Source organism: Hoplias malabaricus, chromosome 10, assembly GCF_029633855.1.
Source record: "Hoplias malabaricus isolate fHopMal1 chromosome 10, fHopMal1.hap1, whole genome shotgun sequence".
Classification (NCBI taxonomy): domain Eukaryota; kingdom Metazoa; phylum Chordata; class Actinopteri; order Characiformes; family Erythrinidae; genus Hoplias; species Hoplias malabaricus.
In genome coordinates, this window is record NC_089809.1 from 26197607 (window position 1) to 26341785 (window position 144179).

At 37.2% G+C, this 144179-nt stretch overlaps 9 protein-coding genes across 11 annotated transcripts; 5 read left to right on the forward strand and 4 right to left on the reverse strand.

Annotated features, from left to right (window-relative positions):
• Positions 1-25448: 25448 nt before the first annotated feature.
• Positions 25449-27331, reverse strand: eif1b (eukaryotic translation initiation factor 1B). Its single transcript, XM_066683622.1, has 4 exons — positions 27044-27331; positions 26047-26210; positions 25843-25944; positions 25449-25760 (listed from the first exon to the last, which is right to left on the reverse strand). The coding sequence occupies exons 1-4, from the start codon at positions 27072-27074 to the stop codon at positions 25716-25718; spliced, it is 342 nt and encodes a 113-aa protein (XP_066539719.1). The 5' UTR covers positions 27075-27331; the 3' UTR covers positions 25449-25715.
• Positions 27332-30160: 2829 nt separating this feature from the next.
• On the reverse strand, positions 30161-33731 carry irgq1 (immunity-related GTPase family, q1). Its single transcript, XM_066682861.1, has 3 exons — positions 33458-33731; positions 31842-32576; positions 30161-31568 (listed from the first exon to the last, which is right to left on the reverse strand). Exons 1-3 carry the CDS (start codon positions 33466-33468, stop codon positions 30845-30847), a joined length of 1470 nt encoding a protein of 489 aa, XP_066538958.1. The 5' UTR covers positions 33469-33731; the 3' UTR covers positions 30161-30844.
• A 4327-nt stretch (positions 33732-38058) lies between these two features.
• On the reverse strand, positions 38059-40802 carry LOC136708355 (anionic trypsin-2-like). The gene is made up of 5 exons (XM_066682862.1): positions 40757-40802; positions 39786-39939; positions 38897-39156; positions 38521-38657; positions 38059-38208 (listed from the first exon to the last, which is right to left on the reverse strand). Exons 1-5 carry the CDS (start codon positions 40791-40793, stop codon positions 38059-38061), a joined length of 738 nt encoding a protein of 245 aa, XP_066538959.1. The 5' UTR covers positions 40794-40802.
• A 1113-nt stretch (positions 40803-41915) lies between these two features.
• LOC136708356 (trypsin-like) lies at positions 41916-45830 on the forward strand. The gene is made up of 6 exons (XM_066682863.1): positions 41916-41955; positions 42625-42781; positions 43586-43684; positions 43822-43982; positions 44200-44336; positions 45678-45830. The coding sequence occupies exons 1-6, from the start codon at positions 41916-41918 to the stop codon at positions 45828-45830; spliced, it is 747 nt and encodes a 248-aa protein (XP_066538960.1).
• Positions 45831-46108: 278 nt separating this feature from the next.
• Positions 46109-62967, reverse strand: cblc (Cbl proto-oncogene C, E3 ubiquitin protein ligase). Of its 2 annotated transcripts, XM_066683647.1 has the most exons (14): positions 62854-62967; positions 62608-62706; positions 61729-62160; positions 54690-54836; positions 54185-54341; positions 53460-53581; positions 52345-52482; positions 52172-52259; positions 51372-51503; positions 50604-50789; positions 49496-49645; positions 47744-47799; positions 47544-47584; positions 46109-46748 (listed from the first exon to the last, which is right to left on the reverse strand). In XM_066683647.1, the coding sequence occupies exons 3-14, from the start codon at positions 62112-62114 to the stop codon at positions 46609-46611; spliced, it is 1743 nt and encodes a 580-aa protein (XP_066539744.1). In that variant the 5' UTR covers positions 62115-62160; positions 62608-62706; positions 62854-62967; the 3' UTR covers positions 46109-46608. The 2 variants fall into 2 exon arrangements, with proteins under 2 accessions (XP_066539744.1, XP_066539743.1); XM_066683646.1 differs by having other exon boundaries at positions 61729-62706.
• Positions 62968-76513: 13546 nt separating this feature from the next.
• On the forward strand, positions 76514-101800 carry bcl3 (BCL3 transcription coactivator). Its single transcript, XM_066683914.1, has 9 exons — positions 76514-77320; positions 78414-78525; positions 91632-91740; positions 97131-97347; positions 98154-98242; positions 98511-98588; positions 99589-99756; positions 100073-100139; positions 100778-101800. Exons 1-9 carry the CDS (start codon positions 76912-76914, stop codon positions 101281-101283), a joined length of 1755 nt encoding a protein of 584 aa, XP_066540011.1. The 5' UTR covers positions 76514-76911; the 3' UTR covers positions 101284-101800.
• A 7292-nt stretch (positions 101801-109092) lies between these two features.
• On the forward strand, positions 109093-120431 carry ddx61 (DEAD (Asp-Glu-Ala-Asp) box helicase 61). 2 transcript variants are annotated; one of them, XM_066683691.1, is made up of 14 exons: positions 109093-109266; positions 110076-110904; positions 111033-111096; positions 113530-113634; positions 114732-114861; positions 115021-115167; positions 115297-115391; positions 117086-117208; positions 117944-118072; positions 118188-118304; positions 118443-118506; positions 118615-118716; positions 119160-119374; positions 119558-120431. In XM_066683691.1, exons 2-13 carry the CDS (start codon positions 110732-110734, stop codon positions 119369-119371), a joined length of 1461 nt encoding a protein of 486 aa, XP_066539788.1. In that variant the 5' UTR covers positions 109093-109266; positions 110076-110731; the 3' UTR covers positions 119372-119374; positions 119558-120431. The 2 variants fall into 2 exon arrangements, with proteins under 2 accessions (XP_066539788.1, XP_066539789.1); XM_066683692.1 differs by having other exon boundaries at positions 109105-109165.
• Positions 120432-124082: 3651 nt separating this feature from the next.
• rdh12l (retinol dehydrogenase 12, like) lies at positions 124083-130164 on the forward strand. The gene is made up of 7 exons (XM_066682705.1): positions 124083-124221; positions 124474-124586; positions 124735-124890; positions 126732-126836; positions 126929-127138; positions 127452-127644; positions 128425-130164. Exons 1-7 carry the CDS (start codon positions 124208-124210, stop codon positions 128525-128527), a joined length of 894 nt encoding a protein of 297 aa, XP_066538802.1. The 5' UTR covers positions 124083-124207; the 3' UTR covers positions 128528-130164.
• Positions 130165-133450: 3286 nt separating this feature from the next.
• On the forward strand, positions 133451-137893 carry ptchd3a (patched domain containing 3a). Its single transcript, XM_066682291.1, has 4 exons — positions 133451-134140; positions 134606-134733; positions 135536-135681; positions 136155-137893. Exons 1-4 carry the CDS (start codon positions 133451-133453, stop codon positions 137891-137893), a joined length of 2703 nt encoding a protein of 900 aa, XP_066538388.1.
• The last annotated feature ends 6286 nt before the right edge of the window (positions 137894-144179 follow it).

The window sequence follows — 144179 nt, forward strand, 5'->3', positions numbered from 1 at the left end:
AAAATATACTCAAATTTAGGATCTGATTCCTGCAACACAGTCCAGAATGCAGCACACTCCAGAATGGTTGGACCAACGTAAGTGTGAAAAGTGTGCATTATATTTAACTTATAGCTGAAATCTTTTGTCAGTTAAAATAAAAGGAACCTGAAAACTTTGTGTTATCTTTGTCAAAAATAAAAGGAAGCACCCAAAATCTTATCAGCTTAAAAGCTGCAAAAACAAACATAATTCAAGGAGGGTGGGGGCATCAGTGCCTACAACATGGGCACTTGTGTGAGAGCACCAATGATGTGCAAGTGTATAAAAATATGTAGAGTGGCATATCCTCCTATCAGTGTCATGATTTTGTTCTGGGAAGTCCATGGTTATTTCAGCAAGGTTTCTTTGTAGAAACCGAGACATTTGTGAGACAGAGAACATTTGGCTGATTTTCCTGCAGTTCAGAATCTGTCTACTATGTTGCAACATGGAAAGAACAATCAATCAATGGCAACCACTGACTCTGGAGGAGCCAAAGTCTTGTGTCAAGCAAAAGTGGGAAAATATTTCACTTGCAAAATTTTAATAAGAAAAAGTTTATCCTCAATTCCTAAACAATTAAAAACTGTAAATGAAATTAAACTGGAAATTACAGAAAGGAGATACAATACAGTGGTAAAACGGCATCTGTTCAATGTCTATTTGAGTGTATTGCAAGTGCCATTTTCAAAATTTTGCTTTATTTAAAAAATACAATCAATTTGTCAGTGAAAACAATGCAAATGGTTTGTTTGTACTTCTTTCAGTTACATAATGGCAAATCACAAAATGATTTTTTTTCTGTTCTACCTTCATCTTGTTACTTTTCCAGAAATGGTGTTTGTAAATTGTACTTTTTGACCATATGCGCTTATTTCAGTGCGTCTGTCATTGTGAGCAGCAGTGAGTTAATAATCTATTCTCATTTCTTTCACAACAAAGTATACAGTAGTAATAGAATGGTACTATTTTTCAGTTCTTATATTTAGGCGTATGAATAAGCTTGTAAAATACAGCAGTCAAATTAATATCTATGGCTATATTTATGGAGTCTGGCTTTATTAATTAATTATACTATCTGTCAATGTATATTTTTATTGAGTGTATCTTGGGGAGCCAAAATATTGCTCTGTATATACTATAGTCGTAATTCAAATGAGCACTTCTACAGCAGTCTAGTATAAATACGGCCTGATTCTTCTGATGTTGTCTCATGAATTTTCAACTACAATATATCCACAAACACTATGTTCTGCGGTCATATTTGTTCTTTTAAAATCAAGTCCCAGTAGGGGGGAATCTTGGTATGTCATTAGCATGGTTAAAATAAGCTGGTATGTGAGCAGTGTTAATAGTGTGATTGAGCATATGGTATTGTGCCGAGTGTGTGTGTGCGTGTGTGGGTGGGTGGGTTTTTGTAGGTGAGTGGTTAGGAATAATTTTCATTTTGCTCAGTGTTCCTTGCTTATCCTAGTTGTCTGCATGTCATTTTCACCTCAGTAAAGCTAGTCGTGTTTGATTAAAGGTGATGGAAGTTGTGTTTTATTCTCAAATTCCCACTGGATGTCCATAAATGACATCCATCCATCCATCCATCAATCCATCCATCCATCCATCCATCCATATCTGTCAATCTATCCATCCATCTATCTGTCTATGCCTCCATCCATTTATGCAAACGTTTGGGGAAAGGCTTTAAAATATATATTTGGGACATTGCTGTGAGGATTTAATTTCACTTAACAGTAACTTTAGTGAAGTCAGGTAGGTGATGTTGGATGTTTAGTGCTGAATCGCAAACACCATTTCGACTTATTCCAAAAGTACTGGCTAGTCCTTCTACCCTGCAAAAAGTGGTTTCACTGCACCACAGACCAAACTTGGTGGGCTTTTTACAGCTTTGGCACTGTTGCTTCAGAGAGACCCATTCCACTGGTCTATGATTTTAGAAGAAATTATACCAGCTGTGTGTAGAAAAAGGAATGCCTATTTTAGGATGCACCTTCAGTTTGTTTTATCAAAGTAATTTAAATGTATCTCTCTATATACAACAGCCCTGTGAAAAACTGGTGTCTCCTTCAGAGTGTGTTCCTGCCTGGTGCCTATTGATTCTGGGTATGCTCCGGACCCACCATGACCCTGAACTGGATAAGTGGTTACAGACAATGAACGAATGAATGAGTGAATATATATGTATATATATATATATATATATATATATATATATATATATATATATATATATATATATATATATATATATATATATATATATATAACATTATCATAAGGTCACTAATCATATTCAATGCTGTGTGATAAGGTGCTGCATCCTGAATTTTGTAATGTGTTAATCTGGTGGGTTGGTACAGGCTACTATATTTGTATATAATAAAAAACAAAACTCTACTTTTGTTCCCTGTTGCTATACCAAAGGCTCACTCTCTCACTAGCCCTGGGTAACAGACACCTGAGTGCCTGCGAGACACTGCTCAGAATGAATAGCCTGTTAATAATAACGTCCGGGTAATTAAAAGTGAAAAATGTTGTGCTCGCATGATGTTGATTTATCTGTGTGGGGCTGTGGCCTTCTCCTCACACCTCCACCTCCACTTGGCTGTGTGAGAGTTGTCATTCTCTCTCTCTCTCTCTCTCTCTCTCTCTCTCTCTCGCTCTCTCTCTCTCTCTCTCTCCACTCTCTCCCCCTTTCTCGTTTTCTCTGTCATCGTTCCCAAAATTCTCCACAAGTCCCGGGTCGCAGATGGTGTGGGACACAGAATTTTCCCCATTAAATTCCTAATAATCTTTTTTGCAGTGCTGGTGGCAGAGGGGGGTGAGGCAGAGGGATTTCTCATTTTAATTAGAGGGTTTAAGGAGCTAAGCCCCTTTGAAAAGCGTGTCCTCTGAGAGGTGGGTTCAGGTGATCCTCCAAACAGAAGTTGCAACCACATCGTCAGCCAGCAACTCGTTTACATATTAGATTGGTGTCAGGTTGGCACTCGTCCTGCTTGAGAGAACTCCCCCATTTCTGAACTTGGCACATCCCCCCTTTATCTTGGCATTGTGTATAAAGTGTTTTAGTATCAGGAGTTATGAGCAACTCAGTGTATATGCAGAAAGAGACCATGCACACAGAAAACGGGGTGATTCTCCCTGATGCATGTTTGTTTCTGGGTTCACTGGGGGAGGAAACTATTTAATACATTTAAGAGATGGACCACTATATACTAATATACAGACCTCTCAGTAATTCCAGTTCCACTAAGACCATTTTGGTAAGTTGGCTTCTGTGAAGACACACTATGATACAACTGAATAGGGCATTGACCTCATCAGTCTAAGAAGCCCCTAATGTGAATTTAAAAGCCTCATATTAAATATGCAAGACCTATTCCCATTTGGACAAATTACATGAAGTTTGTCTGCCCTAGACATGGGCTAATCAGAAGCACATTTAACGGCCATTTAAAAAGGAAGTTGGACAATAAAGTCATTTGTATTCCATGTTTAAGCCCAAGCTTAAAAAAAGTTAATGGCCATTGGCCTCTGATAAATGTCTTTGGTAGAGCACAGAAAGGCTGCAGTAAATTTCCAGCACAAATCTGCTATTCTCATCATCCTCTGCGTGTGCAGTAGAGTCCAGCCCTTACCAAAACACACATTTGACCTGAGGTCTTTTCTCAACACCCTGCAAACAGCCCCGACAATTCAGCTACTGTGAAGTTCAGAGGGGCGTTTAACCTCGACAGACCAACAGTTTATCAAATATCAGCACCATGCCAAAACTCCCCCCCACACTCCAATTGCATCCAAAACCTGATTTCATTTCACTGGCTTCCACTCTCATCACCTATAAAGCGAAATGTGAAATTGTCATATCACAGAACATGCTGAAAAATTACATCAGTGCTAATTTGTTACAACCTCTAACCACTAAATAGTTAACTGTCAATAGAATATTTGGAAGAAGAAATACTGTCAGATCTAAACCAGAGAGGAGCAATAGGAGTAGCATACAGTTGTGTCAGATAAAAAGTTGCTGTAGAGATACATTATTGTTCACTAATGGTACAGTGGTTTTAGAGTAAAGTTGTGTTCTCTACATCACATTTTCTTCTCAAGCGGGAGAGGTGAATGTTTGTACATTTTCATGATGGAACTATTTTCCACAGAAAAACATATTGAAACATATTCTAGAGTAGAAACAAGGTGTATGAAATCAATGCAACTTAAAAGTCTGCTAGTAATACATACATATGGATATATATGTTTCCTAACTAAAGATACTGAAGATAACAGTTCAGTAACAGTTTTTTTCTGAGAGTGTATGAGAGTAGCCTAATTAACCTATAGTGAGTGTAATTCTGTGGTTGAAATTTAACTGTAGATCTGTGTGACCTGTAGGATGCTGTAAAAATTATATTGTAATTGCAAAGGTGTGGATCAATAAAAGTCATGTAATTCTCTTTTCTAGAAAATTTGAAAAAGGGGAATTACTGTTTAGGCAAAAATGCAAAAGAGCAGACCTCCCCTCATTCCGTTCATTTCATGCATTTGAAATAATATAGAAACAAATTAGATGATTCTTTTTTTATTTTATTTTTTTATTTTTTATTTTTTTTTTTTTTTGAGGCAAACATTTTCAGGTTTTTTTCTTGTGTGATTTTTTCAATGTGAACAATTTAATAGTTAACTTTCAGTTACCAGTGATTATCCATGCTGTTCTTTATTTGAAAAAAACATAAATTAAATGTTCATATTTATATAATTTTATGTTAATCTGACCTTAAATAATGAAAGAGGGGTGTGAATAAAATAATATATCTTTGTGTGTATGTGTGTGTGTGTGTGTGTGCATGTTGTTCCGAAGTGGGGGAGGAGGGGTGAGAGAGAGGGAGTGAAGTGGCACAGACACAGGGACCAAATGGTCTCTTGGCATCAGTTTCAAACCCATAAATTTCTAGCACAGTCTACAGTGCAGACAGTTTCTAAATGCCACGCCATGACAGTGTACGGCAGTCCTAACTACCTCAGAAATATACAATCAATTTGTTCTAAACAGAATTGCATTACTCTAGACAAACTACATGATTCAACCATTTTAGAAGATTATTTAAATGATTCATGTCAGCAGGATTATAAACTGGTGATGCACTGTGAGTCACACGTATGGGTAATGCATCCATTATTGCAATGTACTATGAGAATCACAACGAGGGAGTGTTTTCATAGTCATTTAAATATCGATTTATTGATTTATGTAAAAATATTTTTGGTGGAATACAGTAAGTTTATTGTTTAGGATTTGAATATAGGCTTGTTCATGTATACTTGTACATTGTTTTGTAGGCTCTAAGTCATGACACTTTTTCACACTTTAATTCACTGATAATTTGAATGAATTTTAATTCTTAGTTTTTATTCTTTATGCGACATTCATTAAAAAGTAAATAAATAAATAAATGTGTGCTTTGTATTATGCAGAAAAGTGCTATATTTAAGTTTTCATTCCTGCAGAGAATATGTGGAAGGTTTATTGTCAGTTGGGTTCGACTTTCCTATATATAAATATGTGTGTGTGTGTGTAGATAGTACATCTATATTTATATATCTTAAGAACACATAAGCTGTCAAGAAACTGTTGCTCCCCAAAGGGAAATAGAAAGCAAACCAAACAAGGAAGCAGCTGGTATTTTATCATTGAATGTATTTGGGACTTGCTGGATTCATAAGAAGTAGAAAATGCAACCAACTTCTATGAGTGAGCAATATTCATGAAAATGTCTTTGAAAACCTGGAAGCAAGTCTTCTGGGAATATGGAAGCTTTAATGAATACAGAATGTAGACATATTAATACAAAAATGTTCATGTAACATTTAGTTGAGGCTTCTGTGCAATTTCCAGGTTTACATATATATTTCCTGCTTTTTCATCAGTTGCAGAAAACAATAACTGCATACATACAGTGGTGACTATTATGTAACTCATATACTATCTCATATACTCATTTACTGACTATCTCATATAACATCTTAGAATCACCAGTTTTGTTCCCCCAGGGACTGTTCAATGGACAGTTCCTTATGGAACCATTTGCAAATGTGTGAGAATGTGAAGAATCTTTTCAAATGTTATTATTTAAATAGTATAAAGGTTTTAAAAGGTCATTCTTAGTATTGTACATCCAAACTAAGATCAATTCATAACCTTAATCAATCATATAAATGTATATATTATTTTGCATATACAGTGTATAATATATGTTAATATTGTAGTGTTTTATATTGCAATTTATGATTTAGACTGATTTTAAAAACTGATTTTTTTGATAGACGTGTCTAAAAACAAGACTCCCTAATTTGTATTTGGCTGCAACACGGTCATAGGTTATCGCCTTTTACATACCTCTCTCCTCATGAATGTACATCTGTGGCATATTTGTGCGTGTGCATTTGTGTGTGTGTGTGTGTGTTGGTGGTTAAGAGTGAGGGCAGTGGGGAAGAGGCAGCGTTGAATGATGATCAAATAATGCCTACAACCCTCTCAGTCGACGACAGCAGGGAAAATGTTCAAGCTTTACAGGAATTCAACCAGTTCCATGTCCTAAAATGTACATCTGTTGATGGATACCAAAACAAAGAGATCTCAGAACATGTAAAACATGGAGTCCTAGCAATCCATGCGTGTCCATATCCTTCGGAATTTGTACATTTTCCATGGGTTCTTTATTAACTTCTGCAGTCGGGATATCCTGTAAGACTCATCCTCCACAGACAGCCTCATGTCTGTGACATAATGATGGGTCTGCCATAAAGACTCTTCATGGTAATCAATGGACCTCATCTCTGTCACATAGCTCCTCTTCTGGCACATTGCCACTGTGCCCGTTCCACTGGGACCACATCTCCCAGGATTCCATTGGTCGGCATGCCTGAGTAGGCTCCTCTCCCAGCAGTGGACTGGATGGGACCTGAGGGAACAGATTGCTTGAACTTTGCTGGTTTTATATGGTAGTAAAAAAAAAGTGGTGGAGCACAGGATTTGGGGGGTGGGGGTGGGGGGGGGGGAGCTACTTGGTCCTGCTCCAAAAAAGTGTCATGATAGACCATGTATCACCAGCTGGAGCCAAAACCCAGCCCCTCAGTCTCTCTAGTGTCAGACGCCACCTGGAGAGGAGGAGGAGAGAGACACAGCGAAAAGAGAGTGAGCAACATGCACAGACACAAAGACATATAAGGAGTGGCCAGTGTTTAGGGTCAAATAATGTGATCTCGCCTCACTGTCATTAGTTAGGTATTGCTATAAACCATGGTCCTAGTCCACAATGTTAACACATGCTACACTGTGAGGAAGTGCCATTATGAAGCCCATGTGAAGAATCTAAACACATTTCCTAGTACTGCCTGCAATGCAGGGCGATGTCTGTCTTGTGTGAGCATTTCCCAATGTCATTGTGTGTCACTCAGGCAGAAACCGAAGCAAAAACAGTGCTGCTTGTGTGGAATTGAAACAGAAAGATGCCATTCAAAGCATGAGTGCATTCATTTGTATTTTAACAAAACATTTTCAGATTCTATCAAAGCCCTAAAAAGTGTGTGTATGTGTGTGTGTGTGAGGGGGGGTTATAAAAAAATGGTGAGCAATAAACAGGCAGGCAGGTGTTGATGATGCAAATGAAACAGATGACAGATGGTTAGCGGCTCCATCACTCACTGTGTGGATAATGGATAGAGGTAATCAAATTCCTCTGTGAATTTGGGACTTTCTTCAGAACTTTCCCCATATCACCATCAAACGCTCTCTGCGTGGTACAGCTCCAGTGGAATGATGGAACAGCGCGGTCTGGGTTCTGAAAGACCACACCATGTTTTGCTTTCAATTTCTGGGGGACGTGTCACCTTCAAAGGAGCCTTCAAGTCACTCCACCCCTATGGCATTTCTTTTTTCAGAACCACACTGAAATATATGTTAAAGAAATGTTGGTGTTGGTGTAGCCTTCAGGCCTTCAACCCTTTGACAAGTTACAAAAATGATAATGGGACCAAAGGGCCCTAAGCAGGTTTTAAACTCACTCTTGTACATGAAGAAAATGCATGCATATGTAAACATGCACACATATACAACTGAACAGACAGGACAAAAATATGACTACATTAGAAGCCTTCAGACACAATAGATCTAAGACGCATGTTTGGCACTTTGTGCATAAATTTGCCGCAAGCTACAACAATAAACTCAACAACAAGCTCTAAATTCTTTAGCATCAGCATAGTTTAGCATCAGATGTGGAAGCCTGTTGTATCTTTGAAAAATACCATCACCCCACCCCCACCCCCAAACACACACAAACACACACACACACACACACAAAATAAGTTATTTAAACTTTTAAAGTTTTTCACACTCACATCTCCTTTTAAAAATTGATTCTTCAGAGAACCAAGCATTAAATGGTACTTTAGGGAACCACAAACTTTCTTCTATGGCATCACTTCAAAGAAAAATTTCTGTCATCTATACTTTTAAGAATATATTGCTCATCTTTCAGGTTCATTATATTCCCTCCATTGTTTTAGATTGCACAAAGAAGATACAGCATGGAAGTGTTGTTCTCACATCACTGTGATGGCTGCATTAATGTGGATGACAGACATAGACCAGTAACTCTTCTTTGCTATACTAACCTACCCCTCTATAAACTTGATGAATGAATCTGCAGGGAGGTGATGCTTTGTGAAACATAGCACTCCAGAATATGTTGAACATATGTTGTGTTCGGCTCAAATTATCACAAGAGTGTGCACGATCAAAATGAACTCAGGTTAGGCCTACGGCTGATTTCTCTATTTCAGAAACCATTTTAATGAACCTCTCAAACGTGTTTGCAAATTGCCGTCACCTCTTAATTGTCCCATATGCAAAGGAAGGTGCTCTCGTAAATTTGAATTGACAAGAAATTATAAATCTGCCTTTTTTTTCAGCAGTTTAGGAGTTGTTTTATTCACGTTGCCTTTTTCACATTTAAAATTGAAAATGTAAAGCATTAAGCTTTGAGCTAGAGGGCATGTGTAGGGTGGGGTCCCATGTCAGAAAAAGGTTACTGGATATTGTAAAGCCACATGTTTTGTCTATGAATATACACTCTGCGAATGTCACCTCAAAGTTACAGTTAAGGAAATAACTTATGGACAATTGTAATTCCCGCTTTCCCAAAATGTTCTACGACATAGATCAGATTAAAGTATAATACACTGTGACAGAGGAAATATGTTTAACTGTAATATTATCAGTATTTCGTAGCATAATATTTTAATAGAGAAAAATAAAAAGCAACCTTCATAATACAAAGAGAGTTGGAACAGTATTTGTTATCATAGTGTTCCTTAATTATAGGTACTGAAATCTATTCTTTAAGGGATAACACAGGGACCACTCTGATGCTATATGTGATACTAGCCCAGTGGCAGCCTAGTCTATTTTTTAAGAGTGTACTAAAGTGAACAAATGCAAAGTATATATTTATGTACAAACACGTACTGCAGTGAAGAGTGCAGTAAAATGCCTGCACAGATGAGTGTGTAGCGGTGTTTATGTGTGTGTGTGTGTGTGTGAAGGGCTGGGCTTGTGTGGCGTGATTGTCAGCAGTGTTGGTATCCTGAGGCGCTGTGTGCCAGGCTGCCAGTCTGTGCCGTTACACCTTGCTGCCTTTTAAGATTGCCCTGCGGAGACAGTGAGGAGAGCGGCAATTTCTACACGCCACAGTCTGCCGGCCCTGGAGAGCCCAGAGTCAGGAGCCCTGCCAAATCTATACCCAAGAGAGAGAGGGAGAGAGGGGGCAGGGGCACTAGGCACCAGGCACAGCTAAGGACTAGGCAATACACACCAGATCCATACTCACACCATTCCTCATTATGATAAAGCAAGTGTGTTTTTTAATGATACAACACCATCCATACTAAGGTCTATTTTGAGATGATCCATAAAGAACCCATGTGCTGATATATACATATCTCCACACGGGGGCTCTTCATGGATCATATAAAAATGTATATATATATATGTGTGTGTGTGTGTGTGTGTGTGCCATTTTCTTTATTTTTCATCTTCATCTACAAATGGTGCTGGATGGCAGAATGTAAATGAGATGGTTATTACACCAACGTTCATCAAGCCGAGCTGGAGAGACTTGAATAGCTTGATGAATATGCATGCAAATTTGTTAATTAAGTTAATTATTCTGCTGAAAATTCATTTGTCTTCCAAGGACTTTTTCGCGACGATTTTAACATGATTCCACAATTAGTCATACTCCATGCTATTTAAAATCACTTTTGGTCCACTTCTGAAAAAAGTTTGAGACTACAATGTGAAAGCAAGATTTACGATAAGAAGATAATGGCAAGAAGATGGGACCTTTTTAGCTTCTATTAGACACTTCAATAGGTCAGAAAACATGCAGAGAATAAGATTTTGATGTTATTCTGTTTGATCCGTTGATCCGTCTATTGAATTTGTCTGTGTGTCTAACATCTATTTAGTTATTTTCATCAAAATAACTGAAATTTTGTTTGTTTAAATGTTCTTTCGCCTTATTAGTTTAAAAAAGCATATAATATCTAATAATAGTAACAAAAATAAGCCATAGCCAGAGTAGCTCTCACAATCCTTTTGAAAAATATGCTGACTGCATGTTAAATGTATATATTTATATGTAATTTAATATCTACAAATATCACTTCCGAGCACATCAGTATGTAGTAAGATTCCTTTACAGTAATTTCCTGCAATGATTCTTCACATTAGTTAACAGCCATAATACTGACACCTAGCGCCCTGGGTGCATTAGATATTCTATGTGAAACATTAAAAATTACATTTGCAATGTAATTAGACCTAAACATTTAACACATCTGTGGAACTGAACACACAAACACACGTGCAGCACCACCCTTGGCACCTGTGAGAATTTGGGTGTTAGATACCTGACTTAAGGGCACTTCAGCCATGGATTGAGGGAGGAGACAACGTTGTTCTTTCATTCCCTGATTCCTGAATTTGTTCCTAATATTCCTGCCAGTCCAGGCTTGTCCAGCGGCAAGTTCAGTTCACTAAGCAGTAGTCCACAGCTATCCATTTTGCAAAGCTTTATGGAGCATAACCCTGTTCATTCAGCAGGGGAATTTGTATCTCATATAAGTTGCATGGAAAAGGTGTAAAAATAAATAACAACTTTCTTAAATATTTTTGCTACTTTTTGGTGGTAACCTAGCTGATTGTCCCCTGCAGATCGCATCGGGGAGAGTAAAGTTGCATCAAGCAGTTACAGTGCTTTTAGCTGGATGGGGATGTGATGTTCTGTTATGACAGGTTGTTCAAGATGACTATTTGCTCAGTCAATTAGCGTATATACAGTCTGCCTTGTCTAATTGACAGTGGATCTGAAAAAACAAAAGAAAGAAAAACAGAAAATAGAACAATAACCTAATATACCATGGTTTGCTTTCCAGCTGAAACTTTTTTGATGTAATAAGTTACAGAAGCTGTTCAACTTTGTTTTGCATATGAAACTCCCACGTTGCTTATTTAATCTCACATCATTTGAAAATTAAATCTTTGCAACCGATGATGGCTGGTGTAGGTGCAGTGACTACCCACACATCTGTGTTCACATTTAAAAAGACACATCTGTTTCCAGAGAACATTTAAGGAACAATTAATGGGTGAGATAAACAATTGTTTCTCCCATTACTAAATTACAGTGGCCGCCTCATGCAAAACAACACGACATCCTCACATCACAAAATGAAAAGCATGCAAACAAATCATCAAACACAAAAGCAGTTCTGAAAGCATGAATACAAATCCACAAAACACAGGGGAGACAGAATGAGACACACCAGAGTTTGAAGTTGAATTCTAATTCAAGCAAGCAAGCAAGGTACTAATAACATTTACACAGAGGCTATCAGAATACAGATACACTTGCTGTAATGGTAATGGTTTTGTAAGCAGAGAGAGAGAGAGAGAGAGAGAGAGAGAGAGAGAGAAAGAGAGAGAGAGAGCGAGAGAGAGAGAGAGCGAGAGAGAGAGAGAGAGCATCATCTGTACCTATTTTTTTTTTTTTTTTGGTGAGGGGGTTGTGGGTCAACAGGCCAAAAGATCATTTTCACAGTGTGAATTTATGTTGCGTGCCACGGTGGTGCAGCAGGTAGTGTTGCAGTCACACAGCTCCAGGGAACCTGTGGGTTCAAGTCCCGCTTCGGGTGCCTGTCTGTGAGGAGTTGGTGTGTTCTCCATGTGGGTTTGCTCCAGTTTCCTCCCACAGTCCAAAAACACACATTGGTAGGTGGATTGGCGACTCAAAAGTTTCTGTAGGTGTGAGTGTGTGTGTTGGCCTGTGAAGCACTGGCGCCCCGCTTTGTGCCCAATGATTCCAGGTAGGCTCTGGACCCACCTCAACCCTGAACTGGACAAGCGGTTACAGATAATGAATGAATTTATATTTATTCATATGCATACATATTTACTCAGTCACATTTAGGAACTGTTCTCAAGGATGCATCATGTCAATTAGACTGTGTGTCCTTGTTTAACCATTGCCATGGCTGGGACACCAAATCGAGTTTCATTATATGGACAAAGGCTTGTTCCTTCTTACATTAAATACATTAATTGTGAGCTTGCCCACATGGTGAGCACCACCCCTTTGCAGCCTTAAAAATGTCCAAAAATTTGGCAAGGCTTTACACTAGGTATTATAACATTTCTGAGAGGAACAGGTGGCATTCAGCCATAAGAAAATGAATGTTTGATGACTTACTGAATTTATTTATTTATTTGCCTTAAAAAAAAAACTCTCAAATTCATCCCAAAGGTTTTGGATGGTGCTCCATCATTCCAAAGATCACAGGTCTGCTGCAATACATGCATATTTACAACACACTGGATGAAGTGATGATATGCTCATGTACAGCTGGTTGAGAATCCCACCAAGTTCCTGTTTGTTTGTTTGTTTGTGTTTTGTTTGTTTGTTTGTTCATTCATTCATTCATTCATTCATTATCTGTAAGCGCTTATCCAATTCAGGGTCGCGGTGGGTCCAGAGCCTACCTGGAATCATTGGGTGCAAGGCGGGAATACACCCTGGAGGGGGCTTGTTTGTTTGTTGTTTTCTTTTTTTTTTGTGAACATCTTAAATTAGTTGAATTCAGTATTATATGGAGTGGTTGATATAGAGTTTGTCTTGGTATTTTAATATAGCAACCTGAAAAGTACATAATATCCTGGAAATCTAAAATCAATCGAAAGTTATGGTATTTTTTAATGAACATTTCTACTTCCACCAAATAGAGGGGGCTCTAGAAACCTGGACTGATGTAAAATTAACTACTTCCTCCATATTTTTTTTTTCCTCATATATCTAATTAATCAGGTAAAGCCTGAATTGAAAGCCTAAATTTGGATTTTATTGCCTAAAACAGGATCAATTTACAGCTTCATGGCCATCTAAATCTAAAACAACTAAATGTTAAGGATGTTCAAAAGTTTGGTTGGATTTCAACAGGCTCATGACTCTGGTAGGTGTCATCTCTTGTTGGTACAGTCACTGAACCAGAGTAACAGATTGTTTTGCTGATGCAAAGTGAATGAATGCAGTTACAGCTTTCTCTTCCCTTCTCACTTCTGCAATTCTGTTAAGCCTCAGGATGCTGATCTTAGTGGGAGCTTTGTTATTTTTTCTGGGTCAGTTACCTCAATTCCTGAAAAATATCTGTGTCCCCAAATTTGATAATCCCTTAAAAAAATTTGGAATATTATACACACTATTGCAAAGCTAATGTAATTGCACATGGCAAGTTTACTAATGTAATCTTTTAGGTCCTGAGCTGCTCATGGAAAATAGAGATCATGTAGGAATGTAGGAATGAAGGATTGCTGGTGTCAGTTGCTCTGTTATTATTTGAGAAATGACAAATATTTCTTTTGTTATTGCTGCTGAATATCACTTCATTCTTTTTACAGACAAGCCATAAATTACGTTACACATTTAAGCTGATAGATGAAGTCATAGATGCTAAAAAAAAATACAAATATTCCAAGCTAATTTAAATATTAGGAGGCACGGCGCAGCAGGTAGTGTCGCAGTCACTGAGTGAATGGGTGTGTGTATCGCCCTGTGAAGGACTGGCGCCCCCTCCAGGGTGTGTTCCTGCTTTGCACCCAATGACTCCGGGTAGGCTACGGACCCCCCATGACCCTGAATTGGATAAGTGGTTACAGACGATGGTTGGATGGATAGAATAGGTAGCAGAGAATAAGAGAAGATGTAGCAGTCTTACAGGACTAGGTCTAACATAAAACAGACCGTTTAAAACCAATGGATGAATAGAGGTGGGAAAAAAGTGACGGAAATATGAAATTTGTCTGTTTTTAGTTTATAAACCAAAAAGAAAAGAAAAAAAACCACAAATGCTCCCCAAGAGAAACAAAGATAATTTAAAGAAAAAAATGTATATGTGCCCTTTAAACTTTGTATCAAACACAAATTTGTGAGTAAATCAAGTACACCTACCTTATAGAAGTACAGTCAGAGATAGGAGCTCGTCTGTTGCTGCAGTTTGTGTTGGTCATCCTCTAGTCTTTCATCATTGGTCACGGGACACAGCCAAGAGGACACTGTTGGCTGGATATTTTTGGTCTCAGTCCAGCAGTGACACTAAAGGTTTTAAAAACTCCAGCAAGAAGTGTTTGATCCATTCATACCAGCACAATACACCCCAGCCATATAATATAATACCGCCCGTGGTGGTCCTGATCATTAAAGAACAGGGTTTAAAGAGGCAAACAAAGTATGTAAGCAACAGATGGACTACAGTGTGGAATTGTAGAACTACAAAGTGATACTGTATTGTCAGTGGAGCTGAAGGAGTGGAAAGTGATTGTGGAAACAAGGAGGTGGTCATAATGTTATGGCTTATCAGTGCATACACAACACAAACTTGATTTTCAGTTTACATAACATCGACCAAAACTGTGTTGAACCAAGACATTTTATTTATTTACATAATTTATTGCGCCAATGCAATTCATATCTATATTCCAATGGCTGGTAATATTTATTTGCTAATCTTTGTAAATGGTAAATGTCTGCCTTGCATCATTAAGACAAGTGCAAACTATACCCAACATTCATGGTTCCTGTTTCTTCAGGAACATTCAATAAATGAGATATTGATATTCCACTACCAGAACTGCACTGTATTCTGCTTTCATGGAGATGATGACTTCATTCTTCCCCAAATATTCATAACATGAAGAAAAGCATTATGTTGAGGTATTAGATGAGATATGGAGACACTTACTTGAAAACATTAAAATTCAGTTAGAAATAATACACACAGGGCACAGATACAATTTCTACTTGAAAAATATCATATAATAAATATCCTTAGGTAAATAAGCACTGTTAAAAGATGATATAATAATACATCCCTTACTCCTCATATATTATTCTCATCCATTTCTAAATGATTAAATTTTACATGATTTTTGCATATTGTTGAATACAATAAAAACCATGAATAAAATGTTCTAGTATATACTTTTAAAAGTTGACAAACTTAAAGTAGAGCTATGGAAATCAGAAACATCAGCACAATATTGTTTGAGGCATAGACTGGAGATTGGAATAATGCACTTCATACTTTACATTTAAAGTACATTTTCAGCTAACTATATAAACAATGTTATTATATTCTACTCCCTGTAACTGTTTTTACTTTACTGCTTGGTTTAATATTCATAAATGGGGGATTAGAAATGTAGCACATATTTATTATACCATATATTGGAGCTTTATCACATAAACACATCAGGAAAACATCATCATACAAACAAACCCAGATGCAGACTTAAAAAAAATAAAAACAGAAAATCAAAATACCCAAATTGCTTATTCATTTGACATTTTAACAATATGTTTGCACTGTAGAACCCTAAAATTAAAAAAAATAATCATGATTACTTTTTAGCCAGTAGCAGGATCCTTATGGATGAGACTAATATATTATTTATTTATTTTTCATTTAAAGAAAAGGTTATCTAAGACGTGTTCTCCCCGTGTCCGCGTGGGTTTCCTCCGGGTGCTCCGGTTTCCTCCCACAGTCCAAAAACACACGTTGCAGGTGGATTGGCGACTCGAAAGTGTCCGTAGGTGTGAGTGTGTGAGTGAATGTGTGTGTGTCTGTGTTGCCCTGTGAAGGACTGGCGCCCCCTCCAGGGTGTATTCCCGCCTTGCGCCCGATGATTCCAGGTAGGCTCTGGACCCCCCGCGACCCTAAATTGAATAAGCGGTTACAGATAATGGATGGTTATCTAAGACAATATGTTTGGCTTCATTTAAGGTTTTTCTGTGAAATATTTACTAAAAACTCTTGCTGTCATTCTAGAAACTCTTGATTGTTAGGGTTCTATTAGGGAGTGTACTGGTCCCTGACCAATGATGATTAAGAAGAATAGTGTATTCTCCCTGACAAACAGTGTCGGTCTACTTTTGTTGTGGTATAGTGCTATTACCCAGTTCTCTATTTAATATTTCTTATCATCTATCTATTTCCATATTTGTTGAATTAGGATACGTATAGTCCTTAATGTCACAGAGAAAAAAGTCATTATTGTTATGGACTTTAATCTCACATACTTGGACCCATCTAATTGAATCAGAACTACAGCGCCATCTGTTGGGCTGAAAAACCTTAATTTACCACTGCTCTGTTTGGTGAGTCTGAGAGAAACATCAAAGAAGTGGTATATGTTCATATCAGAATGTAATTAAAATGAATTAATGAACAAATAAACGTGAAAACGTTGAATCAAATAAAGAAATAATTCAAACAATCACTCTCCTTTGATATGTCTACAATGGCTCTGAAAACAGTGAGCACATAAACACCTACAGATTCCATCCTCAACTCTGGGGCTAAACCCTGGTCTCCTGGATAAATTAAGGTGAGAAAAACAAGCTGACCTTGATTGCATTATTACAGTTAAAAAAGAGTTACACATGATTCACACTCAAAAATATCAATGTAACTTTTGGGGGGAAACAAATATCATAAGCCTAATTTTGCTTTTGTTTTATGACGGTGATCTAAAAACCCAAGTCACTCCTCAAGGAATCAAACAAGGCTCAGATGAACAAATAAACAAACAATATTCATTTTATAAACCGGATTCACACACAAAATGTCCTGATCTAATAATGAACTTCCCCACTATGGGTGGCATAACATGTACTGAAGCAATAAAATGAAAAGAAATATAAAATATAATAAAATAATAATAATAATTATTATTAAAAAAATAATTATTCTTTGATTATTTCATTTCCCTTAAAGGAAAAAAAAATATTTAAAATAATGTTATCATTTTTTTATAACATGTTATAACATTTTATTTATTTATTTATTTTATATTATTTCTTTTTTTGAGTTAACATACCTGGAAAATTTAAGTCAATCCAACTGGGAATATATTTACAAAAACAGGAAAATCCTGTATGTACGATATATATAGTACAAAATATCCTCAATTAATTTCAACTTAAATGTGTGCACTTTCTGACTCAGAACAAGGGCAATTCAGCAGTTAATAGATGAACAAATGATTAAATATGCTTTGAGATAAACAATTTTAACTGATATGACTGATGGCTTGAAAGTATACCCTGCTACACCAATAAGTCCTTACGGTCCATGAGCAAGTTTGCTAACACTTTTTCTGTAACATGATTAGAATTGTAAGTTGCTATAGATGGGTTTGTCTATTCAATACCCTACATGTAATTGTAAACTGACAGGGATATGGACAGGTCCTATCAGGCTGCAGTGGTGGCTTTTTCCTGTCCAAGCTTCAGGGCGGGTAGATGATGCAGGACTCACATGGGCCTCGTTGGATGGCTGTGTGTGTCTGGCAGAGAGGGAGCACATGGCTGTAAATCACTCCTCGCCTCTTTGAAACACCTGTCAGTGCAGTGAGCTGCTCAGCGGGGGGCTTCCTCTCTCACTCACACAGACACACACACACACCCTGGAACACACTGTGTATAACACAGACTGCTGCTAACAAGCCAAGTATACAGCATGCCATCATGTATCAAGCATATCTTCACTGTCTAAAGAACAGAAAGTATTTTCAAAATGGTAACTTTACAAGAGAAGGCAAAAACAAACTTATATTTTAATACAAGTTAATGTATTATGGAATAATGTTTTATACCTAAGTAATTTATATAATAGATATTTTCACACAATGTAAAGGACTGCTGATGTGTTTTCAGAGTGACGGTTTTATTTGGACAGCAAATATATCAGTCACAGATGGGATTTATTTATGACTGTCATAACACTGTCAGTTCTGTATTATGTGGTCATAACATAGCCATGTAAATCTATCATTTTAAAATAGGCATTGGTACAAAAAATCTATGTACATTTATCTAGTACAAGACTTTAACAAAGGGTCCTCACACACATGCCCATTACAAACCAACAGAAAAATGGTCCCTTAAAGGGGGCAAACTTTCTGAGATAAAAAAAGGTAAACACGGTTCAGCATGTGTGGTATATAATAATAATAATAATAATAATACATTTTATTTATAGGCATCCTAAAGAATGTTCAATATTCAGGATCATAAATGTAACAAAGCAGTAAAACTGAAAATATAAAATTTTCTCTGGGAATAATTTAACTACAGAATACACTGCATCCTTTCCATGCTGTAGAATTTAGAAACATTACACTCTTCAGGCATCTAATTGCTGTGAATCATTGAGACTCTGAATCTGTACATTTATCTAGAATGGTGCATTTCAAAATATGCTGCTTTGAATATGTTAATTTAGCATTTAATTCTTATTTTATGAGAATTAAATAGAATTTCCTTGAAACAAATCAAGTTGGTGGTATTGGAATTTGCAGTGTAGTTCATTAACACGTGCAGTATAAATTAATATGCTTTATGTACAGTAACACTCTTTCTTTCAATAAAATCTTAAAATATAGGGATCCAAAAGTGGTTGCTGAATTACATCACTTTCACAAATTCTTTCAGCTTTCTAGTCTTTGTAAGAGTGTAAGAGCATAAATTGAATATTATCTAACAATCATTCATCCCCCATAAATACTGCTGCATATAAAATGTACAGCTTTGATGAAACCTTTAACGCCGAATAGAAATACACTAAAATGTGCTATGTAATTGATGTGTGTAATAGAAATTAATGCCTATAATATATCAAAATGAAGATTATCTAGCAGCACTAATCAGCTCACAAACTGCCCAGAGTGCCCGCAATGTCCTCAAAGCTCTTGAGGGACCGGAATGAAAAACATGCGACATAATTACAAACAAGTTTGTGGTGTCTTACCAATTAACCCGATATATGTACGAGACGTAGGGGGAAAAAACCTGGAGTACATGGCTGTGTGTCAACTATTACATGCATATGGTACAAAGACACTTGCAGGATCCTTTTTTCCACCTCTCATCTCTAAAAATGGAACGCTCAAAGGAACATATTGCAACAGAACCAGACCCTGCCTTTCTCTGGCAGCGGCCAGCACTCTGAGCATGGGCCAATGAAAACACATAGTCCCCCGTCTCCACTTTTAATTGGGATATTTTAGGGCTATTAGCAGTGGAGGCTGTGTGCCTACACACAGTTCCCAAGGAAACACCACTAACCCACTGCTCCATTCTGTCATAGCACCAGGTACTGCTGGCTTACTCCATGCATATTTTAGTCTTTGGTTGATTTTTTATTTTATGTTATTATTTACCCAGACAAAAAAAAAAGGTTGTATAGGATATGTTGGATATTCTGCACAGAAAATAAAGAGGATGAACTGGTCCTTTAGAGCTTGAATCATGCCACCATCACCACTGCTGCTGTTTATAAGATGAGTTTAGAGAAAGGAAATAGGCAGTCGTCTCCATGGAATAGGCTATAAGCCTGCACCATATGTCATGCCAGCACTGATTACACTTTCATAAGGGTCCACCTTGTTTGGCAAACAAAGAACATAACAACATGTGCAAATATGCTTTTATCATTTTATATGCCCAGACACACACATATAAGGAGAAATTAAATACTATTAAATACATGATGTGCTCTACCAATAAATGTTATACTTTTATGAATTTTAAAAATGTTTTTTTTTAGGTTTTCTTTTTAATACTGTTAGCAATTACATATTGCCATCTGGTGGATGCGAAAGTAATGACGGGCAAATTAATTCATACAGACAGCAGCATGTTGAATCAAAGCCAAATAAAGAACCCTGAGAAAGTCTCTGTCAACAAGAGACAGAACACATACAGTCTTCCTCAAAACCACTTCTTCTCTAAAAGAGTAACAAACAATTTAGACATGGAATTTAACTCTTACTAGGATTGGACAGTGACCAATCGGTTGCATGATGTTATTGGATTACACATATTCAGCACAGGGCCCAGTTTTACAACTTCATTGTTGTCAGAATCAAAATCTCATATCTCCAATAGGAGAAAGATCATTAGCTATAAGTTCATATAGAAATGAATGCACACAATTTTTGGGAATTTCCTCTATTTTGTGAACAGTTGAACTATGGCTTCATATAACATTAAAAGTAAAACGTCATGCATATATGGAGGGGGCACTGGTCCTTAGCAGGGTGACACACACACACACACACATTCACACCTAAGGACACTTTTGAGTCGCCAATCCACCTACCAAAGTGTGTTTTTGGGCAATGGGAGGAAATCACTGTCAACTTATTTACACATAATAAAGATAAAAAATTGATAAACACTGACATTGCTGATATATCCCTGAAATAAACTAGGCATCAAAGACATTTCTATAATCCATTATAAATATCAGTAATTTGTTGACTAAAGGTGGTGGCTAACATTATATCCTCAAAGGTAGCCCTCTGTCCCTTTAGTTAGAAAACATATCTGTACCATATTCCATAGATGTATTGTACTTTTAAGACACACAACTGTACCCTATAACAATTGTTGTATCTTTTCAGTGTGTGAAAAGGTCAAATGGTGCTGTATGAAAGGGAACTCATTCAAAACATCAGCATCAGAATATGAGAGTGCTAACAAGATGTCATCAATCTTCATAAGAGCCCGGGAAACCCTGCCAGCAAAGATGCCACAAAGTGTCAGAAACATACTGTTTACAGTACATATGATGATCTACTGTTGCACTAAATACACCCATGACAACTGTGGGCAAAAGGTTTGGTGTGTTCTCATCAGACTCCTGCACCTGCTCCCAGTCAAAGAGCTAATCACAGCTGGCAAACTTTCAGGCTCTTCCATAATGGTATGGCTTTCTTTTGGCAACCCTTTCAAATAGCTTGTTGATGTGGATCTGTTACTTCATAGCACTGTGACATAATTATCCAAGTTGTAATTAATATATTTTATGGTGTTCGTTTGATGTTGTTAATTTCTGTGCATGTGGAAAGATGGGCTTGTGTCTTAGTGAATTGTGGGCAAAAGTGGAAGGTCACAATATCTGAAGACCTTTCCACAAGAAATAATCTCTTTTATAATAGTTTTTCTGTGATTTATGAAATGTCAAAACACTAATGCCAATGTCTAAAACAGCAATTAGATCTATGTGTTGTTCAACATTTCTTAAAAATACTATTTAAAAAGGCACAAGTGAAAATGCAAGCAACTGGTAAAAAATCTATTGGTAACTCCAATAGATAATAGAGTGACATTCAATCAACTACGTCTTTCTCTTGTTTTTTACAGGCTTTTTAACTGGCATAAATATATATATATATATATATATATATATATATATATATATATATATATATATATATATATATATATATATATATATATATAAAAGACATGTATTTTACTGAAGCAGCAAAAAAAATAACACAGAAACCTTTACTGAGGCATGGTTTATCACAACTACACAACTATATATTATAATTGTTTGGCTTGCTCTTTGTTGCATTGCAGGAGATGTTTCACTCACTGCTTTGGTAGTGAACAATGAAACAAAACAAAGAAGGCAATGTTAAATACCTGTGATTATCAACATTGTGAATATTATTATAACTTTTTTTATAAAAAGTTTTATATAAAAGGGCCTAAAGTAATACAATCAGTTGAATGTTATCCATTGTTGCTTACACTCGGGTTAAGCCCTTAATCATTAATATTTGCTACAGAGATTTTAGTAGATACAGGGGAAGGATAAAGATGGACAGTGAGGCCTGACTGACATACAGTACTAATAAAGCTGGTTGTGAAGGTGTGACAAAGAATATTTCACTACGCAGCAAGCTGTGCTGCTCAAAAGGTCACACCGGCACATACTCCAGATGTGTGAATCTCAATTAATTCCACACCTGCAGTGGATAAGTGCAATAATTAATAAATGCAACATTATTCTTTCAAAACGTGGGCGTCCAACAACACATATGCCTCAAGGGGAAAGGAAAGCTGTTTCATTCTCTTTAGTGAAGACATTTTTTTAATTAACTCTATTTCAAAAGAAAAGCTTTTGCCTTTTCCCCCTGTTTATTTACACCTTAGTGACAGGCCTATGCAAGAGCCCCCTACATGCCACTTTTCCTTAACACAGTTTGAGATATTGGTCTAATGATCTTTATCATAACCCTACCTAAAGAGAGGAGTTGGCACATGCACTGGGGGCCCTTGAGCTCCTGCCATTTCACCCTCAGATATTGAAAATAGTTGGTGTTTACCATTTACTATAGTTTACATTAAGAGTTTCGGGGGAACTATTGGCTCAGTATCTCCCCAGAAATAGTGCCTTCTCTAAAAAAAAAATAATAATAATAATAATAATTAAAATAAAAAAGTGTTGCCTCTCATAGTAGTAAGCAATAATGGCTGATAATATTTCTCTGAAGAAAGGTTGTTAGCAAGATAAACAGAAACAAGTAAATTTAGAATTATACAAGACAAAATCGGCAGCTTTAAAAAACATGAGAGTAACTCGATCAAAATGGTTATTTGGAAAATTAAGCCAAAGATATCAAGCAATAAATAATAATAATAACTTATTAAACCAAGTTTTAATGCTGAAAATGAAAATCATATTTTATAAATAAAATGAGTCAAAAGATGGGCTACTTAAGGAAACCCCTAGCTTAAAAAATACAAGCCAATTTGAAGACAACTTTAAACAGCTAAACAGAATAATGGTAAACTACACACCCCCATGTGCTGCATGTTCTGTTCCGCCTTGATAAACATTTTAGAAAAAAGATTTTTGCCATATCTTGTCAACATGCCCACATTTCCTTAAGACCCAAGCCTTCAGAATATCTATGTAAGACCTGGGAATTCCTTCCAATAACTTAGAAACAAACCTGCTACAAAACATTCACTACGTGTTTTAATGTTGACTACAGCCCCTTTGAACCATTTTCTCTGCAGACCTTTGTCTTGTAGCACACTACACACTGAGCAATTTATACCTTTTTGTAACAATATTGCAAAAAGATTCCATTGTCATCTTTCTTTGTCAGCAATGCTTCATGTCATTGTTCTTATCAACGCCGGGCTTTTAATTTTGTACACTATTGACTGTTTAGTGTAGATTTGCTCCCCCTACTGGCCACATGTAGCATCACAGTTTCCATTTAGGAAACAAAACAGCAGCTATTGACCTCCGTTAAGGAGCAGACCCATTAATGTCCCATTTGAAGCAAGCATGTTGGCAGCAGTATAGAGAGGCAGGCTAAATAAAAACTGTGGGGAGTGAGTGGGTAGATGGCAATCAAGACAAAAACAATAACAGCTGGCTGGCCTCTGGCTAAAACTGCACAAAAACAACACAGTCTGCTTATTGCCAAAGCTAGCGCTGAATAATTCGGAGACCCAGCGTATAAGTTATCTTGTAACATCCATGCATATGCCGGGCCGTTCTGTGTATACTTCCACAGGTAATTAGAGTTATCATAAACTCCTCACCCAAACAGGTTAAAAACCACTTACAAGTGCTTTCTCAGCAATTTCAATATATCAGTTGCGTTCAGCCACCCAACAACATGACCATTAAAGTCAAGAGAAAACAAACAGAGAAATAAAAGATGAAAATGACTGGTGACTAATATGAAGCATCCATCATTAACTTTGTGCATTTTTCCTGCATCCTCTTGCAGAAATTAATTGAGTGGCAAAGTGAGGCCGGTGGATAGCCTGAGGCTGGACTGCCTCCACCGTCTGTTCAGAGAGAGAGAGAGAACCAAAACTGAATGTGGTAGTCCATTTTTCAGTTACATTTTCCCCCCTAAATCAAATCATTTTCTATATACATTAAGCTTTCTAAATTTTACTAAAGGTACATTTGAATTTAAAAGTGCCTTATTTACAGTATTTCCTCTGTTGGCTATTCACGTCCAAATAGGCCTGGATGATTATATAGTCATTAAATATTAGAATATTTAGTCTATGCTTAGATTTACCACGTTTGCATTGTGTAGATATAACTTAATATCTCAAAAAAAAAAAAAAAAACATTTGTGTGCTGCCATTTCTGGTCCCACTGTTACTTGAAACATGTTCTAATAAAGATTAAATGTAAACATAGGAAATCTTACTCAGCAAATATTCAGGACCTGAATTTGCCATGCAGTAATTTCCTTCTTAGACCAAGGCATTTAAAGATTACCCTTCTGTTTCATTTCAACAGGAGGTCACAGATTAGGATAACACTAAGATTATTGGGCCTGAAAACATGACAGGTAACCACCAACAGAAGACAAGAAAACTAAACATTGGCTGTACACTTAGGTGTAATCTCAAAGCATCTGTCTAGTTATAGTTCTAACACCTTTACTCCACTATTTAAAGACCAACTAAATGCAAATATTTGTCAGTCAAAGAGCCAGAGTTTTCCTGACAAATTTATCCGTGGTTTTAAAATCCCTGTTAAAGGGTTTCTCTTCCTGTTGGATTAAGAGATTCAACCTAGACATGAGCAGTAACAAACTGAGCAGTTAACTCCAGTATATTGAGTTTGCACCTTAAACATTTTCAGAAATCCGGGGAGAGCAAATACCTCAATCCTTACCAGGCTAAAGCAGGCCTATAGCGTACTAAATACCTTATACACTGGCTATGTTTATGGGGGAATAATATACAATGCTTATTACACTCAAATTCATGGTATCATGGAAGCCATCCACTTCAGGGTAGAGGATTTGACGCTCAAATTCAGTGCTAGTAGGTCTGGTTTACCTCTATATTGAACTACTACACCATTTCCCTGCTGCCTATACCCAAGTGAGAATCATTGCGCAGGGTAGGGGTGTTAAGAAAAAATAAATAAAAAAATTTAAAAAGCATGTGACTCAAATGTGTCAAAATCATAAGGTTTTATTGTGTTTCAGATAGAAATATTTAACTGAGCATGTCCATCATAAAGTGTTAATTACAGTCAACAGACACAAGTCAGTCCCTGAAAGGAAGCAGTCATACTTATCAAAATATCTTAACTTGGAATACTTATAAAAACTTTTATACAGTCACTCGTTGTGATAGTCATGATGTCAGAAAATTGAGCCCTAATCAAGTATGGAGTCCTAAAAATTGCTGTAGTCTTGATCCTCTGGCAAGTCCATCATTTTAAAAGCCGTGGACTTTCAGCTGCTCTTCCTTTACAATGTTTATCTGTTGAAGAGAGAAGGAGAAATCAGCACTTTGTATTACAAACACATGCATTTAAACATCTAAAGACAAGTAGGCATGTTACCTCAAGAAGAAACTGGCAGATGTTTTTTCTTTGGTCACCTTGCAACTGGATAACTTCCCCGTACTCCGGGTGCTCAATCACAGTGCCATTGCAGGCAAATTTCTGTAAATAGTAGAATCCCAGTTAATAATGTTCAGCACAAAAACAGTGTGCTTGGTAAAGTTATATAAAACTGCATATGATTAAATGCATTAAGATAGATACCTTTTTAAAAGCTTTTACAAGCTTTTTCTTGTCATAATCATCTGCAATTCCTTGCACTGTGGTAAGGGTCTTTCGCCCGTTTCGTTGTTGAATCCTTATGTGTATTTTGTCTTCTGTCCCAGCTGGGAGCAAATTGTCACCCTTAGTTGCATCAGCAAAGGGATCTGAAATTAAACATTGGGGAAAAATTGCTCAATAAAGTGTATTATAATCATATAAATACGCAACTGACAGACATCAGCTCTTCGAGAGCAAGTAATGCGCAGGCCAGTCTGAGATTAAAGGCCAAATCAGTTATAGTTTGAACACGGTAAAGGCCTTTGTCGAGAAGAAAGGGGAAAGCCAATGCATGCCATTTTTATGAGTGGAATTTATCCAGAACATGCAAGATCCTGAGTATTTCACTCAATCGATTAAAAGAAAAAAAAAATAGGTGTTTAAGCGTCGTCGAAATAATACTACAAGACGGATTTTAACTGACTATTGATTGGTGCATTTAGCTAGGCGGCTAACGGTAAATTAGCTGCGATTTATGTACCGCTAACAATATTAACATGTAGATTAGCCACCCATCGTTCCTTGGATGGTGGTAGAACTATTCGTTTTAAACCTTAAGGGTTTATGCAAAAAACGTCAGTTGAACTACTGAATATCTCCTTGTAAACCCCCGGCGATAATACAATACTGGAGCAGTGCATAACTCAAGTTGCAGGAGGCTAACATTAGCTTCCATCTGAACCGACTTACGAATAGCTACTGCTACTTTCTCAATATTAATATTTCAGATTGATTTTCTTTTACACTATCTTAAGATCTAGAGCTAAAACCACAAATATAAAAAAATAAAAAAGTTGTTTTCTCCGTTTTGTTCGTTTCCTAGGGTATCGGACTAGCTCAACTCTCGGCTGTCCTGTAGGCCAACGAAACCTTACTGAGATAGCTAGCGCTAATGTTAAATATATTTGATCAGAACATATCGATGGAATCAGTAACTTACCGAAAGACTGGAGGTTCTGGATAGAGGACATGCGATATTAGGGCGAGAACCTTGATGGACGAAAGAGCTCGGCGCTCGATGCCGTTTGTTTTGTTGCGAGTGTCGGGTTTAGCGGAAGCCTGAAGTTCTTCTCAGTAACAAAGGGCAGAGAGGCCTAGCTTCTGTCTGACGCAGCCTGCGGCGACTCAGAGAACAGTCAGAGCTCCGCTCGAAGAGAACAGGGAGCAGACCCCCACACACATATAAACACGAGCTCACACGCAGACAAGAGGCGGGGTTTAACTTCTGTGTTCATCATTAACACCGGTATCCTGTTAGTCCTTTAAGTAACTAAAAATTTCATCAAAAAATAAAAAATAAAATAAATTAATGGTCAGTAGATTGGAGATTAGAGAACAACAATACATTTTATAAATGTCACTGCCCTTACATGAATGTAACGGGTGTACGTGAGGCATATTTCAGAATTTACAAATATTAGTACCTCGTGCTACACACATTGATTGCACATCGACTGAACACACATTGATTGAGACAGCAGACTGTTGAGGTAACGGCACAAGGGATGGCCTTTCTTTCTTTGCAAGAGTTGGTCATATTGAGAATGATTTCTAGAATGCTGTACAATAATTGATTCAAAACCCAAAATAAAAAGCTGTTCGTCCACCTAAACCAAACAAAGTAGAGGATGATGACCATTGGGAATGGTTCATCAATTTGAAATGTTTTCAATACTGCAACTGGAATTTCTCACCAATACTTGAGCAGCAGGCATCATCTCAGTATACAATCTCTCGCCATCTGAGTAAAATAAGACTGAAAGCCTACAGTAACCAGTATGAAAAGGCTAGACTTACTTTACATGTTTTGTGTTTATACCTCATTCATTGTGTTTGTTCAAGACAGTGCCACTTGTCATGTTGCAACACAGATTAACCCCTTCATTGAAGCTGTTAACATTAATATACTTGAGACTCTGAAGACCCTGAACCTGATCAAGAATTTCTGGACCACAGACATGCAATACATGGCTAAGAAATTTACATTTACGGCATTTTTGTAGACACAAATATCTAGAGGGTCTCACAAAGTGCTTTTTTTGCTTTGAACATATCCTTGGCTAGTTTATTTAGGCTAGTATCCAAAAGACACCTTGGGCTTGGATGCTGCCAAATACAGAAGTCAGGATGCCTAAATAATTTTTTTTGGCTTTGTAGGTTAGCGTCAGGATTTTGAAATCAACACGTGTAGCTACAGACAGTCAATGAAGAGAATGCATCAGACTTGGACTTAGGAACATTGAATCAAAGTCATGCCACCACATCCTGGATCAGTTGCAAGTGCATGAAGATACACAACTAAATCAAGGCTAACCAACACAGTGAAAGGAGTGTAAAAAAATGTAACTAGGTCAATGTAAGAAATTTATAACCATGGGCCTCTACATTTCATGTATGAAAATTATAAATATGAAAAAAATGAATTTTTAAGCTCATTCACATTCATTCATTAATTCAATGTCTGTAAGCGTTTATCCAGTTCAGGGTCGCAGTGGGTCCGGAGCCTATCCGGAAACACTGGGTGCAAGGAGAGGACACAACCTGGAGGGAGCACCAGTCCTTCGCAGGTCGACACACACTCACATATTCACACCTATGGACAGTTTTAAGTCACCAATCCACATACCAACATGTGTTTTTGAACTGTGGAAGTTCCACAGAGCACCCAGAGGAAACCTATGCAGACACAGGGAGAACACACCAAACTCCTCACAACAGTCATCTGGAGCAGGGGTTGAACCCATAACCCCAGGACCCTGGAGCTGTGTGACTGTGACAGTACCTGTGCCATCCTGCCGCCCCCTTTTGTAAGCTTATTTTCTACAAAAAATTTTACTGTACTATAAAGCAGATCAAATATCTTCTTCACATTTGACATTTATATTTTTTTAAATGTAATATTTATAAATAATGAAACCTACATCCATTTAATTCATGCTCCAGCTTCTTCCCACAGTCCAAAAACACAAATTAGTAGGTGACTTAGTTACTGAAATGTGTCCATAAGTGTAAGTGAATTTATGTGTTGCCCTGCGATGGACTGGCACCCCATTCAGCATATTCTGCCATGCGCCATATCATTCCTGGTGGGTTTTTTGTTTGTTTGTGTTTAATGCAATAAAACCATAATTGTGATTTGATAATTCTCTTGAAAATCTTTTATTGATGAATGTCTTCACTGACCATCTTATTTTAGGTATTTATGTATTTATAAATAGCCCCCTCCAGGGTGTATTCCCGCCTTGTGCCCAATGATTCCAGGTAGGCTTTAGATACCGTGACCCTGAACTGGATAAGTGGTTACAGATAAGGAATGAATGGATGGATGTATTTCTAAATATAAACAAATTTAGAATTTGCTACTTGGACTTTCTAAAGTTGGGACAGGTGCTAAATCTGAGTGAATAATTTATAGTATTTTCAGAAAGGCAAATATAAAACTTTAAAAGAATCATCCACAGCTTCACTTTGTAGTGTGTGTGCTTAACTAGTGCTTAACTGTTTACCATGGAACGTCAGGAACAGCAAAATCAGACAATTCATTGATTCTTGAACAGCTAAATACTTGTATCCAACAATAGCGTGATAAAATTCTACTTGAAAAATTGCAGTTGTCAAAAAAAGACAACGTTTATTTAAAATGAAAGTTGGTGTAGTAAACATGCCTCTGTCTCAACTTTGAGTGTGATGGCATAAATTTCTGTATGTTTTAATATTTAAAAACATAATTGGGTGTGCTCTTGCCTGATTCTGGGTAGGCTTCGGACCCACCGCGACCCTGAATTGGACAAGCAGTTACAGATAATGAATGAATGAATTGGGTTGGTAAGTGAAAGCATTGGAAATAATTGATATGTATTTTTATGTCAGTTATATTCAGTTGAAGACAATGGACAAACTGTTGCATTTTATGCCTTTATATTTTTGAAGATTTGTAGGTTATTAGAATCATAATCCACAGCAAGGAAATACACTTATTGAAGCTTTGAAAGAACATTTACATTTTATTAATTAGACTTACATTAATAAATATATGTCTAATAAATATGAACCATCTAATATTAAATGTATAAATATATTATAAATATAAAGCAGTCTCTTTGCACTTTGAGAAATTATCAGCGATCTAGTAGCTTTTGTTTTTTAACTTGAAATTAAAATAGACAATTTTAACTAGATAGTTCATATCCTATGTCACAATAAGGATGATTAATTATTTAGTCAAAGGCAATTTAGGCAAAGTCTATGGGGTCATTTAACCTCACTGCAATAAAAGAAAGATGAGCTAGATTAAATGAGTGATGGTTATATATCTATCATTGCTAGTCTCAACATATTTCTATTAAATATTTCATCAGTATTAAATTATTTTTTTTAAATATAAAATATACAGTATATTCAGTTAACAGTGGGTCCAGAGCCTACCTGGACTCATTGGGCGCTAGGTGGGAATACACCCTGGAGGGGGCCTTCACAGGGCAACACAGACACACACACACATTCACACTTTTGATTCACCTATCCACCTACCAAGACTTTAAAAAACAAACAACACAAAATAATTGTGTATTTTTTTCACCAAATGTCAAGCGAGTTTAAAGTTTCACTTTAAATGTCACAACTGTCAGAAATACTGGGACTGGTTAGTTAATATTTCATTATTTTCAATTATCTTTTGCACATTTCACACTGAAAATAAATACAATGTATTGCACTCTATAACAAAAGAAATAAAACCCAGCTACAATATTTGACAAGTGTGTGGTTCTTGTTTCTGTTTGACTATTTTAGCAACATAATATGCAAATGCACTTGTCCTTATAGTATCCAGGTCACTTCTCAATACATTCTCCAGACTGAAAAAGTCAAATGCATTTGTGTCCAAACTGTTTATCAGAAACAGCTGTGATTGGGCTGCATTTTCCCTCTGCAGGTCTTTAGCACACTGTGCTCGAAGTCCATCCAGAATCTCAGTCTCAGAACAACACAACTCTTCTTGTACATTCAAATGGCAGTCAATCTTTGTCTGGACAAAGTGGTAGTGCTTCCTTAACACTTTTACAGTTTCTGCAAGCTCTGTGTGATAGGTCTTTTGCCAGTCTGATACAATAATGATGTAGAAATCAAAATGATCCAGAATCTCTTCTAATGAGTTATCCATGACCTTTTCTATTCCTGACACATCCCAGAATCTAATATCTGGGTAGTGAGGACTAGTTGCTGGGATCTTGGTATGTGCTGAGCCCCTGGTGCCGTTCGTCTGCCCAGTTATTGCATTGACCAGAGTGGTTACTCCTGATCCTGTCTCGCCTAAAATAGCCACATCAGTCTGGAAGTGGTCTAGAGCCTCCAGTGTAGTTCCAACTTTTTCAGTTCCATCTACAAAGTTTTTGTGGATCGCTAGTAGCTTCTGAAGGCTGTTTGTTTTCATGTTCTTACTTTTCAAAGGATGATGCTTAATGGCCCTGAGAGAGAGAGAGAGAGAGAGAGAGAGAGAGAGAGAGAGAGAGAGGAAAGAAGAAACATTCCTTTATATTATAAAACATTCATTTTCTACAATGTATTTAAACTTTAATGTCATTACATCATTACAGGATTTTACAGTATAACAAAACGATGTCAGGCTACATCTCCAGTGCAGTGAAATAGACAAAAACACAAAGACAAAAGCTGAGGACTGAGGTACTTGAAAAGGAAACTAAATATTCTGAGCATTCATAAGTTGAAACAATACATACATTGCTTTCCTCCAGGATGCAGTGAAGAAATTCTCCATGAAACTGGAGAACATGTCCCTTTTTAGTTCTGGAGCTTCATTTTCAAGTGTTTCCTTAAGCTTCTGCATGTCATAGCTCTCTGGGTCATGGCCTGACACTAAGAATACATGAGGCTTTGGGTTTTTCTCATCCAGATATTTCAAACATTCATCTTTCATCAACTTCAAGGCATCAGTTTTACAGAAGCTATGTTTTTTACTCTGGGAAAGCAAGTCGTTGTCTACTTTTGTCCTGACAACATAAAATGGCTTTTTCTGTTTTTGGATTTCATCAATAAGGAGCATGTTGTTTTCTCTGAATCTCTCAGATGTCACCACAATGAACATGTCATACAGGTCAAAATTCATTGTTTCCACATATTTCTTTGACACAAAAGTTGGTGTGCCCATCCCAGAAAGATCCCAGAGTCTTAAACCGGGATTATTTGGATATTCATACATTTGGGGTTCCATTGTGGTCTCCACAACTCCTGTTGGTGCAGCCTTTTCATCATTGTGGTCCAGTCCGAGGAGTGCATTAATAAGTGAAGATTTCCCCGAGCCAGTATCTCCTGTCACGGCTACATCAATCTTAAACTGAATAAACACATCTATAAGAGTCATCAATTCTTGAGGGATTTTTTCTGGGTTCTGAGCCTGGAAGGCCTTTTTAATTCTGATGATATCTTCTTCTGGGATCTTCTGTGGCATGCTGAATCTATTTGAAGATAAAATTAAGACAATTGACACATAATTAACATACCATCTGATTTCAAAAGTAAACATCACAAATCTTTAATATCAAATTGGTTCAAAATAAAGGGTAAAGATGTATTAACTCACATATATTAATCCTTCTTAATACATCAAATCCAAGCAATATTAAAACAAACTAATTCAGAATAAAAGGAAAGGCAAATCTGTCTTCAATGTATTTATTTATATTTAAAATGTAAAATATTTATTTAAAATTGTTATACCCTGTTTTTTTCTTTTTGTTGCATTTTCATTCAATGTCCAGTTCATCTCCACTTCCACCCTATTCGCTGTTTGTTGAACTCCCCCACACAAAATGTCACTAGACTTTTGGAAGTGCTTCTAATGCAGCACCAGTGGACAGCCTAAGGTGCCAAAGGAAAGCGCCTGCTGCCAAGGCCTTTCACATCAACTGACCAACACCTGTGCTGGCCCTGTAATGTGTGATGAGGGAGATAGTGGACCGTCCCACCCACCCAGGACTCCCAGGTTCAGATGGCCGAGGCATCACTGGTGATCCAACCAACCCTCTAGATTACAGGGCAATGCCTAGACTGCTGCATTACTTGAAAGCAATTTTTTGTACCCATTTTAGCTTGACTTTATGTACTCTACATATAGAATATATAAAAAAGAAGATATAAAATCCCATTATTTAAGGTATTCAAATAGACTATGAAACTGATTGTTCAAAAGGACAATCAACAGTTCCACTACAAGTGAGACAGCTTAACTTTTCCTGTTCATTTTTAACCAACAGATGTTTAGATGTTTTAAATAAAACGAAGGTATTATGACTAAATTCGAAGTGAGCTACATAATATATTATTTAAGTATACTCACCCAGCCTCCATTTTTGCCAAACTGCACCTGAAAACTAAGGAGAAACTAAACCGAGATTTTGAATAGCTTTCTAATTAGATCTGTATAAATCGGTTAAACATATTGACGTCAGCCAGATCAATGAGTTCCACAAATGCCCACATACAGCTCATAGAGCTGTACGGAGAGAATGCACTTCTTTGTTTATGTTTCTCCGGCTTCAAAAGAGAAACTTGAGAGGATGAGAAAACGAAACTCATAGAGCAGGGATTTCAGGACTGCAATTGGTGTTGTGCCGAATTCAGCACCCCCGCCGCGAGATGCATCCCCGGCATATTTAGTCCTAAGGGAGGTTAATCAGGGGGTGCCTTTTCAGGCAGGTGGACTGCCTTAAAAAGCACCCCATCATAACTCTCTTTCTGTACACACAAATAAGGTTTGTTTTTGTCAGTACACCTATAGGATCAATATAAAATACCTGTATAAGTTTCATGGAAAAAAACAGAAATGTAGCCAGAATTAAAATTGGGTACATTTCTTTCTAATTCAACTATTAATATTGCAGTTATGTTCAAGCAGTGGCAGCATGTGTACATTTTCATGGATAGTACAGTAATGATGTGGTAATTTTATTTACCATTCGCTGCTTTTGTCCTATATTCCTATTTATTTCCAGTGTTTAAATATTCCATAAAAATTGCGACAGGATATGTAGGAGTTTCATTGTGGTCAGAACATGAACGTACACGTTTGTTTTAGAATAATTCGGAGCTGACTTCAGAAAAAGCAGCGGTGCATGTAGATTATATCATTTTATTATTTACAAGCGACCTTTTCTTTTTTACATCTCAACATCTAGAGTGTTTCTACTGGAGAAAAGGCGATTTGTTTTTATTTTGACGGAAATGAACATGATATTTTGCCCGTTTAGTCAGAAAACGCCGATTAACCTCCCTTAGGACTAAATATGCCGGGGATGCATCTCGCGGCGGGGGTGCTGAATTCGGCACAACACCGTTCAGGACTCTATGGTTTCACGACACTGCCCCCTAGCGAAATGGATATGAGGACATGGAGGATATGGATGACAGTCGGAGTGCAGCATGTTAGCCAAGTGTTATTTTTAACATAAATCATTCTGTGGTGTCTTGAGTTACACTGCAAATATGGTGTGGATGAACTCGACTGGCCTGCACACAGCCCTGAGTCCTGAGTCCTGACCACAGCCCGGTAGAACACATTTGGGATGAATTAGAACGGAACCTGCGATCCAGGTTCACACATGTACTTCTGGAAGAAACGAAATTCCCATAAACACATTCCTAAACATTGTGGAACGCCTTCCCGGAAGATTTAAAGCTGTTATAGTTGCAAAGGGTGCGCTAACATCATATTAAACCGTATTAAATAATGGGATATCACATCATTTCATATGTGTGCACGAAGGCAATAAAGTTTATACACACAATGAGGTGTAAACAAACTATATTTATTGGAATAATTATAAATCAACAATATTCATTAAACATTCTATATTTTCTATAGAATCTTATAATTATATATGATTACCTTTGTGATTCCCAGTCAACATCAGTCCTCAAACAGGCTACTGCTTTAAAGTGACAGAGTTTCAATTTGTGTTTGAGTTTCACATGAGTATGAACATATTTAACTAAATATAGAAACCAAGTTGTAGCACTTGAATATATTCCCTTCACTATTTAAGGTGGAACAGAAAACTCAAGCCGCTGGCTAGGAGCCAACACTAATTCATAACAGCTGCAGAATTTATGTTGGAATAGAAGAAAAAGAAGCCAACTCAGCCGTTTATTCTTCATCTTGCATATTTGTTTCACATTAAATGGTGTATCAGTTTCATCCAGGCACCTTTATATGCTTCACGGTTTAAGGTTTAAAAAAATGTCAAATTAGCCAGTGTTAAATTAACTGTGACTGTGAATGTGTAAATATAGCAGTATAATTTAAGGTGGAACTGACAATGAACTCAGTATGACATTAACTACTTCACATTTTAAGGGGGCAAGGAATAGTAAGGAACTTTCAGGGTGTATTGGTGTATTTTGGGGGAGTTTTAATGAGTGCTAGACAGTATAATACTGAGCATGTATTCACTTTTTAACTTTTCTGCTTCAAAGTTTGGTTCGTGCATAGTGATTGTGGTGCTTCAAAGTTTTTAAAGTTCGGAGGGGTCCAATGGGAAAATAGTACACTGTCAAAATTTGTCACTGTGGTGGTACCTTTTGCTGTCTCTGTTGTGGTACCCTCAAGGGTACATATTTGTATTTTTAATTAGTGAACATAATTGTACCATATTTTATTATAATTGTAGATTTTAAAATTGTATTGATTTCAAATGCCCAATTTTATATATTATATTATTTCTAATATTAGGGTTTTTTATATTGCATAGTTATATAATTAAATGTTGCATATATCCCCCTTTCCCACTGGAGAAGAGAACGTAATGTACCTTTAAGGAACAAAACTGGATTTTAAACAGTTGTTACACAGTTTGTAACTTTAGTGTCCATGTTACCTTTTTTTCTGAGAATGTATATACCTCTGCAGGCAGTGAGAGCAAGTGGGAGGTTATTATTAGGGATAGGTTTAGAGTTAAGTTGTACCCTAAATACCCTTCTCCCCAACTTGACACAAGGGGGGAGATGGGGCCTTCATTAATTTGCAGGGCCCTACCCAATATGCATTCTGAGCGTTTAGGAGTGGTCAAGCTCTGGGCCTGAGCCACCAGCCATTTTGTCATTCATAACTTTTTCTTGGGAAGTAGGACACAAGATGACTTTCATATATCAGCTACACTTTTCAGACTTATTAAAATAAACATATAAACATATGAACTACTGGTAAGCTAAACTGACCACAATTATCATGATTTTGTTATTTCCATTTCGACTGCTTGGACACTTCTCTGCTCTATTTTTCATTGAAAGTGAGAATGGTTTTAAATGGATTGCTGTGCTCAACACTACGACAGTGGACCATTGAGTATAAAACACGGTATAAAAAAACTTTAGTTGTTCATCAGTTTTTCTGTAAGGCATAATATGCAATAAACCAGGTATATTTTTAATGATTTCTGACACCACTGTGCTTCAAACAGGTCTGAAAAATCTTTTCAGATTCACAGTTTCACATTCAGTGTAATCATTTTTGGAGTCATTTGGAGACATTTTCTCAATTTTCTGAAATCTTTAAAGTACTTGTATTATAATATATTGCCCACATGTTTTATATCAAAATGTTCAGAACAATCTCAGCGCTTTTGTTAAGAGAGGCCCATGTGACCTACAGCATTTTATGAAGAGATAATCTGTCTTTAACCTTGAAAAACTTAAATCCGGTTTTAGAAAATCTTTATATTTCTTATGAAAACATCCCTTTACTCATGTGAATGAATTGTTTTGGTGATTGAAATAGTTTTATCAGAGTCTTAAAAACAAGCAAATCCAGCAGTTAGACACTGTGCGAGGCAGAGGAGGTGCGTCTCAAGCTTATACATAGGCTCGTAACTCGGGATGTACTGTGTCGCGTACTGTCTGCACATTCACTGAGTGTTTGAACTGTATTTCTGCGCTGTGCTATCACTGAGACATTGATAGAAACATTGCGAATGGTCGTTGACACGCCGGCACGTTCTTCAACCCCAGAGGGTTAAATTGATAAAACTTAAGCACGTGGGTCTTGTGAAGGTTGTGCAGAGGGCCTAAATATATGCTCCAGTGTGTGACAGTTCTTGACTTTCCCTAGTTATTTAAAATACGCCTTAAGATGGACAACAGTAAAGCTTACATATAGGTTATATATCCCTTTCAGATATTTACTTTAACTGATTTTATTCTTGGAAATGGAACTTCGATAATTTGTACTTCTGTGTGTGTTGGGCCTAGACTAGACCATATATAACCAGCAATATTCTTCATATTCTTCATGCATTCTTACCTATCTTTTATTTCATCCTCATTAAGCCTGTGTTTAAGTAATCTTTTCACATTTTTCATTCACACTCTTCTCTGCTTGAACACACATTTGGCATTATTTTGAGTAAACACATGGCTAATTTTGACTTTATACACACAGCAGAGCCTACAGGCTACAAACTGTGTGGGTTTCATCTGGGTGCTCTGGGTTCTCTTACAGTCTAAAAGTACATGCTGGTTGGTGGAATGGTTATTCAAAAGTGTTCACAGTTTCGGGTGTGAGTGACTGGGTGAGTGTTTGATGCTCTGTCATGTGCTGACACTCTGTCCAGGGTGTTTTCTTGCCCTGTGCTAAATGATTTTGGGTAGGCTCTAGACCCACCAAGACCCTGAACGTGATGAAGCAGTTTAGCATAATGAATGTATGAATGATTGTGGAATGTGTTAGTAGAACATCACTGCCATGAACATAATTAATTTACTGGAAACACATCTGCATGGTAAACCTTCAAAATAATATTTTGAAGGAAGGATTTTATAGGCTATGAATATAATAATGGTAAACAATTATATACATACATTAGAAATGTATTATTTATTTTAAGTTGTTGCCTAGACCAGAGAAGTGCATTGTTTACACAATCATCTTATGAGGATGTCTTTGGTTTAGTAACTGTTAAGGATTTCATGGATCCAAGGCAGCAGGGAACAGACTTTGGTGTAAACACCAGGGTAATCAGGTTGAGCACAGCCATAACCCCAAGACACTATACCCTGTAGGATACCGTTACATACCAGAGGACCACCAGAGTCACCCTGAGAGAGAGAGAGAGAGAGAGAGAGAGAGAGAGAGAGAGAGAAATAGAAATGTTATTTGTTGAATGTCATGATATACATTAATATAAATGATTGTTGATGATTATTGTATCAAATGATGATACAAATTACAATAGTATACTGGTAGCAAGGACATGAATTTAATCACATTAGTCATTTAGATATGGTTTTATGATTTTATAATTTCAGAACACTTTTTATTGTCATATACATTTTTACATGTATAACATATACACATATATATACATCAAACACATTATGAAGTTTTTTTTGCAGGGGTATGTGGCATACCTGACAGGAATCTTTGCCCCCTTCCAGATAACCAGCACACATCATAGTGCTTGTGATCTGTCCTGGATAAGATCTCTCACACACCTCTTTTGAGAGAATAGGCACCTCCAAACACTGGAGGTTGAATGGGTTGAACACTGTAAAAAAGACAAAAACAGTAAACTGTCACATTTTTTGTAATATGCCAAAAGAGCAGTTCAATGTTCTTAAATATGGACCATGGCCCACAGGATTTTGAAGTGCTGGTGGTGGTTTTTGAATCTGTGTGGAAGTCAATATGAAATCCAAAGCCAAACCTCTGTTTGGCTCTAAATATGGCAAGTTAGTTGTTGCTCTATTTATGTTTATCTGGAATTTTATTTTATAGAAATCTTACCTGAGTCTGAGTAGATGTTGCCCCAGCCAGACACAACACACATTTCTCCAGAATTGGGGCAGCTTCTAGGCAGATCTACGGGCTTCACAAACTTATTCACAGTGACAGGGTGAGCCAGCTTCATCAGCATGATGTCGTGATCCAGGGTTTGGTAGTTATAGCTCTGGTGCCAGTAGATGGCATCTACAGACATGTACTGCTCTGTGCCCTCATACTGCCAGATATGATGCTCACCCAGGATAACAATCTGGTAATAGGGACTGAGTGATGGAAAAATATTGCAGTTATTTGATATATTTAGTAAATCATTTTGGTTAATGTTATTATATATTATATGTGTATGTATATGTTACTAGATATACTACAATTAATTCATCATTCATTCATTTATTGTCTGTAACCGCTTATCCAGTTCAGGGTCACGGTGGGTCCAGAGCCTACCTGGAATCATTGGGTGCAAGGAGGGAACACACCAGTCCCACATTCACTCACACCTATGAACACTTTTGAGTCGCCAATCCACCTACCAAGATGTGTTTTTGGACTGTGGGAGGAAACTGGAGTACCCGGAGGAAACCCATGTGGACACGGGGAGGACACACCAAACTCTACCTGTTGCGCCACCGAGCCACCATGCCACCCCACTACAATAGTTAAACAAAAAGCTAACCAATGTGTTTAGCTGATCACTATTTGAAGCCCAGCCTGCAACATTCTACAACATAGCATTTGCTGGTAGTTGGCCTATGCTGTTTTATTTTTTGAAGGCAGGATAATGACTGTAACTAAATTAACACCAGCGTTAAAACATTTTCTATCCCATAATTGGTATGTTTTTAAATTATTGTTGTCTAACATCAAAGATAGATCATTAATTTTCAGTACTCACTCACTCCAGCAGTGGGCAGCAGAGATGACCCACTGGTCATTGATGAGGGAACCACCGCAGAAATGATATCCAGCATTCAAAGAGGCCTGCCAGGGCTGAGAATGAGCCTTGCACTCATAACCACCAACTATTTTATCATCCAGAGGTGCTGCAGCTGTATGTGTGTGTGTGTGTGAAAAATGTTTGGGGTGGGTGATAATACAATAGACAAGTTTAATAAATACCAGAAGTTCAATAAATACTAGAAAAGTATGTAAATTATAAACACAGTTGCTGAGGTAAGTATGAAACACTGATCTCCAGTGAGTTACATTCATTTCACTACATGCACTTAAATAAAATCTTGGTGGATTTGTAATTCCCAGAATATTTTTAATGTTACAGTTTCAGGTAGATTTTTGACAATATCTTTTAGTCTTTAATTCCTGTTTTGTTCATTAATACTTTTAATATTCATTTTGATCTGGCTCACAGTGGGTCTGGGTGCTATCTATAATCACTGAGCACAAAAACACACCCTGTGCTTAGTCTCCTTTGGACAATTCCATAGAGCTAATACACCTACCAATGTGTTTTTGGGTCAAAGGAAAATGGACGCCTTGAGGAAACTTATGCTTACGCAGGGGGAACACACCAAACTCCTAGACTCATAGACAATGAGCTACAAAAAGGATGGAACCTCTGAAAAAAATTTTGCAGTTGAGTTTTTGAAACCAGCTACGTTTGTAACCCTTTGTAAAGCTGATTCATGATTTTTTTTTTTTAGAAACATGCATTCATTTTTACTCAAGTCATCGTCTATTTGAAGCAACAATACTATTAAATGTGCATTAAAATTGATTGATATCAAAGCAAAACTTAAAAACATGCAGAATTATAAAAGTAGGATTGGATGGTATGCCACTAATGAAACATGAAAATATTTCAAGACATGTTCTTAATATAGAGCGCTAAATTCAGATCTTTCTTACCTGCAGCACCCAGAAGAGCTAGCAGTAAAATCATCATTCTGCCCTCTGTCCTGTTCACCTGAGTGAACACAGTGCCTTAAGTGAGATGTATTTATAGTAGTCGCTTTATCTGATTTTTGCACTGACTCTCTCTCTCTCTCTCTCTCTCTCTCTCTCTCTCTCTCTCTCTCTCTCTCTCTCTCTCTCTCTCTTCTGCCAGAAAAAAAGGTCCTCTCCAAAAAAGAAGTCTGGACAATTCTGTTGGTGCATTTGTTAAGAAAGTGAAATTGGATTGTGACAGTATATAAATTTGATTTGTATGTCATTAAATAAATAAGAAAGAAAATGAGCCTCAGGTTTTTGTTCTGATGGGGACAATAAAGTTTTTAGTGACAACAGACAGGGTAGATTCACTAATTACCATATGTTCACAAATGAACATGGCATTACATATATCTCCAATATAATTTTTTTGCCACAGTTTGAACAGGGATATTCTTCCATTTAAGTATTTGAATAGGGGAATTGACAATGAGATTTAATGCAGACGTTTGAATAATTGCTGAGCAGTTTAAAATCAACAGGGTTTCATTCTAATCATTTTGGCCTCCCAGTCCTATGTAGCTCCAAATTGCTGTAGTGCATATTTGTGCTTGTTTTTTGTATCCTTAATTCTATATCAGTGTGTGCCACAGATGCTTGAATCTCATCCTTGATATTTTTTATTTGAAGATGTTGAAATAAACACTTACTCAAATATGTTTTTCGGTTTGCCGTATCAGGGTCAGCTCAGCATGTGGTTATTTTCACGCAGTGCTTGGCATCAACTCAAGGACATTGGGAATAAGAAAGGCAGCTAGAATCAGCCGTATAAACTATCAGACGTCATTAAATAAGATTTGAAACATTTACTGCTCAGGAAATTGTTCATTTTTGCACCTCAGTATTAAGCAGAACAGACAGGTAGTCTTGGATATTAAGTTTCATTTATACAGTTGATCAAAAATGCTTGCTATTCCAAACAAGAGCGGCCATGTCAAATCCCTTGCACAAAGTTAACCATTAAACTTTACTCATTGCTTCAAGTTTGCCCTGTAAGTGTCCCGGGGAGTGGGGTAGAGATAGTATATATAATGCCTGAACTCGCAGACACTTTCTGGACACTAAGACATCCACCACAATGAAATTGCTCATTCTTCTAGCACTAGTGGGAGCTGCTGGTAAGCAAAGAGCCATTTACACATCTGATATTTCAGAGTATATTTTATTATCAGCTTACATGAATCTGTGCATATTACTTCAGATATGTTTCATTTAATTTTTATTTTTCGGTTGCATACAAATGTGCAATTTATCAATTTAACTAGACTGTATTATTTATAGAATGAGTCCATACAGAAGTGACATCAGTTCCTGTTCTTTTTAGAAGACCAGTTTTACATTTTCAAAGAAATCCACAAGAATATTACTCCAAAGTTCACATAAAGATGTTTGTTGCATTCTCTGCTCCTCAGAATTGAATAATCCCAAACTCATACAATGACAAGATCTTGGCCTGACGTGTTCCCAGAGATTGTTCCAAGATCACCAGCAGCTTCTGTGTTTTATATGCATTTTCTTACTATACACACTTCCTGACTCATATATCTCCATAGATCTGAACTGTTTTCTAAGTGAAAGATTGGACAAAAGCATCTTTGGATTTTTTTTTCAGATCTAACACATAAGAACTATACATTATATAGAATGCAACTATAGAGGTCATATTAGTTTTAATGTGATTTGTTCATTAGACAATGTTTCTGTTGTTGTTTCTCTTGTCTAATCTGCTCTGCCTCTCAGATAATTCCACTTGATTGGTTATTGATTGGTTTTGGGGTGGTTTACAGTGGCAGTACCCCGAGGTGATGGAAGAATCATTGGAGGCTATGAATGCACGCCTCACTCTCAGCCTTGGATGGTTTCTCTCAACTATGGTTATCACTTCTGTGGAGGAGTTCTCATCAATGAACAGTGGGTGCTGTCTGTTGCCCAGTGCTGGTACAAGTGAGTACTTTATAAAACTATTGAAATAGTTTCTTCCCTGCTGAATGCAGTTTTATTTTTATTTTATTTTAAATTGACAATGTACAGATGTTGGAAAAACAACTGAAATAAAAAAGAAAAGATTAATGAAATTAATTTCAGAATATTTTCTCCATGTTTTGCTTTATTGTTACTGTCAAATAGAAGCAACTCCAAGGTTGTAATTTTAGTACAAAGACAAAAATACTCATAATTTTTATTTTATAAAGAATTGATTATATTTTATTTATAAGCATTTTTATTGCTCTGTTCATAACAGATTTTCACATAATAATGTGAAAAAATGTTAAAAAATAAATTATTTGTGATGAACTCTTCAGCGTGTTTTTTTTTAAGGGCGTTATTTTTTTAGATTACGAAAACTTCACAAGATGGCCACATCATTATAGACTCAGCATGTTTAATCCCCTGGAACACAAGATTAAAGATTTATTACCATGTTTTCTTTTTATCTGCCTTTTGTATAGCAACTATATGTTTAAATTACTTACTGCTTACTGGCTGAAAATCTTTTTCCTGTGATCCAGTTTACCTTTGTAACATTTTTGGCACATTTTGATAGCTGCTTTTTAAAAACTTACTTAAACTGACATTACAACCTGGTTATGTAGTTTCTCTGTAATTATGATTATTTACTTGTTAAATCCATTCTCATTTCTTGATTATTTCATCCATCCATTGTATTATTACTGACATGTTTTATATGTAATGCTTTGCAGTCAATTTTCAAACAGCATTTTTTTGTCTCTTGATCTTCCTCTCAAGTCCCTACAGTATGCAGCTTATTCTGGGAGATCATAATAACCGTATATTTGAAGGAACTGAGCAGCTCATGAAGACAAATACCATTATATGGCACCCTAAGTATGTGCTTTTGTATCTGTCATAACTTGTATCTGTTATGTTTCCTGCAGATGTCTTGTTTAACAGTGAAATATTGATAATACAGAGAAAAACATGTCTATAACTGCCCACTAACCTCTTGTCTAATGTCTCTTCAGCTACAACTACCAGACTATGGACTATGACATCATGCTGATTAAGCTCTTCCACCCGGTGAAGATGACCAGCGCAGTGAGACCCATTTCTCTGCCCACTTCCTGTCCCTATGAAGGAATGTCCTGTACTGTCCCTGGATGGGGAACTATCAGAACTGACACCTGTATGATATTCAACCACATTAAATACTAAACACTACTTATAAGTTAAATCTTATAATTGTTTTTATTGTTTTTATTAAAATTTAATGAGTGAAATTAAATTTATTCTATTTTCATCAATGACTGCAGTACATTAGTCCACAAACTTGCACTGTATGTACTTCAGGAAGGAGTCTACAGGAGGATGCTGACATCTTTCTTTTCTGTCATTCACAACAGCATTCCTGCCCTTCCGTCTGCAGTGTATTGATGTCCCAGTTGTGAGTGAGCAGGAGTGTGAGAAGTCTTACCCTGGCATGCTGACTCGTAGGATGATGTGTGCTGGCTATCCAGAGGGAGGCAAGGATGCCTGTGGTGTAAGTTTTTATAGGTTCAGTCTCCTTCAAGAGGGTTCATCTATTAAGTTCAGAATGTTAGACTTCATGCACCTCATTGAGTTGAAATGGTGAATATTTCTGACATAGAGAGACATCCATCCATCCAGCTATCCATTGTCGGTAACCACTCTCCAGTTCATGGTCATGGTGGGTCCGGAGCCTACCCAGACTCATTGTGCGCAAGGAAGGAACACACCCAGGAGGGGGCACTTCACAGTCCTTCACAGGGCAACACATACACACACACACACACACTTACACCTATGGACACTTTTGAGTCACCAATCCACCTACCTACATATGTTTTTGGACTGTGGGAGCCGGAGCCGGAGCACCCCGAGGAAACACATGCAGACATGCGGAGAACACACAAAACCTAGAGGCACCTAGAGTGGGACTTGAACCCAAAACCTCCAGGTCCCTGGAGCTGTGTGACTGAGATACTACCTGCTGCGCCACCGTGCGGTTAGCGAGACAAAGATCTGATATTTGAGAGTTATGGGATCAGAAAGATATATTCAAATCAAATTTCAGACAGTTTCAAATATGGTTGCAAAATGGATGCATATCCATCCTCAATGGGAATGATCAGAATTAGTATATTTTGCCATATCTTTAGTATCTTCATTGGGTAGAATTCATTCATTCATTTTCTGTAATCGCCTATCCAGTTCAGCCACTGGAAGGTGGCTTGTATAATCTCTACAACTGGAGGGAAACTTGCAGTGGGGTGGGCGTGGTGAAGGAATAGTTCCTCAATCCATGGCTGAACTGCTTCTAACTGTTTCCTGGGTGCCAGTGATGGTTACCTGCCACTCTGGGTTTGTTCTCAGTGCCCTTGTGTATTAGTAAGTGTGTGTATGTGTGTGCAGCATATTCCCCACATTTAAATCAACACTATTAGTTAAATTAACAAGGTGAGTGTTAAAACTGAAAGTGTTGTTTTAATACCGGTAAAGTTGCTGTGCATGTGTTTGTGTGTATGTCTTCACTGCCATGGATGGGTTAATTGTGGAAGATACTTTGTTGTACATTGATGGCAAACAACACACTCTATCATGGGCGACTTAGAAAATAAACACAGTAAGGTTTATGTTGTTGGTTAATTTTTGTTGCAGTTATTCATACCATGACATTACTCAGCTGGGCATGATTTGGACTGATTATCTATAAATCTATTCTAAAAGGCAGAAATATTGGCTCTGAGCAAAACGTTCAGAATTAAGGACGTCTAGTGCAAACGTACTCTATGATACATATTTTTTTCACATCTGAAAATTGAAAGATTCAGAAATATTCTTGGACTTTCCTCTTTGACAGGGTGATGCAGGTAGTCCACTGGTATGCTCAGGAGAGGTCCATGGACTTGCGTCATGGGGTCAGGGCTGTGCCCTTCCAGGCTACCCAGGTGTCTATGTGAAGGTGTGTGAGTACCTCTACTGGATCAGAGATGTCATGGCATCCAACCCCTAGAATCCACATTCCACTGCCTTTTGTCCATGGTGGTCTTCACTATTTGTTTCATGTGTATAGCATCCTACATGAGTTACAGAAGTCACTCCTTCCAGGTGCTCAGAAGTTTTGGCAATTTGTGTTTTCTTCACTAATCAAAAATAACTGCTCAGATGCAATTTAAGATGTACAAGAATAAACTCCCAGAGCCACACTCATACTGTGTGAGTACAGTTTTTAACACATTTCAGCACCTTCACTGAATTTAATGTAGACAACCTCTACTGGTAAAAAATAAAAACGGATAATGTACAGTTTATTAAGATGTCTTGAATATTTAAAAACATTTATTGAATTGTTATCTATTACAAAAAAGATCAAGTCCATCTCTACCGGATATGAACTGTAAATATACTATGTAAGACAATGCTGTAAAATGTATTATCTAATGATAATCAGAATTTTTAACTTAATAATAACACACTTACAGTCAGTCTGTCATTCTATCTGAGCTTCCTGCCCCATAATATTTAATTTAGATTTAATCATGTGCATGTAGTCATTTTCATGAGCCTAGGTCATATATATTTTCTGGATTGCACAGTTTGCAGCAGTTCATATTACTACTTTTAGTATGAGTGAGGTAGAAGCCCTAGTACATTTTTTTGAAGATGGCATAAATTACTTTCAAGAATGATGAAATTTGTAGAGCTGAATATTTGATCAATGATGAGAACAACATAAAATATTTCCTTATGCTTCTGGACATAAATTAATCCTGCAGCTCTATGCAGCACAGTCAGGATGAGAAGTGTCTCTCTGAGTCTTTTTGGCTGTTTCTTCCAGGTGGCAACCATGTCTCTGTGTTGCTCCACTCCTCCCTCCTTTTCTCTTTCTTATTTTTTGCTGAATATGCAGGCCCTGCCCAAGGTACTCCAACTGAAAAAAAAACAGTGGTTATTTGTTATTATTATTATTATTATTATTATTATTATTATTATTATTATTACCATTTAGCATTTCTTTCTAAAGCTGGCCACAAGATGTCACTATACACAAAATAATTATAAATGTATAATGATTGCAGGCTTTAACAATACCTGCATCAAAACATAGTGGATACAGGAAGAACTCCAGGAAGTGTTGACCAATTAGTTACTTATAAATAACTTCCTTATAAGGATCAATGAGTAAAAGAAAAACCTTGTTCCTTTAATAAACATTGTGTGTTCATTCATATTTTAAGTATTCTATTCTGTTTTACAGCCTCCACTCAAAGCCTATATACTCAATTTGCTGGTTGCTAAACCAGAAGTGACAGGGTCATGAGTGGGGGCTTTTTGAAGAACCCACAACCAAAGGAGTCAAAGTGGAAATTTAAGTAGCGACACAACGTATTTACTCCTACTATTTCTGTGAACTGGGCTGGGTTTCCCATTGGCATCTTAGAACAAAGAATATTCTTTAATGGTAGAGTGAACGTCCCACTGAATACTCTCTCTCCCTGTTAAGATTATCTTAATAGTAAGATGTTTTTGGAAAACTGGGCCTAGTTTGATTGATTACAATACCATGACAAACATGAGTCAATAGCGTATTACAGCTGACCTCATTTAAAAAATGTAATAAATTCTCTATATTATCCCTAAGAGTTTCCTGTCAGACAATGTACAATAATGTATGGGGCTCACAACCATTACACGTTTAAATATCTATGTTACTGTTGTATTTTACCTGAATGTGAAGATTGTGGTTGGTCAGAAAATACTTCTTCACTGTAAGAATGAGACAAACAGAAAGAGAGAGAAATATATAATGTCAGTATTCATCTTTAGGTCAAATGATTTTATGTAATAGCTGATTTTCAGACAAGAAAATAAATACAGGAAAAAAATTGCTCAAAATTAGCTGCTAAAATTAATTTCTGATCTTACCTGCTGGATGATGCTTCTTTTTGAATCAGCTGCATTTCTGAACTGCTATTAGTTATCTGCAAATATAGAATAGTGTCTTAAATTAGGAAAACATATAATGTACAATGTATAATAATGTATAATGTATAATGTATAATGTCGTACATTTAAGCCATTCAGATGTATATTTGGGCTGATACCCTCAAATCAAGAACACAAATACGAAAACATAATAAAAACATATCTATACACTAGATATATTTATGTGTATACAAACCCTATTGTCAAAAAAGTGGAAATTGTTGTAAAATAAAATAAAAACAAAACCTGTTAATTGTAAAAGAAAAAATGTCCAATTTCTTATAAGTTGTCACTGACCAACTTTATTTTATTTTATGAATATAAATAGAATTTGACGCCTGCAACACACTCCTACAAACTTGGAACCAATTCATGTTTAAAATTGTTTAACATAATTTACATTACATCTCCATTTTATTACAGTCTGTAATTGTTTGTAAACTGCGAATACAGACTGTTTAAGTTTTGCAAGTGGAAGTATGGCCCATTCTTACACTTGTTAGAATTAGAATTACAATCACTTTTGTGGCCATTGTGCTTGATACAGAGGATTTATTTTCTGTGCATTTAACCTAATCCATGCAGTGAAACACACATTTATACACACACACACATGCCCGGAGCAATGGGCAGCTCTAGCCAAGGAGCCTGGGGAGCAGTTGGGGGTTAAGTGCCTTTCTCAAGGGCACTTCAGTCATGACCTGCTGCCTCCGGGGATCACCTTCCGGTAACCTTCCAGTTACAAGTCCAGTTCCTTAACCACCAGGCCATGGCTGCCCATTGTCTGTCCAATGTTGGCAGAATGTTCTCTTCATGATACACTATACATTTTCAATAAAAGATATGGTCCACAAAAAGTCAAGTCAAGCCCACAAAGTGTGTCTATGAATACTCACTGTTTTAGCAGTTGTAGGATTAGAATTGTCATGCTGAAATAAGCATGGACTTCCCAGTAAAATACATTACCTTGATGTCAGCATATGTTTCAGTAAATTCCCTACATATATGGTTTCTGTCATATTTGGCACTAAGAACTCTGTTTTATTTTGAATACACAAAATAATGTGGACTCATTTGGCCACAGCACATTTCCATTGTCTTGTGAACCATCTGAGAAGTATTACCGGATGTTTTATTTACACCACTTTCAAACTTTCCACTCTAAGAAACTGAATGTAACTGTAGTTATAATTGAAGTGTTCATCAAAAGATACTCTGTATCAGAAAGTTCATCCTGAAACTGAAATTAGACAAAGTGAAAGCCAAATATAAATCTTTGCACCAAATCCTTCTATGTTCTATGGTCACAAGCTCATCTTATATGGACCAAAAAACAGTTTAAACATGCTGTTATCAGATGAGTCCATATTTCACCTGGTGGTCTGGTTCTCTGCAATAACAACAGAGAGACATACACTGGCAACTCTTTTTCCTGGGAAGTCCATGGTTGTTTCAGCAAGAAAATGATAGGCCTCGTTCTGCACATGCCATAACAGCATGGTTTTGCAGACACAGAGTGCATGGCATGACTGCTGATCATATATGCTACTTTCTTATTTTATTTGTACCTAACACATATAAGCTAAACCTAAAATAAAAGCAAATTATTTGGAGGCAGATTCCCTTGAAATTTTCAGTTTTTAAAGTACTTAACAAAAATGAAATGTGACTCACGGCAGTAAAGATACTCACTGATGCACTGTAGCCCTTGGTAAGCATTCCTCTGGTGGGAGTCCCGGTGTGAGGTCTGGGTGAGAGGCAGGGGGATGAGATAAATTGTTTTGGTGGAAGGGGAGGTGGTCCTAAGTTCGAAGTGGGAGCTTGGTACTCCTCCTGTGAGGCCTGTTATTGAAGTTGAAACAGGGTATTATTTGAGTAAAAACAGTTATACATTGATAAAACCTATGACACAAGTAGGATACTTTTTCTTATTGAGCCTACAGCAACATAGGCCACTCCTTTACATTGAATATTTTAACCTGGACTACATTGAGGTTAAAATATAACAATGAGGCACTATACAAAGCTGCCCACCTGAGATTATTTTTAACATTATGGGATAAAAATGTTATTAGGTTTTTTCCTATGTTATAAGCAATGTTGAACGGTTCAATTACTCTGTAAATTTATTAAATGTAACTGCCTAACAGGCACAGAAAGAGCTATATATAGCAATAAATATTTTTGGTATACAAACCCACACAAAAATAAATTTGGTCAAGGAGGAAACAAAAATATATAACAGGGGCCTTTAACAAATGTTTAAACTGTGCTACTAAAAAAGTGTGGTGTTTCAACAGATATCAGGTGTAGTTTAACCTGATGATCTATAATTGCTAACAATTCATAGAAGCTATTATGCCAGGTGGCATTGTGTCATCTGCATAATACAAATTTATTGGCAATTCCCTTTCATTCAGTCTTAACAACATTAGCATTTCTGACTGAAAACTGCATTTATGAAATATTCATTCATTGGCTGTAACCGCTTATCCAGTTCAGGGTCATGGTGTGTCCAGAGCCTACACAGAATCACAGGCAGGAACACACCCTGGAGGTGGTGCCAGTCCTTCACAGGGTGAAACACACTCACACATTCACTCACACATATGGACACTTTGAGTCACCAATCCACCTACCAACGTGTGTTTTTGGACCGTGGGATGAAACTGGAGCACCCAGAGGAAACCCACATGAACATAGGAGTGGGACTTGAACCCACAACCTCCAGGTCCCTGGAGCTGTGTGACTGAGACATTACCTGCTGCACAAATATTCTAGTGTGCAGATATAGCCTTACTCTTTTCATGGCAGCTAGTTTCTTCATGACTTGTTCCACATCCTCATGATCTTCATCCTCATCCTCATCCTCCTCCTCTTCTCTCCATTCAGCTGTACTTCTTGTGGGCAGATATGGCTCAATGAGGATAGATTCTGTCCCTCGGATGTCACAGCGGCAGTAAGGGCATGTGTGGCCATCTGATTTCTGAAAGGAACGATAAAACAACAACACAAAAAACAATGCACATAAAGAATTGTGCACAGCAGATAAGAGCTATCCCTTAGGGCCTCCTTTTCATCACAAAAAGGGCTGTCTTCAGATTGCACAATAACTTACAAATGAAGTTATTTTAAGCATCTCTGTAAGGTTCATTATTAGCTTATGCAACATGAACTTTATGTAAATGATTCAAAAGCAAGATAATATTCACTGGAAAGTACTGTTAGAGAAAGAAGTAGAAGCAATGCAGGTGACCTACTCTTCTGCTTGAAAATCTAAACGCAAGCTCGGGTGTGACAGTAAATGTGAAAGCAGTGGAAAATTAGCCACACACACACACAGTCACACACATACACATGCTTGATGAAGCACAGACAGGAAGTCAGGCCCAAGTGTTTGGTCATGTTATCTAATGTGTTTTTTTAAACAATACTGAATCTTTATCTGAGTGAAGAGCAGGGGAAACAATTTGTAGATTTGTTGTAGATCATGTGGTCTACAATATGTATGTATATCCTAAAATATATTTTCTCATTCAAAATTATATTCAGCATAAATGTTACATACCTGCCAACCGGTGAGACAAGGCTTGCACAGAAGATGTCCACAAGGCTGGATTCGTGTGTCCTTATCCCTCTCAGTACAGATTTTACACAGCTGAAACGTGCTGCCAATTTCACAGTACAATTCATACTGCTCCTGCAGACACACAGGATAGGAGAGAGAGAGAGAGAGAGAGAGAGAGAGAGAGAGAGAGAGAGAGATAGAGAGAGAGAGAGAGAGAGAGAGAGAGAGAGAGAGAGAGAGAGAGAGAAAATTACACTATTCTGAATGACCAAAGCCAGAATAGGTGAGTGCAAATCCCATCACATAGGTTATTGCTAAGGCAAAGTCCTGCTCAGTTTCTGGGGAAATGCAGTTTAAACAAACAACTGTTTTTCTTTTTAATGCTGTTATAATTTCCATTCCATTGTTCTTTCAGATGGAGTTCAGCTACAACATGTAAATATAACAGCACCAATGCTAATGTCAAAAAAATGTGAGTTTCCAACATGTATTTTTGGTTTAATCAAACAATGCATCAAAAAGAGACTGGCCCCATCTGTCTATCAAATGCAGGCTTATGGCACCTTCTCAAATCTGAATCCAATAGTCTATATTAAATATTCATTCATGCATCCACCCTTCCATCCATTCATCCATTAATTTATTCATTTTCTGAAACTGCTTCATCCTGTTTAAGGTTGCAGTGGGTCTGAAACCTTAGGGCAGAAAGCAGGAAAACACCCAGGACACGGCACCATTGCCTTAAAAGTTTTACTGAAAGCTTTACTGTTGTTTTATGGAAGCTATTCAAAGAAAGTTACCTCTGTGACCTTAACGCGACCCTTCTGTGGTGCCATACACAAGCTGGTAAGGTCAGGGTTCACATCACGTCCATCTGGGTACAAGTAGCTACAGATAAATACATTTGTATGATTATAATATTATCTTACATACTTCAAGTTTATATTTAAAAAGCACTACAATCTACACTCACCATCCCTCTCTGAATCCTTGTATTAGAGCTTGGTACAGAGGTATATTCTCTGGGATAGTTTGTATGATGCTGCCATCAATGGTCACATGACCAATTGCCCACAGGCCCATTCGTGTGCAGCTGGGACGGTAGATGTAGCTGAAAGCACAATGCATAAAGATCCTAAATAGTAATAGTAATATTTTCAGTCTGATCAACACATAACTGATGGTGTTTTGCAATTAATTTGCTAATACACACATTAGTTACTGGATATCTATCTAATGATGAGTTTAAATATGTAAAGTAACCGTATGTTATTTATTATTTTTTTGGTGTGTGTGATTTCCAGATGGATGGCATTCATGCATTATTTGACAAAAATACAAAGCCATAGCTACATCCTAAATGGCTGTAGCCCAGAACTGTATTAAACTTTTTATGAACACTTTCCGTGCATGAGCCTTTATTTTAAGATCTATGTAGTGAACTGTGTAGGGCGTAAGGAGACATTTAAGATTCAGAATATATTATTCTGGATTGTGCTTGATTCATATTACAGTTTTTTTCACTAGCCAGCTAACAGTCGATAAGTCAATGAATTTACTAACAACTTCTATCACAATTAATTAGGTCAAATTAAAACACTGATAACAAAGAAATGCCTTGTGTTGCTATCAGCAGAATACAAATCGCATGATGTCTACATTCCTTCACAAATGTATTTATTCTTACACCAGAATTATAGCAATTATTGCTGTTTTAATGTAAGGACACTTTCCTGTTCATTTTCCTTTTAAAAAATGTATTTGGCTATTTTATTAAATGCCACCTGAAATCAATTTATTTCAGCTTGGTAATTTATATTCTTATTAAAATCATGTCTGAATTCTATACATTAATATCATATTAATTAACAGAAAACATCATCACTGTGCAACAACAAGCAGAGAATGTCTGTATTTATCAGTGATATTGCTTCACCCCGCCCTCCAACCCCCATCTTTCATCAAGCAAAATGATTTGTAACTGTATGAAAAGAATATTTAATATGTCAATTTTCCAAGTTGACCTTAACATGCACTATGTTAACTGGAATTTTCTCACTTTAACTTAAAGCTTCCAGCATCCCTTACCTGCCGGGGCGGTGTCTGTGGAGTTCCAGTCTGGCTCTGACCTGGTCATATGTTAGAAAAGCCATGTATCCTGGGTGAGTCACAGCCAACTGATTCCAGTTCCTCAGCAGTGTTGACCAGGGCTGAGACAAGAACATGTTTATTGTGCTTACGCTTTCGTTTTAAATATTGTATTACATTGAACCCAAAAGAGGAGTTTTAAAAATTTTCATTCAATTAAAATCCAAACAGATTCAGTTGCAAAGCATTTGGAGAGGATTAGATATAATATAATATATTAAAAAGAATTCAAAAACCTCACACATGAATCTATGCAAAATCTCAGTGATATGCTTGTCCTTAGTGCATAATCATTTTCATTCATTCATTCATTCATTCATTCATTCATTGCCTGTAAGCACTCATCCAGTTTAGGGTCTGGTCCAATACAGAACACACTCAGAGTTGTGTACACACTGGAGGGGGTGCCAGTCCTTCGCAGGGCGACACGCACTCACACATTCACTTACACATTCACTCACACACTCAGACCTGTGGACACATTTCAGTTGCCAATCCTACCCCGTGATTTGGGGTAGGACCTGGACTCACCGCCATCCTGAACTCGATAAGTGGTTACAGACCATAAATGAATAAATGAAAATTCACATAGTAATTAGTAAATAGTAACTAGTTTTAGAAGCATTAAGTACTTCAATTCAGCATCTTCAGTTCTCAACATGTACCTGAAAGAGCCTGGTGAAGATATCAAACTCAAACACAGAAATGTGATCATTACAAGTGAGATCAACTGTTGATTTCAGAGCCATGGCCTCCATTCCCTCTTCAAAGCTGTGTACCCGTCTTAACTGCTGCTTAAAGCTGCTCCACTGAACTATACAACTAAGAGTGAAAGAGATCAAAAAAGGAAGTTTACCTCCTTACATTACTGATAGAAAATTGAACCTGTTTTTGAATACAAATGGCATAAAGAAAACTCACGAGAAATGCATTAATATGACAAGGCACAATAAAAGACAAATGTGAACAGTAGACTAGGCACAATAGAAGACACAAGTGAATGTGAGTATCTGGGGTTAAATCTGTCTCATTATAGTATCTGCTGATGCTGTTGCTTAATAAGCACCATCCCTGACTACACAAAATTAGAGTAAATACATGATACTGTACTCTTTTAAAGGCACATTACACTTCACATGCATAGAGAGCTTTCTTGTCATATTCACTCACTTGTATCCAAATGCTCTCCTCCAGAACTCCTTGGCCTCTGTCTTGGTCAGCTTGTACATATCACCCTGAAATCGACCTCCTGGAAATATGGCTCGTAGCTCCCACAACATGTGGCTGAACAGCAGAGAAAGCTTTGTCAAGTTTCTCCTGAAAGATCAACAGAAAGCACCATTACCTCAGTGTACATAAGAATTATTGCAGACATAACTAGATATCATGTATATAATAATGTTTCAAATAACACTGTTGGATAAAACTTCATCACTTCATAGACATATGTCCACACTTCCATGCATGTGTATTCTTAAGACAGAAACCATATACATATCCATATGAAAACACATGCATGCTAGCTACTACACACAGGAAGTAGCTCTCTGACATTTCCTGTCCTGAATCTATGTAGTTGTATGAAAAAAATTTCCACTGGTGAATGACCATGCACAGGTTTAAAGATGTATTACTGAAGTCACAATACTTTCAAGATGTATTACTGAGTTAAACCTATTTCAAAGGTATATTTTAAACATTTTAACATACATTCATGTATCTGTAAAAACAATTAATTTTTTAACCCGAATTTTAGCTGTCATAGTATCAAGGTACATTTAATAAACTAATTATCAGTTATCAGTTCTCTATTTACATTTTATGATATTGTACTCTGGTACATTTAAATATCCTACGTTTACTGCAGCATGTGTAAATATACAATGGAAAAAATGACTTGTTTTACAGAAATTAGATTATATAAATGGCTATCATGTACTTTCAAGTTTGAGCAACAATATTAGAGCACAGTGTCACTTCTTACTTGGCTGATTTGTTTCTTCACATATCTTCACTTACCTGGAGCATTTATTACTTAAACAAAAGTAACATTTAACCTGAAAGATTTACTATATAACACTGTTCTTCATGTTTGCATCCACACATCTCTTCTTGATTAAAAATACAATCTTAATTACATATTAACTAAATAGTATACAGTTATCTTGTTATGTATATTGAGAAGCAAGTATTAACCTAAGCAAGTATTCACTTAAGTATGTATAACCAAAGAATATATCAACTTTCCCCCTTAGTATAGTATTTGTGAATTTTGTATTTTACTGCTGAATTTGCATCAATCTGTAAATTAGGTGTAAGTTAGGAATCTCAGACAAACTGAAGCAGAGTGACATTCTGCAGTACAGTTTTTTAGCCATAAATTCTTTATCTTCATTATCATCATCATATGCAACAGCAGCTGGAGTAAGCATGGTACCAAATTTGAAATAGAATAGAACTGGTTATCTAAATAACCAGTGCAGAATAATCCTTAAAACTTTTTAAGCATCTGTCATTTTTCATAAAGACGGCACAAAAGCTCATCTTGAGCTGCATACTACAATAGGTTTTCAATGCATTTAATGGAAGCCACCTGCAGTGCATCATACACTCTATATTCTTTCTGATTTTCAGTTCCATTTTATCCTTTTACATTTGCTCCTAGATCTGGGCAGATGAGTAGACGTCAAATGTAATCTTGCTAACTTGGTCAGAAGTTGGTGAAAGGTCTTGTAATTGACCACCTCCGCTGAGATGTTTTTCCATTCTGCCACTTTGAGCACCCTTTTATGGCTTTCTCTTGGCTAGCAGTTTCCTGACCACAAAACTCTCACTGTATCTCAGGTCTTCCGCAGGCTATTTCAAACACCATGGTTTCTATTTGTAGAAAAGAAGTTCTGTTTCCATTGGTCACTATAATGACCTTATTTTCTATTCTAACTTCATAGTGGTTAAGTACTATTAATTTTGCAAATAAAGAAGAGTAAAGTGGTTGTGTTATTGCTCTGTCATAAGATATATACTTATAAGCACAACTATTTATATGAAAATATGATTTCCTTTTCAATGTACCTGTGAATGTACATCTTAATTTTACCTTTTCATAATTCCAGTATTATATATATATATATATATATATATATATATATATATATATATATATATTCATTCAACAGCAACACTCATTAATTAATCATTTATTGTATCTGACATAATCTGTTTACCACATGCCACTGATGTGGCAGTAATATTATGTCACCTAAAGTATTCAATTATTCAGTTTTCAGCTGGCCTTTTTTATTATTATTATTATTATTATTATTAATTTTTTTTTTGTTTTATTCTTGTAAAAAAGAATAGCTTAATTTGACTCAAAATGTAACTACTTAGTTCAAACTACTTATATTCAAAACAACAATCCTTACGATTTTTTATATGTAACTGAAATCAGCATGGTTACTGAGTGGGGAGGGGACACAATATCATAACAAATGGTATATACATGTGTGATCACATCGGCAAAGTCTAATAGGCTATATTAATTCTAAAACCAGAGAGGGCAGGTAGGTTTTTGAAGAGTTTTTTATTTTCTGGCCACATCACATGTCTTTATGTACTTAAGCCACTTGCACATGTTATGAAAGCATATCCTGCAACTTTTGCTGGTATCCAGAACATTCTTAATGGCAGTAATTATAATAAGTATCCTGAGATGGATAAGCGGTTACTGACAATGAATGAATTGATGAAATAATTACTGGAGAGCTCACAAACCAAATGAGATCATGACAAAGTTAAAACCAGAAGTAGCATTGCCTTGACTTTTGAAAGTTAGTGTAATAACTCAAAATGGGGCTGATTTGGCTTTTTTCTTACTGTACAGGTACTATTTTATGTTTATAACGACAATCTGCAAAAGTAGCCAGTAAGGCTATCATTGAACAGCAAATTATCCAGTGTAAATTATTACACTAAAAGTGTTAATTTAACACTAAAAGTGTTGATTTAACACTGGTGAATATGCTGTGTGCTCTGAATTCCGTTACCTTTAAATTAATATACCTTTGTTACACTGTAGGAAAGTACAATTGTTTTAAATATATGACAAGTTAAATTGCTAATGCTGTTTATTGTTTTCTCTGTTGTCTGGACTAACATATATATATATCACATTGCTATATCTCTGCTTATAGCCACAGTGTTTTATATGGTGTTCATTGTACACAATGGTTTATTCCATATTGCTACACTTCAGTGAAAGTCTTGAGACTCAATCTTCCCAATTTGTAGTTTATAAGTTTAATTTCTTCCTGTCTAACATATAATGCACTGTACGTGTGTAGTAGTGGTAGACTTTTAATTTGTTAAGTGCATTATATAAGGTAACAGAGTGCTACTTGGGACACAGCCTGTCCCTTTCCCTGGTTTTGACTTAGCTCTATGTGAATACTCCATCTATTCTGATTTATCCACTCAGGACAACGTACATCACAACGAACATTTTAAAAGTCATCTTCTAAAGGCTCGGTGGAAATAAAATTCTCACCAGTGGGTCGCCTAATCCTAAATTCCCAAAGTTTACAGATTGCCTCTTTAAGTAAATAAATTTAGCTGCATGCAAATAATTATCCAAATTATGGTATTCAGGACAGATTACAGGGATATTCACTCTGTGGAACAAAATCTTCTATTTGCATTCTTGACATGTTTCATTTTTCTTTCTTGACATGTTTTTGACATAATTTGTGACCAGATTTCTTATACAAAATGTCAAAATTTTAAAATGAGAGAGTCTACCCTGAATCACTGGCTGTAAAGCACAAACACACCCTGGACAGGGTGCCAGTCCATCACAGGACATAACAGAGTTATCCAATATGAAATACATGAAATGGTCTTTAGACATCAAATTTGCAACCCATTCAGCCCATTGTAAAATATAAAGTAAAAGTTGTTTAAAATAGTATTGCCAGCTGTCTATTGCCTTAACCAACTCTCAAGTCAAAACATGGGTGTAATTTTATAGTGTTGTAATTGAATAGTGTTGGGGTCAAAAATGTGGACTAGGATTTCATTGAGTTTAGTTGCTCCTGAAACTACCTTTAAAGACCCAATTACTCTGAAAGATTCACCAAAGATTATGACCTTGTTTCTCAAAAGTAATACGATCATTTTGATTTGATAAAAAAATATATATATTAAAAATTCATGAAACGTTGGTTGTGTGATATCAATTATATCAGCACTTTGTGACAAGACATAATGAATGTTTCCAGATTCTGTCATTAGACATAAGCCATTTGGTTTTAATGACAAAAACAAGCTATATAAATAAGATTATTGGAATTTGTATTTACAAAAAATATGCAAATGCACACCTTCTAGAGGTAAACCTACACACCAATTATGCACATCTATTTCTCCTCCAAAATACAGCAAAGAGCGACACCATTCATTAGCATGAAATAGATAACTAGTCATATTAAGCTAAACTATGAGAATGTTAGTATTTTTAAAAAGGCAAATTTGTGTTTAACTGAGGGCAACATAAACAGAAAGTTGAAATATACAAATCTGTCGTCGCATGCAAATGCAATATTTTATCTGCAGGAAGCTGTTATGTAAAATATTTTCAAAGTATACTTTCAGAAAGTATTGTGAAGCTGTCCCTGCATCCTCAGCATAAATTAAGCAAATAATAAATTTAATAATATAATTAAATTTAATTAAATTTAATAATTAATTAATTGTTACTCCTGTGAAATAATAACTTAAATAGAGGATCCTTTCCTAAAATAGCTTTACTTGAAGTGCAAATTATAAGGTTAAGAAACTACTCAGGAATTTACTACATCCCACATCTATGAGCATAGCTATTGATGTGTGATCCATCACAAAAAAAGTACACAGGATGCCATGAATGTCAACTTATAAACAAAAAAAAAGATTACAAACTACATATGATTACAAAATGCAGCCGATTAAATCATATTTTCACAAATACACTTGAGCAGACGTAAAAGAATTATTTGAATACACAGAGTAAATGGAACTAGTTACAGTGCTTATTTGTCTGTTCTGATATGCAATATTGCATTACATCCACACTTCACAAAAACAATATATGTAATATCATATCAGATCATAGGACAGCAGCATGTAACATTATGCATTCCCATCCTCATTTTAATTTTTTTTGTTAATTTGGTTTAAATGCTAAAGTTAATGAATCTGAAATTTGACAGATCAAATGCATGTAATTGTCACGGTGTCTCCAGACCCTACCACCTTCATTTTAGGGTTTTTTTTATGTATTCATTTATTAACTTTTTTCACAGTTTTCTTTTCTAAATGATGTTTCCTTTGAAACACTTTGAGTTGCATTCCATGTTTAAACATTTACTTTTTTGTATTTTTCCTCACTATGTTAAAGCAAACACAGAGCAATCGAATTGAAACTTACAGTAAGGTTAAAATTCCATGTGTAGCATTCAATAAGTAACAGCATGTCTGAGCTTAGACATAATGCCAAGTTACTGGCAAGTTAACTGCCAGAAGATTCTCTCTATTAGCATCATAATGGCCAAGGCGTCCAGTACTCACAAATGGGCCATTAGTAGTCAGAGTAGATCAGCAGCTTGGCCCAGTCTTAGTGAAGAGCAGGCACAAAACAAGGATGCTATTTTCAATTTATGCTGGGGTTAAAAAGGAAACAAACCAACCACTTTGGTTACTGATCATGAATATGAACACCAAATTATTGTAAAAGTGGTTGAGAGGCAATCTTTTGAACAATTCGGCTTTACCCTTGAATTACTTTTTTCTTCTTGACACTTAATATAGTTAAATTAAATAATTAATTAAATTAAATGAACATGGAAAGATCTACAAAGTTTTTATCCATTAAAGGTGTGTTTTAAGACAGGTACTGTGGTTCTTGTGTAATATTTACAGGATAAAAGGCACTGCAAATGTTTGCATTTTAACTAGTTGCAGAATGACATTTTCTGTTTGTTTTTAACATATGTTACTCTAAAATTCTCACAGGAACTGTGATGATAAAAATGTGTAAAAAAATAGCTCTTTTTCAAATCTAACAACAAACATAACATTTTAAATGCCTTCTCCTCTTTTCAGTTTCAGAAATTTAAAAATAAAATAAAGCAGTGTTCTCTAACACTAACCATGACATTTATATATCTTGTAACAAAACATCCAAGATGACAGTACTGTTCAAAGGATTTAGGCAGTAATGAAAATGGTTTAAATTACTATCTCAGTAGTAGGGTTTTTTTTTTTAGTTTTTTTTTTTTTCAGAAAAATATATTAGAACAAATATAAGATTAGAACAAATAAAATAAATATAAATTAATCGTAAAAGAATAATTAGTTGTTTTCAATAAAAATTTTAATAGTTTGGAAGACATAAGAACATATGTTTGGTACCAGACGAGATCTGTTTTATGTCATTAGCGGCACATTTGACTTAATATAAGGAAGGATTCATGTGCTGGGTTTGGCACTGAATGAAAACTCTAAATATTAAACCAACATCAATGGTTAAACTCACTGAAAAATATAAACTTAATTGTATTGTTTAAAGGGACCGTCTATGATTTTGAGCTCTGTGTGTTTTAATGTAGAACAGTGTGTTTGAGGGCAAAAATGACCGTTGTTTGTAGGTGGACTAAGTTTAAATTGTCTGTACATTTTTATTCACGATTTGAATTAACACAGAAAATAATTTGTAACTGGAGTTGTTTAGTTTTGTAGCACTTTCAGTAATGCAGATAGCTTTCTCCCAAGTTTGGAGATATTTCCACCTTAATTGATCTGAACTGCAAAAATAAATGAATATTACCCACCTATGGAGCAGGAATAGAACAATATCCTCATTCGGTTAGCTCTTTTCAACTCTTGGAGTTCTCTTCATTGTCTAAAAAAAACTCCAAATGCCTGTGCCATGAGCAGAGAGAGAGAAAGCCTAGCCTACTGGACCGAGATAGTTTTTTTTTTTTTTGCTTATTTACAGACACTGGGGCTTTGTAAGCACATAAGACCGGTTTCAAGCACACATACGGGAGGGCTAGCAAATGATGTAAAAATATATATTTATATATATGAGCAGCACAAAATCAGCACAAGTAAATGCAAATCAAATTCAAGCTGCCACATGACATTTCCTTAACTATCAGCATTCTTGTCTCACCTGTAGCTAGACTTTTCCTCAAACATCTTGTCTTTGCCCTCTTTGAACAGCATGATGGCCCTCTCCGTCTTATCCAGAACGTGTCTTGCATGGATCTTTAGGTAGTCCCCCTCATCCCCCCGAGGCATAGCTGGGACGGTGTCCTTATAAGGGGCCCATACCTCTGTCAGGAGGTTTGCCGTCTCTGTCACTAGGTCGGGAAGATATGGCGGGCTATTCCTCAGACCTAGCCGAGAGTCCGTACAGTGCAAATGAAGTTTTGCCAGTCTTTTAAGGGCCTTGTTGAGAAGTTTACGGTCAGCACTGGTCAGGGGCTGAGATATGAAGCTGGATGTATCAAGATCAAGGCTTCGGCCTAAACCACCTGGATTTCCAGCCATGGCCATTAGGAATGTGAGGTGAACCCTTTCTCTGTAGGTCAGATCCAGTCGCCTTACACAAAGAGATGCAAAGGAGTGAAATATAGGCCCTGACTTTTGTCTTTTGAAGATGTAGCATGTGTCTAGGAGGGAGGTGATCCTCAGTAGTTCCGGTTACCAATCACTTCCCTTACACAGCAACAGTAAGACTGGACCTGTCTTTCTTGGTCCAGTGATGGATTGTGACTCTTCTAATAGCTTGTAAATTTACTCTTGTGGTCTTTAATTTAAATATTTATCAATTTTAGCATGGGTGAAGTATTTGCGGGGTCATCTATTGCTCACCCAACAGTTATGTAGCCAAGTAAGCATATGTCCAAAGTCTCTGTTTTTCACTTTGCATGCACATAACAATCCTTTAAACTATGGAGAAGAATCCAAAGATATTTTAGACAGCATTGCAGGTCATGTAATTGACTAGTTTGGATAGCAGTTTTTTTCTTTCCAGAGCTTTGCTTACCATGATGACACTGCGTAATTTTCACTTTATGAAGTCTCAAAATCTGTTGCATAATCCAGTTCAACCCATGTCATATACAACCACCAGTCTGAACAAATGCTGAAAAGTGAACAACAGAGAAATAAAATACTGTTCAAGAAGCAAAGAAAACAGCACAGCAAGCCTATAAATAAAATCACCCACGTTAAAACAACATTAAAGATTTTTACTCAAATTCAACCGTTCCAATAAAATCAAAAGACTTACATTCCAACATGATGAGCTTCTTTCCTCAGAAAACTGCAATGTAGACACCATAAATTTACACACAGGAATAATTTGAAAATGCTTTCTGTTGCGTGTTAGGGCACACTCCCTCCCCTTCACTCTCTCTCCACCCCTTAGTCACAATCTCTTACAATCAGTGACACCCATGTGGTCTCACTTTTCACTTCTGCTGTCATCTCTTTCTGCTCTTCAATCAATAGTCTTAACAATGCTGCCAAAATAAAGAAACTCACGATATGCCCAAGACCGGAAGGAGAGTAGTCGTTGACACTGGTGTACCTCTCACTTTATCTCTCTCTCTCTCTTTCTTTCTCCCTCTGTCTCTCTCTGCCTTTCATATGTACTGACTCTTTGATCGGTTTCCGGGTAGCAGGCAGGCAGACAAACAGGTTTGTGCAGACCTCAAGAGGCCAAAGAGAGAGGATGTCATACAATAACAGAAATGTATAGGCCACCAACAAGGAACCACAAAGAAAAAAAAAAAATAATAATAATAAAACTATTTTAAAAAATAGTAAAGGGGTTAAGGAATCAGTGGCTGGCTGTGGGGTAATAAGATTGGGGTTCTGAGACTATTTTTCTGAGTCAAAAATAGATTTTTTAATGTATGATGTATGTGTGTGTGTGTGTGTGTGTGTGTGTGTGTGTGTGTGTGTGTGTGTGCGTGTGGAGACAGTACATCATCCATGGGTACAATTATTTTAAAAGGTACTTTTACTTTCTTAGCATTTAAGTAGAGGGCATTTTGATGCACAACAATGTGACTCATGATCACAAACCCAAAAATCTATTGATTTCCTCTCAAATTTTAAAAGGGTCTTATTACTAGAATGAGAGAAACTACTATGGAACTTACATCACCTATTGTAGTCAAGTCTCTCAAAGTGACTTATGAATTATGAAACTTTATTGCCCTCTAACGCACAGAATTTGTATTACATCACCAGATCTTTCATACATTCTGGCAACTTCTTGCCATAAAATAAACTAGTACAGTGTATGGAGGACAACAAGTAAATGAATTAATAAATGGAGGTAATAAAATTGGAAATAAAGAGAGGAAAAAAAGAGGAATGTAAAAACAATAAATAAATATATATATAAGGGACAATTTTGGGGGTGGGTATAATATAATTTATAATTTGTATATTTATGCATATTTTTTTAATTTTGTGCATTTATTTATTACTTAACCTGTGTATTCCTATATTTTTCCTATATTTTTTCCTATATTTTTATATTATTTACTATTTTTTATTAATTCTTATATTATTTATTTTTTTTAGTTATTTTCTGTATTTATATATTTAACTTTTGTATGATTTACTTATTCATTTATTTATTCTTTTTTCATTTATTCATTTATTTATTTATGTATAATGTGTTCTGTATAACTGTTTATGTATTTCCACCTCAATATATGCTAAGGAAGGGGGCAAGTCCAGAACAGAGCAGTTGATTCTAACTGACGTGGTCCAGAGCACAAATGTCTGAGCAAAGTTTGGTGTCTGCTCAGAGCTGCTTGCCAATGTGCAATGTGAGCGTCCACTTGTTAAGTGTGATGCCACGACATTTCATGGGTCCAATCATGCCTTCTTTCCCATGTTATACATTCATAGACATGTGTTCACTATTTCAATAAAGCATTAACAGTGTTCACATTGATTGCTCTTTTCGGTGGTTTGTGTTCAATTCTGACAAAAACTCAGCATTTTAATTTTTAAATGGAAATCGGCGCGTATTGTTTTTCTGGTAAGAGACAGAGTGACATTAGATCAATGTAATTATTATTTGTTCTTTCATTTTGGCACATTTTCCGCACGTCTGTTTTTAAAATATTTTCACGTGTATTGCATTTCAGTTAGATGTTTATTTTTGAAGTATCATAAAATGTAAAGCAATATCCTTGTGCACTGATTACACTTCAGATGATTGTATTCAATTCTGAAACACAAATTCAGCATGTCATTTTTATTGGATAAGCAGTTTCAGACAATGAATTAATGAGTGAATGAATTAGTAAATACTATTCATTCATATACACCGTTTACGAATCTGAAGATGTCACAAATCACTCACAGAGGGTGAGAGTCAGTTGGAGATTTATTAAACACAATACATGAAGCGAGGTCAAAACCAGAAAAAATATTCCAAAACCCAAAAATCAGTATAGCGAGATAAACAAGTCCAAAAACACAAATGAGTATCGGCAAAAAGTAAAAAACAAAACAAAGCCGTAGCCTGTTTAAGAGATAGGTGTCTCAGAATTGCAGAAATAGCTCAAATTATACTCTGCAACTATGTAATACTTTTACCTTAAAATTATAACTTCAAAAGCATTTTGCTTCAATGACCCGATAATAGGGAGAATATGTCATTGCTACTCTCAGCTTGGCTCTATGTAACTTTTGCAGGAGAGTAGGAAACCATTCCTTCCCTCCCCTCTCTACCAATTTAAGTACAGTGCTGTAAAAATTAATTGCACTAGGGGGAAACCCAGGAGCAAAAAAACCCCTCCAAATCTTACCTTACAAATCTTGCCCTACAAATCTTATCCAAATCTAACTATGTTCTGATGCAATTATGCTTTTGCTTTGACTCAATGCAGAGCCTATTCCGTAACCTGCACAAGTGTCCTTTCCCATTGTGAAAGTTTACACTTGTGTACTGTCATCTGCGTCACTCTGAAATCACACTGCCAAACCACTAGGGCTGAATTTCAAAAATCTTTTTCAACCCTATGTAGTACACAATGTAGTAGTGTAGTGGTATTAGTTTTACAGATCTTTAAAATGCAGTGTAAAGGAGTTAATATTTCTGGAATTCTTGACTTGAACCATGTTTGTCCGACTGCAGGCCAATCACATCGTTGTGGTCTGCGTAGACGCGACAGGTTACATTTCTGGAGAGCTTCAGGTCAGGCTGCACTGCCTACGGCATAGGTTCAACACAGAAGCATAATTACTCAGGAGACAGCGACCTCTGTTGGTTTGGAGGGACAGCACCTTGGGTGTATGTAATAGTTCATATAACATCATTCTTTGTATTTAATCTTTGGCCATTTCTGCTGTTTTCATCCATGTCAGACTAATTAATGGCAATATTAAAAGACCGGGAAACCAAGAGTGACACTAGAGTCTTTTCACATACAACGTGTTAAGCATGAGTCTTGTTACAAAAATGTCAATATAAAATTAGAGCCATAATACGTCATGGTACTTCTACTTTGGATACTTAAGTACATTTGAAGGTAAATACTTTTGTACTTTTACTCAACTATAAATTTACAATGAGGACTTTTATATTTACTGGAGTAATGTTTTACCTTGAGTATCTGTATTTTAACTCAAGCACATGGTTTGTGTATTTTGTCCACCACTGACATTTACAGACTGTAGTCTCTCTTTGGCTCCCACCCCTGCTCTGCAATGGCCACAACCCCAACAGGACCACCATAGAGCAGGTATTACTTGGCTGGTGGATCATTCTCAGTGATACTTGGTGGCATAAAATTTGCTTCCTCAAACTTTGCAGGGATGTTCATTCTAAAGAGATTATGGTGATTTTCCAAATGTCTTTTAAAATTTACCTTGTAGATGACTTCAGTTTCTAAGCATAGTTGTCTATGCATTGCCCAGATAGCACATTTGAGCTTAATCTACTACAATATCTAGGCCCAGCAGTAGTTAGCAGCAGCAGCTACCACCAGGCCATTCTGCTCTGTACTCCGCCTATCTGACTGCAGCTCTGAAGACTTACAAGTCTACCTGCATGAGTCCACCTTGTAATGTGCTGTCTGGTATGTGCTACAATTACATTCCCGTTATCGCCAGGCAGAAAGCGCAGAACAATCCACAGGCACCAAAATCTTGCTAACCTTCAGCCAATATTACTTACCTCACCCACTACTACTACCCTTTCTGTGGGGCTATGGAATTGCCAATCAGCTGTGAATAAGGCAGACTTCATCAGAGCTTATGTTATGGCTCTGACTGAAACTTGGATCAGGCGCAAAAACACTGTTACTCCAGCGGCTCTTTCGAATACCTATTCCTTCAGCCACACATCTCGTCCATCCGGACGAGGCGGTGGGACAGGCTTGCTAATTGCTAATGGCTTACAATACACTACTTTACTACTGTCAACTACATATACCTCATTTGAATACCACGCCGTACTGGTTAGTATTCCAGTCAAACTTGGTATTATTGTTATTTATCGTCCTCCTGGACAACAAGGTGAATTTTTAAATGAACTTGACATGTTATTGTCCTCCATTTTGAAGAATGACTGTCCCATGCTCATTCTAGGTGACATGAACATTCACCTCGATAGCCCTGGCTCTACTGATTTTAAATCTCTTATGCACTCTTTTGATTTAGAGTTAGTCCCCAGTCCTCTGACTCATAAAGCTGGTAAAAACCTGAAAAAAAAAGCTGGGGGGTGGGGTTTGGATGAGCTTTACACCTTTATTTGCTACACATGGCAAAACATGGGAATTTCTTTTTTAATTCATCCGAGAACTTACATTTACGTTTCGGCATAGCTGCTCCAGATGAGGGTGGGTAAATGAGCTTTGCTTGACGTAAAAAATGACTACTGACAGATTACTCTGCGAACAAAACGCTTTTAGAAATCATATGTAAGCTCTAGAAAAACAAAATCCCGTTTGTGAAATTCCGCCCGGACATCCAGGTAAAAGAGAACGTCTAGTCACCCTACTTTATTAGGCTCATTCTCTCTCTCAGCCTGAACACTGCCACAGATACACTCTGCTCCACGTTGAGCTCCTGGTTGGACAGTTTCTGTCCTTAGACATTTCGTATCATTCATACTAACAAGCCACGGCCTTGGCTAAAAAATGAGTCCCTCCGGAAGCTACGTTCCAAACTTTGGGCTGCTGAAAATAAATGGCATAAAAAGGGTATTCTGTCCGACCTATCTAACTATCAGTTAAATTTGACTTCCTTCTCAGAATGTCTTACATCTGCCAAAACTGAATTTTACAATGAAAAACTCAGTTTGCTGACAGATTCCCGAAGATTATTCATAGCATTCAGATCGCTGCTGAATCCTCCACCTCCTCCTCTGCCTACTTGTCTCACAGCTGAAACTTTTGCCTCTTTGTTTTTTTTGGGAAAGTCTCTGCTCTTCTGTTTTTATCAGTCAAGGAAAGTATAATCAGATCTCTGGCTTTCTTCTCCAGAATAATCACCTAGATCATAACCAATCGGGTTTCAGAAAGGGAAATTCCACAGAGATGGCTCTGTTGTCTGTGACTGAAGCCTTAACAACCACCAGAGCTGCTGGACAGTCCTCAGTGCTCATTCTGTTGGCCCTGTCAGCAGCCTTTGATACAGTCAATCATGACCTACTCCTATCTACACTTTCAAACATGGGTATCTCAGGCACACCGCTATCATGGTTCAGATCCTACCTTGCTAAACGTTTTTTTAAAGTGTTATGGTTGGGACAGCTGTCTTCATCGTGCCCACTGTCCACCGGAGTGCCCCAAGGCTCAGTACTGGGACCCCTCCTTTTTTCCATCTATACCACCTCTTTGGGCCCAGTTATTCGTTCTCATGGTTTCTCCTAACATTGCTTTGCCGATGATACTCAGCTCTACCTGTCATTCCCGCTGGATGACTCTTCGATCTCAGCACGGATATCTCATTGCCTCTCAGTTATATCCTTATGGATGAAGGAACACCATCTTCAACTTAATCTTTCTAAGACTGAACTACTGGTGGTTCCCGCAAAACAGTCAGTTTAACATAACCTCACCTTAACAATTGACTCGCTTTCACTTTTTCCGCCGAAGGTTGCTAGGAACCTGGGAGTTATGTTCGACGACCAGCTATCATTTACACATCAAGTGGCCTCTGTTGCCCGCTCCTGTCACTTTGTGCTTTACAACATCAGACAAATTAGACCGTTTCTAACGCAACATGCCACTCAACTCCTGGTGCAGGCTGTGGTCATCTCGCGTCTTGACTACTGCAATGCAGTGCTAACGGGCCTTCCAGCCTGTGCTATAAAACCATTACAGATGATCTAGAATGCAGCAGCACGTCTGGTCTTCAACAATCCAAAAAGGGCACCTGTCACCCCACTGCTCATTGAGCTCCATTGGCTTCCGGTTGCTACTTGCATCAAATATAAAGCCTGCACGATCGCTTACAAGGTGATGACAGAGCAGGCGCCCTACTACCTGCACTTGCTCCTAAAGGCCTATGTCCTACCTCTGCCACTGTGCTCTTCCACTGAACGTCACCTTGCTTTACCCAACATCCACACTAAGCAATCCAGACTGTTCTCTTCCATAGTTCCCAGATGGTGGAACAAGCTGCCTACCTCCACCAGAGCAGTGGAGTCTCTCACCGTTTTTAAGAAACTCCTAAAAACTGAGCACTTTAGAGAACACTTGAATTAGCCAGTATAACTATCTGATGCGTATAGACATACTCTTTTAAAGTTGCATTGTTTTAATGTTTTAATGTTTTAATCTTTATATTTTTGTACTATCATTGTAAGTCATTTTGGATAAAAGCATCTGCTAAATGAAATGAAGTAAAGTAAGCTTAATCTGTGCAAGTTTTGAAATATATGGCTCAGTTACAGCGCTGGCGAATAATGTGTGGGCTGGATGTTGGACGACTATCATGAGCTAGACTAGACTAAGTTACGGCATATGTTTTATGGGCTGGACAGATGTGGTCCACAAAACACCTGACATCTGGCCCATATAAGGTGGACCTGTGACTGAGTTGACAAAACTATATTTACCTTGAGTCAGTGCTGTCATTCAAGTCTAAATGTGGGCCATAAGATAGACTGCCTGCCGATATGGGCCACATTTGTGCCAAACATTCATCGCTATCTAAGTGGTATATAAAAAACAAACTGGTAAATCTGTTAGATCTTGTAAAATAAAACACAATTTGTCAGTCCACTCAGAACAGTGCCAATACTACAAAGCATGATGCACAATAAGCCAAGAGTTGAGGGCTGTCCAATTCTGTCAGAGACCAGATGAGTAGGTGACATCTCTGCTTACCTTACTTGGAAGGTAGATGTCAAGATTTAGATAACGAGTTGACGAGTTTAACTGTAACAGACAATGCGGCAGAATAAGCAGGCAATGCTTTGATAAATTGCACAATGCTCTTTAGGAGACTGTAGATGGTGCTGTCCTCCTAAACTACTTCACATTTACATTTACATTTACATTTTTACATTTATGCATTTGGCAGATGCTTTTATCCAAAGCGACTTACAAAAGAGGATCTAACATTCAAACTACATTCAAACTACTTCACTACATAACTGAACTTTAAAGACCCTCTACACTCCAATGTATTTTAAATGATCCTCTTGGATGGCTTATTACGAGTACAGACTGATATTTAAGTATAAAAATGTACCATTACAAATGAGTTTAGAACTGCATTTTTCATGACTATCATGACTATGACTAAATGCTAATATTGGCCATTATGCACTAGCTCAGCTCCATACTCATGGTTGAGTTATGATAAATCACAGTGCAATATGTTAAGAATATGGAAATGAGATAATTGTAGTTACATTTTGAAATATTTAGATAGCAAATGTATTCATGACTGGGTGACTTTCCACATTAAAACATTCATATCAGTTCAGCCGTCTGGGCACTGATTGTAAAATGGCGCTTATTGTTTTGATTACTTTAGCATAACAAGCAACAGTTTTTACAAGATGCATGCTCAAGATTAGGAACATTGCAGGAGGTCAGTGTTTAACTTGTAATATTTGGTCCCGTTAAGCACCATACTGTTTTTACATCTACTTATTACAAAGTAATATATTTTACAGCAATTTATTAAAGGTTTCACGTTGAAATGAGCTCTTGAAAAATTACTTACGTCTTACAAGATGGTGTGTTCTTCAAATGTATTTTTCTACTTATAATTCAGAAATTTCCCATCTACATTTTGGTTATGAATACAGCATGATGCAGTAGTTTTACATATCTATTTTGTAAACTAAGATTTTATAGGCTTCAGAATGTGATGTTATCAGCTACACAGTTTAAGGCAAAGTCAGATAACAAGCTACAATGTGTTACAGAGTTCAGATTTGGGTTTACAATTTATTATTATTGTGCAGCTAACAAAGAGCTAACTTTGATTCAGATTTTATGTTCCTGCTACAATGGTTCAATACCACTGAGCACTGTGCACTTTGTCTTAGCTTTTGGTTTTGGACTAAATGGGACTAAATAAAAGCTGAAATAATATGTTGGTTAACTGAACAAGGTCAATTCTAATCAACATCATTTGTCTATATCTATTATATAAATTATTTTAACTGATCTATTTTTTTAATTCTGTTATGTCCCCACTATGTTAATGCACTGCCCCTTTAAACCTCACTACCACTCTGTAATCATATGATTCTGTCCCTATCTGCCACATGGAAGCAACATGGAGGACAACCTTAAAGCCTAGGCCAACCTTCTCAAGCAGCTTGTCCCAAAGAAAAATACAGTGCCTGTGATTTGGATGTGTTTTTTGTCTTTACTTTAGACAACACTGAACAAAAAGAAGTCAAATGTAAACACTGAGATAAAACCATTTCAGTGACCAAAGCAAAACCACACAGCAAATATGAACAGTGCTCAAAAAGCAAGATAAACGAGCTCCCAGCAATATTAGAAAAAATAACCCAGCTTTAATACTGGAGTAACTGAATTATGAGGGTAAAAAATACAAAAAAAAAGGTTCATTAATCATAATCGTGGTAAAATGTATAATTATTTGTGATATTGCTTTGCGCTCATATCACCTAGCACTAGGAAATACCAATATGAAAGTCAGTGATCAATTTACACACAGGCTGTGGGGAAAAGGGGGAAACCATGGCCTAACAGGTTTCACCTTTCCCACAAAGCTTTTATCTAAAATTGGGTCACTGTAATTTATATGGTATTTCTTTACTTTTCTATTTACTTACTATATCCTATATAGTAGAGTTTTTTTAATGCATTTCATTGACAGACTCTACTGGGCCATCTGCCATTGTAGGGAAACGCAATTCTCTCTGGTTTGTTTGCATTAAGAAGCTCCACCTTATTAGCGTGGTACAGTAGGTTTGAGGGGGAAATCATTTTGTTTGTTTCGCTGACATTAAACTTGTCCTTTAGTTTTTATTCAGTGTTTGAATAACCACAGAATCTCATTTGTAACTCAAAAGTTAGTTTAGAAGCCTTTTGGTAATTTGGTAAATGCAATATTCTCATCCCGATTTGTGCTTTTCAAAATTTGGAGTTCTCTCCATTGTCTAAAATACCAGATGCCAAATTTACTATGCCATGAGCTGAGAGAGAGAGGGAGAGAGAGAGAGAGAGAGAGAGAGAGAGAGAGAGAGAGAGAGAGAGAGAGGGAGACTAGCATACCAGAACAAGAGTTTTTTTTTTTTTTACCCATTTATTGACACAGAGGCTTTGTAAAAATATTGTATTGTTATATATATATATATATATATATATATATATATATATATATATATATATATATATATATATCATCACCTTAGGGTGTTGTCTTCAAATTTTGTTCTTGTTGTAGACCTAACTCCTGCAAAATTAATTTGCCGTTAGGGTTTTGGGTAAGTGTTCATTTGCATATCTGTGTGTTCATAAATATTCCCCTCGTTAGCATGTGTAAAGTTTTAGAACTGTGGAGTTTATCAATTGTTGGAAGCCATATCAAATACAAAATAAGCTGTCAATGCAATAAGCATTTTTAAATGGATAATTTCACAAAGCCAACGTTTCTTATGTCACAAACATGTGAAGACAAATCTGTCAGTTTAGGGAAGGGCTTTCCAATTGGCAGGGATTAATTGCATATTCATAAATATGAACTTACTGCATGAAGGTGAAAATATAGTATGAAACTACTTTTAAAGCGTTAGTGTTTTTGCCAGACTGCTTACCAGGCCGGCCTAGCAGAGGCATTTTCGCTTACTGACCGACTGACTGACTTACACCTAAGGTTCCTAGCGCATGCACGAGGTAGGAAGTTAGTTTAGCCATATTTAACAGAGAGAACGTAAGGTGGCGCTACTACACCGTCTGTTGTTAGTACATCCATCTTTCACATTACAGTTCTTGAACTAAATTTGGAACCGTTTTGGTGCGTTTCCACCGACATTAATTTTTCACTAACCAGAAAAATTCGTTCCCAGTTGCAACCAAAAAAAACAGTGGGTTTCTCAGTGCAAACCGTGGCTGAATAATAGGAAATAGGACAGGAACACACTCAGTTGGTGTGTTTCTGGGGTTGTATTGGCCAGAGCCTCAGCTCGGCGTTGGTTAGTTCACAAGCTCAGCTGGACGGCTCGGAACTCGGCAACAATATCACACATATTATATCTCACAGAGAGAGGAGGACTGGTGAATTTGTCTTATTTCGCGTGAGTGTGTGTCTTTGTGGTGGGAAGACATTTTGTGGCATTAGTGTGTTTAAAAAAATCCATATTGCTGCGCACAGCCACATTAAACTTCGCGTGTTTTAAACTAACCAGTTACATTCAATAAATAAGTAATTTTAACACTTAATGTCAACAAAACGGTCTTGGTCTTCTTTGTTCTTTGGTGGTAGTATTTATCTTTAAATAAAATGAACAAGATAAACACTGCCCAGTAAACATTTTGCCGTTGATTCAACGTTGAAATAACGTAATGACTGCCGTCTAATCCACGTATTATTAAGGTTGAAAATGAAAGTTGAAAAGTCCCAACACAGACATTGAAAAGACGACTATTAGATGTATTTTGGACGTCCATTGACGTTATTAATTGGTCCCGAAATAAATGACTTGTTTGAAACGCATTTTGGACGTCCACTGACGTTATCAATTGGTCACCATTTTTAAGATAGATTTTCGACGTCCGTTGACGTTTAAAATATGTTCTTGACGGACAGACTACTTTTAGACCTATTTTGAACGTCCAGGGTCGTTCCTTGTTTACTGGGTGATGCCGATGTTATAACTATATTATGAACAAAACATTGTGCTCCTTTTTCATTTTTGCATTTAATCCCTGCCCTCCATATTTTCTGTACAACACACTCATGTAATAAAAACCACATGTAACAAAGAAACACCTCTGTGAATATGGCTATATGGCTAATGGAGGTTTGGCAAAATTAACCTTGCCTAGTTTCTATTTGCTCTTGTTCTTTTAATAATGTCTTCTAGGTAAATTTTATGAAAACAGAATAGTTCTTATGTGTGGATCAATGACCAGAGGGAGACACAAATGATTAAAATCTCTATTAGGACACAAGGATTTTATTCTACCATATGTAGACATGCTGCTTCACAATATAGAGTATGTAAATAATATCTTCATGTAAAAAAGAAACCCTAGGCCTAGGGTTGCAGGGCAGTAAAGGTAATAGTATGAGTAGTGAATGCCTTTTGATAAAACAATCATGTAATTTTAATTTACAGCTACAAAAGCTGTAACAGTAATATCATGAAATTATATGATTTCAGATTTTGTTCCCACTTTACCTGTCCTATTCTGTAGGAAACTACCTATTTCTTTCTGTGCATTCATGCACACACTTTCTTGCTGAGATGTGAGCTATGTTCACGCTTCTATTTGCAGCTTGTGGTCCCATGGGTATTGGATTCTCAGTTGTATGCTCTCGTGTCATGAAGATGGTATTACAGGTCATAAACTGACAAACCACACCAGAATGTTATGGTGTTTTGGGGGACTTTAAATGCTCGTTAATTCTTTCTGTTTGTTGTTCCCCTCACTCATAGGATTTAGGAAAGTCCCAAAAGGGCCCAGGTAAATTAAATCCCTGAGCTAGGTGCTATTCTGGGTGGAGGCAGTGGCAAATGGGGAGAAGGAGTGAAAAAACAGGGCTGAACCTCCTCCTGTGAGATTATGACTTTCAAGATGCACATTTGGCAGTGAGTTAACAATAAATGTCACTGGTCTTAAAACTGGAATATATATATATATGTCGCAATCACACAGCTCCAGGGACCTGGAGGTTGTGGGTTCGATTCCCGTTCCGGGTGACTGTCTGTGAGGAGTTGGTGTGTTCTCCCCGTGTCCGCGTGGGTTTCCTCCGGGTGCTCCGATTTCCTCCCACAGTCCAAAAACACATGTTGGTAGGTGGATTGACGACTCAAAAGTGTCCGTAGGTATGAATGTGTGAGTGAATGTGTGTGTGCGTGTTGCCCTGTGAAGGACTGGTGCCCCCTCCAGGGTGTATTCCCGCCTTGCACCCAATGATTCCAGGTAGGCTCTGGACACACCAAGCCCCTAAACTGGATAAGTGCTAACAGATAATGAATGAATGAATATATATATATATATATATATCAAATTCACCAGTGTTAAATTAACACCAAGAGTTTTGAGAAGTTTACATTTTTACACTAATGTTTACATTTTACACATTTTTTGATATATATATATATATATATATATATATATATATATATATATATGTGTTTTTTTCTTTTTTTGCATTAGAGTGAGAGCTTTTTTATTCTGTTTTCCCCGCATAAGTTTCTCAGTCTTATTTCTCCTTGCAAATTTCTCTTTCCCTGTCTTCTGTCCTTTTCTTTTTGTCAATTTGTATTTCCTCCCTCTTGCTCTCTTTCTTTCGTCTGTTTCTCTTTCACCTGAAGGAGAGATTGGGTAAAAGAAAAAAAACAGACACTAAAGTAGAACATTAACAAAGATAAAACAGAAAGAGAGAGAGAGAGAGTGAGAGACGTGATCCGGTGACCCTTTGCGAATACAGGAAGGACTCGAAGCGAAGAGCAGAGGTTTCCCGATAACAGCTGGAGGGAGATCCCCGACTCCTGCCCGCTTCCTATACCACCGCTTAGCGCCTGGGGCCGAAGCTCTAAACACCGAATCGAGAGACAGAGCCAGCCGAGCTTGCCATTGGCGAACAACGCGGTGCGGAAGGAATGCGAGATTTACAAAACGAATGTGAAACAGTTTAATATGAAATGCTCGAGTCGCTCTCTTAGTCAGTGGACGAAACAGAACCTCGTCCAGTTAAAGAGAAATCCAGAAGCAGTTCAGATGGACGAAAGTGAAAAGTGAGAGTAATCTCTGAATGCTGTTGGTTCTGATGACTGTAACTACTGTCCTTCTAGTCCGGTAGAGAGAGAGAGAGAGAGAGAGAGAGAGAGAGAGAGAGAGAGAGGCTGACTGTAGGTTAGTAGGAACATGTTCAATTAGCCGGTTATGAACTTTCAGACCGGCCACAGGTCCGTTTACTCGAGCAGGTTCAACCAGCTGTTCAGTCTGAAGCTATAATATGTCTGTATTTTTGATAGAATATGACAAAGTTACGGGATATAAATGAGCAGCAGATGTTGGTCCTGTGTGGTCTCTGCAGCTGATACGACGCCGTGGCTTCCTTTTGTAAGATCGTAGCAACTAATTCGTATGAAAGGGGAAGCCCTGTGTGTGTGCGTGCGTGCGTGCGTGTATGTGTGTGTGTGTGTGTGTGAGAGAGAGAGAGAGAGAGAGAGAGAGAGAGAGAGAGAGAGAGAACAGAACAGAAGAGAAACTGACTTCAGATTAATCGAGGGCATCTCAGCAGTGTGCAGGATTTTCAGTCCTTTCTCATTCTGAACCCTGTACTCTAGTCGCTAGCAGCCGGTGCTTTTTAGTGCACGTGCTTCTCAGTCGTGATCAAAGCAGAGCAGAGCTTTATGAGAATGAGACAATGCCTTTTATTTTGGAATGCTGGATTTTCACCAAACCGTATTTGTTGAGGTAGGCTGTTTGTGTGTAGGATCAATGAGACATTGCTGTAAAGCAGAAGGCTGTCGTGTTTTGTTTTGTTTTTGTTTGTTTTTGTTTTTGTTTTTATATACACATTTTTTTTTTCCAAACAACAGCTCTAACAGCCTCAGTGACATGTTTTGCTGCTGTTGTGTGGATGTGTAGGAGTGTGTAAAGATGAAGGCAGGCTGACACAGAGCCAGAGTTTTCTGACCATGACCATGAGCGGTGACCGCAGCGAGCCGTCTGTGCCGCTCGACCTGCGGATCCGGGACAGAGAGCGCGGCTCTGGGGGCGGTCAAAGCGAGACGGACAGCAGCCCAATAGTCTCCCCCGCCCTTGGAGCGCAGGTGGGCGTCAAGTCTTCGCCAGCTGAACAGAAGCCTCCTGCATCCAAACTCCCGCTCCGAAAGCGACCCTTCCTACATAAGAACGATGCGGGTCTACGCGCGGGCGCAGAGCTGTGCGTGGACCCAAGAGGAAGCCCGACTCCAGCAAAGGTGCCCCGGAGTAGCAACGCGCATAACGGACAGAGCGCAGAGCCGCGAACCCAGCGCAGCGCACCGAGTCCATCCACCGGACACAGCCGCGGTCAACAGCAGACGCACGGCGCCACAAGATACCGTAAGCGACTTCTCTCTCTCTCTCTCTCTCTCTCTCTTACACACACACACACACACACACACACACACACACTGTGTATATGTAGATTCCACACTTTGTTAATGTTTCACCCAATGCGATAAAGATGCTCTAGGACTCGCTGTAACTAGCGATTTCATATAACATTCCCACTCAAGAGGAAGAGCTCCAATCCAAAAGGCTGTATATATATATATTGTATATGAACTTCAGAATATATATATATATTTTTTTTTTAAACATATGCATAACTGATTTAAATTATATGTTAATAGCATTGACACGTATTTTGTACATTTTTTAAAGCCCAATCCCAGCCATAATGAAAAACGTATATCATAAAGTGTCCTTTAATGGATTATGGAGTAAAACTCTGGAGTGTTAATAATGTAATGTAATGTTAATAACATAGCTCTGTTAAACAGTGTGTGAAACATCTGCCTGAATGGTCTGTTGGGATGCTCTCACAGTGTGTGTGTGTGTGTGTGTGAGAGAGAGAGAGAGAGAGAGAGAGAGAGAGAGAGAGAGAGTGTGTGTGTGTGTGTGAGAGAGAGAGAGAGAGAGAGAGAGAGAGAGAGAGAGAGAGAGAGAGAGAGAGAGAGAGAGTGTGTGTGTGTGTGTATTTTTGCATGTTGCAAAGAGAGGATTGCGCAGTCATGGTCAGTCCAGGCAGAATAGTTTGTCATTGTGAAACTTTCAGCCAATCAACAGGAAGTAATGAGGTTTGCTTAGTAGTCTGTTGCAAAGGATGTCAGTGGGTCAGCACACGTGTTGGAGCTATGACCCACAGATAAGCAGATATGTCCACAGTATTGTAGAAACATAAACAATATGAGAACATGTCACTAGTTTCAAATGTTACTAGATGAAAGGGTACAACGTTCTTTCTATCATTGCTTAATGGTCATTTATTTTATACACTACTACTGACTCCTCTTTTTTGTAGCAGACCATTGTAAAACCGAGTTCATCCAGATCTCATTTAGATGCTAGTGATTTGATTTAGATGATGTTAGCTTTATTTTGCTCCTGCCTGTGTATTTCATTTGTTCTTTCCATTTATGCATCATTGCAGATTATGCATACTTCTCACCATATGGGAGTGTTCCCTTTCATGTCTGTGAGGATACAAATCACCTGCTGCAAGAGGTTGCTATGGCAACACACCAAGATGAAGATGGTGACACGTAAGTAATTTGTCCATTAGGAAATATGCTTATCTTTTTTTGTTTTAAATCACCACATAGCACTCACATTTTCTTAATACGACAAGATGAGTGACATACGACCTTAAAACATAGCTTGTTTACTAAAAGTTCCTTTGAACATAGTTTGATTAGATGACTTATTCTAATTGCTGTGCTTAAAGAGTTAATGGAATTTTTAGTAATAGCACTGCTAAATAATCCAAAGAATGTCTGTGAAAGCCAACTGTGCAGAAGTATTAAACTATGTAGATATCATTCAGTCATTGTCTGTAATCGCTTATCCAGTTCAGAGTCGCAGTGGGTCCACATCCTACCCAGAATAACTGGGCGCAAGGCGGGAACACACCCTGGAGGGGCGCCAGTCCTTCACAGGACGACACACACACACACACACACACACACACACACACACATTCAGTAAAACCTATGGACACTTTTGAGTAGCCAATCCAGCTACCACTGTTGTTTTTGGACCGTGGGAGGAAACCGGAGCACCCAGTGGAAACCCACACCATCACAGCAAGAACACCCTAAACTCCTCACAGACCGTTCCCTGGAACAGGTCCAGGGTCCTGGAGCGGTGTGACAGCGACACTACCTGTTACGCCACCATGCCCCAGCTATGTAAATGTTTTGAATATAATTATACAAAGTTTCTAATCAGAGTCAGGTTGTCCTGAATTGTTAATGTTAGCGCTATGTTTTTGAACAAGTTATGGACTAAGCTGTAGTTTTTAATTGGCCATTTTCTCTACTAGACCTTGATACTCAGAATCAGCTTTTACAGTAGGCCACAATGATGGCAGGTTCACAGATCCTTCACTGAATCATATTAAACCTGCTGTAGTTGAGGCCATATATTGAGAAATCTCGCCAGCACATATTTCACAGCCATCTCACTTCCTGTAGGGAGGATGCCCTGTAGCCCCTATCTGCTCTGATTCATCGCATTGGCTCTCTCTCTCTCACTTTCTCTTGCTCTCGCTCTCTCTCTCTTGCTAACACAAGTGTGTAGGAAAACTAAAAGCATGATTAAGTGAAATAGCTTCATGAATGGGAAAATATGTATATAGTTTTAAATGTGAACTAAATTTAGTAGTGAATAAATTGGGACACAGCCTCACGTGGATTTGCTCATTATTGTGTGATGGCAGATTCCATCGAATAAATGCGGTCAATGTCTATGAAAAATGCTTACAGTAGGGGCTTAGACTATCTTAAAGAATTTATTCAATGAATCCTTATATAAAAGTGTAAATCTTCAAACCAAGCTATGCATTTATTATTATTGGTAGCCACTGTCCGCTAGAGCACAGTGGCTATATGCTACTTATTATGGTGCATTGTGGGATTGTTTAAGTTCACTGAAAATTGTGTACTGTGTTTTCGGACACCACTATAAAATGTCAGAATTGCAAAATAGTGCACTATATATTGAAGAGAGTGTCATTTCGGACTATCTTTACTTTTTGCTTGTGACTATGAAATTTAGAAACATGTTTTTATATTTTGTGTTAATTACAAGGATCAATTATGAGACATGCATGGTGCAAAGCTACATGTTACAAATATGGCACCATTATTTTCCCTGAAAGACAGGGAAGTTTAATATTGAATATTAAGATGTGCACTTCTTTCTTTGGTAACAGAATGTAATGGGAATTGAACTAATACGTCACTAATAGTGAAATAGCATGAGCATATTTTGCATCATATGCGGCAAAACTACAGCCTTAATGCGTCAAATTTGGATGTACACAGAATTGTTTCTCATATCTGTAGATTCAAAGAGGTAACAAAACCCAAGATTCATAGGATTAAGCCTGATCTGTTTTTTTCTTCAACAAAGTATATTTTCTGCTCCTGTAGACAAATCGTGCTGAGGTTTAATTCTGGTTGTGAAAGGGAAAGAGTATAGGCATGATGACTGAGTAAAACAATGAAAAATTGTGGTGTAAAAGATGGGAGCATATGAGCAGGGCCAGGCCACAGATGAACACATATAATGCTTTGTCATGCATGGACACACATACCCTTACTGTAAGACCCAAACATCCTCCCACATGATGGCAACTATGAAAGTACTGCTCTTTGTGAGCTCATGTGAGTGAAACTTGGCATTTCAAAAATGACACCTGCTGTCATGCAATATTGACACTCAGGTTTAGTCAATATGTGTTAAAACCGTTCTGTCTAAGTAAGCAATAAAGACCCTGTGTGCAAATTCACCCTGACAGGTCCCTAAGAAGGGCAAGGGCTTGAACAAAGATCTGTGCAGTCTGCTAAGGGCTTAGATTTCAATACACGTTTTTATCATTCAGCTTTTACATAAATGACGTGTTTAAAATAAAAATGAAAAGTAGTGTGTTAGGTGACCAGTGTTTGTTTTAATCGAACCAAAAGTCTGAAAACAAAAGTCCTTTGATAGAAAGGCAAACTGAAAGTCAATAATTATTTTGCAAAGAAACATTAATACTATGTAGAAACTATCCCAAAATTGTAAATATGGGTTAATTATGTATGTGGATATGTTTTATTTATTCATTCATTGTCTGTAAACACTTATCCTATTCAGGGTCATAGTGGGTCTGAAGCCTACCTGGAATCACTGGGCACAAGGCAGGAACACACCCTTGATGGGGCACCAGTCCATCACAGGGCAGCACACTATACACAAGTTTGATGATATTAATGTTGGAATTTCTGTGCTGCATATCTTGCAAGTGCATTCTCTTTGTAAGATCCACATTCCCTTTCCTTTCTTCCCTTTGTACTTCAAGTGCAATTGTTGTAATATAGATGTGTACATCCAAGTCAAATTTGGAGGGGCCATATATAAAAAGTATTGCAATAAACATAATGTAGATTTCATATATGTAGTGATTTTTGTTCAGTCTGCTCTGGTTTCTAAGCATTGAGATCAACCTATCAGAGTATGCTAATGAATCAACATTTCACAAGCTGGCAAATCTTTTTACTGGTAGGACCCGGTTTCCTGGCCTGTATCTTCATTTTACATCTGAAGCTGTCAGAGATCATCTTTCAGCAGAAAACAACATTAAGCCACACACACGCACACATGCACACACACACACATTTTGACATGCATATTAACACACACAAAAATACACACAAACACATACATAAGCACTGACTCCCCTTCTCTATAATCTGCTGTCTTACGTCAATGGGCGTTTCATCCTCTCACCTTGTTTTTTTCTCAGCGCTTAACAGACCCTCACTTTCGGGAAAGCCAGAGAGCGTGCGAGTCTGCGGTTTACTCAGGTGTCTTTCTCTCTCTTGCTCTCGATCTCTCTCTTTCTCTCTCTCTCTCTCTCTCTCTGTTCTTTTCTTTTTTTCAGCCCTTTTTAAATGAATGGGCTCAAAAAACCCAAACATCCGCTCTCCACTTCCTCTTTCACCGCTTTCTCCCCAGCTCTCTCTCTCTCTCTCTCTCTCTCTCTCTCTCTCTCTCTCTCTCTCCCACTCTCGCTCCTGTGCTTGCTCTCAACTCACTCATTTTATCAAAGAGAATTTTATAGATATAAGTAATGAATGTGCGTTCAGTAAGCCAAACATTGCTTTATATTATGAATACATTTGACCTCACTTGAATTTTGTGCATATATGATGGAACATCTTGAAGTATGTTACAGTGAGCATTTAAGTGCACATATTTTATTGCTTTGCTTCTTTAGTCCTCTCTTTATCCAGCCCATTCTTGTCCACCACAAACAAAACAGTATGAGCCAGCTTGGAAACATAGATCATTGTTTGTTCATGTGTTGCTGGTGTGTATTTTTGCAAAGGGGTTTAGTATACTGGGCTCAGTGGAGTTGTACACCTGAAACCTCAGCGATGTTGAGGTCATACATTTGTACAAATTGATTTTTTGACATTGCCACTGGGTCATTTAGTATGATGTTTAAATATAAGTTAGTTGGCAAGCATAAAAATGACAGTATTTACATAATACTTACTAACATTTTCAGGTTATAGTCACAGTTATACACATAGAGTATCCTCCTCAATATCTATAGCAATACAATACTGTTTATGTCTGAAGAGTATAGATAGAGTTAAACTACATATGTAATGTAAGACAGTTCATCCAGAGGTACTTTACCGTACATAACTATAGGTGATGTTTACTCACTAACTCAATGGTGGAGCAGCCACAGTGCAGCTAGTGCATATGAAGCACAGGCGCTGACCTCAATCCTTGGGGGTTAGATAATATCGCAGAAGACCTCACAAACAGCAAGCTATTGATAAATGACACTTATCAAGGCAATGCTCATTATTATTTAATTGTTGTATTCGATCTAGTATATTTCATCATTAACAAGATTTATACATTATGTTAATGCACATTGTTAAACACTTTCCTTCTCATATGAACAATTTAGGAGCTTTTCATGAATTCTCTGAATGTAAACTGTTAGGGATTGACAGACGTAATAGCCCAACCAAAGGAAGAATACATGATTGTAATCATTTACTGTAAAATTACCACGTTTATATACAATCAGCCACAAAATGAATCTCAACTGATTTAATACATAGGGCTTTTTTTTAATTATTGATTGTTATAACCAATCAAAGGGATTTGAATATGGACTCAAGAAAATTAGGTTTAGTGAATGTATTAATTTTTGAAGAATGTATTGTATTTAATTTTATATATTATTAAAATTCCAATATATTTAATTCATACTTGGGGTTGTGTGACCTTGCAGTGCACAGTGGCTTCAGTGAGCACATATACAGCAATACTGGGGCATTTTGTATGCCCAAGAAATCAACTTCATTTACATGTAGCAGGCTGCAGTATTCATCAGGGGCCAGATGCACATTGTTGTTTGATGTCGGTGATGTGTGACTGACGTACAAGTGGTATGTTCTGCTGAAAAAAGAATGAGTTCAAGGGTCAGGTGATAGCCAGAAGTACCACAATTGGTGTTGTTTTTTTTATATAAACATCCTTTTTATGTGGCCTTTGGTTACATTATTAGTTTTATTGTATCATCTTAGACCATTTCCTAGCAAACCAGTTACAGATCAAAGAAAATGTGCTATTACCACAACTAATGAGCTGCATGAGAGATGCATTAGCTGAAACAATGTGGTGGATGTGTTTCTTCAGAAGTAACTGCAGTTTTATGCTTTATCGTTTATTCTTCAGACTCATGCAGCCTGATGTAAGATAGCTGCATGATGAGGATATATGAAGATGTTTGGTTGTTTGGGGTTTTTGTTTTGAGAACAGCAAATGCAAATGGTACTTAGACCATGCAACCTTTTTCTAATCCTCCTAAGTCTAGGTCTGACAGTTGCATCCCCATTGTAAGCATCCTAAAATCCAAAAGAGAACGACGCCTATAGTGCTATTTTGGACTTCTAATCTCAGAAGGCAAAAGCATCACCTAGGATCAAAGCAAATATTACATATTACCCCATATTATATGGTGCTGATGCTTAGACTGTTGTGTTCAAGATATTGTGCCTCAAAGCACAAGCTGATCACAAGAATATATGAATAGGTATTTAAAAAGCAAATGCATCATGATGTATAAAAGCTGCTTCATATACTTCAAAACACTTCAGCCTTGACACTGTGCCCAGTCTTCACTGTTACTGTGAGCACCAACTCATCTGTCATGTTGGTTTCTGGTAAACAGTGGCATACAGTGCTTGTCTCAGTTTTTTTGTGTCATATTTCAGCTTCCCTTATGTCTTTGTTTATTGCCACAGCGGGCCGTGCCACAAGGGATGTGAGGTTTATGTGTCTCTGGCCTGTACAGGATGCCGCACATACGCAGCCCTGGGTTTATCTGGGGCTGCGGTCTAACTAACTCTCACTCACTTCCAGGAACTTAGAGTGTTTCATTTGTAGAGAACAGAGAAATAAAGACCATGAGACTGTGAGAATGGGTGGATCATCAAGAGCAATCATAATCAACCAAACCTTGTGCTGTGCTTGCTGTGGTTGATAAAGCTTTCAGCATCCTTCATAAAGCTGACTCCACAGCATCAGGTAAGAATAGCTATTGAGTCTCCAAACATATGAATAGTTATGAATGGGTGACTTTGTGTTCTGGGTCATTGTCAAATGCTACCAAAGTTGACATGATTATAAGCAAAATGCAGGGTACATGTTCTTTATTTAGTTCATCAAATCAAATCAAATTGATTGGTATAGCACTTTTTACAACTGATGTTGTCACAAAGCAGCTTCACAGAATTCCAGACAAAGTTTTAACATGAAATGTAAAACCAGCCAGGTGAGCAAGTCAGGGCCGACTGTGGCAAGGAAAATCTCCCCTGAGGTGAGGAAGAAACCTTGGGAGGAATCAAGGCTCACAAGGGGGGGTTGGGGGGGGGGGGGGGGGGGCTATTCTCCTCTGGTCAAACTACCAACAAATTATTGACAAAAAGGGACCCTATACTATCACATAGGTCTGCTGTTATGCTCATGTTTACTGATATAGTCATAGTATATATTATGTAATATAATGTTGATGATGATAAAAACTTGTGGATGAGGATGAAAAAAGTGTAGGGTGGGCAGCTAGTCCAAGGCAAGTGGCGTTAGTTGGAGTGTAGGCAGCTAGTCTGCACCAGTCCTTCACAGGGCAACACACACACTCACACATTCACTCACACACTCACTCACACGGACACTATTTTGAGTCGCCAATCCACCTAACGACGTATGTTTTTGGACTGTGGGAGGAAACTGGAGCACCTGGAGGAAACCCACAAGGACACAGGGAGAACACACCGACTCCTCACAGACAGTCACCCGGAGCGGAAATTGAACCCACAATTTCCAGGTCTTTGAGTTTTTCTTTGGTTAGAGCAGAGATGAACTTGATGGTGCAACAGGTAGTGTCACAGCCAATCAGCTCCAGGGTTCTGGGTTTGTGGGTTTGAGCCCCTCTGTTGGTGACTGTCTATGAGGAGTTTGGTGTGTTTTCCTTGTGTCCACGTGAGTTTCCTCCGGGGTGCTCCAGTTTCCTCCAAAACATGGTCCAAAACATGTTGGTAGGTGGATTGGTGACTCAGAAGTGTCCATAGGTTTGAGTGTGTGAGTGAATGTTTGAGTGTGTTGCCCTGCAAAGGACTGGCGCCCCCTTCAGGGTGTGTTCCCATCTTGCCGCAGTGGTTCTGGGTAGGCTCCAGACCTACCTGGACTCAGAATTGGATAAGCAGTTACAGATAATGAATGAATTAACTTTTAGGAACTAAATTCATTCACCCCTTGGATATAACCTGCACCTCCATCCTAAACATTATACCAAACACCAAGTTGTACATTATACCATTAGTTGTTCAGATATTGCTTGTATCAAGAATAAAAAAATGCACTGGCTGTGAAACTAGGCCCTTGAATACAGTCCGCTTGGTGTGTGTAAAATTTTGATCCGCAGACAACCTGATATAGTGAATTAAAATTAAAATTAATCTGTCTTTAATCAATAATTTCCTCTGATGTGAACAATGTAGCTGTCCTGATTAACTTGCAAAAATAAACATATGATGTCATGTGGAGTTGTGCAAAACTGAGCTGGAAACTTTTTAGCCTAGGTTTATGTGAACTTTTGGCCTCAAATTATTCTTTCATTCATTCATTCATTATCTGTAACTGCTTATCCAGTTTAGGGTCGCGGTGTGTCCAGAGCCTACCTGGAATCATTGGGCGCAAGGCGGGAATACACCCTGGATGGGGCGCCCTCAAATTAATTAATAATTATTTTAATATTTGTGTAATTATTATTATTTTAATGTTATAAATGGCAGCAATGGCGGCACGTGGTGCAACAAGTAGTGCGTCACACAGCTCCAGGGTCCTGGGATTGTGAGCTCAGATCGACCGCGACACTGAACTGGATAAGTGGTTACCAAAAATGAACAAATGAATGAATGAATGAATGAATGAATGGCAGCATAGTGGCACAAGAGGTAATAGCTCATAGCAATAGCACATAGCTCCAGGGTCCTGGGCTAGAATTTTGAATATGTAATGTGCTGTTTTCAAGTGATGAACTTGTGTCCTGTCCAGAGTGTATTTCTTATCTTGGCCTTATGCCCAGATTCTGGACTCACTGTGAACCTGAGCAGGATGAAGCATTTACAAAGAATGAATGAAAAGATTAATGAGATTTGTAAGCTCTGTGGATATTTCAATTTAGTGATATCAAACTTAACTACACTCATAGAACGCATTACAAAAATTGAACATTGCAAATATTACATCTAGAAACCTGAGTCTCAGTAGAGTATTTAAAATTCTTCAGCAATTTTACAGTTTTCTCTGACCTATGGGCGATAATAATCCTTAATCATAATAGTAAACAATCATTAATTACTATTGACGTGCTGGCGGCTTATTGCCAGTTTCCTTCTGGAAGCATTCAGCTGAATTTGAAGACAAAGTAGATATTCAGTTATAAATCTAAGACCCATTGTATATATTTCACAATTACATAATACCAACACTAACCAAGTAGCTAGAATATCAATTATTCCTCAGTACTTGCTTTCATGTGATGAATACAGTGAGGATAAAATGAGACTTTGACACAGTCTAACACCATGGGAATGTTCTAGATATGAAGTTAAGGGTGGTGAATCATTTACCGGATGAAAAGTGGGATGCCTTCTGCTTTTTATACTGAGAACCAAGGAACAGAGAAAGTGTGACATAGCAGTATTTTTTTTGTCTTCTTACAGGCAATGTCTGTAGGTTTGATTGTAAGGTCTGAGTCAGGGCTACATAACTCTCAGTCCAGTTTCCTCTTTTCAGTTTGATGCATCCTGTAGGACTTGGTGCACTGGCATGGTGAGATGTCTAGATTCTGAAATGATGTGTTCATTACGTAGCTTGTATCACAGTCTCATTTCAGTAGGACAGGTGAACAAAGGCAATAGTTTCTTCAAATACTATACAATACTGTAGTTAAAACCACGTTTGGCACATTTTGACATATTTTGTTTTATTTTGTGACTTTATTTCTTTTTTCTTTGTTGTATTTTACGCTTTTACGTAATTTGAAAAAATGTTTGTAGGCATTTGCATACATAATATGTGTGTAATATGTGAATATGTGTATAATAATTTTACACTTTTCAGAATAACTTTTGTAATACAGTAGTGTATATATAATGCAGGGTATGTCACCATCTGCTTCCTTGTTGAAAACTTGGTGGAATAGCCAACATGAAGCAATTATGGCACTATGCTCTAGAAAACATTCACTAGTTTACTGGCGATATGAGTCAGGGTTTCTTTTCACACTCTGCTTGTGAGGTCTTTTAGAATTCTTAATTCATTCATGGTATAAATAATAACAAAAATATTCCCCCATCATTGGGAAATGAGGGCTTTCAAACAGGACTTTCTTTTACTCATGCACCAAAGCATGAAGGAAAATACAACATTTTTTTTCTTGGAATGTAATTTCATATTTTATTCTCCATCACATTTTGATATTGTTTTATTCATAGACCTCCTATACCACAACAACAATTACGAATCAAACAAAATCTGAGAACACAACAATATTAAAAGAGGATGCAAAGCTAATACAAACACAAGAACAGAACTATACATGTGAACAGAAATACAAATCCAAGAGCAGAAATATAAGTGGGAGAACACAACAGCATTAACTTAAATGCTGCATTTTGTCATTGTCCTATTAAAAACATGCATCGTTCAAAAGAGTAACTTTACAGGAGAGGGGAAAAAAACCTATTTAAATTCCAATGTATTGTTTGTAATGTTGTTAGTAAATTCCAAGTAATGTTAGTGCATTTATACTGGCCATTCATTATGAAATTTTCAGACAATATGAAGGACAGCAGCTGTGTTCAAATGATTTAGTAAACAAAAACACAAAAATTGAGATACGTGTTTTTTTAGTTGGATGATTTGCTGCACAGGAGGGGAGCTCACACCAGAAAAGCTAACAGCCAATAACTTCAAGTGCCAAATTTGGCACCCCACTGTTTTTGAGAGCATACATTTTTTTTCCTTTGGTGTTTTTTAATTTTTTTTTTTGCTCCTGTGTTTTTTTAGTTACTGGTTGCAAACACCTATGTGTAAAATATCATGGCAATTTCAACCAACAATAAAGTAAATCAATTTCCACAGAGTAGAAACACACTTGACATATTTTTTTTTAATTCTTGAAAAGACAGCTCTTTTCCCCTTTTAAGTGTGCATTTAGTTGCTGCAAAAATTTCTTTGAGCGATGCCATAGAAGAACCACATTTTTTCCATAAAGTACCAAAAACTAATTCTTTGAAATGGGAAAAGAACCGAATAAGTGATGGATTTTTAAACTTTTAAAAGGTTCTTCAAACTTGCATGTTTCTTAAACAAACATGGTTCTAAAATGGAAAGTGGTATTTCTGTGGCAGCGCTCAAATCCTTATAGCACCTTTGTTTTTAAGAGTGTACAAAATACAGCAAAATGTTTCTTCTGCATTAACCCACCTTTTTAAGCAGTTAAACACATGCACACACACAGCAGCAGCAGGCAGCAGGCAGCTATCTCAGCACCCAGGGACCATTTGAGGGTTAACTGCCTAGCTCTTCAGCTGTAGATGTAGAGGAAGAAGACAGCGCTGTTCCCCACCCAGAATCTTTGTGCCAGTCATGGGGATGGAAGCTTGCTTGTGTTACCATTAGGCCAGAGTTTCCCCACATACACTTGTGTTTCTGCCCATTAATTACAACTATGATTATTATTCAAAACTGAAAGAAGGGTGTCATTGTCATTGACATCAGGAAGTCACCCCTATCCAAAGTGCCTTTTACTGGAAGCCTCTTTAAAGAAGAGAAAAGAAAAAAAACACACCACAGTTTGAGTCCCTTACTCGCTTTCATTCGGACCTACCTCTTTATGCTTTCAACTTGCACACAGAAGTGGAGGTTTTCTTTGAAGTGATGAGGAGATAAGCATTTCCCTGTACAAACTGGGTTCAAGATCAGTCGCATGTGGACAGTGTGTTCAAAATGACTCAATGCTGGTTTAAACCTTTCATAACCTGTCATTTATAGAATCAGGTAATGGATTGCTATGTTAATCAGTCCTTTCACTCAGCTGTCAGACCCACATATACTGGATTTAAAAGTAGAAAAGCCACTGGTCAGCAAGAGATTTGCACTTCCATATGTGTGTGCAAGCACTGCGGAATCTTTTTAACAGTAAAGTTACAAAATATATGTATTAGGTAACAAAATAGATCAGAGAATAAAATACAGAACTGCTTTTACTCTGTGATGTTAAATAATTTAAAAATAGTTATTTCCCATAAAAGCCTCTCTTCTGTGCATTGAGAGCTTGATTTAAATTGTGGAGATTAAAATTTGAAATGGTTTTAGCAAATAATTACTTGAAATAAATACTTCCAGGACAATTACCTATTTTTAAGCATTATGTATAATGCATTTATGCATATATTATCAGAATGTACATTTTCAATTTTGGCATTTGATAGATACTTACAAATGTAAGGTAATGCACTATTAAGAGACTTGTTCAAGATGGTGTAATGTTATTTTTCAGCCCAAGCTGGAAATGAAACTTGTTTGATTTACTGTCCATAACAATTGCATATGATTAAATATGTGGATTCCCTGTAGTCAGTCTTTCAGAGTTTGAGATTTCATAGAGGTTTAGGGAATGCAATTCTTTTCCATTAAGTTATATTTACAGAGAAATTACACTATAAATATTTAAAACCAGGAATATATTTTTGTCTTTGTACATTTGGGGCTTCAGCATTCACATCCTTGTTTAATTAAATGTTACAGTTAATTTTAACCAGAACTTATATATTAACACATATTTTATATGACTTATATCAAACACACTATTCGGAAAGGTCTAGCTGGGTGAATAGCACTCAGTGATAGCTGGGTGTTGAGATTGGGGGAGGAAAATCATGACATTTCTTAATATTTCCTGCCCCACTGGTGACATAATGAAAAGCAGAACATTTTTCAGCAATGGGAAGGTTTTAGATTTTAATGGAATACAATTGTGAAACATTTTGGTTTTAATATTATGATATGGTGTATAATGCTTAATATGACTTAATATGAGTGAGTGTAAATCTATAAATAATATACTGACATAAAGAGTGAAACAAATGGACAGTCAGTTGGAATCTGAAAATATTTTCATTGTGCAGAAAATCCCTCGAATGACCAGGAATAGAACAGAAGCCTGCTCATAAAGCCAAGAACAAACATGCATTTAATTAAATTTGCAGAAACAGAAGTCAAAACACAAAAACAAAACTGGTAAATGCCAAGAATAGAACAGCCTTATTTTAGAAAAAGTACCTAAAAGAACTGTCCGGTATCCAAGGCATGCCACTTATGAAACTTGATAGCCTACTGAAACATAACTTACACTCATTCAAAGTACTTACTGCTGAAAAAGTTCTTAGTACTGAATGCAACTGTAATCCAGTGATTCATCGTGCAGCAATTTGGTGGAGTTAAAAGAGGAATATTCTTAACTGGGCAAGTCAAAAAACTGCCATTTCACAAGAAAATTGCATAAGCAGTCTAAAATAATATGGTGCGATAAAGATCTGGAAAACCATCATCAAGGTGATAAGCATTGTCTGCCATTGTCTATTATACAGATCAGGATGTCATTGTATCCTGTGTAATTTGTTTGTAATTTGTAATTTGTTCTGGTCTAAAATGGAATATTAATACAATAATGAGAAATAAATGTTCTCAGAAGAGTAAAATACATATATTTGATTTTTTGTCACTTTTGTTTAAGTGCTTTTTTAATATATACTTGCAACATTTTTAAAAATGATTATAATAACTTTCCATCATGTATTTCATATTTGTTACTTTACATAAATTCTCCACTAAGGTGATCATAATATATATCTTTAGCAAGCAGTTTTTACAACAATATATATATATATATATATATATATATATATATGTGTGTGTGTGTGTGTGTGTGTGTGTGTATGTGTGTGTATGAAAACCTGTGTTTGTGTCATAGTTTGACAAATGTTCTTTGTGTGTGTTATTGCAGGGCTCTGCACATTGCTGTGGCTCAGGAGAAGGAAGCAGTAGTTAAAAGGCTGATTAACATTTTATACAGAGCGCGCAAGGACTTGGATTTATACAATAACCTAAGACAGGTAGGGCACATGCACTTGACACACATTTGTTTTTTTGTTTTAAAATCAGGACACAAAGATTTCATAAGGATTATATGTGTAAGTATCTATGTATAAATGCATAAGATGCTTACTAATTATAACCCGAAATCTAACCTCAATGCTGACCTTAATTTCAGTAATCAAAAAAAAAAAAACGTTTTGCTTTTCCAGGTTTACAAAACATGGAACTTAATCTCTTTGAATTTGCAGGACATATTTTTCCCAGGCTTAAAGCCACACAAGTGTCTTTAGTTAGTTGTCATGAGTTTAACAACATAATAGGACCATATTCCACTGCACATATTCAACGGACAACAAAAAAGCAGGTATTATATGCGTGGTGGATCAATTTCAGTATTACAGTGCCTCTGATGTGGTGGCATCTTAGTTGGTTTATTTGCAATTTTAATTAATTTTAATACTAAATCAAAAGTAATAGAAGTAGAATAAGCAGTGATTTATTTATTTATGTATGTGTTCATCCAAACGTGATTTTCATCCTGATTTGGCTAATCTGTGCATTAGTTCAATCTGTGCGATGGTGGGGAACTTAAACAAGGAATCTGAATCTTTACTTGTAAATAGTGCTCAGAAATATACATTTCTTTCCTGAAAATATTCAAATTCATATGACATTTTACTGTATTAATGTATTTTTGTATTTATTCTAGTGTTATGTTGAATGTTTAGAAGCCTAAGACTTGTAAGCAACACTGCATTTAGAAATTTGTCCCTATAGTGAAAGTGGAAATAGAGGGCATTTAAAACTCAGTTAATGCACATAATTGGACCTCAAGGGCCATTGCTGTCGTAGGGGAATGCATTGCTGGAATCTTGGAGGTCCAAGATGTATATCTACAGTGTTTTCTGACAGTGTGGTTTATGAAGAGAAGCTGATAAATAACACCTGATGGCTGCAGCTGAATACATGAGCATGCAAAAGAGGAAGCATTCACTTTCCTGGTAATTTTTCATTCCAGACATAGCTCAGCTTTACTTCTAGTGGTTATGTAAGCTTTGGTGGTCAGCACCTATGTACCACACCATGACATAAAACACACTGTAAAAACACTTCTCACAGGGAACTGCTTTTTCTTCTTTCCCACAGTGTGCTGTGTTTATGGCTTAGCCCCCTAGGAGTGTCCCCACACTTTCACATTCTATTCTCCTCTTTCTCTCTCTGTTCTACTATCTCTTTCCCTCTCTTTTTTAAAAAAAAAAAAGCACTTCCACCATTCTCACCCTTTTTATCATCCGTGATAGCTACTTCATGTGTAACCAAACCTCAGAATTCACCTCACTTCATGTTGAGGTTTCTGTCAGCACACACACAGCAAGCCAGTTACCAGAAGCTACGCCTGTGTCGTGCCTGTGAACTGAGTGCTGTGTTTTTTTTTTCTTTCAGCCGATTCATTTAGCTTTGACTTATATCCTGTCTTCATTCACTTCCCTTCCCTAGAACTGAAGCACTGTACATTCCAAACGGTACTGTGTGTATTTGTGTATATGCAAGTGTACATGCATGCTCTTCATGCATGTGCCGGTACACTAGGTGGAATAATTGATGAACAGAGAGTAAGTATTACTGTGGTCTAGCAAGTCATCTTGGCTGTAGAAAGTCTCATAGTGGAATCCAACTTTCATGAAATATTCACAATATTCATTTATTCATTCATTCATTGTTTGTAACCGCTTATCCGGTTGAGGGTCACGGTGGGTCCGGAGCCTACCTGGAATCACTGCGTGCAAGGCGGGAGGCACCAGTCCTTCACAGGGCCACACACACTCACACATTCACACCTATGGACACTTTTAAGTAACCAATCCACCTACCAACGTGTGGGGTTTTTTTTGGACCATGTGAGGAAAGTGGACCTCCCAGATGAAACCCATGCAGACATGGGGAGAACACACCAAACTCCTCACAGTCAGTCACCCGAAGCGGGACTCGAACCCATAAACCCAGGACCGTGGAGCTGTTTGACAGCGACACTTCCTGTTGTGCCCTATTCACATGATAATTAAAAAAAAACACAAAAATCAATTTTCATACAAAAGCAACTTAAGTGTTGCTTAAATAACTAAAGCTGTCTGCATGGTTTTTGATTAATAGCTCATTAATCATCAAGGCATTCTCATCAGATTCATGGTTCCCTTTTTAAGTTCCTGCCTGCTCAGAGAGAAACATGGGTGTATGTAAGGGCGTTAACTGGGAGTAATTAAGTAAGAAATGAAGCTCATGGAGTGCTTCGTTGCAATAAATATGTAAGTGTCTTGGATTCTGGTGAAACACCTTGAAGCATATGAGTATGTTATCTTTTTCAGGGGGCCTACATTTGGAATATTGAGATCTAAACAGCAATGAATCATCACTTAAATTTTCAGTGCTCAAATGTGTTTGCATTGTACAACAAGGCCTCCAGACCTGCACAGTCAAATAGTTGCCAGGGTCAATATAAAACAGCAAACATCAGTGTATGTCAGTGTATTCTCAGCTGATTTCAGAAAGTGTTACTACTACTACCACTGTCTCTATATTACTGTGCTACCTACAGCATGTTTACACCCACACTTCTAGCGTGACCATCACTAACTCTGACATTTAAAGCACAAATGGAGATAATCTGCTGGCTGAGTGCTGACTTTTTAAATAACTTTTTAAACACTAACAAAGAAAAAAAAAACAATAACTTTGCTTTAAAATCACAGTTGATGTTGTTTATGTGCTAGATTCCAAGGCAAGTGTTAGTTGTGTACACTCCAACTGCATGTGCATTTTTGTAATGTGTTTGTGCATGCTTTGTTCTGTCTGTGTTCACACTACAGTTCTGTAGAGTGTGATCATTATAAGCATGAATTATAAGTTGTCTGTTAAAGTGGCAGCCCTGTGTGTGCATTTGTGTACGAGCGTGTGTGTTTGTGCGTATGAACTTAAGTATCCTCATTCCGAGAAGTCACATGATGCCCCTTGCACACAGGCTGTTTCTCAACATACCTTCTGTTGTGGTTCAGGGTTAGAGAGGGACTTTCCCTGCAGCAGTCTCTCTCTCTCTTTCTCTCTCTCTCTCTCTCTCTCTCTCTCTCTCTCTCTCTCTCTCTCTCTCTCTCTCCCACTACTTTGTACCTCACTGGACATTCTATTTAGACACATTTTGTTTCCCAAAAATGGTAACTTCATAGGTGAAAGAAAGCCTTTTAACATTTTTCTCAGTCAATGTAAAGGGTCTTACCTTAATTTTAATTGATGTAAATCCCTGCATATGGTCCTTTTTTTCATGAAACATCAGTGATATACATGTTCACATCAGTGCCAGAACAGATATTGTTGTGTTATTGTTGAATAAGTGTAGTTAATCATTATGGTAATAACAAGCATTTTCTGATTTGATTGTTTTTATTTTCATGCTGTTATGAAAGAAATAAATGTAGAAATTACTTTCTTTTTTGTAACTAGTAAATAACATTTGTTTGTTTTTTTTCTACACACTACTCACAATGTTTTCTAAACACTTAGAGAGTGGTTTGCCCCTTTGTTGTTTCTCACTTCCTTTCCAGGCAGGAATGTGAAAAAATAAAGATACACTGCAGGGGAGAGGAAAGGGATTTTCCCTCAATAATCCCATTCTTCCTTGCGACTCCCTCCTCCCCTCTGCTCTATCGCTTCCGACTCTTCCTCTCCTACCCTCACTTGCCCTCTGTCCACCCTTCCTTTTCCCCCACTTCTTCACACCCTTTTATGTTTTTCTTATCTTGCTTTTGAAGCTATGGTGTTTGCTCTTTGGGCTGGTTCTTCCAGGGTTAAATGATGGTTGTACATATGAACAATAACACCGTGTACATTTGTGAGCACATTTGCTTTTAATAAGTCTCATAATAAACAATGGACCTATTTTAGAACAGAGCTTCTTTTATTTATGTTCTGTTATATAGTACTCTACATCCACTGGTTCAGATTTCAGTGTTTGCGAAATGGAGTAACAAAGCATGCACTCATTCTTAAACGTCCGTAGAATAGTGTGATACGCTGTGACTCAGACAGGATTCAGGGAAATCGGGGCATTTTTCACAGGAAGGGAGCGCCACAGGCATTGTGACACTTGGAAAAATTTCTCTGCACTGTACTTTTGGATCTTTGTAATTTTTACCCCTTACTGTTACTGAAACATTGGCTCCTCCTCTTTCCTGAAGAATACAGGGTGCCCTCTAGTGCCATTTTTACCTGAGGAAATGAAATTAATATTTATTGGTATCACTGAAGTCATGCAGATATTCTACACTTTATGCTTACTGTATAAAACATTCTCTCTTACTATGTGGGTACAATATTGTTACCCTTCTTCAACCCTACTGTATTCCACTTGTACTTTAAAATGGTGAAGCATAATGGAAACAGTGGCTTGGATCTTTTAAGTGACCTGAAGACAAAAAAGATGCACATCAGTGTATTATGAGTATGACATAAGTTTAAGTGCATGCCTGTGTATGTGCATATTTCCACGTACTTTAACAGACAGGTTTGAGCAGAAAGGCCTGTATGTGTGTGTGTGTGCTGTGTTTGGCTATGTGTATATTTGTGCTCTAAATAGGGAGTACTTGGTGTGTCTTTAAATTCTTATCTAGCTGTCAGTTCTCTGTGGCACTGACCTTTAACCTGTTAGACGGGTTCTAACTCAGAGCTTTCATTGATGGGAATCAACCAGGATGTGATTCATATTTACAACTCAAATAACCCTGCATGGCCAAACAAACCTGCATGTGTTAATGTAGTTTCCTGTGAGTTTGATTGATTAATGAAATCAGGTGAACATTGTTGCATTAATTTATTTTTATATCAACATTTTGCAAAGTGTCAGTCTGTTATAAGTGTTAATAACAATAGTTTAAATGAATCACTGATCTGATTATTTTTGATAAATAAATCCAAAATGAAAACAGTGTTAAAGGACAGGAAATATTAAGGATGATAATTAGTTACTAGGGACATTTGTAAGTTAAACTGAAGCTCTAATGGAAAATCCAGAAGTATATTTTAAGTATTTTTACATTTAAACTGATGTATAATGTTGCTTTTGTTCACATGAACTATTTATTAGTCTTGCTAGATACTACATAAAATATCTGTTATGTTTAACTAATGAACTATTTTCATTATTCATAATACCGCAAAACTTAAATTAGTTTCATAGTTATGGATCTGTGTACAGTAATTTCTGAAAAACAATATTATTCAGTAAGTACAAGAACGCTTAGTAGTAAAAGGGATGAATGTCAGCCTGGAGGGTAAAAATGAATTATATAAGAATAATTTCAATTTATAGGCACCATCAAATATGATTAAATAAAGTGGCATTCCATTTCCTCATCCTTAGACTCCTCTACATTTGGCAGTAATTACTCGTCAGCCAGCTCTGGTGGGTGCTCTCCTGCAGGGTGGGGCTGACCCTGGAGCACTGGATCGAAATGGACAGAATACGTTACATTTGTGTTGTGAGCACAATGAGGAAAGCTGCCTGTCTGTGATTCTCTCCCACCTCACCCACACCCCATGCTGCCCTTCTGCCTTCTTGGACAGCAGAAATTATGCTGGTGGGTATTTAAATCTGATATGAAATATTACAAAATGGTTAGCATGCTGAGGACTATCTATCCCCGATTCCATATATCTATTTCTCTCTCTCTCTCTCTCTCTCTCTCTCTCTCTCTCTCTCTCTCTCTCTCTCTCTCTCTCTCTGACCAATGTCATTAGCAGTACTAACAAAAGACCCTTTGTCACTTGCCTTACAGGATTAATATATTATAGATTTATATATAGGACTTTTATAAGGACTATAGATAAGAACTTTTTGTTTTGTTTTGAATGTCAGTTACTGTCAGTTTTGAAAATAGTCCTTGGTAAGAAAAGGTCAGTTTTGTTCAGCTATAGGTCATAACCATTTTAATTTACCTATTTGAATGTAGAGAAAGCCCCTAGAACCACAGAGGAAGGGTCTGAACAGCTGAACCTCTTGGATTACTGTGTGTGGGGGGGTGTGAGTTTGTGTGTGTGTGTGTGTGTGTGTGTGTGTGTGTGTGTGTGTGTGTGTGTGTGTAGGGAGCCTGCTTATCTGAGGAAGGCTCTGTTACCTGTGCCTATAAGAAATTCATATTGGGAAACTAATTATGTACTGTAATAACTCTGAACAGTCATCATCATCATCTTCTTTGCTGCTTAATCCATTTCAGGCTCGTGGTACGATATATTATTTAATATGCTAAATCCAAATAAAATACTGAAATATGTGTGTTTTGCTCAGTAAAGGAAGTCCAGGCCTGATTGTGTGGGTTATGAGATTTGAGCTAGGTATCAGATGTAACAGACTATTAATAGTGGGTTAAATTCTGTTCAATTCCAGGTTTGACCCCTCTCCATCTGGCCGTTCAAGATGGAAATTTAAAGCTGGCTAAGATGTTACTGGACAGTGGAGCTGATATCAATGCTGTGGTCAGTGAACCTAATCCATTCATCATCCTAACACAAACGCATATGTTTCTGTCTGTTGTGGCTGTTGGGCTGTTGTGGTCTCTGAAATTTGTTTGAATGGTTTCAAGTCCAGCAAGTTATTAAATACTGTCATTGCACCAATCCTGTTATTTGTGTATGGCTGTCAAATGCACAAACTTTGCACAGATTTGTTTTATTCCTTCATTCAAACAATCAATTATCAATTTTTTTATTTAAATATGCATGGATCACTCTTCTGTTCCCCCAGGACATTAAGAGTGGCCGCAGTCCGCTGGTACATGCTGTGGAGAACAACTGTTTGGAGATGGTCAACTTTCTTATTGAGGTATGTTCCTAAGAATAAAGCGGGTTTCTGTGGTATTCTGGGGTGTACACAGCAAATTCAGTGTTATATCAACACCATTAGTGTAAAAATGTAAACTTGTGTTAATTGAACACTAATAGTGTTGATTTAACACTGGTGAATTTGCTGTGTATGTATGTGTGTGTTTTAGTTGCATTTCAGAGGCACTGTCTTATGACTCCTGTACCCATACTCCTGTATGACTTATGACTTATGACTCCTGTACCCAGGGATTCTACAATATTTCACATGAAGCCAAAAGCCCCTTCTTTCATTTTGGGTGCTTAAATGGTTGAGGGCTAAATTTACAGATAGAACACATACACATCATATTATTTTGTACAAACTAGACATTTAAGAATAAAGAATAAATAAGTAATTATTTTTGAATAGGTAACACATGAACAATGGATGGAAATAGATATTTACATCCAAGATAGTAGAGTGCTGGTGTTGTAAATGGAAAACATATTAAAAGGTTTCATTTAACAGGAACATTATAATGTTTCATAGTACTTTAATATTATGTGATACTTGTTTACTACAAGCTCCATACAGCACAGGAGTGAGGCAAGGTGCAGAAACTGTTTTTTAGACGTTTTGACTTGGTTTTCTTTCTTCTTTGTTCTTGTTTACACCATATTTATGCATATTTATCCACATAAAATGTAATACAAAATCAGAACCACTCATTTTATACCATGTTTTCAGACTTAGGTAATTCAAAGTCTCTTGTGCACTCTTAGAGACAGAGCCTTCCCCAGACTTTCTCCGTGCCTCTGGAACTCCCTCCCTCCAGAAATTCAACAGCCAACCTTTCCATTGCTATTTAAATCCAACCTTAAAACATATCTGTTTTCTGTTGCATTTAAATATTGTGCCAGCGTGCACCTGAGCACCAGTCTGTGAAAATGTGTATTTTAAAACCTTTGATGAGATATTTAGTTTCCTCATTATCTTAATCTGCTTCTCACTTCTTCAGAATGGCTGTAACGTGAATGCACAGTCATACAGTGGTAACACAGCCCTCCACAGCGCCTGTGGCCGTGGTGAAGTAGAGGCTGTCAGAGTGCTTCTGAAGAATGGTGCTGACAGCAGTTTAAAGAACTACCACAATGACACTGCTGTCATGGTGGCCAAGAACAAGAAGGTGAGAATGTGAAGTTGGATCATAGTACAAAGTAAAATTTTCTAAAGATAACTTGGTTATATTTAGTATTAGAATCCCATAAAGAAAAAGGTAAGTCTATAAGTGAGTTTACAGTCCTTATTCAGATTCTATTATTAGTACTTCTAATGAAGATGAATCTTCCGTGTTATGGAAAATTATGGAAATTACTTTTCCATCAGCTCTACAGGATGCAAGTGCTGCCTGTTAATGGTGATTATCAGCACTTACAAGCATCAAAGTACATTAAGTTTATTGTTTCTACTAAATTTTGGTATCTTTTTCATTTTCTGGTCAGGTATCTGATGTGCTGCGTGGGAAGACAACACGTGGCCACACATTGAAAACTCAGCACAGCTTTAATGGTGAGATAGGAGCTTAAATATATTTGCATATATATATATATATATATATATATATATGTATATATATATAACAACAAATTTGTGCTTTCAGCTATTGCACCAATTTGTCATTGCCCAGTGAGAAAACATAAATAAATAAATAACTAATAATAAATTAGTTAGCAATTCTAACCTTTCCTCCTACCCACTGGGCTCTCTTGCAGTATAGAGACTCATTCTCATTTAGAGGAACATGCGCTGAATCCAGTCATTCTGAGCAAGGCGGTTTAGACAGGGTGACAAAAGCACTGTGTATTTTCTTTGTCTTTGTGGTATTTTGCTCAAAGCATGTCATAGTTGATTTACTGAGACCCCAGAGAACTGGGTAAACTTAAGGAAAAGGAGTATAATATGCCCCCTTTAAGTTGACGGATGCTATGCTCGACTGTCTAATATTCTGAAATCATGAACTTGAATACAAATATTTAACTGTGGAGCCTTGCCATACTCTGCCTTAACAATGACAGGTTTGAATGATGGTAAGGCCCTCACTCCTCTTTCACTAATCACTGATAAGTTGGCAACAAATGGACTCTCTTGCTAAAATGTTATCTAACTATCTATCCATCCATAATTCCATTTGATGTTTTACTTTTTAGGTGCCCCATCTCCAAACAACATGACCCATTCTCCACTGGCCAATCCCAACCTTCTACCAAGCATCTCTCTCTCTCCTGCAGCTGCACATAACCACTCGCCACAGAGTCAGTCTTGCGAAAGCAGGTCAGGAAACCAGTCACCAACAGAAACTCAGGAAGAAGATGAGCTTCAAAGGAGAGCAAGGACATTTCATGAAACAACAGATAATAGAGTGGAATATGGGTTGTCAATACCCTCTTACTCCTTTTTTCCCACACATCGTTATGACACTCTCATGCCCCCTGTTCTATCAAGTTTCCCTGCTTACTATTCAACTGCTTTTCAAAGACATCCTTATCCCACTGACACAGAATTCATCCTATTACCAGCCGGTCTTGGAAGGACTGATCCACTTTCCCAGGGTCTACACCCAAATTCCATTGCCACACAGTCACGGCCCTCTAGTCATAACAGTGAGCAGTCAGATAATTCTAATATGAGCAGTGAGGAGAAAGGCATAAGTTGATTATGACCAACTTTACCCTTCTATTTTGAAAATACTTGCACTGCTGCATATCTTTCTACACTGTGAGGATTTACAAAGACTTATATCCATGATCAAGGAAAACGAAAATGTGGCTGGTCCATCCAACAAGGGAGTTTATTCAATGTAGCCTATAATTTATGGTTAATGTCACATGTTATGGTTTTGTATCCAATATATTTCAAAACATTGTGTTCAAGCTGAGATGAGAAGTGTAGATTTAGCCTAAGAAATCTTTATACTCTTTACAACTTGAAGCGCTGACTATTTTCATATTTATGCAATTTACAGTTGTGAAGGGGCATTGTCTGTGAAATTATGTGCTTATGTTAAGAATTCATATTGATTCTAAGGTCACTGAAAATGACTTTTTCAGTAATTCAAGTGGAAAGTCCTTAAATAAGTAGTTAGACTGTGACGTGGCTTTTTTTTTGTTTTTGTATGTACTTATGAACTCTGAAATTATTGTAAATATATAAAAATGTAAATTACTCAGAGATAGCTAATAAATATTTTTTTCTAGATATATCTGTTTTTCATGCTTCTTTGGCATTTTATTGTTTTCTTTTCTTATCATGGACTGACAGGACTCAATCATGTTAGAAAATCTTTCATTTGTGTGATTGATAACTGGTAAATGAATAAGTTAATTACAATTTTTTGTGAATTATACAGAATGTAAGGCCATATGTTTATATTTTGGTTGAAGAGAGGCCCAAAGGGAGAACCTGTAATTCCAAATTACTGGGAAAGAAATCTTTCAGAATGACTGATGGGCAAAGTAGAGCGACATGGTGGCGCAGCAGGTAGTGTCGCAGTCATACAGCTCCAGGGGCCTGGAAGTTGTTGGTTCGATTCCCGCTCCGGGTGACTGTGAGGAGTTGGTGTGTTGTCCGCGTGGGTTTCCTCTGGGTGCTCTGGTTTCCTCCCACAGTCCAAAAACACACGGTGGATTGGTGACTCAAAAGAGTCCTTAGGTCTGAATGTGTGTGTGTTGCCCTGTGAAGGACTGGCGCCCCCTCCAGGGTGTATTCCCGCCTTGTGCCCAATGATTCCAGGTAGTCTCTGGACCCACCATGACCCTGAACTGGATGAGTGGTTACAGATAATGAATGAAGGGCAAAGTAACTAAATGTAAATTCATAGTGATATGTTTATATAATCTACTATTTTTGCTGTACATTTTTGGAAATAAGCTGTCAGGAAATTACTCGAGAACTCCAGCAAAATTTCCTATATTAGGTTCATATCACTTTAGTATATTAGTTTCATAATAAATTGTGAAGTGTAACCCACAAATGAATATCTGAAATGTGGATGTTTGTCATAAAAGAATATCTGTATCCACCAGATATAGATGATTATTATGCTGTGATCCTGAAGATTTAAAGCACTTAAATATGTACCAAATCCCAAAAATTACCACAGCACACCGTTTAAAATCTCTGTTCTTGTGCTTTGTAATAAAGTTAGTTACATTCGAAAGAAACAAAAAAAAGTGTTTAGATTTTTTAGGGTTAAAGGTACAAGGTTCTCTTGATGACAAAATCTGGACAATATCAATAAAATTAAATCCTGCTCGAGGTTTAAAGCGTTGTTGTTGTTGTTGTTGTTGTTGTTGTTTTGTCCAGCAGATGGCGCCGTATGTTAAGTCAAAAGACTACTTCACAGACCCAAATAAAGAAAAGTTATACAAAAGTTTAGGTAACACTTACTGGGTAAGTACAGAGTAAGCACCTGTTAAGATAAGATAAAATAAGTGCTGAGTAAGTAAAGGGTATGATACTAGAAATATTTGGTTATTACTGGGTATCTTACAAATATTTTACAAATAAGGAAGCAGAGGAAAAACACCCACTACATCATTAGTCAGCTATGTACATATAATGCCTCAAAGCATATAGGCTAAACAGTGTAACATATCTCTGAAGTGTGTGATGATGATTATTGTGGTTTATCACATGTCCTGAACCTAATGAGTACAAAACACCGTGAAACTCTGTAAGTGCCTGTAACGAAAGTATCTAACCATGCCCTTCTTTTTATGTGCATTGTAAATAATTTTAAAGAATCCATAATTACATTCAGGACTACAGGCATTTCAAAATAGAAGATGCATTCCTTATTTATAAAAAAAAAGACAGTAATAGTCAAATGCATAAAATGTCATACTTTTAATTCAATTTTGTAATCTACAATTATGCTGAGAAGTACAATGGATTCGTAATGCCCTATTTAGTTTCATTTAGCTAGTCACAGACAAATTATTTGTTGTTATGGAGAAATAAAACAGATACGTGGACAATTTTAGCTATAATAATTATAATTATTATTATACATTTACTGTATGTTATAAGGGGCAGGTAGTGTCGCTGGGACCTGGAGGTTGTGAGTTAATGTCCCGCTCCGGGTGACTGTATGTGAGGAGTTTGGACTGTATCTGAGGAGTCTCACCCAGGTTTTCTCCATTGATAGGTGGATTGGCTACTCACTGTCCCAAAGGCTACAGAGAAATCATTAGACCCTAAAAAAAAAGCTGAGCTCAGTTAGACATAGTATAGATGTAGGAGGAATATTTATGTAGTACAAAGAAATACTACAACATTTTCTACATTAACATTTTCTAGATTCTGAGGTTAAGAAAAGTGGTAAAGACCCACTGCATCTCTCAATGCCCGGATGTGTACATTATCAATGTTAGGTGTCATCTCAAGGGAATAGCACTGTATATTATATCATCACAGATTTAGACCCTTTCTCTCTCAGTTCATTCACTGTTAAATCACTAACCACTCTGACCACAACCAAATCACTGTGTTTAATAAAACGACGGAGAATAACACTACCACATACACACAGCCCAGTAAGCAGTACAACATCCAAAGACAATACAAATGGCTGAAACAGCACAGAAAACTTCCAGAAAGCAACAGGACACCACAAAATTCAAGTACTTTTAGACAACATTTTGGACACCACATTCTCTCACAGTAAAGGAGTGAGTCTGGCAGTAAGAAATATTAATATGATTTTTGAGAAAACAACTGAAAATGCTAAACTGAAAAGCAGATCAGTGCTCAATTTAAAAAAAATAATAATAAAAATTTATTTGATCAATGAACTCAACATTTGCATAAAAAACTAAAAACTATCAAATCAGGAACATAGAGCTCAAACAATGCATGCATACACCTTTTTTTACTTTGAAACACTAAGCAACATAAACATACAAGCCGAACAAATAATCAACTGACACTGAGGAATCCATCAGAACAAACCAGCTCTGGACTAATTGGAACAACCTGAAAAAAGAAAGACTATAAATAAATTGGTGAAACAAAAAACAATAACGAAAAAAAAGAGACAAAACATTTCCAAAACCAGAACCCATTGGACCTCACAATTACTGGACATGAGCTTAAAGATCAGATTAAATACTAAAATAAATCCAAGCATCTAGAACTGACCACATCCTGTATGAAATGCTAAAATGCAGCAATTTTTTAAAAAAAAAGCTTTTAGTCTGGTTCTGAGGGTAGGTTACTTGCCTGAGATCTGGACCCCTGGACTAACAGCAGCAATGTTTTCATTCATTCATTCATTCATTCATTATCTGTGACCACTTATCCATGGTCGCGGTGGGTCCAGAGCCTACCTGTAATCACTGGGCGCAAGGCAGGAATGCACCCTGGAGGGGGCGCCAGTCCTTCACAGGGCAACACATTCACTCACACCTACTGACACTTTTGAGTCGCCAACCCACCTAACAGTGTGTGTTTTTAGACTGTGGGAGGAAACCAGAGCACCCAGAGAACACACTAAACTCCTCACAGACAGTCACCCGGAGCAGGACTCGAACCCACAACCTCCACGTCCCTGGAGCTGTGTGGCTGCAACACTCCCTGCTGCGCCACTGTAGCTATCTTTAAAAGCGTTGAGATGTTGATGTGAATCATCAATAATTCTCTTGATTAAAGACAGACTGGATCCTTACCAAATCAATGCATCACAGATCACATTTTTTATTCAATTTGGTACCATTGATTATTTTATAAACTGATAGAAAGCAGTGTAGGTACTATACCATATGATCTGACTTTATCAAAGTATACATCATATAAATGCTGTAAAAATCGACAATAAACAAAACAAAAATCACTCTTTTGTGAGGCCAGATTAAGATAAAGCGGTTGCTTGAGCCCAACACTAATTATTTATATTAACAAATTGGCCAAATTTAAGAAAAGTCAATAGCTCCATGTCAAATACCTCCTCTATGCAGACAGCCTGGTTCTGCTGTCCCACACAGAGCATGGCCTACTGCAGAAGCTGGACTTCCTGGAGCAGTACTGTCAGAAACACACAAATTTCAAATAGGCACAAATGAAAATAGTCACTCTAATAACAGTTAATTACTTAAATAACTACAGTTATTAAGCCATCAAAATAATTAGTAGTGAATAAATTTAGAGAAGAGTGCACAGGGCTTTTCTATCCGAGAAAAACCAAGAACAAAGAATGCAGGGTAGAATTAGGCCAATACCCATTAATTATAATCATAAACAAGAAAAACAAATTCTGGAAACACTGTGATCCCATCTCATAAACCAAGAGTTCAGCAAAGATTACAATCCCCTCACTCAACTGGTCCTGAGTTTCATCCCAATCACAGACACACACTAACAAACGCTCATCAACACACACTAACTCTCAAGAAGCTCAGAACCAGTAGAACCAGCACACATCTGATCAGAACAGATCTGCATGACAAAAATAATCATTTTTATGGGTTTCAGTAACATAATGTTTTGTGTCCAAACTCGCAGCTCAATACATGCTCACCCGCCATGGCATGAGGGATAGAGGATGACCCAGGTTTTAGCAATAAAAATGTTACTAAATTTAAGTGGTGGATAGTAACAAAGTAAATATAATGGTTTTTTTTTCATGTATCTGCACTTTACTTAGGGCAGCACGGTGTCACAGCAGGTAGTGTCGCAGTCACACAGCTCCAGGGACCTGGAGGTTGTGGGTTCAAGTCCCGCTCCAGGTGACTGTCTGTGATGTGTTTGGTGTGCTCTCCCCGTGTCCACGTGGGTTTCCTCTGCGTGCTCCGGTTTCCTCCCACAGTCCAAAAAAAAACACACGTTGGTAGGTGGATTGGCGACTCAAAAAAGTGTCCATAGGTGTGAGTGTGTGTGTCTGTGTTGCCCTGTGAAGGACTGGCGCCCCCTTTAGGGTGTATTCCCGCCTTGCACCCAATGATTCCAGGAAGGCTCTGGACCTACCGGGACCCTGAACTGGATAAGCGGTTACAGATAATGAATGAATGTACTTTACTTAAAGATTTTCACTAATTTCCATTAATTTGTAAATAATGTTTTTATTGATTTTCAGAAAAATAATGACAAAAAAATAACATAAAAGAAACATAAAAAAAAACGTATGATAATATCTGTGTAACACCTTATACTGTATAAATTTATTTTTGGCCGTCTTCACATATTTACCACTCTCTGATAGGACACCTAACAATTTTTCTTCTGTGTGCTCTATTCTCAAGTCCCTCTTCCATAAAGGTTTGATGTTTGATGATTCATCACTCAAATTATTTTTTAAAAACGTATAAAATTGAGAAGTTGTGTGACAATCACGTGCATCTTAATATATCACGAGCATCTTAATATATTCTAAAATCTTATTTCCTACAGTATCTTTAAATTTGGAGATTACACAATGTCTCATCTGTAGATACTTCCAAAACTTTTTTTGGAATTCAAATGTATGAGTTACATCCTCATAGGACATAAATTGTCCATCTTTATACAAATCACCAATGACGCATATATCAGGCGAAGGCCATTGCTCCCAAAACACAGGTGCTTTACCAATACATATCAGAGTTATTCCAGAGAGACGTATATTTCTGTACCTGATGTGAAAGCTTTAACAGTTTGTAGCTTTGACCACACCTCACAGAAATGAATAAAAACCAGGTTTGTTGTATCAATCTTACAATTTATGTTTCGGATCAAACAGTGAACAAATGTCAGTTTCAATGTTTAACCATTTTTGCCCATTCTCATATTTCTTCCCAATGTTTAACTAATTTAGCCATTTCAAATGATAGGCAGTAAAACTTGGAATCCAGAAGTCCTAGACCACCCTTTTCCCTACGGGCATACAATTTTACAAGTTTTATTCTTGCTCTTTTACCTCCCCACAAGAATTTTTTTATCAAATCTTTATACATTTTCAAAATATCTATTGAAAATGTAATTGGCAACATCAAAACCACATAGTTAAACTGAGGGGCAGTGATCATTTTACTGATATGAATTTTATGCCATAATATTAATTTGATCTTCTCCCACTTTTCCAAACTTGTTTTAATTTTTGACAACACCGGCTTAAAGTTTAATAAAGGTAATTCTTCCAAATGTCATGCCTTTAAGTGTCCACTTGAATATAAAGTTTTCTACCATATGTGAATGCCAAAGAGCAGAAAATGGTATGGCCTCAGACTAAGTCTAATTTATTGTGTAACCTGAAATGTTTGAACGTTATAGTGTCCATTAGATGTGGTAAGGATGTAAGTGTTTAAGAAACAGGTGTCTCAGAATTGCAGAAATAGCTCAAACTATTCTCAGCAACTATGTACACAAAACAGAGAGCTTAAAGGAATATTATTATTAAACGATTCCTTCCCTCCCCTCCTTACCAATTGCAGTACAGTGCTGTAACGGTTAAACATCTTTTTCAACCCTATGTAGTACACAATGTAGTAGTGTAATGGTATTAGTTTTACAAATCTTTAAAATGCCCTGTTTAGGGAATGCAGTGTAGAGGAGTTAATATTTCTGGAATTCTTGACTTTAACAACTTGAACCATGTTTGTCCGACTGAAGACCAATCACATTGTTGTGGTCTGCGTAGACATGACAAGTTACATTTCTGGAGAGGTGCAGGTTCAACATTCATTCATTCATTCATTCATTCATTATCTGAAACTGCTTATTCAATTCAGGGTCGCAGTGGGGCCAGAGCCACCTGGCGCAAGGCGGGACAACACCCTGGAAGGGGCACCAGTTTTTCACAGGGCGACACACACTCACCCATTCACTCACACACTCATGCCTATAGACATGTTTGAGTAGTCAATCCACCTACCAACATGTGTTTTGGAAAGTGGGAGGAAACCGGAGCACCTCGAGGAAACCCCCGTGGACACGGGGAGAACACAACAAACTCCTCACAGACAATCACCTGTTGCGCACATAGGTTCAACAAAGAAGCATAAATTGGGTTTAATACGCAGGAGACCTTTGTTGGTTTGGAGGGGCAGCACCTTGTATAGTTGTATGTAATAGTTGTAGCTTAATTAATCTTTGGCCATTTCTGCTGTATTCATCCATGTCACATTAAGTAAGGACATTCTATTAAATAACTGGGGAACCAAGAAGGACACTAGAGTCTTTCACCTACAGCGCGTTTAGTCTTAGAGCCATAATATGTCATGTACTTTTACATTCAATACTTAAGTATATTTGAAGGTAAATACTGGTGCACATTTACTCAAGTGGAGATCTACGACGAGGACTTCTACTTTTACCGGGGTAATATTTTACATTGAGTATCTGTACACAAGTATATGGTTTGTCTACTTTGTCTACCACTGCTAAATGTTCATTTCAATAAATGTGTGTGTGTGTGTGTGTGTGTGCGTTTGTCGGGGGAGGGGCGGGGGTTAAAATGCCGCACTCTGATTGGGTGGCAGAAGCTCCGCGTCACTGTCGTGTTGAACTTCTCGCCGCGCGGCCATGTTGACTGAGCAAACTCAGAGCTGAGAAAGACAAAGGACGAAGTTAGTGATAAAATACAGCAATCGAGAATTTCTCAAGAATACAGCGGACACTTGTGTTTGTTCATTCAGTGGAGAGCTCTTTAACCCTTCACGTTAGGAAGGTAACTGTAATTTACTGTAGTTGAAGTAAGTGTTAGTTCTGCACCGTTGTTTCCTGCGCAGTGCTAACCGGCTAGCTAAGTTCCCCAAGTTAATCGGCCAACGTTAACAGGAGGATAAAGGCCAACAGCCCCCTTTACGATTAAATCAAGCGCTCTAATGTTAGCGAATTAGATTTATACGCAATATAATTTCATAAGGGTTGTAAGATTCTGACTAAAGTTACATATTGTTTAAGAAGTTTCCGAAATGAAGATTTAATACTTTGACTTTCCTAAAGGATTAATATTTTTACCCGAAAGCTAACACTACCGTTTCTTTACCCCGTCATTTTTCAAACTTGGTCAGCAGGGGAAACTTTTCTTACTGTGGGAGCTAACGGTTTATATTTAGTTTATTAGGGTAGATCTGAAAATGATCCTGAAATTTGTTTCGTATTGACAAATCTGGTATGTATTTTCTGTGCCACCTTAAATCGTGTAGCACAAAACTATCGGTCTGAGCTCCGTTACCTTCCTGGGGTTGGCATTGTTAGCTGGCTCTATAAATTGCTGGTGGACTGACTGCTGTTGGATATATTCAGTGTAACAAGTGTCTAAATATTTGATTTGTGAAATTATTTTGTTAACAAGTCTGCAAACAAATTAATTATTTTAATGTATTCCCTCATCCTTATATTTTTTGCTCTTATGTTCTTTTTACTGTTTTAATCAGTCCTTTTTCATTTTTAAAGTATTTTTTTTTTGTCAGTTTAACATATCTCATTGTTTCAGTTTAAATATTAATTAAAACACTATCCCTTGTTTTGAAGGTTGCAGACTTCCACAAACTTCTTCACGGAATCGTCCAGGGAGTCCAAAGTAGAGGCAACAAAAATTATTTAAAACATAACTGAATTATATCTTGATTGACTTTCTGATTTGAAATTTGGTGTCAGTGTACGGGTTCAGTAAGAACGTCTTAATTTGTAATTCCTCACAGTAATTAGGAATTACCAAGAGTTTTACAAAAGTCCTTATGACCATAAATTGAATTTTGAATGTAGAAGGCTCTTTAACCCTTCAGTCAGAAAGCAGTATTAAAAGGTACTACAGACTCTTTAGTAATTAAAGTAAAATAAATAGTAGAAGGCAGTTAAGAGTTTCAAAATTTCAGGGGTAAATAAAGCATATTTGTGCTTTTGCATTAGGTCCATAATACAGATACATTTCCCACATTTATTTCTGTATTTTGACAACAGCTGCAGGTTATATTTATTCTTATAAATTAAATATTCTCTTCTTTTGGGAGAGTTTTCTTATAAATTATTTTCATGTGTCAGGCCCTCTTCTTTTCAAGAGGTCTGCACGTGTGCTTGAGAGGTACAAAATAGAACTGTTTACGTAGTAGGACACTGAAATTAACTAAAAACATCAACCTAGAAGTCAAAGCTCCTCAAACTATAGATTTTCAGACTGTCCTATAGCAATGGCCACAGCAAGAACAGAAATCCCTTCTTCAGTCATGGAACTAGCCAAACAGAATGGACAACCCACACCTGCAAGTTTCCAGTCAGGACCCGTTTCTGCCATGACACAACCAAAAGCACTTGGAGACTCCCATAAAGGAAGCAGCATACCACAGATCAGTGGTGGTATCAGGTAAGCTGATATGTAGTAAATCAAATACTAAATATTTTGGGTAGTAAATGCATAGATATTATTATATTTCATGTAACATTTTTATTATGTCAGTACTTTTAAATATTTTACTGTGTCTTTTTGTCCAGATTTGGAGATGACTGGAAAAAATCCCTGCAGCTCCCACCAAAAGACTTGAGAATGAGAACCTCGGTAAGAAACATTATTTACATCAGTATTGTGTGTTAATGATTCTTGTTGTTGGATATAGTGTTATGTTTTATAAGAGCACACATTTAGAAATTATAAATACTCATATATATGGTAGTGAACTTTTTTCTGAATGCTGTTTTCTCTTTATAAATCACAATCTTCTTCAAAATGTTCTGCCTCAGTAACACCCACACATACCTATACATGGCCAATGCAAATAACCTTGTGAATGTTAAAATATGGGCTTCCCTGTTCATTTTTGCGTGAGATAGTGGAGACGAGGACCGAAAGACAATAGAGAAACTTTGCTGACTGTGAGGTAGAAGTTCTTGTTTCAGAGGTCGAGGCAAGTAAAAATGTGTTGTTTGGTGGCCTCAGTCATGGCATTACAAACAAACACAAGTTAGTTGAGTGGCAACATGCAGCTGCAGCAGTAAACAGTGTTAAATCCGCTCATTAACCAGTCGTGATTCTCATAAAATAATCTTCATGATCTCTGAAAAGATGTTGTCGCCTCATTTGTCAGTGAGCTAGGTCTTAGTAGAGCCAAAAGAGCCATTATGACAGACAGCGCATCAGCCTTTTGCCTATTTATAGACCTGTGATTCTGTACAACTTACAGCTGTTAAGGCTTATAGTTATCTGCAACTCTTACTGGCCCATAATGATTTGCAATCTGTTTATTATGGAATTTAATTTATTATTAATAATAATAATGGACTTCATGTATAAGGCACTTTTTTGAGAGTTTCAAACACCTTCCAAATAAAAGTATCGCAGTGAGATATTCTATTTCGCTCTAAAATAATTTAAATAAAAATATTAGAATAATATAGAGTGAAATAAAACAAGCTAAAGTAAAACAATACTTCAAGGAAAGAATGGGTTACAGCAAGCAATGAAATTTAAAATAATATGGAATATAAAAAAAATAAAATAAAGTTATTTTAAATGAGTGTTAACTTTATTTAGGGTTTTTTTTTTTTTTTTTTTTTTTTTTTTTTTTTTTGTGTGTTTTTTTTGTGTGTTTTTTTTGTCAGATTGCCTACCGGGCCGGCCTAGGAGAGGCCTTTTGTCTGACTGACTGACAATGTTGAAACATGCATGTGCAGATAGGAACTGTTAGTTGAGCCACAATTCTATGGAGTCAAAAAGATTTTGAGTTTGTAAAACAATACTCACAAATTTAATGGACTTTGTAACTGCCTTTGAGCAAGTACATACACATAAAACGAAATCTGTAACTGCATTTGAGCAACTACATACACGTAAAACTAAAATCCACAAATTTATTGCAATGCACAAATTTAAAACAACAATAATAATTTAAATTCACAAATATGTAACAAAAGGTTTGCATTTGTAAACGGCTTAAAATGTGCAAGAGCAGACCTCTTTAAGGTTCCAAATTTGACTGTGGGAGTTTTTGAATGAGGTGGAAAAAATCCACACATTCACCTTCTCTGCTGCGTGTGTGAATCTCTTTTTGCAGTTTTGCAGGGTTTAAGACCCTGTTTTGACAGCCAGTTAATGGAAAAGCACTATGGTTGAAAGCAACAAATCAGTGTTCCAATTGGTTAAACAAACCCCTCGATCTGATTGGTTTCCTATGGTTTTTTCCTGATAAAGCTTTCCTATTGGTCCATCAATTGGCCGTCCAAACAGGGTCTTAAATCCGCAACTGCAAAAGGAGATTCGCACACGCAGCAGAGAAGGTGAATGTGTGGATTTTTTCCACCAGGTCTTTGTTCTTTAGTGGTAGATCTATTAGTTATTTTTAAATAAAAAAAACAAGAAGGTTTGCACCTTCTTTGCACTTTCTCAATGTTTTCTGGGTACACATGGGTCAAATCTTGCTTAAATATAAGCTCATTTCTATGCACAGTTTCTGCATTAGATTTTGTGCATGAACATTTCAGACCTGATTTTGTGTGTATGGATCCTTTATAAATGAGGCCCCTGATACTTAGTCCACTATGCAATGTGAGGGAATCCTCTGAGTTCCTTCATTTCTATGGATAGGGCAGATGAGACTATTGATACTGATGTAATTGAGTAGTTAAACAGACTTAAACAGAGTATAATTAAAATAATTTTGGAAATGTGTGAACTAGTTCCTTGAAACAAGTGACTTATTCTTACATGAGACAGTTATATAGGCAGGGGTGGACTGCTTTTTCTGTCTACTCAAACTTGCTTACATGCTTTACAGGTCACTGACAGTGTATATAAATTTATAATAAGCTTAATCGTGTCATTTGTAATGATAAAAAAAGTATATTGTCTGAAGCTAAAATTACTAAATATGAACCTGGATTTTCTAATTATTAAGATACTTTTGCCAAGTTAATATGAAAAATTATCAACAGAAATATAAACACAGCTCTTTTTTTGTTGAAATTTATATAACGCCACATTTGTTTTCTTTTTCAGGATGTGACCGCAACCAAGGGTAATGAGTTTGAAGACTACTGCCTTAAACGTGAATTGTTGATGGGCATTTTTGAAATGGGATGGGAGAAGCCTTCTCCTATTCAGGTAGGCTAGTCTGTGTTGGAAATTTCTAGAATTACAAACTTGTCTAAAGAGAATCATTTGTAAACATTTAAGGCTTTTGCTTGTTTCTTTCATTGAATCCTGTTTGTTGCTCAATACTTCATTATTCAAGAGGAACACTTGCAAATTCCAGTGAATAGCTCAGAAATGTATTTATTTAATAATTTTATATATATATATATATATATATATATATATATATATATACACACACACACACAAATATAAATATATATATATAACTTGTCATTTTTTGGAGATTTGAATTAGGGTTGGGCTGTATAACGGTAATACCATATACCATGACATTTAAAAATGTGGACAGTATCTCAAAATAAGGTTTGTATTTATGATCTGTGTGTTTGTGGTATGTCAAATTTCTGTTCTGTGTCTTTAAGTATAAGGCCAAAAATGTATTTATGTGCATTTAAGAGCCACAGGGAGCATGTGCTATGAGAGCTCACTCACTTGTGATGTCACACTTTGAAAACGGGTGGGGGGAAGCAAAAACATAGGAGTTGTGAATTTATCATTGAGTTTGGGTTAAAAGAGACAGAAAGAAAGCTGAAAACAAGCAAAAATACTCAGAAGACCCTTCACTTGACTTTGCTCACAGATATAAGGCTGTATCCTCTAAATAAGTGTGTATTGAGCCTCAGTTCCCTGGAAAATCATCTGCCACCTGTGCCTTTAAACAGGGTAGAACCTTGTTTATTTTTTACCTTTTCTTGTTCTCCAGCACCAACCTCTGAAATGTGGTCTTTCAGAAACTTTTTTTTTTTTTTTTTTTTAATTGTCAACAAATGTCTGTGTGCACAGTCGGGCTGTGCTGGGCTGAACTGCCAGCACCAAAAACCCTTCACTCATAAGGCTCACACAGCCTGCACCCACCCCCACCCTTACGGTAATATAGTATACAATCTTAATATTTTGAGACAGCATGAAAAATGTGGATACCGACCGTTCCCTGTTTTGAATCTGTTTCCTTAAAGAGGTCTATGTATATACAATAGGTCTATTGGTTGTTAGATGTTTTATGGTATTTGCTTTTTCTTCTTTTTGTATTTAAAAAATTTAAGGAGGAGAGCATTCCCATTGCCTTGTCAGGAAGAGACATTCTAGCCCGTGCCAAGAATGGCACAGGTAAGAGTGGTGCCTACCTCATTCCTCTGTTAGAGAAAATAGACTTAAAGAAGGATCACATTCAAGGTAAGTGACTTTTTCTAATTACTGTGTGTGTGTATGTGTATATGTGTGTGTGTATATATATATACACACACCCACTATATATAATGTGTGTGTATTTGAGATTTTGTTCTGAACTGGAAATTTTTTATAACATTAAATCATACTCTTCTGGTTCCTTAGCAATGGTAATGGTGCCAACTCGTGAACTGGCATTACAAATGAGCCAAATAAGCATCAACATGAGCAAACACTTGGGTGGAGTCAAGGTCATGGCTACTACTGGTGGCACCAGCTTGAAAGATGATATCATGCGTCTGGATGACACAGGTGAGTACTCGGAGTTTATTGCCCATTGAATGATCAACTAGCATATCTAATCATATTAAGTTAAGGAGAATTTCACATAATTTAATATTTTCATGTTCATCTTCGGCATTATGCTTTGTATTTCCTTAGTTCATGTTGTGATAGCCACCCCAGGCAGGATCCTAGATCTTATAAAGAAAGGTGTGGCAAAAGTTGACAAAGTCCAGATGTTGGTGATGGATGAGGTGAGTCCATCTTTGTGGGCAGTTCAATTTCCTATTTATTTATAAATATATAAAATTTAAGTTTAGGTATTTGGCTCTATATTACATATTTTATATAATCAAAACTTAAGTGCAAGGACATTGTGCCAATTGTTATTACATTATATGTAAAGACAATATAATAGCTTCTTCCAAATTTAGGCTAAATAATATTCCTAGATTTTTCTTAAAGTAGCTATTAGGGCTGGCCCCGAATATTTGGCTGTTCGGATATTCGTTCATTGGGTAGGTATTCCATTTTTAATTTTGAGATTAGGGTATTTCTATTTACTTCACCTGTATTCAAGCTCTGCTCCCCCCCAAAACTTCATCCATATTCAGCCTTTTCAACATAAAATTTCCTAATGAAACCTAAAGGAGCCTAACGCCCTACAACCTACTTGAAATGAAGCGTGGTGAAGTTGCAGTTCATTTTGTCAGCTCGAATTAGACCAGACCCCCTCCATGACGCTCTAGTTAGCACATATACTCTGTGCCCTTAGCCACACAGTGTATAAGCGAGTTAGAGAGCACTGCAGCACAGACACTGGATTATAAAATGGGCGTCTGACACATATATTTTGGATATATATCCATGCAAAGCCCTAAAATGGTATTTGGGACAGCCTTAGTAGCTATATACCATCAAAACCTGAATATTGCGCTTAACCAAATGGTCTAATACCAAGTACTAGTCAATGTAAAATGATTCTGTAGATCTTATAATTAAATACTCTGCTTTTTGTACTTTATAGCTGTGCTAAGCTGAATTGATTCACCAGTCTTGCATTAAATTAAAGAAATCTCAATGTTTGTTCATAAAAGTTTTATGCAATACATATTTTTGAGCATGTCTGGCCATCCAAAAGGTTGCAAGCCATATGGAATTAAACTAATACTGCTCTTGGGTCAGTGTATATTTGGACCATTACATTTTTATTTTGATATGGGGAAACAACCAGTTTCTGATTTGTAAACAGAAAATTGCAAGGAAGTAAAAGGAAAATCCTCTGTCTGTTTCTGGGTCTATGGTATGGGAGAATTGATTACTTTCAATCTTTTCCACTATTTCTCAGCAGGACAGCCCTAGAAATTACACACTGAAATCATTCTCCACACAGCAAATAAAAGCCCTTGCAATATCTGTCATTGTATCACAGTATTCTGGGAAAGAACAGGGGATTGATTTCTTTTAGGGTTGTGAGAGGGTTGTGGTTTAGCATGCTTTGAGACTTTTTTGAAAAGAATACTTTTTTTCTTCACAGTCACACACTGTGACATGGGGCAGATATTGCTCTGAAATATCCACCCTTAGTTTCAGAGTCTGGATTCAAACCTGTGCTTCTAAGCAGAGCATCTGTTCAGTCAAACTTCAAAGCAAACAGACAAAGTTAACTTCCAAAGATTTGATTCTTGGATTTGACTCAGTGTTGGTTTGTGGTTGTCATAAGTTGTGGGTGCTGTATCCTTGGTAATTGTGTGCATACATAATTGTGTAAATATATAGCTTGTGGCACCTGAGGGGGGTGTGGGTTTATTTTTCTTTTTTTTTTTTTTTTTTTTTTTTCTCTTCCCTTTCCCAAGCTCCTTACTGCCTTTTTTTGTCTGATGGATTGTCCACCCCTGTTCTTAAGCATTAAATGTATTGTTAATGTTCCTTTGATTATTTTCTTTAGGCAGACAAGTTGCTCTCTCAGGATTTTGTTGTGCTCATTGAGGAAATCATCAGCTTTCTGGACAAGAATCGTCAGATTCTGCTGTACTCTGCTACCTTCCCTGTCAGTGTGCAAAAATTTATGGTAAGAAAAATTACAGAATGACCTGTAAATGTCTTGAATATAGTTGAAACATATATGCTGCAGTCCAAAATTCCACTTGCAAATTTAAGAATTTGTATTTTCAGCTTAATGATTAATAATGTATAACTTAAAGGAAAGGATATTTAACAGTGGTAAACATGCCTGTGTCACAACTTTGTGTTACAGGCATAAAATTCTACATTTGTGTATATTAGAAAATATTAACTTTGTAATTTCTGCTTATTAACATAGATAAACCATTCCTTAAATGTGTAGTTCACGATTTTAATTAAAAAAAAAAAAACTTTAAAAAAAAATTCAGATGTTTCCTCACCATTTGCTAGCTCTGTCTACAAACTTTGAAAATCACTAACTGAAATGAGGACATAGCTGTTTACACATATGGTGGATAATCTCCGAACTCGGAACACTGTTAACTGAACTACCGAAAGTGCTACAAAACTAAACAACTGTGGTAATTCAAACAGTGAATAAAAACTTACACAGAAGTTAAATTTCAGCCATGTACAAACAGTCATTTTTTTCCCCATCAAACATAACGTGCCACCTTAAAAGAACCAGAACCTCTGAATGTAAACAACCAGAGAACTGCATTTCCCCACAATCATAGAGATTCCCTTTTAATGGCACAATTTAATGGTAAATTGTTCTGTAGTGTCACATGATTGAATTTCAGATGTCTTGCATATTTTTGCTTTCTGTTTATCTGTGCAGGCTAAACATCTTAGAAAGCCCTATGAGATAAACCTGATGGACGAGTTAACTCTGAAGGGTATCACTCAGTACTATGCTTATGTCACAGAGAGACAGAAAGTGCACTGTCTCAACACCCTCTTCTCCAGGGTAGGCAAAACTGAAAAGCTGCTTCAGTGTGCTGTCTTTTTACTTCTTGTATATTCTCCAATTTGGAGAATGCAGCATTGCAGAGAGATTAAGACCCTTTCTTATATTCTTTCAGCTCCAGATTAATCAGTCAATCATCTTCTGTAACTCCACCCAGAGGGTAGAACTTTTGGCTAAGAAGATCACACAGCTGGGCTATTCCTGTTTTTATATCCATGCAAAAATGATGCAGGTAATTTTCAGTTCAGGGGTAAGGAAGGTGACAGGGCAAAAAAAATAATTTATGCAAATTGAATCTATCTTGTTTTTGAAGGTCTTTCCTTTTTAAAGTATTATTGAATTTTCTTAAATACATACTTTATATGTTTAGGAATACAGAAACCGTGTGTTCCATGATTTCAGAAATGGCTTGTGTAGGAATCTGGTCTGCACAGGTATCAAACCCATTTTATTTTGGTTGTAAAATTTATATTAAAAAAATAACATTTGTTAAATAACTTTAGTATATATGTGATATCCTATTTTCTAATGCCTCTTTACAGATCTTTTCACAAGAGGAATTGACATCCAGGCTGTCAATGTGGTCATTAACTTTGACTTTCCCAAAAATGCTGAAACCTATCTTCACCGCATTGGTAGATCAGGTATGTGCCAAAACAACTGTACCTGGAAGAATACAGTTTAATTGAAATTTTGTTCACAGGTGTAGTCTTACACTGATATACTCCTGACTTAATGTAGAATTCATATGATTTTTAACTCTTTAAAAGCACCAACATGCCACATAACTCATTATGATTGTAACAGGTGTATATGAAATAGGCAAGTTATTTTTATAAAGGGTTTGTGCTTTATTTTGCAAGTGTCTCATCTGTTTGAAAGAAAGTCTGCGCGTGTTCTTTTCATTCTGACTTTTGTAAGAACTAACTAAATTATTCATACAATATGAAATGTTAAATTCCTGAATTTATGTTCATTATATTATGTTTATTTTGGATTTACATCATCTTTGATTATCATAGTTGAGAAATGTTGGTGCCTTTTTTTATTTATTTATTTATTTTTTTTCCTCTTTTTTGGTCTCTAGGGAGATATGGGCATCTGGGTCTGGCCATTAATCTTATCACTTCAGATGATCGTTTCAATCTGAAGACTATCGAGGAGCAGTTGTTGACTGACATTAAGCCAATTCCCAGCTGCATTGACAAGAGCCTGTATGTAGCGGAGTTCCACTCCACCAACCCTGATGAAGAGGAGGGGCAGGCTCCACTTAGGGCTACAGAGCCCAATGTGCCTTAACTGGTAAGAAATTATTCTCTGCTGACTAAAATGATGTGCTATTTTCAGTGGTAGTGGTGGTTACCTTTATGCTGCCTAATTATGTTAAAGTACTGGAACTTCTTCACCTTAATATTTTGGTCTAAAATAAAGACCTACAGCTGTCAAATTATTATTTTTTTATTTAAATTTTTTTCCCCCTAACAGGAAAATAGATGAGTGGTGACTGGCATTTTGCACATCTGTTAAACTCAGGCACAAGGATGATGTCCCCCTTTTTTTAATCACAAATCAGGTTACTGACAGTTATGACAAAATGTATTATACTTTCCAGAATTGTGCCAGTACGTTGTGTATTGCATTACCAGCTCCACACATTAAAACCCGTGTCAGTGCTGTTCTGTTTGTTACCATGAAAGGACATTTTACTTCCATATGGTTGTGAAACCTACCTCACTCAAAACTCCTCAATGTTACATGCATATGTTTCCTTATTGCGTCTCTGCTGCTTGTGAAATTACTTTTTACTCCTGTCTCACATTTAAGTGCCTTTAGCGACACCCTCTGTAGTGTCCCCTGGTTTGGAATCTAAGGCCCCAAAAATGTGTCTGGAAAAAAAGATATACAGGCCTGTCGGTTTGAGAATTTAAATCTCTAAATTTGATTTGGATTATTTTACTTCCATTTATGTATTAAGCTATAATGATATAGACGTAAACCTACCCCACCCACTGTTGCTTTGTCCCTTTTTTTTTTTTTTTTTTTTGCCCCTCCCCCTTATCTCTCCTCTTCAACTTGACCCATTTTTGAATGTATTAAACTGAACTCTTGACCACCAAGTCATTGTAAATGCAGCAGTTGCTGGTGTATGGTTCCCAACAGTGTTCCTTATTTGAATTTGAGCCAAAAGGAATTCTTCATTTGTCATTTTTGTTGAAATTGTACACTTTGTCCTGTTTTTTGCAAATGGATGCTTTTGCTTTTACTAAGTTGTGAAGGGAAGAACAGCCAAACTGTATTGCTCCAAATACCAAAGCCAGCATCTCCATTGCCTCGTTTTCTTTTTAAGAGAAATAAATTTCCAGCATATTCTATTTGTGGGTCGTGTTTTTTTGAGTAATAGGTTTCTTCTGCTTGGAACTCGCACAACATGGAAAAACGACATGTAATTATAATCATACACAAGATGAGATGTAAAATATTATATGCCAATCCTTTCAGAGCTTCATATAGGGCCCACTACACTTTCTACCTGCAGCCAAATTTCCTGTTGAATGCCACACACCAACACTAAGGTTACTGTGGCAGTTTATGATCCGATCAGCAACCAGCTATACTTAACAACTACGGCTACTCATTGAGCCAAGCCCATGAGTACCCAAACCACCCACTGTTTCACTAGCTCTTAAAAGGGGTCATCAGGTAGGCATCTTCTCTCACTGATGTTTCACTGAATGAAGCCGTACAACACCTCCAGAAGGCTCAACAGTGAAGTCTTACCCTTTATCATTCATTTTGATAAAATCATTCATCCACCAGCAATTTCTCATCCTTCACCCCATCTGTCAATATTAGTAGCCTGCGCATATTCTCAAAAACATTTCCCCTTGCACAAACGTAGCTATTTTATTACTACAGCCACTTGTCCATGCATTAACCTCTAGCCATTTGCTGTCCAACAACCATGCTCAAACCCTTAGCACATGAGTGTGTCTCTCTTTCTCTCATATATATACACACATACTGAACCTGTGACAAACTAATATTACAAGCTGATAGAATATGCTTCGGTGTGCCAACTCCTCTACATAATGCACAACTAGGGTCTTAACCTACCCACTGTCCAGAATTTTGCGATGTTGGAAGGATGTCATAAGTTGCTCCCAACATAACTCTTACCAGGAATCTTTCGCTTCTCTAGATTCTCCCATTAAAACCACTGGCCTCGTTTTACCTGTGACGCTGTTGTTGTGCACATTTAGCACTGCACTATACCATCTATCTAAACTCTTCGCTGGTCTGTCCAGTACTGTAGGGATCATTTCCCTTCCATCAAAAAATTTTCTTGCACAAGTTTTCCTTTGACAATCAGCAGACTTCTAGACTTGCTTGGTTTAACTTTCAGCCTAGCCAACCTTAGATTATCATTTAACTTCTCCAGCAACCATCATGTGCAAGGCACAGTAGTCGTTAGCGTCATGCCATCCATGTAAACCCTAATTGGGGGAACCAAGTATCATCATACAACCTCTCCCCACCTACAACCCACTTAGAGGGTTATTATATCCATTGCCAGTGTAAATGCTAATGGTGAAATCATATATTTGACCTATTTCTAATCGCTGCCATGATGTAACAAATTCTCCTGCACTAAAGCAAAACTGAATATCCTCAAAGTATGCTTTAACCAGCCTAGTAACCTTATCTAGCACCTGAAAGAATTCAAAAGCTTTCCACATACGTTCATGTGGCACTGAGCCAAATGCATTAGATAAATCTAGGAAAACGACATGCAAATCCCTACCCTTACTACTTTCTTTGCTGTCTGAATCTAATGCCAGATTATGCTGTTATGAGCCAAACATACTGCAAAACCAGAAACCCCTGCTTTTTGTACTGATGTATCGATTAATTTGTTTGCTTTCAAATAAGCAGTAAGTCTCCATGCTATCACACTAAAGAAAATCTTACCTTCCACATTATGATCATTGTTATGCACATTATTATTATATACATTATATTAATACAGTGGGGAAAATAATTATTTGATCTCCTGCTGATTTTGTAAGTTTTCCCCCTCACAAAGACATGAACATGAATTTTTATGGTAGGTTTATTTTAACAAAGAAAGAGATTATCACCAAAAAATTAAAGTATATAAATTAGTTTGTATTTGATTATGTGAAATAAATATTTAACCTCTTACCAACCAGCAAGAAGCCTGACCCTCATTGACCAGTTAGGACCTCATTGACCCACCAGGCACATAAATCAGTCCTGTCCCTTTAAGAAATTCCTCTTATTCTCACCTTGTTGTGTATTAAAGACACCCATCTCAAAATCAGTCTCTTCCATTCAAACATCAGACCACAATGGGTAAGACCAAAGAGCTGTCAAAGAAAGAAAGGGCCAAGATTGTCAACCTGCACAAGGCTGGAATGGGCTACAAGACTATCAGCAAGAAGCTTGGTGAGAAAGAGTCCACTGTTGATGTGATAATTTAAAAAAGGAAGAAATAATCTTGCATGGAGCTCCATGCAAGATCTCACCATGTGGTGTAAGGATGATTCTAAGTAAGGTGAGGTGTCAGCCCAGAGGTACATGGGAGGAGCTTGTTAATGATCTCAAAGGAGCTGGAAGCACAGCCACAAAGAACACCATTAGTAGCATACTTCACAGTAATGGATTGAGATCCTGCAGTGCCTGCTAAGTCCCTCTGCTCAAGAAGGCTCGTGTACAGGCTCATCTAAAGTTCGCCAACAAATACCTGAATGATTCAGAGAAGGCTTGGGAGAATGTGGTTTAGTCAGATTATACCAAAGTTAAGCTCTTTGGCATTAACTTGAGTCCTCATGCTTGGAGGCAAAGAAATGCTGGATATGACTTCAAGAACACCTTCCTCACTGACAAACATGGAGGTGGAAACATTGTGCTTTGGGGCTGCTTCTTTGCTAAGGGTACAGGAAGACTTTACCGCATTGACGGACTGATGAAAAGGGCAATGCTTCATAGAATCTTGAATAAAACCTCCTGGCCTCAGCCAGAACACTGAAGATGGGTCATGGATGTGTCTTCCAGCATGACAATGACCCAAAACATACGGCCAAGGCAACAAAGGGGTGGCTTAAAAAGAAGCACCTCAAGATATTGGAGTGGCCTAACCAGTCTCCGGACAATAATCCTGTAGAAAATCTGTGGATGGAAATCCAACTCCAACCAACAGCCTTGAATCCTTCAGGAATTGGAGAATAAAGCGGAGTGGGCCAAATTTATCACACTATAACTGTGAACAAGCACTTTATCATTAACTGGGCCTAAGTCTAAAAAAACACAAAAGTCTAAGAAACCACAAAACACACATTTCAGGCTTCATGTACTAATGTAATTATAAAATAACATTTGTTTAAAAAAATCGCACAATGTTTTGACCATTTTTTCAGTCTGTTAATGTGATAATACCTGCCAAACTCGAGTGATTAAACGATGTCAAGTCAGTATGTTCATACAAATACAATTCCATTTTTAATTTAGCAAGCTAGGAGCATGCAGAACAGTACTTTGAAACAGCCAGTGTAATCGCTGCATTGTCCGGGGGGGGGGGGGGGGGGCTGCGGCAAACAGTGTCACTCTCGCAGCTCCAAGGCTGTACCAAAGTTGTACAAAGAAAGAGTGCTTATTTAAGGCAGCTTCCTGGAGATTCAGCCTCTCTTTAATATAGCTATATTACTATTAATAACTGGCGTAAAACAGGCTCTGTCGACAGACTGTGCTTGTCCCGCCCCCCGAATTGTCTAACACCCAGACAGGCAGGAAAAACACATTTATCCCGCCTCTTGTGGCAACATAAAGACAACTTAAAAATAAATAAATAAAAATTATAATGTTATATAACACTCTTCTTGTCTTTCGTTAACGTAAAGCATTAACGTATGAAATCTGAGAGTTATTAACCACTGAAATACACCTGTGTGGATTTCACAGAGAAACTCCAGGCGGTGACTAGGAGAGAATCGTTTCCTGTTTCCTCAGTTCCTCGCGGTTCAGTCGCTTTTGACTGGACACGGAACTGGATCTTTCTAGTGTTTGTGTTTTGTCATCTTGGACCTTTCTGTTTGTTTGTGTTTTCTCGCCGTGACCATGCAGTCATTGAGGTACAGCGGCATAAATTCGCCTTATCTAATACTATACTTGTAACCTGTTGACGTCTAAAACTATACTGTTTTTAAAAACGAAATGTGATAATTATATTAGTACATTATCACATTCCGTTCTTAAAAATAATTTCTATGAGTAGTATTTACCGCACTGTACATTTAATAAAGCTGGTAATGTCGTTTATTTCAGTATTTTACACTCTCTGTCAAAAGAACAATATAGAAAATCATCAGTATTTTTCCCCTTAGAAATTTTTTTCGACCGTGGTCCTCTGATGTAAAGCTAGACGGCAAAACTGTTATGATTACTGGAGCCAATACAGGAATTGGCAAAGAAACTGCCATTGATTTGGCTAAGAGAGGTAAATGTGCTGACTGTCCAAGCAATATTTTTATTTTATTAAATTTTATTTAATTTAATAGGATGTTTCAATGGTTCAGTAATGTAGTTATAATCATGCTTGTAGTTTAGATATGCCAGTCATACTGAAATCACTTTCTCATCTCTAGGTGCACGGGTCATCATGGCTTGCAGGGATATGGAGAAAGCTGACACAGCCTTGAAAGAGGTCATTAAAGCCTCTGAAAATCAGAATGTGGTCATCAAAAAGCTTGACCTTTCTGACTGCAAGTCAATCAGAGAATTTGCTCAGACTATTAACAGTGGTAAGAGAGCTACTTATTTTGGGTTAATGACACCTGGATTTTAACGCTTCAAAACTCTTTATCAATTCATTGTGCAATATGGTTGTAAATGGATATTAATTCAGTCACATATTTATATTCGTCATTGGGGGTGTTAACATGGATCAGCAGTAAATGTTTTGTATTACTAATATGATGTGGCCTTATGACATTAATCCCCTGACAAAAATAATTACATGAATATTTTCATTCTCTAACTTTCATTGTTTTACACTATAGGCTATGTTAAATAGTTTGCAGGCACCTCTTTATAACAAAGAATTCAGTTCCTGCTAAGATGTCTTTGTTTTAGACACCCATGTCCATTTGGGCACAGTTTGTGTAATCTCCATAGAAATACAGGAAGACAAAATGTGGCACTGTGGAGCAGCACAGAAGCATGATCCTGAGGGCCAAGCCTCATTTGGCTATGATTGGCTATGACTCCTTATTTAAGTCATTTACTTTGTGCAATCTCTTTCTGGCAGTTAACTAATGCGCAATAACACTGAGGCAAGAGATTTCTGAAGATGCGTTGGTGTAATTCTGTATTGTAATGAATAAATGAAATGGCTTAATGCACTGTAGACTATTGAAGCCACTCTGCACAATGAATGCAGATTAGGTTGATGCTTACATTTCTTAACACAATACTGTTTTGAACAAAATATTTTATGGTTAAATGATTTTAATGTAAAATGTTAAATTCATAAACTGGACATATATTAAAACAGAACACAAAATGCACTTATATTTTACAAACAACATTCGCATATTCACGGGTTGTGTGAATATACTCTATAAATCATGGCCATTTTTATTGTCGTGTTAGACCTGGGATTTTAAAGCAGGAGCTTGTTCAGAGAAGATAGTTGACTGTTAACACTACTCTGCTACCCCCTCGTGGCATGAAGAGAAGTCGATGTAAAATGTATTATGTCCATAATTACACTGTGTAGACTTGAATATTTTGTGTGTGTATGTGTGGTGAGAGGGTGCCCATCTTTCCTGCCACAAAAGTGGCCCACAGTAGCACTAGCCACAATCTCCCACGTTTGTACTACCACTTCAAACCGCTGTGCATGCCTAGAGTGTCAAATGGTGTATGTACATTCATGTTACTATGCAATAATCAATAGACCAACTAACTAATAATGAAATTTGTTGCAAATTATTTTTATAATCACTTTTCATGAATTTTGTTGATTAATTGTTGCAGGCTTGTATGATCTTGCTTTTTCAACATGGACAGCTCTTGTAATAATTACAGCTTTATTTATTTATTTATTTATTTTTAACTTTTTTTTACCATCAGCATATATGACCAAACCTCAAAAGATGAACTACCTTTATGGCTAGCATTCCCCCTCCAAAAAACCATTGGCTTTATGTACATTGTCTGAAACATTGGCCCTTCTGGTTCTATACACACAATGTAATTTTCCTCTGTGTATAATCTCACTGCGGCTAATACATTTGTCACAATTGTTCTCTTTTAGTCTGTTTAGCAACTCACAGCTGACTACTGTAACCATGTGGTGTTACTGTTCATGTGAAAGATTAGAGTTCTCAGCATTATTTCTTTCTCATTATTTCATTAATTCTTGCACTGATCACATGAGAACAATTGTCTTTGAGGCCTCAGTGGTATTACCTTTTATTCCACATAATCACAGCCCTTAACACACTTGAATCAAGTCATTATTAGAGGGAAATTACTTAGATTATTTTCAAATGTAAAAACAATAATTCAAATCTTCCAAATCTTCATGTAACATTGTGTGTGATTATATCAAATAACAAGTAACCTTGTTTTATCTTAGAGGAGAGACAAGTCAACATCCTTATTAACAATGCAGGAGTGATGGTATGTCCATATGGTAAAACTGCAGATGGCTTTGAGATGCAAATTGGGGTCAACCACATGGGTAAGGCTGAATGCTTTTAACAAGACTTTTTTTAACATAAACATTTCAATTGAAAAATAGAACACTCAGTGTTTTTTGACATGGTCTGTCAGGTCACTTCCTGTTGACATTTTTATTATTGGACCTGATTAAAAGATCGGCCCCAGCTCGGATCATCAATGTGTCATCAATGGCACACAAATGGGGGAATATCAATCTAGAGGACATCAACAGTGAGAAAAGCTATGATAAGTCTAAAGCTTACAGTCAGAGCAAACTGGCCAATGTGCTCTTCACTCGCAGCCTGGCCAGAAAACTAGAGGGTAAGTGCTACTAACCCTGAGGGTTAGATTTGTCATTAGGAGTGTGTCAAATATTAAGTGTGTAAATTTTAGATTGCAATTAATTTGTATAGATTTTGGAATGATAAATACTAACAGCATGTGCTCACAGTAATCTACATGTATAATTATAAGTTTAATTATAAAAAATATTGGTAATATTTGCAGTGTGAGATTGAGTACATTTTTTAGTGTTGATCACTCGTGTGAGTATCTGATTATCTTTGACAAAGTAGCTGGATTGAGAAGTACGCTACCTTCCACTCTCAGTGTCGGTTCATGTTGTGTCTGACAGGTTCTGGTGTGACAGCGTATGCTCTTCACCCCGGTGTAGTGCAGACAGACCTGTGGAGACACTTGAACTGGCCACAGCAGGCAGCCATAAGGTTAATAAAGCCCTTCACAAAGTCATCAGTGCAAGGGGCACAAACCACCATCTACTGTGCAGTAGCTCCTGAGCTGGAGAAGGAAAGTGGCAAGTATTACAGGTAATATCAGTAGTATCTCATTCTAAATGTTCTAAAGCTGTTTTGTGTTTTTTTTTTTTTTGCCATATAATCTTGAAGAGGCATTTTCATTCACTGACTGACCCACAGAGTAAATGTATTGAAACTGGCATGTGTAAGGAGTGCATCTGGCTACATATCTACCAGTGATAAACTACCTAATGCTACCTCTCATCTGGGGATGATCTAAGGATGTTTCATGTATATGTGAGACCCTGATAAAAATATTATTTTAATAAGTTACCACAAAGTGGTACAAGCATGTGTGGCATAAATGCTTTAAGAATTTTTCAGGGTTTTAATACAAATGGACAGTAAAAGTTTAACTTCAGCTAAATTTACAATTATTATATATTAGGTTTTCTCATATTTATAGAGTTACATTGAGCTAATTAACCACAAAGGCTTAACAAATACCTTTTTTTGGTAAGTACCCAGGTTAAGAGGTATAGCTGAGACAAACATTAATTTTATGCTAATTTACTAGTCAATTCCATATGACCTGGCTCGCTGAAACTAAAATAGTTAGTGAGACCTACGTTAAAATAATAGTGAAACATGAGGAATCTGCTCTAAATGTTGTGTTACTTGTGTACATATGTTCTTGATTTCATAACTATATATGTGCTGAGATGCTTGTAGGGCAAACTGTATGCAGCCTATTGTGGTCCAGGAAAACAAGGCTTTCCCATCCCCCCCTCCTCCCTTGAATATAGTAAACAAGTTCACTTCTACACTCACTCTCTAATGTCTTCTTCACAGTGACTGTGCACCTACAAGCTGCTCCAGTGCTGCAATGGATGATGAAATGGCACAGAGACTCTGGGACCTCAGCTGCCAGATGCTCAACATAACATGGGACTAGATCAACTCAATTATTTTCAGACTTATACTTCTAACTACAAAGCGCTGAACATTATACTGTATTGTTTCCTGCCTCCAGGCCTGAGCAGGCCTACTACACTGCACGCCTGAGAAAGAACATGTTTTGAAAGTGTGTGGAATTAGAAGGATTATTTTCTCAGGCGTTTCCACCTTATTACAAATGACATTGTAGTAATAGGATTAATGAACTGTATTCATGGGTGACATCATGTTTTCAATGTGGGCCCCATATTGTGAACCTATTGTCTGTTTTTAGAGCACAGCATTAAGGAAGTAAATAAATGGGAAAGATGGACACATTTATCTCATACACAGCGCATCTCCCTGCACTGGAGAGTTTTACAACACCAAGAAGCATAAAAACTTTCCTGCTCTTGAAGTATTGCACTGTGTAATTATAAGCTTAAGAAGTTAAAACTGAGTGAGCTATTTATACACAGACCACATACAAGTTTCAGTAATCGGCTTATTTCATTCATGTTTTGTTTTAGTGCAGACAGGGTAGAGTATTGTATAATGAAAATTATTTTTTCTTTAGCGATAATGTTCAAATTTCCCTGTCAAATGAGCATCTAATTATTGTCTGTAATGGTAGTGCACATCACAGATAATAAAACTATGTAGGTAGTATAGTGCTACTTTGGAATGCGTCCAGAGCTCCTCTACTGACTGACAGATGAACAGAGCTGTTTAAAAAGTGATGTGGATAAATGGGTCAGGAATCCATACATATATCCTTCATTTTAATGTCTAAATGAGGGCTAAATGTGTTGACAGCAACAGTGAAACAATTTAAATATCAGTTTTGTTTTTATTTCTGTTGTGTGGTTGAGTAATGTGAAGGTCCCCAATATGAGGCTACTCTGTACAGTGACACCAGCTGCAACCCATTCATTTTTTAATCCCCCCTCCTCACTTGCAAGTGTAGTGTCTCATGATGTTATTTCTCTGTGTTCTCCTTTCATAATTAACGTCAAACTGTAAAGCTTACAGATCTTGGTTTTCCCAACAGGTCTTCCATTAACGTGCTAGACTGTCTAGTTCTCAGGGTGATGTAGCTTTAAGCCAAATCTGCCTCTAAAATCTGTTAATTTAAGTCCAAAGGTTTCTAGACACCCATTCTACCTAGTGAAATGCTCTAAGGTGCTAATTGCACTAACTGCTGACAGAGGTGTACTGTGTCACACAGCCATGCAGTGTAATGAGATTGTGCTTTAATTCCTAATAAGAAATTTTATTTTTTGGGGGGACTTTAATATTCAGAATTTAGTCTAATCACATAAGACATCTCCACTTCCTAACACAGATTGAAGTCTGAGATAGCACCTACATCTGGAACAGAGGGTCATGAAACGAACACTACAGGTCACCAGGGGGCAAGAAAATAATTCAGCTTCAGCCAGAGCCACAGAGACTCACTTAATAATCAATCTTAATTACTTATTTCTTCTCACACACACAAAGATTCTTAATACTACCGAATCAAACTTTCCTTTATTCCCATGGATAAATAGATTCAATCTCAATGTTTTAAATTTATTTCCAGTTGGATAATCAAAAATGGAATTATTATTATGTGTTTAAATATATTAATCTTGAATCACCAGCATCTTAACATTGCAGCTATCTGTTATAGATACTATTTATGTGTTATTTGGTTTAGAATTGTGTAAAACATTGTTTTTTCTGAATAATATTACTTTGTGTTAACATAATATGTGTGTGTGTGTGTGGAGGTGTCACTACTTAAGGGTGGTATTCAATTAGAATAAGGCAAGAGATGCTCCAACCCTCAATCCCTGAGGACCAATCAGACCTTCAAGGCCCTGGAGCTGTATGACTGCGACACTACTTGCTGCACCACAGTGCCACCCGGTTTTAAACCACAGGCACTGAAACACTTCAGGCAGTCCAGCAGTCAAAGAGTTTTTGCAGTTTCTTTGCAGTCAGCCAAGTCAGTTTTTAGATCATGAAATGACGTGAAGTACAGTTCTGAAGTGAGCAAGAATGGGAGAAAGGAATAGGTGCAGTTATTTAGAGAACCCAGAACAAAGAAAGAAATGAAAAAAAGAGGTTGATAAAGGAGTGAAAGGCAGAAATGGAATGAAGGAGAAATGGAGATTCACCGAAGGGTGAATATGCTTCCAGTGAGGAAGTTCAGTTCTTGCCATTGCTAGGCCATACAAATTCCATTTACATTTACATTTACATTTATGCATTTGGCAGACGCTTTTATCCAAAGCGACTTACAAAAGAGGAGCTAACATTCGAACTACAGCACAAATAATGCAAAATACCTTACATTAAGTGCAGTATGCCAGGAAGTAATAAGTGCATTATTAAGAAAGACATTCAGTGCAAAAGATACTCTCGGAAGAGCTGGGTTTTCAATGATTTCTTGAATGCAGAGAGGGTTTCTGTTGCTCTGATAGTGCTTGGAAGCTCGTTCCACCAGCGTGGTACCAGAGATGAGAATAGCCTCAACTGACCTGTACGGAGGGTTGGTCGTGTTAGTAGGCGCTCCTTTGAGGAACGGAGAGGGCGGGCGCTAACGTATGGTTTTAAGAGTCTATTGAGGTAGATGGGAGCAGAACCAGTGAATACTCTGAAGGCCATCATTAGTGATTTGAATTTGATGCGAGCAGCTAAGGGTAGCCAATGCAGCTCAACTAATAGGGGCGTGACATGTGCTCTTTTTGGTTGGTTGAAGACCAGGCGTGCTGCCGCATTCTGGATCATCTGTAGCGGTCTCACAGCACAGGTCGGAAGACCTGTCAGGAGGGCGTTGCAATAGTCTAGACGGGAGATTACTAACGTCTGAACGAGGAGCTGTGTTGTATGTTGAGTTAGGTATGGCCTAATCTTCCTTATGTTGAATAGGGAGAAGCGGCACGATCGAGCTACAGCGGTAACATGATCTGCGAAGGTCAGCTGGTCGTCAACCATGACACCTAGGTTTCTTACAACCTTGGTGGGAGCCACTGATAGGGACCCTAGCTTGATGCTGATGTTGTGGAGAATAGCTTGCTTGGCTGGGAGGACCAGTAGTTCAGTTTTGGATAAATTCAATTGGAGGTGATGTTCCTTCATCCATGTAGATATGTCAGAGAGACAGTCAGAGATTCGAGTTGCCACTGAAGTGTCTCCTGGAGGAAAGGATAAATAGAGCTGTGTGTCATCTGCATAGCAGTGATAGGAGAAGCCGTGCGAATGTATGATTGGGCCTAGAGAGGTAGTGTACAAGGCAAAGAGGAGGGGTCCCAGCACCGAGCCTTGGGGCACACCTGTGGTGAGGTGGTGTCGCGCTGATGTTTGTCCAAGCCATGACACACTGAAGGATCGTCCAGTGAGATAAGACTCAAACCAGGAGAGTGCATTGTTCTTGAAGCCCATGTCAGTGAGTTTGTTTAGTAAGATGTGGTGGTTGACCGTATCAAACGCTGCTGATAGGTCGAGCAGAATGAGAACTGAGGATTGACCTGTTGCTTTTGCATCTTTAAGAGCTTCCATTACTGACAGAAGTGCAGTTTCCGTCGAGTGGCTGCTCTTGAAGCCGGACTGGTTCGAGTCAAGAAGGTTATGTTGGGAAAATTCCAGCACAATTTTATTTTTATTTCTATAAGCGATATTAGAAAGCTATAGTTTAAATACAGCAAAGCTCAATGCCATGCCCAGAGTATGAAAGAGACCTCAGACATCTGAAGCCTGAAAGCAGTGGAACAAGAGCTTCAGGACCCAGCATGCCACCCAGGGAGACATGCCCGTTGTTTGCCCAAGGAAGCAGATCCTCAGCAGGAGCTCTTGGCTACACTTGGCTCTCCAGATCCTACGATGGAGAAGGCCACATGCACCCTCAGAATGATCACCTTCTGAAGCTGTGTCTCTAATCAAAGGCCCAGGAGAGATGTGCATGGATGTGGCTCCCCCAAGGAACAGACCTGTGATGGAGAAGGACACCTTCTCCCTCAGAATTGTTGTCTGCTAAGGATGTGTCTCTGAGCAAAACCCAGGGAGCGAAGAGAAATTGTGGATGGCTGCTGCTGCATACCTGTGGTATGTGGCAGTAGATCCATGCCTCCAAAGCACAGACACAGACCACAGTTGCTCGATTGAATTGAGACCTAGGTAATTTCGGGGCTAAGTCAGCATGCTTATGTTTCTCAAACAATACCTGAACAATTCTTCTGTGGGAATTGGATCAGCGAGCATATCCTTCATTCCTCATGCACACCAAGGAGACTTGGGTACCCATGACTCTTGGACCAGTTTTGGTAGGTAATAACTACTGCATGTAGGGAACATCCAGACCTGCCATTGTGGATATGCTCTGTCATTAAGCCATTATAATCTGGCCCTGGATGAAGTCATTCAGATCATTTAGGCTTGCTCATTTTTCTTGCTTTAAACACTTCAACTTCAAGAACTGATTGTTCACCGCCCTAATACATCATCCCCTAGACAAGCGCTACTGTTCCATGTTAATCAGTTTGACTCACTTCATCTTTCAGTGATTTTAATGTTGTGGCTCACTCACGTTGTGGTGTATATCTCAAAATACATCTCTTACATAGGCTTTCTTAAAGTCTGCGAGAGTTTTGTTCTTGTGTTTGTTTTTAATCAATTTGTTGTAGTTTTATGTTTAATATTGAATGCAGATTAATGTGATAGTTCATCCACCCTCACAGCAGGAACCAGCCTGTTTTGTAGCGATAATTTAAGGCTTGGGCAGTTCAGATAATGTCTTCCTTGTAACAGAGCTGGGTTAATCATTATCTCGATGAGGACCTGTGTTTATATGTTTCAGGACTATCTCTGTTCGGTGCTTAGTTGCACAGTGACAGACTGAGAGAGAGGGCTTTTTTAAGTTTAAGATACTTGGAGTAGGGAAAGATTACACAGGAGAATGTCTAGATGCAGAACTGACTGCATTGAAAAGCCTATTTCCTTGGGGTTTAAATGGCTTGGGCATTTAATTGGTAGCTATCCATGGTGGTTTTTGATATTGCCTTTGTTCTTGTCTGCTGGTCTGGGAGCAGGTTTTATTTTTCTTCATGAAAGGCAGGCGAATGGCATTGAGGATCAGTTTACACCTGTAAATGGCCCTGCAAAACAAGAGAGGATATTTATACAAGAGAACTTTCAAAACACTGGAGATTTTTCACAGTTTCGGCTCTCCACAGAGGGAACATATGCCTCCCTCATAATTACAGGTTTGAAGCAGGAAAACATATTAACAGTGGACGCATTTGAAGAAATTATTGACTTAGACAAAGCAGTTAAGCATGTTGATACTGGGAAAACTTTTGAAAACCTTTGTGCTGAAACCAAGGGAAAGTGCATGTCAAATGCAGTGTTAGACATTATAAACTACACAGCCAGTGGAATTTTAGCTACCCCTCTGACATACCCAGAGCATGACAAATTCTTCTTAGGATCTGCCATTGGGGGAGTACAGTTAAAAGAGGGCAGCTCGGAGATTAGGAGTGCAGAGGCAATTAGACTTTTTTATTACTTAAAAGAAAACTCAACAGAAACTAAAGGGTGGCTGACAGCTTTTATAAAGTTGTTTTCCAACTACACTGGACTGAAAACGGTGAGTAGATCACAGACATATATTTTATACATTATCCTCAAGTGTTTTAAAAATTAGAATATAAAAGTTCTAATGAATTTATAGCCATCCCTGTGAAGTTAGGAAAAGGCAATGTTTCATTAATGTGTAAAAAAATTTGGCATAAGTCATTTGAACACCCTCTCAAGGATTTATATGCTTTATTATTATTATTGTTATTATTATTATTATTAATAGCAGTAGTAGTAGTAAAATATATTAAGTGAGAATAATAAATATGCTTTTTATATACAAATTATTTTGGCATGTTGCACATCATCATTGTCAGGACCTTGTTTATTTTTTATTTATTTATTTACTTTTTAGTGACAAATAGAAAAATATTTTGCCCTTTTTCACGATGTCAAAATGCAATAAATGATCCATTAGAAATGTTCAGAATGACCTACAAAGATTCCTGTGTTTATATGTTGTATGTATCTTTAGGTGTCTGTGTCTTACTTCACTTCAATATCAAGAGAAGAGGAGTTTGAGAACAGTTCTGCTTCTGTGATTCCATTCTTTGCCATCACTTACTGTTTAGCCATTAACATCTCTATTATATCTTGCTTAAGGTTTGTGGAAAATGAATTTAATATTACAAGTACAGATACATTTGGGGAAAAGTTTTGTTTCAAATATTGTGACAGATGCTCCGGGTGACTGTCCGTGAGTAGTTACTGTGTTCTTCCCGTGACCGCGTGGGTTTTCCCTCCGGGTGCTCCGGTTTCCTCCCACAGTCCAAAAACACACGTTGGTGGGTGGATTGGCGACTCGAAAGTGTCCGTAGGAGTGAGTGAATGTGTGTGTGTGTGTGTCTGTGTTGCCCTGTGAAGGACTGGCGCCCCCTCCAGGGTGTATTCCTGCCTTGTGCCCAATGATTCCAGGCAGGCTCTGGACCCACCGCGACCCTGATTTGGATAAGTGGTTACAGATAATGAATGAATGAATGAATGAAGCTATGTTTTTATACACAATATGGGAAAAAAAAATTATTTATACATTTGGGTTCATTCATTCATTCCTTCATTCATTGTCTGTAACCGCTTATCCAGTTCAGGGTCGCGGTGGGTCCAGAACCTACCTGGAATCATTGGGCGCAAGGCAGGAATTGTGTAAATATAATATTTATTTATTTCACTTATTAGGGCACGTTCACGTATTACTCTGTATTAGGTGTGTATTTGCAGGAGTATTTTGGACCAAATCCTTAGATCTCATTTACATGGTGTGAAAACATGTGGTGAATGGATCCAAATAAAATTCTATAAGTTACCATTTTGGTGATATGTAGACATTTTTTCTGATGGGGACATAATTTTAGTTTTTTATTGTTTTACTTTCAACTGTTACTCTTCACTCATTGTATTTTTGTAGGTTGGACTGTGTGAGGAACAAGGTGTGGGTGGCTTCATTTGGGGTACTGTCTGCTGGTCTGGCTGTACTGTCCAGTTTTGGTTTGCTGCTTTTCTGTGAAATACCCTTTTCTATGACAGTTGCTTCTGCTCCATTTTTGATTCTGGGTAAGCTTCCATCTCTATGTGTGTGGCATTTTACTTTACATCAGTTGAACACAACAGCTGTCCTTCATATTGTGTGAATTTTTCATAAATAGAAATGCTCCAGAATTATTACTTAAAGATTATATTTTACATTAATTACACTAACATTTACATTATTTTTACATTAATGTCCATTGAAAGTTAAAAAGCTTTTTCCTTCCTTTTTTGAAGTAATGTTTATTCTTTAAAGCAATGAAATACAGTGACAGTACAGAACAGTATAAAACCTTTTACTTTTAATGGAAGGTAATGCAGCAAATGATTATAATTTTAAAATAATGTATAATTTTGGACCATTCATATGCATCTATTCTCCACAAATTTCTGATACAATCTAAAGTACTATAAAAGTGAGGTTTTTATGTAAAATGCAGTGCTATATTTTTAAATGCTTGTGATACATTACTTTCTTTCCATTGTTGTGTTCTCTGCAGGAATCGGAGTTGATGATATGTTTATTATGATCTCCTGCTGGCAGAAGACTAAAGTTAAGGATCAGGTTGAAGTTCGAATGGCAGAAACATATAAAGAAGCAGCTGTATCCATCACTATCACCACACTGACAGATGTTCTAGCTTTCTACATTGGTCTCATGACTCCATTCCATTCTGTGCAGTCCTTCTGTTTGTACACTGGGACAGCAGTCCTATTCTGCTACATCTACAACATCACATTTTTTGGTGCTTTTCTAGCTCTAAATGGGAGGCGAGAACAGGGCAACCGACACTGGCTAACCTGCATGGTAGTTTCTGACATACAAGAAATTCCTGATTGTAATATTTGTTGTGTTGGCGGGGCTTATGATAAACAGACAGGTGCTGAAAAAGAAATGCCAATTCATTTGTTTTTTAAGAAATATTATGGGCCATGTTTGACTAATTCCTGGACTAAAGCATTTATAATCTTTCTCTATTGTGGGTATTTGGCAGCCAGCATTTATGGATGCCTACAAATGCAAGAGGGAATTGAACTGAAAAATTTAGCTGTAGACAGCTCCTATGTTGTTGATTATTATGATAATGAAAAGAAATATTTTACAGAGTATGGTCCCATTGTTATGGTAGTTGTCAAGAATGAAACATTTCCATACTGGGAAACTAGTGCAAGAGAAAGGCTTGATTTATGTCTCCAAGAGTTTGGAAAACTCTCCATGGCCTCCAAAAATTTACAAATTTCTTCTTGGCTTCAGTCATACATGGATTATGGAAAAAACACTAACTTAGAACTAAACAATGAGACCGTATTCAAATTACGCCTACCTAAATTTCTTTTAGCTACAGGATTTAATCAGGATGTTAACTTTACTAATAATCAAATACTCGCCTCTCGCATTTTCATTCAGACAGTGAACATTACTCGAGCAATTGATGAGAAGAACATGCTGAATGCTTTTAGAGAAACTGCAGAAAAATGTTCAAAATCATCAGAAGAAGTTGATGTGTTAGTGTACCACTACGCATTCATCTACTTTGACCAGTACGCAGTCATAGTTAGCAATACTATCCAAAATATAGTAGTTGCTACTTTGGCCATGTTGGTCATTTCCCTGTTTTTGATTCCAAACCCTCTGTGCTCTCTCTGGGTGACTTTTGCTATTGCATCTGTCATTGTTGGTGTGGCTGGGTTTATGGCATTATGGGATGTTAATCTTGATTCAATATCTATGATCAACTTGGTCATTTGCATTGGTTTTTCAGTAGATTTCTCTGCTCACATATCCTATGCCTTTGTATCTAGTAATGAGAAATCAGCCAATAAGAAGGCTGTAGACGCGCTCTACAGTCTCGGTTATCCAATGATCCAGGCCGCAGTGTCCACCATTGCAGGAGTGGTGGTGTTGTCCATTTCCGAAAGTTACATTTTTAGGACTTTTTTTAAAATTATGTTTTTGGTCATCCTCTTTGGTCTAATTCATGGCATTGTGTTTATACCTGTGTTCCTGTCTTTATTTGGAGGTTGTGGTAAGATGCATAATTCTATCAAACATGAACATTCAATAGAGGAACACAATAGTATGAAGAATCAAGCACCCTGTTACTCTAATTCAGGTTATATCCATGAAAAACAGATAAAACTGGACACACATGAATTAGCTGGTGGTAATAGGGCATATATGGCAAAATCCCACAAAACTACGGCATTATGGATGGGCTGGGACCCTGACTGCCCCTAAGTCTTAGTGTGATACACAGCAATTATTTTTAAATCATGCATGTGATAATGCAATATCAGTAACAGATGAATGTATACATTGTTTGATATGTATATAATTGTAAAATGTTTATAATTATATACTACATACATTGTGTGTGTGTGTATGTGTGTCTAGGTAAATGTAGCAGCTATATTTCCATATAAATGTATACATTTTGAGTATAAATTATTCGTAATAGGGTAAAGGGCAGCTGGCTTTTTAAAGTGTTTCATACAATGGAAATCAACATATAATTAACTTAAATAAATTGTGTGTAACCAAAACCTTTATTCATTCATTCATTCATTGTCTGAAACCGCTTATCCAATTCAGAGCCGCAGTGGGTCCGGAGCCTACCCGGAATCACTGGGCAGGAACACACTCTGGAGGGGACGCCAGTCCTTCACAGGGCGACATACACTCACACCTAAAGACACTTTTGAGTCACCAATCTACCTACCAATGTGTGTTTTTGGACCATGGGAGGAAACCGGAGCACCCAGAGGAAACCCGGGGAGAACACACCAAACTCCTCACAGTCAGTCACCCGGAGCGGGACTCAAACCCAGAACCTCCAGATCCCTGGAGCTGTGTGACTGCGACACTACCTGCCGCACTACATTTAATGTTCTAGTATTTGGTAAATAAATGTGTGTCATGAGAAATCAATGGACAATCATGGTATATTTTTAATTGTGTCTTTTGTTTTACATAACTATCAGTTGTGATATAAGAGAAAAGTGTGTTATGTGTTTTATAGGTGCTGGCCATAAAATTTGATTATCATGAAAAAGTTGATTTATTTCAACTTTCAATTCCATTCAAAAAGTGAAACTTTAAATGATACTCATTCATTACACACAGACTGACATATTTCAAGTGTTTATTTCTTTTAATTTGATGATTATAACTGACAACTAATGAAAACCCCAAACTCAGTTTCTCAGAAAATTACAATATTGTGAAAAGGTTCAATATTGAAGACACCTGGTGCCACACTCTAATCAGCTAATTAACTTAAAACACCTGCAAATGCCTTTAAATGGTCTCTCAGTCTAGTTCTGTAGGCTACACAATCATGGAGAAGATTTGACAGTTGTCGAAAAGAAGACCATTCACACCTTACACAAGCAGGGCAAGACACAAAAGGTCATTGCAAAAGAGGCTGGCTGTTCAGAGAGCTCTGTGTCCAAGCACATTAATAGAGAGGCGAAGGGAAGGAAAAGATGTGGTAGAAAAAAAGTGTACAAGCAATAGGGATAACCGCACCCTGGAGAGAATTGTGAAACAAAACTCATTCAAAAATGTAGGGGAGACCCACAAAGACTGGACTGTAGCTGAGTGTTCTAAATTTGTGTTCTCTGATTAAATTAAATTTTGCATTTCCTTTGGAAATCAAGGTCCCAGAGTCTGGAGGAAGAGAGGAGAGGCACAGAATCCAAGTTGCTTGAGGTCCAGTGTAAAGTTTCCACAGTCAGTGATGGTTTGAGGTGCCATGTCATCTGCTGGTGTTGGTCTACTGTGTTTTCTGAGGTCTAAGGTCAAAGCAGCCGTCTACCAGGAAGTTTTAGAACACTTCATGCTTGCTGCTGCTGACCAACTTTATTGAGATGCAGATTTCAAACAGGACTTTGCACCTGCACACAGTACCAAAGCTACCAGTACCTGGTTTATGGACCATGGTATCTCTGTTCTTAATTAGCCAGCAAACTTGCCTGACCTTAACCCCATAGAAAATCTATAGGGTATTGTGAAGAGGAAGATGCAAAACACTAGACCCAACAATGCAGAAGAGCTGAAGCCCACTATTAGAGCAACCTGGGCTCTCATAACACCCGAGCAGTGCCACAGACTGATTGACTCCATGCCGCATTGCTGCAGTAATTCAGACAAAAGGAGCCCCAACTATGTATTGAATGCTAGACATGCTCATACTTTTCATGTTCATACTTTTCAGTTGGCCAGCATTTCTAAAAATCCTTTTTCTATTGGTCTTTAGTGATATTCTAATTTTCTGAGATACTGAATTTGGGGTATTCAAATTAAAAAAAATAAACACATGAAATATATCAGTCTGTGTGTAATGAATGAGTATAATATACAAGTTTCACATTTTGAATGGAATTTCTGAAATAATATATATATATAAATAAATAATAAACATTTTCATGATATTAAATTTTATGACTAGCACCTGTATATTATTTTTTTCCCACTCACGCTTCCTCTGTAATTCAAATTTTATCTTATACCACAATAAGATTACCCCCACAAAACGAATCTGTAAAACACATGGTATGACCTTAAATCAGTGAATGAGAGAAAAGCTGAAACACAGTGGTTTCCAAGGGTTGAATATTAATACTTGTATTTTACAGTAGGGTAGAAATGGCCAAAGGTGTGATCAGTGAATGTCACATTTCACTGCTACTTGTGTGAGCTAGGACTTCCTTAATTAACTTAACAGTACATCTTAAACCAAGAAATTCTGCATTTCCAAACAAAACAGCTTTCCAGTCAGTTGTGGTGGGAAGAAGCTGCAGCACTGAGTGAAATAAGTTCCCCAACATAAATGTAGGTGTGAAATCCAGAAACTCTAAGACCTTTAATGGAATCTAAGTGTCAAGCACTGTGTGATATATTAAAATATTCTGATGAATTTAGCTGTACATTGTGTGGTCAGGACCAGAGTTTGTTCAACATTATTTCTATTTTTAATGTGTACACTCTTAAAAATAAAGGTGCTACAAAAATTTCTTTGAAAGATGCCATAGAAGATCCACTTTTGGTTCCATAAAGAACCATTAAAAAATGCATGTGTGAAGAATCATTTAAAGTTTTAAAAATCCATCACTCTGTTTTAAAGTTCTTTACCAATTTAAACATATAAGCAAAAATGGTTCTTTATGAAACCAAACATTTTCTTCTAAGTCATAATTCGAAGAACCTTTTATAGCATCTTTATTTTTAAGGTTGCATTTATGCCAATTTAAAATAAACTGAAAATGACCAAGCATAAATATTTCACTGTTATTTACATCATTACATAAGATATTACATTCTACACAAGTTTTCTAAAGAGGAACAACCTGATATTTTTTCAGTAAGTCAGTACTCTCAAAGCAAAGACCTCTGAGAATTGCCTTGAAAAAAGTCCACATGGCCCATGGGCTGTTCTGATCCTAGTCTAGATTTAGGTAGTAAAAAGAAAAGTTGGTCTTTCTAATTTGGAGATGTTTAATTTGCTTTTTTATATTTGTAAATAGCTTTCTGAAAGGCTTATATATAACAACATATAAAGAACTCAAAAACATATGAGATGTGACATTGATTCTGTGAATTAAATTTAGACTAATTCCCAGCAATTCTTAAGAGTTGAAATATTAATCCTTGTGTTTTAGAGTGAGGTAGACATCATCAAAGCAATGACCAATGGTTGTCACATCTCCCTCCTGCTTGGGTGATTAGGTTCCACTTAACTGGACTTTGTCATCAAACCAACTCCATTTCCTCAAAACAGGGGATTTCCGTGTGTGCTGTAGCAGGAAGAAATTAGTGCATTTTCCAGACCATTAATTAATCATCAACTAAATTGCAGTAGTACTGATACTTCCAATGAAACATTCCAATGAATGTTTGAGAAGAGTGTATCCATCAACAAAACCAACACAAATAGTTATCGGCAGTGTGTGTATGGATTAAATGTTGAATAGAATGGTGTTCTGTACAGTGTTGATTGTAAGCGTCCTTGGGTATCTAGAAAGGTGCTATATAAGTGTAACAACATGCCAAATACAAGTCGTGAGCTACAGAAGCATAAAATCACCCAACACAGAACTGGAGAACAGTGGAATATTGATCTCTGGATTCATGAAGCCACACTGAATACCTGTGCCAGCAAAAGTTTGGCCAAAAATAAAAATAAAAAAGTGGCATAAATGCCATTAAATCCTCATGGTACTTTTGCAACATCTAATTTAAAAATTTAGTAGTAGAGGGTATTACTGTCACCAAAGTGGGCAAAACACAATGAATACCCTTCAGTTCAGAATAAATGCAGAAAATTTCTGGCCTCAGGCAAACCAATGCAGAGGCTTGACTATTCCTGGAGTGTGACAACAGCAAAAATGAATAATGATAAAATTACGGGTTTTATTTTACCCCACCAGTGCAACATTTGTGTATAAGAAGTTAGCCCATAAAGACTGCTAACAAATCCTAAATGAGGAACGATAAACGAGGATTTCACATTCTAACAGGAAAGACTACTGCACAATACAGTTAACAATTAACATCCAACTATGCTCTGCTCTGTATAAAAGTAATAAGCAGTTTCAGTTCTATTTCACTTGACTTTTGTATCAATCAATCTTTGACAGATGAAACAAAACTGTAGTGAACTTTGTAATCAGCACCATTTTGGAGCTATTCTCTGGACAAGGCCATTGTATAATTATAGCCAGATCAGAGCATTTCTCTTTTGTTTTCTTCCTTCTACTGGTGAAATTGTAATGGTTGTTTTGTTTGAAAGACTACAATAATCAAAGGTTAACTATTTAATCTACATGGCTGTAAAGATATATGTCACAAGAATACTTTTTGATTTACTTTAGTACTGTGTCAAACATTGGGTTGTTTCATGAAGAAACTTGTTCACTTGTTTTTTGTTTGTTGTTTGTCTGTTTGTTTTAGATTTTTTTTTGTTTTTGTTTTTGTTTTATTATTATTGCTTATTTGTGTTGAATCATATTTTGATATCAGGATTCATATGCTTAAAAACTCCAAGAAGATATATGTAAACTCTAGTGCATACCTAGTGCATGTTGTTGTGTTGTTTATTATGGGGCCAAAAACAAGCAATCAAATTAATATATGTATAGTAGAATGTACTGTAATACATTCAAAAAGAGTGTAATCAAACCACAATTAAATTATGTTTTTGTGTTTATTTTATTATTATGTTTATGTTTCGTTTTGTAGAATTTCATTTTGTGTTTACTTTCATGTAGTTAGCACGCTCCTGATTTTAAAGTGGGTTTGTAACTAAATAATCTGAACAAGCAAATAATAAATCAATATTACACGTGTAACCTTCTCTTCTCACGATTTCTCACGATCAGTGTTTATAGGGCACTTTGCCATTTCTCATTAACGACAATTTTCATTTCACTTACTGACAGCGGGGCTTTCTGAACACGTTAGTCCAGTTTCCAGCACTCAAACAGACTGGAGAGCTAGTAAATGGTGAAGAAACATCTGAATTTTGCAGATTTTCTCAACTTTATGCAAAAGAGTTACGACACAGTGAAGCGTCATTCTAAATGATTGGCTGCAAGATATTCTTTCGGCCAGCCTCGGCGCTCTGAACACACCCGCCCCCTGAAACAACAGGAGCGGCCTCGACAAACACAAAAGAGACAAACTTGGGGCGACGTAAGCGAGTTGTTGCCTACTAGTGTGAACCTAAGGTAATGCTGCATTCACACTGCAACGAAGTGAAACGCTTCCTTTGCCGTCTGCTGGCTGCTTTGGGGCGTGTCTCTTAAAAATGCAAGCAGGTTTGTCTGCCACAGACGAGTGTGTGTGGTGTAAAATGCTGTGTGAATAAGACACATTCTTTTGCATTCAATCAGTGAATACATTATTTTTGTAAACTTGACTATTCCTGGAGTGTGACAACAGCAAAAATGAATAATGATAAAATTACAGGTTTTATTTTACCCCACCAGTGCAACATTTGTGTATAAGAAGAGTCAGTTAGGGGCACGGTGGCGCAGCAGGTATTGTCGCAGTATGGGAGGCCATCTAGGGCAAATACTCTGAAACATTTGCACACTACACTGAAACACTTGCACACCACACCGAAACACTTGCGCACTACATTGGAACATTTGCTCACTACATCGAAACACTTGCGCACTACATTGAAACACTTGCGCACACTACACTGAAACACTTGCGCACACTACACTGAAACAATTGCGCGCACTACATTGAAACACTTGCGCACACTACACTGAAACACTTGCGCGCACTACATTGAAACGCTTGCGCACACTACACTGAAACACTTGCGCGCACTACATTGAAACGCTTGCGCACACTACACTGAAACACTTGCGCGCACTACATTGAAACGCTTGCGCAAACTACACTGAAACACTTGCGCGCACTACAATGAAACACTTGCGCACACTACACTGAAACACGTGCACACTACACACTGAAACATTTGCACTACACTTCACATACACTCATATATATA

What these genes read in the sequence shown, in the direction of transcription:
- cblc (XM_066683647.1), bottom strand. Translation starts at nt 62,114, where the DNA reads ATGGCCATGGCTGGAAATCCAGGTGGTTTAGGCCGAAGCCTTGATCTT. An exon ending in AACTAGCTGCCATGAAAAGA is followed by an intron (nt 49,646 to 50,603) that starts GTAAGGCTATAT and finishes CTTCAATAACAG; the next exon opens with GCCTCACAGGAGGAGTACCA. An exon ending in AAAGAAGCATCATCCAGCAG is followed by an intron (nt 47,585 to 47,743) that starts GTAAGATCAGAA and finishes TCATTCTTACAG; the next exon opens with TGAAGAAGTATTTTCTGACC.
- bcl3 (XM_066683914.1), top strand. Translation starts at nt 76,912, where the DNA reads ATGACCATGAGCGGTGACCGCAGCGAGCCGTCTGTGCCGCTCGACCTG. An exon ending in GGACAGCAGAAATTATGCTG is followed by an intron (nt 97,348 to 98,153) that starts GTGGGTATTTAA and finishes GTTCAATTCCAG; the next exon opens with GTTTGACCCCTCTCCATCTG. An exon ending in AACTCAGCACAGCTTTAATG is followed by an intron (nt 100,140 to 100,777) that starts GTGAGATAGGAG and finishes TTTACTTTTTAG; the next exon opens with GTGCCCCATCTCCAAACAAC.
- LOC136708355 (XM_066682862.1), bottom strand. Translation starts at nt 40,793, where the DNA reads ATGATGATTTTACTGCTAGCTCTTCTGGGTGCTGCAG. An exon ending in GCTGCCCACTGCTGGAGTGA is followed by an intron (nt 39,157 to 39,785) that starts GTGAGTACTGAA and finishes TCCATCACTCAG; the next exon opens with TCCCTATTACCAGATTGTTA. An exon ending in CAACATCTACTCAGACTCAG is followed by an intron (nt 38,658 to 38,896) that starts GTAAGATTTCTA and finishes TCTTTTTTACAG; the next exon opens with TGTTCAACCCATTCAACCTC.
- ptchd3a (XM_066682291.1), top strand. Translation starts at nt 133,451, where the DNA reads ATGTCTAGATGCAGAACTGACTGCATTGAAAAGCCTATTTCCTTGGGG. An exon ending in ACTACACTGGACTGAAAACG is followed by an intron (nt 134,141 to 134,605) that starts GTGAGTAGATCA and finishes ATGTATCTTTAG; the next exon opens with GTGTCTGTGTCTTACTTCAC. An exon ending in TCTATTATATCTTGCTTAAG is followed by an intron (nt 134,734 to 135,535) that starts GTTTGTGGAAAA and finishes GTATTTTTGTAG; the next exon opens with GTTGGACTGTGTGAGGAACA.
- eif1b (XM_066683622.1), bottom strand. Translation starts at nt 27,074, where the DNA reads ATGTCCTCTATCCAGAACCTCCAGTCTTTCG. An exon ending in TTGTAAAAGCTTTTAAAAAG is followed by an intron (nt 25,945 to 26,046) that starts GTATCTATCTTA and finishes TACTATTTACAG; the next exon opens with AAATTTGCCTGCAATGGCAC. An exon ending in TCTGCCAGTTTCTTCTTGAG is followed by an intron (nt 25,761 to 25,842) that starts GTAACATGCCTA and finishes TCTCTTCAACAG; the next exon opens with ATAAACATTGTAAAGGAAGA.
- ddx61 (XM_066683691.1), top strand. Translation starts at nt 110,732, where the DNA reads ATGGCCACAGCAAGAACAGAAATCCCTTCTTCAGTCATGGAACTAGCC. An exon ending in AGAAGCCTTCTCCTATTCAG is followed by an intron (nt 113,635 to 114,731) that starts GTAGGCTAGTCT and finishes AAAAAATTTAAG; the next exon opens with GAGGAGAGCATTCCCATTGC. An exon ending in CATGCGTCTGGATGACACAG is followed by an intron (nt 115,168 to 115,296) that starts GTGAGTACTCGG and finishes GTATTTCCTTAG; the next exon opens with TTCATGTTGTGATAGCCACC.
- rdh12l (XM_066682705.1), top strand. An exon ending in CATTGATTTGGCTAAGAGAG is followed by an intron (nt 124,587 to 124,734) that starts GTAAATGTGCTG and finishes TCTCATCTCTAG; the next exon opens with GTGCACGGGTCATCATGGCT. An exon ending in AATTGGGGTCAACCACATGG is followed by an intron (nt 126,837 to 126,928) that starts GTAAGGCTGAAT and finishes ATGGTCTGTCAG; the next exon opens with GTCACTTCCTGTTGACATTT.
- irgq1 (XM_066682861.1), bottom strand. An exon ending in GCATCCTGGAGGAAAGCAAT is followed by an intron (nt 31,569 to 31,841) that starts GTATGTATTGTT and finishes TCTCTCTCTCAG; the next exon opens with GGCCATTAAGCATCATCCTT.
- LOC136708356 (XM_066682863.1), top strand. Translation starts at nt 41,916, where the DNA reads ATGAAATTGCTCATTCTTCTAGCACTAGTGGGAGCTGCTG. An exon ending in ACCATTATATGGCACCCTAA is followed by an intron (nt 43,685 to 43,821) that starts GTATGTGCTTTT and finishes ATGTCTCTTCAG; the next exon opens with CTACAACTACCAGACTATGG. An exon ending in AACTATCAGAACTGACACCT is followed by an intron (nt 43,983 to 44,199) that starts GTATGATATTCA and finishes CATTCACAACAG; the next exon opens with CATTCCTGCCCTTCCGTCTG.